The sequence below is a fragment of the Nyctibius grandis genome, chromosome 32 (assembly GCF_013368605.1).
Source record: "Nyctibius grandis isolate bNycGra1 chromosome 32, bNycGra1.pri, whole genome shotgun sequence".
NCBI classification, from domain to species: domain Eukaryota; kingdom Metazoa; phylum Chordata; class Aves; order Nyctibiiformes; family Nyctibiidae; genus Nyctibius; species Nyctibius grandis.
Window position 1 is genome coordinate 3682540 of NC_090689.1, and position 139954 is coordinate 3822493.

The 139954-nt window shown below is 53.4% G+C and overlaps 1 protein-coding gene across 2 annotated transcripts; it reads left to right on the plus strand.

Annotated features, from left to right (window-relative positions):
- Nucleotides 1–586: 586 nt before the first annotated feature.
- EPHB1 (EPH receptor B1) lies at nucleotides 587–75477 on the plus strand. 2 transcript variants are annotated; one of them, XM_068421192.1, is made up of 17 exons: nucleotides 587–716; nucleotides 24019–24083; nucleotides 26987–27668; nucleotides 48056–48211; nucleotides 51571–51906; nucleotides 53904–54085; nucleotides 55276–55438; nucleotides 57533–57641; nucleotides 57839–57903; nucleotides 60992–61114; nucleotides 62167–62414; nucleotides 62657–62872; nucleotides 64631–64780; nucleotides 65336–65529; nucleotides 65986–66141; nucleotides 67051–68329; nucleotides 75136–75477. In XM_068421192.1, exons 1-16 carry the CDS (start codon nucleotides 659–661, stop codon nucleotides 67157–67159), a joined length of 3012 nt encoding a protein of 1003 aa, XP_068277293.1. In that variant the 5' UTR covers nucleotides 587–658; the 3' UTR covers nucleotides 67160–68329; nucleotides 75136–75477. The 2 variants fall into 2 exon arrangements, with proteins under 2 accessions (XP_068277293.1, XP_068277294.1); XM_068421193.1 differs by lacking the exon at nucleotides 587–716 and adding an exon at nucleotides 23365–23439.
- The last annotated feature ends 64477 nt before the right edge of the window (nucleotides 75478–139954 follow it).

The window sequence follows — 139954 nt, forward strand, 5'->3', positions numbered from 1 at the left end:
CATCCCACCGCAGGGCCCCTGCAAACGCTGAGGGGAGAAGGTGAGGGGAGAGGAGACCCTGCGAACGGTGAGAGGAGAGGAGACCTCCGCATTGAATGCTGCAGCCGCTGCCTCCCGGGCCTGAGGCGGGAGCGGCCATGTTTCGGGGGCCCCCGCCTCGCTGTGAGGCTGCCTGTTTGCTCCGACTCCCTTTTGGGGGCACAAGAGGGGGTTTGGGGCCAGCTAGCCGCCCCCCGTCCCCTCCCCGGGTCCCTGCGGTGCGGCCGCGGGGTCCGCCCCGTCGTGGGTCCCGCTGAGGGGAAGGTGGGGGTGGCGTCGGTGGCGTCGGCGGGCCGCCAGGGGGCGCCGTCCCCCTTCGGACGGCAGCGCGGCGGCGGGCCGGAGGCGGGGCGCGCGGCGGGGATTGGCGGGGCGGTGGCGGGGGCGGGCCCGGGCGGCGGCGGGGGCCGGCGGCGGCGTGGCCGCGCGCCCCACTCGCGGCGGCGATGTGAGCCGGGCGGCGCGGGGAGGCGGCGCGGTCCCGTCCCGCCGCCCCGGCCCGGCCCGCCCGGCCCTGGCGCCCCCCCGGCCCGCCGGCGCACCCCCATGCCCGCTCACGGCCGCCCGCCGGTAGCGGCTGACGCCTGCGGAGCGGCGAGGCGCGGGGCCCCGGGAGGCGATGGCTGCGGATCTGGTGGTGCTGCTCTGCCTGGCCGCCGCCGCGGCCGCCGTGGAAGGTGAGGCGGGGTGGGATGCTGGGCACGCGTGGGGCCGGGAGAGCCGCCCGCGGCGTCTGCAGCCGGGGACCGGCCGCGGAACCGGCTCCCCCGCCGCGCAGCGCGCCGGCCCGGGGCTGGCTTCGGCGGGCGCGGAGCTCCCCTTGGCACCGGCCGGCCGTGCCAGCCATCCTCCCGCAGCCCGGCGGTGCTGGCGGCCCGGGGCTCGTCCGCGGGCCGTGGGTGGCCTCGGGAAGGGGCGGGGGGTTTGCCAGCTCTCGGTGACGGCTGCGGGGAACCCGTCCGGCTCTGCGTGGGACGGGCGGCTCCTCCGGATCCCGGCCCCGGGGCCGCGGTGGGGGACACCTCCAGGGTCCCCTCTGGGTCCCCTCCCCGGCAGAGCCCTGCCCGGGGCCGCGGTGAGGGACTGCCTCTGACCATCCTCCTCCTCTCGTGCCTCCCAACACGCGTGGGAGCTCAGGAGAGCTTTGTGGGAGACAAGAGGGGCTGCTCCAGGAGGGGTGGGCAGGGGGTTCCTTCCCTCGGGTCGGACTGGGCCAGGAGACGCCTGGCCCGGCGGTGGAGGCCCGGGGCAGATGCGTGGCCGTCCCTTCAGCCAGGTTCCTGCCCTTGGGCTGAGGTCTTTTCCCCCTCGCCCGCCCGGTGGTGGGACTCGCTGTGCACCGGGACGGTGCCCGCAGCCGCCGAGACCCAGCCTCTGGGCCGGGTAGGGCCACCAGGTCACCCCAGGCTTACGTTGGTGCTGCTGTCGGCATGGCTGTCGGAAATATTGCTTGTATGTTTTTTTACCCTTTATTTTGTTGATGCTCCCTTTTTTCCCCGGTACAACGTGGTGAAAGGGTTTGTGGCAGGGGTTGCCCAGCGCTCGAGCGGTGGCTGCGAGCAGGGGGTGCGGTGCCTGTTGGCAGCAAGAAGCGCGTGGTTGCGGAGAGATGATGCACGGGGTCTCGTGGGCGAAGCAAGCTGCCGGCCGGCATGGGGCTTGGCCCCTCCTTGGGGGGATTCAGCTGATGGGAGCGTGGTTGTGGCTGAACTGCAAGCTGCTGGAGCCCGGTGGCTCAGCTCTGGGCAGCAGGGAGCCAGTTCAGGAGCTGAAACGTAGCTGCGATGGTCTCTGATGGAGCGGTGTTGGCCGTGGTTGCCCTCCGCTCGCAAGCGTGCGTGCCGGATCGCGGTGGGCAGGCCCGCTCGCTGCCGTGGCTGCTTTCCGCTGGCTTTCGGCTGACCCAGGCGTTTGCTCTTCTTCTTTCTTGGGCTTCCTCCCTCGTTGCATCTCCGTAGAAATCCCTTGAGGTGGAAACGCTGATGCCTTGCCGAAGCGTGATGCAAACGGGTGCGTGTTCGGAAGCCGCACGTGAAAACGCAAGACCTGTTCGCAGCGCTTTGCTCGCTGGCGTTTGCAGCGTCAGCTGCTTGAGGCGCTGCCGAAATCGTGGCTGGTGGGGAGACCTCGGCTTGGTCCCTGTCTGAGAGCACTCCGGGGTGTTGTGTCTGTGTCTGCGTCTCACGCAGGGCCTTCCCTGGCTTGGCCCGAGCCACCCCTGGGAGTGCGTCCTGGGCTGGCACAGCCAGCGTCCCTGCCCGGGACCGAACCTGTTGAGGAGCGATGTTATTTCTACCCTGCTGAGGAAATCACTTGCATAGTAAAGTAGTATTCTGGGAGAGACCTTGGATTTAAGGGAAAATTTTGGCCGGGGAATTTCTGAGGCAGAGGAATTGAATCTGATTTGGAGTTAAGGTGAGAGTCTCCTGGCTTGGTCGTATAAAGAAAACACCTTTTTATGGAGCTTATTGAAATCTTATGGTTCCTCCTGGTGCAGGGGTTGAATTTGCTAGATTAAACCGTGGGTTTCTCTAAGCACCTTCTAGAGCCTGACCCACCCCGGGCTCTGGCTTCCCCCCCGGAGCGGCTCTGAGGCCGGTTTTGTCAGCAGCCCTCTCCGGCAGCAAGGCAAAGCCACGGCTAGCGCGCAGCTCTGCCGCGGGGCTGCAGCAGCAGCTGGGAGAGGGATGGCTCCCTGCATCCCACATCAGCCATCCAGACAAAAAGTCTTTTTTCTGGGATGGCGGAGGGGAGATGTTTGGGGGTCTGGACCGGGTTGGAGGGGGAGGAGGCTGCAGCCGGGGTCAGGGCTGGGGCTGCCTGCAAACATCTCCCTTTATCCTCCCTAAAACCTTGCTAACTCATTGCCTGCGGCACGCGAACGTGGAGATAGTAGAGTCGCTTATCTGAGTTTTCTTGTGGTTACTTGATTTTTAGCAAATCCTGTGGCTTAGCTGACATTTTCTGCCGGACAGCTGGATGTTTATAGTCGTATCTTTTTTTTTTTTGTGGTTTGTGAAGAGGAAGACGGACGTGAGAAGATGACAGGAGCAAATACTCCGTCTCTCCCACGCCCTGCAGTCACTCGGGAGCCGCTCGCGTGCTCGCTCTCGTGCTAGCTGAACCAAATATAATCACATTTACCATCTAGAGAGGGTGGTAATGGGCTAACGTTACACGTTTTAACTCTGGAGCTGTCGGAGTTCGAGGTGACGGTAGGTCAGGTGGGGCTGATGTCCATTTTGGTGCAGCTCCTCCACGTATGCTATTTAATCTGCCTACCTGCTTACCTATCCATCATCCCTCTGCCTCGCGCCTGCTCTTTTAAAAACCACTTTTTCCTCTCTGTCTCCTGTATTGCTGCTTGCAGCATCGTGGTAAGCAAAGCACGGGGAGGGAGGTGGAAAGCCCTGCTCGGGGCTTGCCAACCCAGCCTAGTTTTGCTTCCCGTGCTTACCTGCTCGCTTGCCCGCCTGGCCTTCGGAGCCGCAGCCCGGGAGAGGGCTGGGGGTTTGGTTCGAGCGCCACGTCCCTGGCTCCTGCTCCTTGCGTGCCGCCCGCCCCGGGTGCCCTCTCTCCTCCCGTTTTGGCTCGGGACACGCACATCTGTTGCAGGCATCCTCTGGGCTTCCTCCGCTGCCGCCGGAGCGGTGCCTGCGCCGAGCAGGCTGAGAGCTGGCGGCCGCCCCACCGCCCTTCCCATCACCGGCACCGCCTGGGCTTCCACCTTTGGCCCGGCTGCTTCGCCCGGAGCAGGGCGGCTCTCAAGGAGAAGCTGGAAATAAGAGAGAATTTGCAAGCTCTAGTATCCTGCGTGGCAATTTGCAAGTGCTGGCATTCAGTACTTTTTTTACACAAACTGTCTGGAGGGGGGGAAAAAAAACCCTAAGGGGAAAAACCTTATTCTTGGCAGGATGAGTGAGCCCAGATCTTGTCAGCCTGAAGGGAAAGCGTTTTGTCAAGTCATGGAAAAGGGACCTGAGACTGCAGATGCCTGTGTTGCCTTTTTTTTTTGATTAATTGCTGGTATCACTGACTCATTATGCCTTGCCTCAGTCTTCCTCCTCCCTCCCCGTTTGCTTCGGGCCTGGAGATGGAGGTGAAGCAAAGGCAGCATGCTGGTGTCTCTGAAGGTCCTGCTGGCCTGAAGCTGCAGGTGACCTCGATGGCTCACGCCACGCGGTGTGACAAAGCGCTGGAAAACCTGAAAAGGGGAACTTTAGTCCCTGGGATGCATAAATGCGGCTCAACTCATGGTGAAGATGGCCCTGACCTGGCGGCAGGTGACTTCATCTGCATGTGAATTTCACATTGGTCCCTTCCTTAAGGTAAAGGGCTTGATTTATTTCTTGCCTTAATTAAAGCTTTGAATTTCACTTTCCCCGAACGTAGCGCAGCCGAAAGTCGAATAACTTACAGTGCTCTGGCGGCTCGGCTCTGGAAGCCTCTTAGAGATGAAAACGAGCGCCGGCAATGATGGAGAGATCAGAAAAGCAGTGCTGAAAACGGAAAGCCTGCCTGTTGGGCTGTCGTTATTCGTATTTATTTGATGCTGAAGATGGTCTTGGAGCAGTTAATGCAAATGAGGGCCCTGAAGGAGCTATGTGAAAGGCAGGCATGGAGAAGGTGGGGTCTGGGATAAATGTATTTATTTTTCTGCTCGCTGTCTCTGTATGGAAATTGGGTTGCTGCACTGTGCTCCCATGTGTTTAGTGTGCCCTGTCTGCTGTGGCATGAGCTGCCAGGGGCGTTTGCAAGGTGGCCTCTTGCCCATCCCAGGTACAGCTCCTGACACAACAGGAGAGAGTAAAAACTTCCCACTGGCCTTAAAAATCGGAAGAAAATACTTGTGTTTGACGATGAAGTAGCCCAAATGTATCATCTGGCTCCGGCTCCAGGCCACAGTGCTGAAAAATAGATGTTTCTAGCAGAGATGGGTTCTGCAAGCTAAAGAAATACTCAGATTTAGTGAAAAGGAGAAAACAGGACCTTGGGCAACAGGTAACTCGAGCCTAATCAGGTTGGCGAAGTCTTGGGGACGCTGGTCCCTGGTGCAGCGGGAGTGCTGTGGGATGAGGCTGGTGGAAGAGATGCTGAGGCTCAGAGTGCTGTTTCTCTCTGTCAGAGATCCAGCCAGCCTGAGGATGCGTTTTATTTACCTCTCCCAGCTGCGGGTACGAGCTCATCGTACCCTTGCATGAAAATGGCTTCATGCAGGAGCCACAAACTCATGTGATATTGCCAGAAGGTTGCTCCGTGCCCTCTAGACAGACACAAGCAGGCGTTTAACAGCACAGCAAGGCTGAGTCAGGAGTTGGGGTTGGGGGAGGGAATGTTTTCCCCAAATATTCATTAGAATGTGAAAGCGCATTTCAATTTGACCTTGTTCTCTTTCTGCAAACGTTCGAGCTATCAAGCGTTGCACGCATGAATACTTAGAATCACAGACTGGTTTGGGTTGGAAGGGACCTTAAAGACCATCTAGTTCCAACCCCCTGCCACGGGCAGGGACACCTTCCACCACACCAGGTTGCTCCAAGCCCCATCCGACCTGGCCTTGAACACTGCCAGGGAGGGGGCAGCCACAGCTTCTCTGGGCAACCTGGGCCAGGGTCTCACCAACCTCACAGCAAAGAATTTCTTCCTAATATCTCATCTCAATCTCCCCTCTTTCAGTTTAAAACCGTTCCCCCTCGTCCTGTCACTCCATGCCCTTGTAAAAAGTCCCTCTGGAGCTTTTCTGTAGCCCCTTCAGGTACTGGAAGGTGCTAGAAGGTCTTCCCAGAGCCTTCTCTTCTGCAGGCTGAACAGCCCCAGCTCTCTCAGCCTGTCTCCACAGCAGAGGGGCTCCTGTTTGTGTGAGGCAAATGTTAAGCTCGGGTATTTGCTGGGTGGCAGTTTGGAAGGGCATAGCCCGGGTTGTGAGGTTGGGGAGCCGGAGCCCGCGTGATGGAAATGGTGCAGATAACGCACGTGGTGGGAATTCGGGTCCACTGGTGACCAAGAGCACCTTGCAAAGCAGCTCTGGGTGGTGGGGATGGCAGACACCACCCAGTAGCAGGTAGAGGCAACACAGCCCTCCTGCCCAGTAAATCTGGTCTTTCCCAGCCACAGCTGATTTTTTGGGTTTATTTTTTTCTTTATCACCATCCATTTTCCACAAAGTTTCATCGTGAGAAATGGCGAGAAAAACGGGACGTGTGTTTGTAGGACCTAAAGGGTCTGCGCTTTATGTATTTATTTCTCATAACTTTTGAATTATTAAAGCGCGTTCGGCGGAGATTAACTTTCCCTGCTCGATATTTATTATTGTTTAATTTCCCTGGAAGTTTGAGCTGCGAGAGCTTTGATAAATGGGCTGAAAGGTTCTGTAGTTTCGCTATAGCTAATCTAAATATCCCCGTATCCTTTGCTGAAAAGCTAATTTGTAATTTCCTATGGTAATGCCGCTTAGTGAATTATAATGATGCACCGGGGTCTGCTTTTCCTCCCGATTCTCTGCCGGGGGAGTAACGCTACCATCGGAAAATGGTGTGAAACCTGGAAACTGGCCATTAGTCCCCTAAATTTTTGGTCTAATAACAAAAATCCAGAAAGCGTAGGGACCATATGGTCTATTTTCTCACGTCCGGGCTGGGAAGCATCTCCTCTGGGCTGGGTTTCTGCAGGAGGGCTGGGAGCGGTGGCTGGAGATGTGCTGATGCCACGACCCGGCCGCCCACATGGGTTTGCATCCGATGATGTGCAGAATCCCTGCTCCTGGAGACCTCTCCCACCACCCCAATTATAAACAAGTGTTATCAGTCTTTTGAATAATTGAAGAGGCTTTCTGTTGAATATTTAATTACAATAATGTTTGGTTAGCAGGGGTTGTTGGTCTCCTTTAGTGCAATTGAGAATTGCTGCAAGAAAACAACCTGTTAAAAGAAAATGTTGTCTATGATCATTGATTTTTCTTTTTTTTTTTTCTTTTTAAACTAATCAGTTATTCAGTTGAAATTAGTTAATTAGCTCAGCTCCATTAAGACTTTTCGGCATTTCAACTTGATGTTTCTAAATAATTATAGTTTTGCCTGCTAAGCCCACAACCCAGGGTGACCTAATTACTATTAAAGCGTACACGCTTTGGTCTGGCTTTAATCAGTTCCTGCTGGGAGCCCCGCCGTGAAAAAATCACAGAGGCATCAGTTCAAAGAGGAAGGGGCTCTGTGCCCAGCCCCGGCCGAGGAAGATGACTTTCCTTTGGCCTTGCTTCTTCCAACCTAAACTTGGTGGGTAGGATGCTCCCGGGGTTTTGGGTGGGATGCTCCCGGGTTTAGGAGAGGAGCCCGAGAGCAGCCGGTCCCTGCAGCCCCCAGAGCATCCCCTTGGTTGGCATCTCCGTGCTGTCCAGTTTTGGGGCAGGTGGAAGGTGATGGCAAGCGGTCACCTGGAAGGGTGAGGAATGATTTTAGTTAATGAGTGTTCATTTGCTTATTTTCGAAGTTGTTCCTCTTAATCATAGAATCACAGACTGGTTTGGGTTGGAAGGGACCTTAAAGACCGTCTAGTCCCAACGCCCCTGCCACAGGCAGGGACACCTTCCACCAGACCAGGTTGCTCCAAGCCCCATCCAACCTGGCCTTGAACACTACCAGGGAGGGGGCAGCCACAGCTTCTCTGGGCAACCTGGGCCAGTGTCTCACCACCCTCACAGCAAAGAATTTCTTCCTAGTATCTAATTAATAAGCAGGCGGAATCTTTTCAAGGTCTTTGCAGGTGGGAAGGAGAAAAAAAATACAGTATTAAGTTTATCTTGGAGTTTTTTTCTAGTATTAAGTTTATTTTGGCCTTTTTTTTTTCTTTTTTAATTTGGAAATAGCCATGCCAAGTAATTAGGGATTAGTAAAGCCTCAGGTATGTGCTTTAGCTTAGTGAGAAAAACGTTTAATATCTGGGGAGGCATCCAGTCGGCGTTAACTGGTGTTTGAAGCTGATTAAGCTTTAATTTGTTATGCAGCAAATAAAAGTGGTGGCTGGGAATAGGTAAGAGGCTGTGGAAATCCTTGCTTTTAGGCTGTTTCTTCCCATCTGAGATGGAGGCTTCGGCACGACTTTAAAAGATTGTTTCGGGATCTTTTCTCCCAAGAAGTCCCCCTCGCAGTCCTGCCTGCCTCTCTGATGTGCTGGTACCCCGTGCACCACATCCCAGCAGGAACTGGGCACCGGATTTTGGGTGATTCAAACCCAACTGGCATCACCTTGGATTTGGACACGGCTGGGGTTTGATGTATGTTTATTTTTTTGAGGGGAAGGGCAGCTCAGCACACTGCCCTGCTATCGGGCAGCACTGGATGCTCTCTGCTTCTGGCTCTGCCATCTCCAGCCCTGCAAAGCCCGAGACCTGTTGCACGTCCACGTCTTTGCCACCCTGTTCCTATTTTCTTCCCATTTGCAGGGCAGAGCATGGGGACGCTTTATTTTTGCTTGGTCCTGCATACCAGTCCCAGGGCAGGGCAGGTTGCCTTCTTGTCACCTTTGGGGTTTGGCTTGGGCTGGGGGGTTGCTTCTCCTTGAGCCCCAGAACCTGGGAAAACAGGGCTGTGGTGTCTGATGTTGAGCAGAGGATCAATCCCCCCGTGCCCACTCCCTGCCGTGGGGTGCTGTGGGTGACACCCAACATTTACCTGGATGGCGAAGCAGGAGGGACCTGGGGCTGCTGTGGGTCCCCTTGCTCCTGGTGCTTAAACATACGCTTCAGATGGAGGGCTGGAGCAGGGAATGGCAACGATGGAAGTTTTATGGAGGTTTTTTATTTCTTTTTTTTTTTTTTTTTGCAATCAGAGGCTGGGGATGGGCTTTTGATTACTGGAGGCCTCCGCTTGCTTCAGCCGCTTCCTTAGCCGCAGGGTCGGAGCCGACTCATTATCATCCTCGCTAGGGTCCTGTTGATAGGAGGATAATTGCTTTTTTGCTCAAAAGACATTAAATCACCGCAGAAGAGTGGAAAGGGTGTGAATTACATCTTCCCTGGGAAAAGCAGGAGCCCAGCGGAAGGCTTGAGAAGGACAGGCTGTCCTCGGGAGGGAGGAGGAGGTCGGGGCCGGCTGTGGGGGTCTGCTGCGGTCCCGTTGGGGAACTGGGAGTGGGGCAGCCTGGTGTGCCGGGGATGGGCTGGAGTGGCCCGGGGAAATAGCTGAGGGCTGGTCTTGGTAGGTGGCTGGGCACTTTCATTTTATTTTATTTTTTTCACCCAACACCTGTAGCTTCATATTTCTGAACGCCTGAGGAGCGAGGTAGACACGTAGGGACAGAGCACGAGAGGAATGGTCTCCGAGTCCTCAATGAGGCATCAGCGCTGCTTTTCATGTGAAACAAAGGTTTGAAAAGAACAAAATTTGGCTTTTCGGGATCACCAGTGTGTTGTAGAAGTACCTCCAATGTACTGAGGGCTTTGCATCGTGCTGCCTTGCAGAGGGTACTTGTGGTGCCTGCGAGGTCGCTCCGTAGGTGTTGCTCACCCGGGGTGTGTAGCAGCACGGAGATGCCCTCACCGTGTGGCCGCTCCGTCCCCGCGCTTCTGCCGTAGTTATTTTTAAAGCAGTGACGGTGGGTCTCTGCGTCCTCTGTCGAGTGCTGGAAATTATGGGCATAACCCAGCTGCGGATGAGCCCGAGGTGCACAGAGCTGCTCCTCAGCCCGTGGGGTTTGGCTGAAGCTGTCCAGAAGCTTCACGCAGGCGGGTGATTTCCCTGGAGACGCGTGGCCTTTGCTGCCTGAAATGCTGTCTGTGCTTTGCCTTTGAGCCGAAACTGCTGGTGGGGGTCTAAGTCATTTGAGCTCGTCAGGCTCCCGGCAGAGGTGCCGTGAGGTCACGTACAACGATGTCATTGGGACCAGATGCAGAGCTGTAAAGCGGTAATTTCTGGTATAATAAAATCTGAGATGGAGAAAAGCATCAACCGTGCAGGAATCAAAGGTGCTGATGGCTTTTTCTTTGGACCCAGCTTGGGCAGGACCCCTCCGAGCTCCCGGCCGTGGGCTGGCGATGCCCCCCCGACCCCCAGATGCTGAAGCTGACCTCGCGGAGGAGAGGAGGTGGATGCATGCTGTAAGGTCGCGAGCTGGTTGTATTCGGTGTCTTTCTACAAACCGGCTTTTATCCGTGCGTGGGTTATTACCGAAATGGCTGGCACCGCTGCGCGTCCGTGGGAGTGCGGCGCTGAAAGGCTCGCTCGAAAGCCTGCCCACCGCTATAAAAACCTGCTCATTAACTTCAATGGGCTTTGGCCCAGGCTGGAGAAAACGGGCTGCTTTGAGAAGGATGCTGCGGAGGGCACCCTCCGGCTCTGCCTTTGTGTGCTGGGGCTGGGCAGGGTCAGGGAAACCCCAACTTGTGCACAGTCCAGTCCTTAACTGGTGAGTAAATGGTCCGGCTGCCTCCGGCCAGTGGGACCCCCTCGGCAGCATCCCCAGGGCTCCCTGGGCTTGGGGGATCCCTGTGCCCTGATAACCCCTGGCACGGACCCCACCGGGCTGACGTGCGACTCGGTCACTCGCAAATACTCGAGTCACCAGCCCAGCAGATTTTTGGAGGTGGTTTGCAACGAGGCACTTTTTTTATTTATTTCTTTAAAACCTTGCGATGTTCAGGGGAAACAGGGATGTCTTTGAAGCATTTGAAGTATTCCTAACAGGTTACCTTGAAAGCTTTCTTCAGCCTTGAATGAATCAAAGTGCAAATGTTTATAATGCAACACCCACACGGGCCGGGAGAGGGATTTTATTAAGGCAGGAGAGTCAGAAAACAATAATAATAAAACATGTTTTATGAAGTTGGCAAGAAACTTATAAACTAGGTGAAGTTTTACAGCATATGAATTTGATACAAGCTGTAAATTTGAATTCCCAGGCCGGTCCTCAGGTCTTGCTCTTTATTACCTGAAATAACATCCTCCACTTTTAATAGCCGGCTGCGGCAGAGCGAGCGCGGTTTTATCTTTCTAAATGATCCGCCGAGCGCGTCTCGTCATCAAACTTCTGCCAGTCCTGAAGATTTCAGCCCTTTTGCTAATTAGCAAAGAGCTGCTGTTTGCTTTGCTGTGGCAGGGGGGACCTTGGAAATCCTTGCATACACCCCCTGGTCTGGATTAGTTAGTTTTTTTTTTTTTCCAGCAGAAACCAGTGACGCATCGCTGGCCAAGCTGGCTTTGGTGTCCCCCTCTGGGGTGGCATTTAACGACCCCCTGCCCGCCCGCCGTGCCGCCAGCTCCTCCGTGCTGCTCGGCTCTCGGCAGCTGTACGGGAGGGAAGCGTATAGAAACGGTTTGTCAAACCCCCGTCCTGTGTGTGCACACGCCGGCAGATCGTTCCTCTTCAAAAAAAAAAATCTGTGGTTACTTAAGTAAAGCGTTCGAGCTAATTGCCAGATTATTCCCTTTAAAATGGGAAAGTAATTAGGGATGTTTTTTTAAAATAGGCTTCCCACCCTTGGATCTGCTGGGATTAGCTACGTGGGTGTGTAAATATTTAGTTTCCAAGGACTTTTCTTTTTTTTTTTTTCCCCTTCCTTGAAGAAACAGTAACAATAAGCAATTGAAATGAGGCAGCAGCTATGCTTGGACACTTTCCCCAACACCCAAAATATAATTGAAATTAAAGATGGCCCCGCAAAGGAAAATGAAATTGAAGTTTTGCTGGTGCGACACACCAAGCTGGCTTTCAAAACGAGGATTTCCTCTGCTTCTGTTTGAAGCTGGAGAGGTTCTGCCTTGGGGTGCTGGGATGCTCGGGGTGATGGGGAGGCAGTAAGAGCTGTGGCTGAGCGTGGTGGGCTTGGTTGGATCTTCTGCCTCCCGCTGCCCCGGGGGGATTTTTGAGCTCAGTGCCGTTCGTGGAGGTCTCTCTTTAACATCCAAACAAGTTAGACTTTTAGCACCAAGGCGCTTTGATGTTTGGATTCAAAACCATGTCTTGTTTGGAAACTTGTTGCAGTTTCGCTGTGTGTTTGTAAAGCTGGGAAGGCGAGCGAAAAGAAGCTGAAATCAGAAGCAAAACACGCAGTTAGGTGCAAAAATGGGTTTAACTGAGTGATCTGGTGGAGTTGCAGGTTAAAGGAACAGTTTGAAACCAGTAACTCATGCAACTCTCATAGAGGTCTGCATCCCTCGAGAGCCCCAGAGCTGTTCCTACAGCCGACAAATACCCTCGCCGAGCCAGGGGAGGCCAGAACTTGCTCTCCCCATCCATCTCACGAATAAATTCCAAGCCCTAGTGAGGCACCAGAAAGCCACCAGAAGAAGACTTGGCTCAGAAAAAAACCTGCGCAGCCCCAAGGTTTGGAGGGCAGGAGCCGCCATGGGTGTGCCGTGGGGCTTTGGTCCCCATCCCGGCACATGGAGATGCTTATAAGGTACTTTTGGGCTGTCGATGCTTAAAATGCTCCTGCACCCATGGTTTCCCTTTCTGGCAGGGGTGATTTATGGTGGGCATTAACCCAGGGCTGCCGTTTGGGCCTTGGTCTTTCTTTCAGTGATTGCATTTGTGCTGTTCAGCTGTAATTGGCAATTTTTGGACTTTTTGTTTGCTTGCCTGCATGCTGGAAAGTCTTCAGAGGTTGTTTGGGAGGCAAAGAGAGCCTGTAGACCTAGATTTTTTCTGTTGTTGTTGTTATTCTTATATATTATTATAATTAAAACATATTTTTAGCAGCTGAAATTCGAGCCTGTCTGGGTATTTATACAGCAAGATGTTTTGGATGAGGAATAGGCCAGGACGGTCACGTGGTTGGGGCCAATGTGAAACAAAAGAGTCCATTTATTATCCAGGCAGGAAATTTGTTCTTTGGGATGTTGTAGCTGCAGACATAATGATTTCATTTCCTCCGGTTCACCCAGATTAATGGCTTGTGCTCTTTTGTTTGTGTGCCTGTGTTATTTCTGCAACGCGGCTTCCCCCCTGCTCGGTGCCGGCGTGCGCGAACACGTGTGCAGGCGCCCTGGGCAAGGGGCGGGGGGGGATGTGGGGTCTCCAGGTTGGGCTGCAGCAGGCTGGTTGGGTCGTTGGGGAGGGGTGGGATGCTGGGAGAGCTGAGCGAGGGCTGTGGGACCACCTGGGGTGTCCTTCCCGGCAGTGGTGGATGTCCTGGTGCACATGCATCTCTGGGGGTCTTCTCCTCCTGCATCTCCGGGGTCTCTTCCTCCTGCCACGGTCACCAGGGCAGCAAGGGGTGTTTTTCCTATGAAGTTGAGCTGGGATGGGGGAGACAGAGGGACAAGCGCGGGTGTTGACCTTACGGAAGGCAGGAGAGCAGCATGTCTTCTCCATGGCCATGCTCAAGGGTGTACGTAGGTGTTGCGTACTTGGTAGGAAACCTGGACCTTTGCACCTTCCCAAATATCACGTTGGGAAACAGCTCCTTTTCCTAGGGAGCCGTGCTGATGCGCAGGGGTGCAGGCATCAGCTGCGTGGCCATGGGTGAGCAGCTCCTTCTTGCCACCTGGGTTGGCCTTTCACACCAGGCAGGTCCCAGCCCCTTGTGGGGCCGCTGGCCATCTGGAAACTGGTGGCACTCACACTCCCTCCTTAATAAAAAACCAACAGACGCGTCTTTGTGGGCACTAAAAGATTAGCGGTAGCCTTAATTGCTCTCTTTCTGGCTGTCTGAGTGTTTGACTCTTGAAGCGATGTGACAGGCCGGTGATGCCTCTGCGTTGCTGTCGCCCCAGTGGTCCTCATGGCGTTTTGGCACGGAGCTTTTCATTTACTGCGTGTGCAGCGTGACCGCGATCTTGTGTCCTGGATTAATCTGGAGTAACCTTGTGGAGCTGGAAGTGCCTGTCTGTGATGAGGAGTTGAACACAGTGCTGCCTAGGATCTGGGCTGGAGAAGGTTTGGTGACCATCTTGCTGCCCTCATGCCCAGCTCTTCCTCCTTCCCTCCCTTAGATGTTTAAATTTGGGGAGGAAAGAGTTTCTGCCACCCCCTCTGAAGGAGGTCTCCCTGCAGGGACAGACCTCGCTGAAGGAAGACCCTATGGCCGTCAACATGCTTCTGCCATTGTTCCTGCCATCTTCCATCTCCTGGGTGCTTGCGTGCAACGATCCCATCTTACATGCGTGTTGCACCTTCTTGCTTGTGTTCTCTTGAGCTTTTGTGCCATGAGGGGTGCTTTTATGCCATGAAGGTCTGAGCCCACCATCCAAAAGCTGCGGAGGAGAGGGGTGGGGAGCTCCTGGTACCCTGGCGAGCTGCAGGCGCTTTCTCCCCACCTGCCTGCCCTCCCAAATCGCTCCCATGTCGTGAGGATGTGACAGCTCCGTTGTGCAGATGATGATGAACAGTAATGAGACCCAGAGCACCACGTGCGCTTAAGGTGATTTATTTCAGTAAGGAAACCACAATCAGGGAGGGTGGGTCAGTGTCATCAGGAGATGAGGTAGGTATGGAGAAAAGCTCAGGGGGAACTTTATCATCAACCGGCGCCGCTTTAAAAATGAGCAGAGCTGGCGTTGCGTGAAATGGAGCCGTGCCGGTCACACCGGGACCATCCCTCGCCCGTGGTGGGCTGTAGTCACCTCCCAGGGCTTGGCCAGTGACCGGGCTGGCAAGCTGCCGGAGGCGGCTCCAAGGGACTTCTCCTTGCTTACCTCCCTGCAGCCCCATGCTGAAGTTTTTTGGTGAGGTGTCACCTGCGTGTTGTCGGCTGTACCCGTGCACTCAGGAAGGAGACCGGCCTGGAGGGGGGAAAAACCATCCACCAAACCCGCCTTGGCACAGCTCCCGGCACGCAGATGGCCGTCCTCATGCTAGAGCCTTTCCAGCTTGCACCCGCGCAGGCACTGGGGCTGGAGGCAGGGGTGTGCTGGGCAGGCCGGCTGCCAAGCAGCATCTCCTGCCAACATCCTCCTCTTCCTCCTCCTTCTCTTCCTCTTTCTTGCCTCCTGGGCCGGGGGGAGCTGTGGCCGCTCAGCAGCTCAACCGGCCGCTACAGCGTGTGCATACGTACCCAAAGGTGGCTCAGACTGATAGTAACATTTTCAGGAGAGGACACAGGGTAGTGACAGATCCCGGCCATTGGCTAGTTTGACCAAATCTGAAAGTGGAGAAGAAAAAAACAAAAGATATGTCCTAGGCGAAGCTGGGAGAGCCAAGGTATGGTTGGGAAATGGCATTTGGACGTGGGGCCAGAGCACAAAACCCCGCAGGGTCTGCTCACGGGGTGCTCTGCCCTTTGTGATGGACCTGTTGGCGCTGCCACATCCCCTTTCCCCCATGTGCAGCCTCGTGGCGGGGAGGGCTGGGCAGGTGCCGGGGCTCTCCGGCAAGGCATCCCCAGGGGATGCAGGCAGAGCCTTCCCCCACCCCGTCCGCGTCCCGACGGAGGCTTCCCCAGGCTGCCGCGGCGGCACAGATTTATTTCCCTTTGCCTCGTTTGCACTTGCGAGCTGACTCCATCTGGTGCAAACGCCGGAGAGACGGCGCTCGGCACGGCGAGCCGCTTGCCCACGAGCTTTTGTGGTTTCTTCCGTTTGAGGTTCAGCATTTCCACCTCCTCCCCTCGACGGCTCTGCTCCGGCGGCTGGGGCTGAGCTCCTCATCTCCAGCAGCAAGCTCACCCCACGCACGCTTGTCCAGAGCCAGAGTTCTTCTTTGCGAGCCTCTACTTTTGGTGGGGGGATTCAGCTTCTGGCTCAACCGAGGAGCGTGGCTTTGGCTGTTGGCAGCCAGAGGGTTTGTCGGGGTGAGAAGGGAGGCTTTTCTCCCAGATTTTGGCGTCTGGGGGAAAGGCCAAACCCTCGGCTGTGCTGGGAGGAGGCGCGCAGGGGCGGAGGGATGTCGTAGGCGAAGCTGGAGTCCCCCCGCGGTGCTCGCGCGCCGTCTGAGCCGTCTGTCATGTTCGTAGCTCGTGCAGAATCCCTTTGACATTTTAAAATAAGATCTAGTAAATAGGAGCCGGACGATGCCAGGTGCGTTTCTCGTCACGAGGGCTCTTTGACAGCACGGCTGGCATTTTAGATTTAGGGCTCTACGAGATGTGTGTTTTTGTAGCGAGCGTGAAGCTTTTCTGGAGAACGTGGTCCAAGACAATGACTCATCCTGAAGCTCTAAAGAAGCGATGGTGCGTAGAGAAACGCGGGATAAATGTTTTGATTTTTAGAGCTTTCCTTGTAGGCAGTGCTGTCCTGGAGGAAGGCAAAATCCAGCAGGGAAAGCGGGGACAGGTCTGGTGCATCAGTTCAGCAAAGCTTATTGTACCTACTCCAGCGCTGGCTCTGCTCTGGTGGCCTCGAAGGTTGGCTTTGTAGCCAAGCATGGTGCAGCCGTAAGACACGTGTGAGGATGCTGCTGGGGAGATCCCCTGCAATCCCACGGGCGAATGCCCTGTGTGTGTCCAGGCGTGAAGGCTGTACATCCTTCTAATTTACCCTAGCACGTGCGATCGTGGATGCTGTTGATGTTTATGGCTGCTCTGTCTTCTCAGTTGACTAATTCTGTATTTAGAGGCTGTCCTTTCCAAGGGAATCCCAGTTGACTAGGAGCCCAGTTCCACTGAGATCATTAGGCTTCCATGGCCCTTGTCTGTGAAGTCTCAAACCCTGCTCTAATTTTTTTTTTTTTCCCCTCCTCTTTTTGGGGCTCCTTGGTTTCTCGTAGCGTGATGGAAGATCAAGCCCCCTCTTTCCAAGAGAAGAGCTCCTTCAGCATGTCCTTCTCTTGGGTGAGGTCACTCGCTTCCATTCAACCTGGCTGGAGCACACCACATGCAGCCAACGCTGGTACGTGGCTGTTGACCAAGAAGTGAGCTACAGAAAAGTAGCAGAAAATACGATGTTGTTGACATCGCTCCCCGATGTTTGGTTTGTCCTTGCCGTCCCTTAAGGCGCTGTGCTCCTGCTGGGATGTACGATGGGTTTGGGGTACTGGATCCTTCTCACTCACTTGGCTGGTGAGGTGGTTGTCCAAGCCAGCTGGTCTCCACCCAAAAAGTCCAGTGGTGTGAGGCTGCTGTGCCAAGCTTGTGCCGAAGCCACCTGACTGCGTGACAAGGGGTAGAGTGTCTTCAGGCTTCTGACCTTCAGCCTTCGTCTGCTTTGGTGTGTGCTCCTGGGTGGTGATAGCATTGGATGGTGAAGAGCGGACGATTGCCCTTCCCTAACCTAAGCAATCCCTCATTGAAGCCAGACCTTCTCACATCACTTAGCTGGACCTCGAGTTGGAGGGTGCTACTTCTCCTGGGCAGCCTCGCAACCTTTTTGGAGGGTAGGGTTTCTGGGAAAGCCTCTGCCACCCGTGGGTGTCTGAGTTCCTGTTCCACATCTTCTGGAGGATGAAATGAGTAACCGCCAAGCTTGACATATGGTGATTTTTGGGGCAAGTTGTGGCGTTCAGTGATGTTTGCTGGCAACCCGGGCTCAAGAAAGCAAAGATGAGGATTTAAATGCATAGTGACGTTGTTCTGGAAAACGTTCTCCTGAAAGACAGCCTTGTCACCTTCTAGCTCTGGGTCACTTGGCTGGTGGTGTATGTGTGGGTTTTGTATATCCGTGGCCTGTGTGCAATTACAAAAAGTGTGATATCGGCAACCAACCGTGTCATGACGGGGACAAACGAGCTCCTTGTACTTGGAAGATCCTGGGTTACCTGTAAGACGCCATCCTGAGATTGTCCCATTGCCTCTGACGTCTGCTTTGAGCTCAGTGGATTAAAACTTGTTCCCAGATTTTCTAAAATAGGTTTACAATTTGGAAAACAAAAGGTATTGAAAGCCCTGTCCCCTCTCTCTTGTCTTGATCCTTGATTTGCTCCCCTTTGTCTTTTTCTCCCAGTGATGCATGCTTTTTTTGGTAATTCTCCATCGTTTCCTTCCCTCTCTCTTATCTCCCCCTCTGCAGTTCTGTCTCTTTTCCTCTCCGTCCCTCTCCCCCTCTCCCTCCTCCCTGTAGTTTATTTGCAGGCGGGTTGTCTCTTTGATTTACTGTCTCTCTCCTCGGTGGGATTATGATAAATGGATTGTATGGCTCCGACTGAGCTCGTCCAACACCACGTACCCGCGCTGGGTCGAGCCCCTTTGGAGCTTGAAAACCGAGGGTTGATGATGGGGCTGGGGCTTCTCTGCACAGTCTTTGGGGGGGGAGTGAGCGTTGGTAAATGGGATTTGGTCCTTAGGGTCCAAGCTTGACATCACCTCCGCAACTTTTTCAGCCTGCATTAGGCAGGGGGCTCGGCGGGGGGGTTTTCTCCATGCTTTTCTCTCGCCTCATACGCTGGGTTTGCCACATGTGTGCGTTCGCATGGAAGCTTGCAAAAATTGAAGCAGGTATTTTATGGGGCGCTTCCAGGCACGTCAACCAGCATATTTCAATTTACTGTATCCCGACACGGGTAGCGTTGGCTGCTTGTAATTAGAGCGTTTCACCCTGCCGTCGCAGCAGGCAGCGGTTTGTTGATAAAGTTGTTATATAGTTGCTGAGCAAACACCCCCAAATCTGAGCTTCATTAAGCTCCCGCCCGCCCTGCTGCGATGCATCTTCATTGCGCGCTGAAATCCGTGCCGTTGACGGGAGATCCCGGAGGAGGGGCCGGGGCTGTGCCGCGCGGCCGCGGCTTCATGCATCCCGTCACAGATTGACACAGCACGCTCGTCCTTGGCTCAAATATATAAATTTCTCTTTCCAACCAAAAGCGGGGGTTTTTTTGGCCACTGCAGGTCTTCTCGTGCTGGCTGGTGGCTGTGGGTGCGGGTGTCATGGCTGAGGTGCTTTGCACGGCTGCTCCTCTCCCCTACGAGGTTCACACAGACCCCAAAGCACCGGTGGTTTCCTTTAAAATACAGGCAGAAAATGTTCCGTGTCGACTCGCTTTGTTGTTGTTTAGCGCATCCTCTCCCTTCTCGCCTGGGTTTGCTGTTTGCTGGGTAATCCTTCATAACGAACCCGCGGGAGATTGATGGGGAGAGCTCGTTATGCACTTCCAGAGCAGTTTCACCGTGGTTCTGTAGCAGCAAAATGCACCATTAAAGGCAGAGAGCCATGGGAATGAGGGGACGTAATTAGTTGTTGCTGTAATATTTTTGATTGAAAGTGTGTAGATCCTGTAAGCAGCTCTTTGGGAAGCTGGTGCGATCAGGAGACCGTTGAGGAGAGCAGCGCGCATCAAAGGGGAGGGGCTGGTCCTGCTCTTGCCCTGCTGCCTCTCCAGCGCCGTAATTAAGCCCTCTGGGAGATGTCACGTGTCGATGTCGACGAGGGGCGAGCAGCAGTCCTCCCTCCCAGTTAGGAGCAGGAACCAGATGAGGAGTCCTCCTGCAGAGGAGACTCTTCGGGTGGGATGTGCACCCAGCAGCTCGCCGCCTTGGTCCCTGTGGCAGAGCCACACGGATCTTAGAATGGTTTGGGTTGGAAGGGACCTCAAAGACCATCCAGTTCCAACCCCGTGCCACGGGAAGGGACACCTTCCACCAGACCAGGTTGCTCCAAGCCCCATCCAACCTGGCCTTGAACACTGCCAGGGAGGGGGCAGCCACAGCTTCTGTGGGCAACCTGGGCCAGTGTCTCACCACCCTCACAGGAAAGAATTTCTTCCTAATATCTCATCTAAATCTCCCATCTTTCAGTTTAAATCTGAAATCTTCTGTTCCTGCTTTTTCCCCAGCTTAATCTAAAGTTCAGGATATATTGAAACGTTGCATGGGCAAACCTGGGCTGTGTCCGTGGGGTGTTGTGGTCAGAAGCATGGTCATGGAGAGCAACCTGGAATTACTCAGGCAACCTCCTGGTGTGTGCTTGAACCCCTTAATCTGTGGGGAATAGTGAGAATTAAATTCAAATTATTCCCCCGGCACCTGTGGGACTTTCTTTGCCTTGACATTGAGAGGCGTGATGCAAACCACGAGCACATAGGTAGCGGTGATGAAAGCTGTGGTGCAATCTGGGCTCGGCTTGAAGCTGCGACGATGAAGAGCTCGCGGCATCACAGCAGTTAATGTTATTGAGCACTAGTCTCTGTAATAAAGCGTCTTGGCTCTGTTTCTCTATTGTTCCCTTTCTCTGGTAATGTCACCAAACTTGGACAGAAGCTTCCCAAGCTGTGCGTTTGCCTTGGGCTGAATCAGCTGAAGCCCTTGAGAGAGAAAGAGGGGGGTAGAAAGCAAGCTTGGCGTTTGTGAGCATGAAATAGAGGGGAAAAGATGGTGCTTTGCTTATGGAAAAATGTCTCGCTGCTGTTCCCCTTCCCAAAGTCATGCTGTGGGGCTGGGACTGCCCAGGGGACGTGCCCTGGGGCTGGGCTGTGCACTGACCCCATGGCTCACTTTGTGCTCTGCGAGGGCACTTCGGGATGAGTCTCCAAAGATCCCACCCGCAGAGTGTCCCCTGCCCCTCCGCACCCCTGCCCCTCGCTCCACGGCTGCCCTCCCGTCTCCCCTCTCCCTCCGAAGGTTCAGCTGTCGCCACGCACCTCTCCGCTCCCCACGCATCTCGGGGGGTTATTTCCAGCAGCTGGCAGCCTTTCCGAAGCTCCCTCTACCCATCTGTTGTCATCAAGCCTCCTCTCTCCTTATTTTGCTTAATTTCTGTCTTTTTTTCCTCTTGGTTGTCTTAGACATGCCTGTGTCTCTCTGCATATGCCCAGGCATTTGCTTTCGAGTGCCTTAGGCTGGTTCCTGCCGTTATCTTCTTGGAACATAATGGGAGCGGCTGCTCCTTGCCTTGGGAGAGGGACCATGTCCCCGAGGCATCTGTTGAGGAGTGCAGCGCTCGTAGAAGTTTCTTTCTGGCCTCCCTGAGCACAAAATTTGTCGTGGTATCTCTTCCTTTCCAGATGAGTGTTGAAAAGCGATCAGGTTGGGTTGGCCTCCTTGCCTCCATGTCTCTCTGCCCATAGCCAGACCAGGGACAAGTCACACCTTCTCACGGCGCGGTCAGCAGGAGCCCTCCATGGTGGGGAGGTCTGAGGTACAGGTTTCAGGCTGGGGCGTTCAGGAAATAAGTTCCGCTTCATTTTGGGTAGTTCAGAAAGGTTTTTCCAGAAGAGGCTTAAATCCTGTTGGGAAGGGTGTTGGCAAGACGGCGTCGGCTGGTGGGAAACGAAGGCTCCCGCGGTGGCTCCTGCGCTGCCCTGCTCCGTGCATGGCTACTCTCGCCCCAAACTCATTTCCCCCCTGCCCCTTGGATGATGCCAGCTCACCCTTTGCCCCTCCGAGACTGCAGGCATCGGCTCCGGCCGCACCTCGCAGCCGTTTGCCCGGGAGGGTGCGGGGAGCTGGGGACGGCAGTGAGTCCTCCCCGCTTGGATCGCGCCGGTGCCATCACAGATGGATGCGCTGCTCGGCGCCGAGGATCCTGGTGCATTCTAATTGCTGGCATCTTTACTCGTTACGAGTGTAATTGTGAGTAGACGTTTGTTTTTGTATTGATAATTAGGGAGTGGAACAGATGGTGAAGGCTTAGTTTAAAGTAATGTGTCCATTAAAGAAAATCTACTGTATACAGCTGAAGATCCTTCACTCTAGGAGAGCTCAGCTCGCCGGAGCGGAGCTCGTCTTCTCCCTAACGAGGGCTTCGGCCATTACAGCCTGCTCAGCTGCCTCGGTGGAGGCTCAGGTCCCCAAGACTCCTCCGAGCGAGCGTGTCGAGCTCCCTCCCGGGCAGAGCATCCCCTGAGCATCCGCCAAGCCCACATCAGGCGTGCAAGGAGCTGCTGGAGGGGAGGGCAGCACCTTGCCTACGGTGGAGGCGTGGGCACTGGCTGAGGTGGGTGGACCGGCTCACCCGACGTGGCTGATGATGCTGTGCTGGATGTAGGAGGCATGGGGAGATGATGTTCCCCTGCGCTGACACCCCCGGGGGGCTGCCCGGGCTGGGGGGACGAGCGCACCTCTCCCAGCAGGACCCCCCTGCCCCAGGCAGAGCCCTGCTTAATTAACATCCAGTGCCCAATAACGAGGACTGGTCCTTGCAGCAGGATGAGGTCTCTTCCAACCTAGTTGATTGTGTGATGAGGCAGGCAAGAGGAGCACGGGAGGAGAGATGTGAGGGGTCTCTGTGGCTGATTAACGTCCCTGCAGGGTTTCCCCTGGGGTCACAACGTCACTTGTACGTCCCAGAAAACAAAGTAAAATCCAAGATTTCCTCCAAGAGGAAACAGCAGAGGTCAAGGGGAAGCTGCTCAGCCGAGTCCTTCTGGTGCCAGTACCTCTCCAGTCACGGGGTTTGGGTGAGCTCAGCAGGAATTTGAGCTGAAAGGGAGGATTTAACCATTTTATTTCATTTTATTTAAAAAAAAACCCAACCAACCAAACAGCCATCAAACTGTTTTGCCAGGTTATGGATCATCTCGTATGTGGCAGTGTCCTTGGGAGTCAGGGCAGGGCCTGAGCAGGAGATGGTCTGTAGAGGCAACGGTTGGACTCGATGATCCCAGAGGTCTCTTCCAACCTGGTTGATTCTGTGATTCTGTGGGTCAGGCTCTCTCTGTGGTGACTCTCAACCCTCCTTTTCCTTTGGTTTGCAAATCGCTTCAGAACCACGGAGCTGATGGAGCACAGGTTGTGCGTCCGCGGTGGAAACGGTGAGCGTGACCTCCCTGGCCGCAGCCCCCTTAGGACGCCGCAAACCTCCCAAGTGAAAGCTTCTCTGTGGTTCTTTTCAATTTATTCATTCATTTCTCGATTTATTTAGTTATTTTGAGGTCTCCTGCTTCGGGGGCTGCGGCGTGCCGTGCCGGCCGAGCCTTCCTGCTTCATTTGCAAAGCGTGGAGCCTTCGGGGAGGGATGAGGCAGGAGGAAGGGGTGAGATGTTGGGCTGGGAGGGATCCCGGTGGGTGCCAGCTCGGAGCAGAGCCGGTCCTGGCGTGCTGCTGTCCCACACTGTACTTTATCAGAAGTACATTCCTCTGTCACTGCCCCGCTGGAAAAAAAATGCCTGGGGAAGGAAGCTGTGGGACAGGAAGGGAGATGGTGGAGTGCAAATCCTTTCTGAATAAACCCTTGCAAGAAGGGCCTTTCCTGTAGCTGAGGGCGACCTTATTTAATGCAGAGGGTGGGTGAGCCGGGTCCGGGTCCCAGCCTGCGTCACCCTGGGCTCCGCTGCCTCAGTTTCCCCTGCGTGGCACAAGGACCCCCTGTTTGCTGCGGGGAAACACACCGAGCGTTTTGGGGCCTCTCGGAGCATCCCTGCCTGCGCAGCCCTGCCGGGAGGAGGGACTGGGAGATGTTTGCACGGCCTCTGGCTTCCACCTTCGCATCGATTTATGCACGGGCACGTCTGCGTGCTCATCTGAAGGGCCGTGGCGAGGATTAACGAGTGCTTAACGAGGTGTGGGGCTGTTTGCGAGGGAAGGGGAGCTCGGTGGCAGGAGGAAGGCGGTCAGGAAACACAAACCATTTGTTGCACCCGTTTTCCTGGCGCTGCAAAGCTGCCGTGAGTACCTGGGACCACGGGGGGAAGGGGAGGCATGGGGGATGCTCGGCTATGCCAGCCGCCGTTTGGTCGAGACACACAGGAATCGAGGAAATTAATCTGCGTGTCTCCTTGCTGCAAACAAATAAATAAAACCTGGAGGATTTTTCCCATCTGTTTCTATATGTTGTTGCTCTCACTGTTGTTCTTGTTATGTTTTGTTGTTTTGTTTTTTTTTTTTTTATGAGAATAAAAGTAGGGAAATATCAGCTGTATTACAGCATCCGTCTTAATTTTTCTTATTTTTTTTTTAGTTGGTAACATTGTTTTCCTTTTCCAGGCTGGGGAGGGTCAGAGATGGCAGCGTGGGCTGGGTTCAGGCCGTGACTCTTCGCAAAGAGTCTCGTCCTGCCCCGTTTGCTCCGGAGTGAAGCTGCCCTTAAATATTAGGGCACCTGCTGCTTTATTTGTGAGCAGCTCCAAGGGCCAGCTGCTCACTCCATGAAGGCAGCTGAACGTTTTTCCGTGGCTCTGTGCTCCTAACATCATCGAAAACTTCGGGAGTAACGAGTTTGCTTTCCTCTTCTTGTGTTTCCTCAGAAACTTTGATGGATACACGGACGGCGACGGCCGAGCTGGGCTGGACCGCCAACCCTCCTTCGGGGGTAAGTGCCACTCGCCCAGCCGATCCTTACACGGTCTCGTGGGGTTCGTGCTGTTTATCTTAAAACCCTGGTGGGGAGCTGGGGAAGTGGCATCAGAAGCAGTGGTGCCCCGTTGGGCTGGCGTGGGGCGGCCAGGGCATCGCTGTGCCGAGCTGCGCTTCTGGGCAGGGCTCAGCGTCCCCTCCCTGAACAGTCCCGGGGTCTGGGCGAGGATGGAGCTTTTCTCCATCCTCTGCCTGTCCTCCCCCACGGTGAAGGGTCCAGCCCCATCACCGCGCTCCATCCCCGGCTCGTGCCTTCCCTCTCCCTATGCCAAAAGGCTTGTAATTAGGAAACATTAGCAGGCTCACAACAGCTTTCATACCTAGAACATCATCTGTAATTGCACTCGGCAGTGCTCTTCCCTGGCTATTAACGTCACTTTTATGAAGTAATGAGGAACAAAGCACCCTGAGGCACTTAAAACATCTTTTTTTAATATAATACGAGCCTTTGAGGAATGGAAGCATAAAATAACCTGACTCACATTCCCCTGGCAGAGAAAGTGAGAGACGGAGGCGGGGAGGAGAGGAGCAGCGGTGGGGGGGATGCGAGCTGATGGATGGGCATCACGGTGGGACGGGTAGAGCAGCGTGCCCTGAGCCTGTCCACGTGGTGATCCGGCATTCATACTCTGTCTCTTGCTTCTCTCAGAGTTACTGGTGAGTCTTCTTTACAGGAGCATATATTAGATGTTCCACAAAGTATTTTAAAACACCAAGTCCTTTATTTAAAGACACGGTTAGTCCGTAGCGTGTGTTGGAGAGCGTGACTTCCCCTGTGAAGTCCCCTTGCTTGTGGACTGGGCTTTTTTCAGCAGCACCAGGCACTTTGCTTGGGTGAATATGGAGCATCTTAAAGTGTATTTGGGATTCCTGGAGTGAACCCCCCTGTAGGCATCGTGTCCCAGCTGACGCAGGTCTTGGAGTAGGTTGGACACCAGTTGAAAACAAGCAACGTCTTCCTCTCGCTCCAGGCATGCAGCAGTCTTTGTGAGCTGCCCGGTTACAGCACTGGGTTTTAGGGTTTGTCCCGTTTGATAGTTCACCACAAACATTTGAGGGCAGGTCTGTGCTGCTTCTGGGCTTGTCCAACAGTAACGGCCAGTATTTGGGTGAGGCTTGTCCGGAGTGAGGGTGCCAGGGAGGGTTTGCAGACCGTGACCCATCCTAGCAGCCTGGTGTGGAGGTGCTGAGATACACATGGGGATCTCTGCTTGTGTTGGAGTTGATGACGACCCCAAATTTAGTTGGTCTTTGCTTGTTTTTTAGTCTTCAGTTACCAAAAGCAGCCATCTTAGGGCTGTGCTATTTCTTTTTCAGCCCCGACTGCTGAAAGCTGGGGAAAGAAACCGAAAGCTTCCCCTCTGCCCTGCCTCCCTCCATCCCAAAAATGAGGGTGCACTGGCAGCCTTGCTTTGGGGCTTAGCAACAAGCCATAGCATCGCTGGGACAAGCGAAGAAGCAAGGGACCAGAGGGGGAAGCAAAGAAACAGGGAGAAGAGCAGCAGCCATTCATAAATGGGACCTTCCTGCTCCTTGGGGCAGGAGGGAGGATGGGAGAGGGGCTCCTGGCTGCTGCTGGGGCATCAGCTCCTTCTCCTGGGCTCCTCTCGTCTCTCTTGGAGGTGCAGGGGTTTGATGAGCCACCTCTTCTGACCCCAGTTGCCATTGGCATGGGCTTTGGGTCCCTTGGGGTGGTGGCGTGCCCCTGGGGCGTGCTGAGCCCCCAGAGTGACTGTTCACCCCGGCTCACAGATGTGCCCAGGGGCTCCGGGGGGCTGTCGATGGTAATGCTGGGGCACGGATGCCAGCTGGGATGCTGGCTGTGGTCCCCGGAGACTGGCTGCGGCGGGATGCGGGCTCTCCTTCTGCTCTTCCCTGCTTTGAAAACAAGATAAAAACCTGCATTGTTGGGGTTTTTTTTACATCAAGGCTGTGGTTTACAAGGGGGAAGCTTGGGGAGCAGGCGAGGAACGTGGTTGTTTAATGGAAAATGGAAGAGGGCAAAATCTGTAAGGTTGGGGGGTTGGTCGTGGTGCAGCAGCTCCCTGGGAAGACTCAACGTGACGGGGCAGGTTGGCATCGCCCGCGTTGTGCCCTCACATCAGCACAAACACGCTGTAGCGTCGCTCCTGGAAATTATGCATGATATTCAGAGTGCTGCTTAAAGATTGCCATATGAATAATGCTGTTATGAGGAGACTGTAAACATGGATTAGTTAAAATGAATGGATTATGAGGCTGTAAATCTGTCTGTAGGACTCTAATGCCATCATAGACTATTCACAGTTTGCCGCTGTCCCTTAATTGAAATTGTAGCCTGGATTATATTAATGCCCTTCTATAAATCGAATTGCAAATCTATATTCTCTCTCTCCGTGGCGGTCATGTTTTATTTAGTTCGTTTTCTTTGCCGGGGGAAATGATCCCATTGTGCTGAGAGCCTGGGGTCAGGCTCGCTTCCCAGCCCACGGGCTGGCTCGGGCTTTAATGAAGCTGTAGCCTAATGTGCTGCTTCTCTCCTGTCTCTGGGTGCCTGGACCATCTTTCTTCCCTTTTTTTACATCTTCTCAGGGCAGCTGAGGCAGTTGCCCACATGGAAAAGATGTTTTAGCATCAGCTGGGAGGGATGGGGAGAGGCATGTAGGGGCAACAGGGTGAGGATTTCTTCTGGTGCTGGCCTGGGTGGTGTTTCTGCACGTGCCTCACATCATGTGTCCATGACCACGTTCCTCGTCCCCTTTGGGACTCGAGGATTCTCCTTTTCTCCGCTGCGCAGGGTGAGTGGCACCTCTGGGGCTCACGGGCCACCGCCGGTCCTGCTGCCTGCCTCTCATCGCTTCTCCCTTCTCCTTTCTGCAGTGGGAAGAAGTCAGTGGCTACGACGAAAACCTCAACACGATCCGGACGTACCAGGTGTGCAACGTCTTCGAGCCCAACCAGAACAACTGGCTCCTCACCACGTTCATCAACCGGCGTGGAGCTCACCGCATCTACACCGAGATGCGCTTCACTGTGCGGGACTGCAGCAGCCTCCCCAACGTCCCCGGCTCCTGCAAGGAGACCTTCAACCTCTACTACTACGAGACAGACTCTGTCATTGCCACCAAGAAGTCCGCCTTCTGGACGGAGGCACCCTACCTCAAAGTGGACACCATTGCTGCTGACGAGAGCTTCTCCCAGGTGGACTTTGGTGGCAGGTTGATGAAGGTGAACACGGAAGTGAGAAGTTTCGGGCCTCTGACCCGCAATGGCTTTTACCTGGCTTTCCAGGACTACGGGGCTTGCATGTCTCTGCTGTCTGTCAGGGTCTTCTTCAAGAAGTGCCCCAGCGTGGTGCAGAACTTCGCCATCTTCCCGGAGACGATGACAGGAGCGGAGAGCACCTCTCTAGTGACCGCCCGCGGCACCTGCATCCCCAACGCCGAGGAGGTGGACGTGCCCATCAAGCTGTACTGCAACGGGGACGGGGAGTGGATGGTCCCCATCGGCCGCTGTACGTGCAAGGCTGGTTACGAGCCGGAGAACAACGTGGCCTGCAAAGGTAAGGTTGGCTTTGGGTAACGGGGTGCTTTTGTTGCTTTTAAGCTTTGCTTCACAAAACGTTCATCCCCCAAACCAGCTGGTTTGGACAATGTCTGTTGTGAAATCGGCTCTGCGCCCTTTTTCTGCTGTGGAGTGGTTTTGCTCTGGGGACCAGGCAGGGATTTGGGAGCAGTGCTCAACCTGTGGCTTCTCGGTGCGCTCTGGTCAGCGGCAGCATTCAGTGAGCAGCGTGGTGAGGACGTGGGTGCCGGTGCAGTCACCAACCACTGCGAGTCTGCTGGAAGCCACCTCTGTGATCTGCTGCCTTCAAAGTGCTGTGCGGGCCGGCCGAGCCGCTTTCATCTGCCTCGTTATTTCCCCAGCAGAGCTGCGGGAGCCGGGCAGCCGCCGTCGGGCCCGACTGCAGCGAAGCTGCTCTGATATTGGCATTAATTGGAATTTTTTTGCTGTTTTTTTGGGTTCCCCCAGCCATGCCACCAGCACGCTGCTGCCTGCTGGAGTCCTCCGCAGCGCGGGGTATAAATATGGAAATAGCACTCGCTGCTTTTCATCTCCTTTTGCTGTTCTGATTAATATTTCCCAAATACTATTGGAGGATTTTTTTCTTTTCTATTAGCTTTACTCGCTGCCCTTTCCTTCTCCTCCCCCAAATTAAGGTATTGGTTTTGTATGCTGCTTGGAAGGAGGGAAGAGAAGGGTTTTTGCATGAGGAGCTAACCCTGTTTCATCAGTGCTTTCCAAATAGCTTCTAGAAGGTGGGCACCACCAGGTCAAGGAAGGGTTGGGAAGAAGGAGAAGATCAAAAGCAGGTGTCAAAGTGGTTTAGGGCTGGTTTTGGGAAGGGGGGTGATGGGAGGAGGTCTGACTGGGACCTCCTTTGGTGCAGGTGGCAGCACGTGTAGCACCAGGTTTGGCTGTGATGCTCCTTGGGGTGGCCACCACGGTGTTTCTCCTCTACCTGTAACTCCAGATGTATGAAAATAGCAAAGCTGGGATTCCAGCTATGGAGAAACTTGTTTGTTCATTTGCTTTAAACCTGGGAGCTTGTGTAGTTTTTCACTGTGAAAAACCACTTTCCTGCTCGGCCAAGGTGGGGACAGCGATGCCTTCCCATGCCAGGGCTCCGAAAACTGGGAAACCACCAGAGTCCACGCGCTCGTGCTTTGCTTTCACATCGAGCAGCCCCACCGGTGGATTCCTTTGAGGTTCGTGGTTGACACTGAGCGTGGTCTTGTTCCCACCAGGAGCTGGTCTGTTCCCAGGAGGAGCCGAGCACTCCCTCGGAGGGAGGGCTCTGCGCGAACCGGAGCGTGCCCCAGGTTTTGGTGGTGTTGACCTTCCCATCCACCGCTGACCGGAGTGGTGGAGAAGGTCCAGGTCTTGAGTGCCTCTGACCCCCTGGGAGGAGCATGCTGCACCTACCCAGCGCCCGTCGTTTTGGGCAGGGTAGGGGGGACAGCCTGGCAGTGCTCAGGGTGGGTGTTAGACCCATCTCCGTGGGGTTTTTTGTTTCCTTTTCTCATGTGCAAACCCCAGAATGGTCAATGATGTTTTCATGCCACCAAAGCTGTGCCGAGCAGACCCCTGCGCGTGGGGAAGTTGCTGAGTTTTCCGTGCCGCAGCACCCGTCTCCAAACATGTCCGCGCTCCCCGATGGCAGTGCAGATGCTGGAGAAACCCCTTGTGCTGCCCAAGAGGTAGCTCTGTGGAGCTACCAGCCAGTGTTTGGCCTTTGTGTGGGGAGCACGCTTTGCATTCGGGCTCCATGAGGGGAGAATTCAGGATCCTGGTAGGTCTGAGGGAGTAGAAATGTCCTTATGGGTTGGCTGGTCGGCCTCTTCTCCCAGGCAACTAGCAATAGGACAAGAGGACATAGCCTCAAGCTTGGCCAGGGGAGGTTCAGGTTGGACATTAGGAAGCATTTCTTCTCAGCAAGGGTCATTAGCCATTGGAAGGGGCTGCCCAGGGAGGTGGTGGAGTCACCATCTCTGGAGGGGTTTAAGAAAAGCCTGGACATGGCACTTAGTGCCATGATCTAGTCACCATGGTGGTGTGAGGGCAATGGTTGGACTTGATGATCCCAGAGGGCTCTTCCAACCTCATTGATTCTGTGATTCTGTGTTTCTGTTTGGAATCCTGAAAGCACCGAAGTACCTTGTGGGTGCAGACCGAGCAGCTGGTTACATGGCACCAAGCATGTGCGCAATGGTGGGACCGTGCGTTTTTGATTATCCTGTGGACGCTGTCAGGTGCTGGTACGATGCTGTGTCTGGAGCAGAACTTCAATAACTCCCCTCTCCCAGTCCTTTAAGGGTATTTCCCAGTTCCTGCATCAGGGGGATGGATGAAAGGCTGGGACGGCAAGTGGGACCTGCACGTTTGAAGGTCCTGCTCAGTGCTGGTGAGGAACACAAAACCCATAAACCTGCCAGACCCTCCTGGAAGTTCACTAAAACCCGCTCTAAAAGCCAAAGCCAGGGCTTATGTTAGGACTGTTGGAAAATTAACTGTGTTTGAGTAAAAATCTGACCCTGGGTTGCACTCTGGCTTCTCGGTAGCTCGCGTGCACCCTTTGGGGGTCAAGCTCCTCCTTGTATCCCTGTGGACCTTGGAGACCACGAGGGAAGACCTGAGCCCACTGCTGCCCTTCCCAGCGGTCGGCAGGCAGGAGGTGGAACATTGTGAGGTTTAGAAATAACAATTTGTTGGTTTTCTCTTTGTCTTCGTGCTCTCGAAGGGGTCGTGTTCCCTTGTCTTGTTCACCCCCTGGGTTCGCCTCGCAGGGCTGCTGCCAGGATGGCACCCCGCCTCCCGGGAGGGACGTGCTCTTGACATCTGCTCAAAGCCTCCATCAACCTGAGATGAGCCACTTAACGCGCCTGGGGGAATTGTCACCAAGGAAAAGAGGAGGGAAAAAAAAAATCCTTGATATTTTAAGGCTGAGAAAATGGGCTTAATCCCTCAGCAGTGGGGAAAAAAATAGGGTTGAATTGTTTCGCTCCGCCAGCCCTCTCTCCTGCCTCCCCCTCGCTGGGCCGGAGGCTGTGCCTGTCACGGGGCTGTTGGAGCGGAGCGGGGTCGTGCTGACAGCAGAGCGCGGGGCCGCTGAGGGATTCATTAATACCGGCTTTTAGCGGCACTTAGCGAGAGGCACGGGCAGAACGCAACCGTCCTCGGGGGGATTTTGAGTCCCGAAGAGATTATTGTCGTGTTTTGGGGTCAGAGTGACGGGAGGGTCGTTACCGGCACGACACGAAGATGGAGGTGGGAGGGAGGGAGATGTTCCTTATCCATCTGCCCCGTTATTTGTTTCCATCCCGGGCTGGTTGGGGTTTGGCACCGCAGATCTGGCTGGTGTGGGCTGGGTGGTGGCACACCATCCCCGAAAGCCCATGGGACTGCCTGCCCCATCCTCTTCGGCACCTCCTGGGTCAATGCGAAGTGGCGGCAGTTATTGAATCCAAAATGAATAATTCATTTGGTGCAATAGCCCACGCGCCGTGCAGGTTGATATTAAACCCATTCGTCTTGCTCTGCCCCGTCCCTCAGCCTTGCTTTATGGCTTCCTTGCGTGGTCAAGGTGCAATGCATCATCGTGCTGGGGAGGAGGTGGGAGGAAACGCAGGAGCGGAGATCGTTGGGAGGCCGGGGAAATCGTTGGAGACCTTGGATGAGCATGATGGGTGGATTTTGCTTGTTCTTCTCGAGGAAGATTATTAAACCCTTTCTCTGCTGGTGTTTGACTCTGAAACCTAACGATGGCAAGGTAACCCCTCGCTAGGATGATGGCAGTCGTGGGTCTCTCAGGTTTTATCCCCTTTGGCTTTGAGGATGGGGCACTGTATTTGTGTCTGCTGGAATCACGCCGACTCTCTGACCTTCCCAGTCCCGGGCGATAACTCAGTTGCACGGAGAAGCCGACAAAGGAAAAAAGGCTGGATCTAAAGCAGCCTTGTGCTGAATTTCCACTTGGTATTTACAAAGCCAGGGAGAAGGGGCTAGCGAGCGGTCCTGCTGCTTCCTGGGCTTCCCAGTCACTGATTTCCTCTCTTTATCCCTCGCAGAAGGCTGGGAACAATAGCAGAGCGTGGGATTTACAAAGTGATTTTTTTTTTTTTTTAATAATAATTACTAACATTTTGTAATTAGTAGTAGAATAATTTGCTAACCCTTAAAACAAGGGAGACGTCACGTTTTCCTGATCAAATTGTTGCTTGTGCCAAGAAGTGGGTCTTTTTGGTCTCTTTGGCTGGGCCTTTGCCTGCCTTTTCCCTGCGCCGTGGTCCGTCCTAGAGCCCCAGTACCACGTTGGGGCACCCAGGAGAGGTTTTCTCGGGTGATGAAGGTGATGTTGGTTTTGTCCCGTGGGCGGGTGGCAGCAGGGGTGGCCATGGGCTGTGTCGCGGGGACATGGGACCCTGTTCCCCCACACCTTGGGGTGTGTCCATCCCAGGACGCCGCAGATGCCCGGGTTGGGGCCAGCACGCCGCTGCGGGGGCTGCAGAAAGGCCCTTTTTTGCTTTTTAGGGTGGTGGTGGGTTTTTTTTTTCCTCCCAATATTGCTGGTCCATGTACTTCCCCGCAGCTGGGAAGCATCTTTCCAGCGGCTGCACCGACCCCAACAGCTCTCACCTCCCTCCAGCATCTCCTGACCTGGGCCACATATTATCTTTCTTCTCTTAAAACAGGAGAGGAAACACCAAAGAGGTTAAAAAGAAAGTGCTTGTGGGAGCCTCGCCCTGCCCGTCTCTCCTTCTGCCTGCCTTGGGTTTGGTTTAGTGCAGCCACGGAGTCCCAGCTTGCCATGAAGTGCCTCCCCCTCCCCATCCCTGCTTTGGTGGCTGCGAGGGTGCCTGGCAGAGGGGTGCGCTGGTGTCCCCGGGGGTGGACGGCACGCTGGCACCTGGCCGTGTCCCAGGGCAAGGCACGTGGCAGGGCCGACAGCATCCCGGAGCGGGGCGAGGGCATGGAGGGCTGGGGTGCCCACGGAGACCCCCGCCTGTGACGGTAAATAATCGGGCTGAAAACCCATCGGTGCTCTTTCCTGGGGACCAGGACGAGGCCAACTAGTTTGGTTCAGAAGCTTTGGGTCTCGATCGGTGCCCGTGGCCGCGCGGCTGATGCGCTGGCAGGAGCTCTGCCCAGCAGCTCCGGGCCGAGGGAGCCGCTGCGGCGGCAGCTGCAGCAGAGAGGCTTTGGGTGGCTTCGCGGGGAAAACACTTCTCTGCAGATTTGGGAGTGGGATTTCAAACTTTTCTCCTTCAAGCCCTCGCTTAGCAGCACAGGGAGGGGGTGGCCGGGGTGGCGGGGCTGCGGGGGGTCTCCTCCTCCCCGTGCATCGCTGCGTCTCCGCTCCCACAGGGCCGGGGCGCCTGGCACACACGAACCACCAAAAAAACTGCTTTTAGCCCCAAGGACCACTCAGAACAGGCCTTTATTTTTGCAGAACGTCAAGTTTTCTGCTCTCTCTCCCACCCTGCGTCAGCCCAAGGTGCCCTCCCCGCCTGGGCCGCGCTGGGAAGCGGCAGCTCTCCCAGCTCTCCCCGAACGCCAGCGGTGATGCCGGGGGGCCCGAGGGACGCTCCCCTTCGGGCGAGGGGCTTCGCCTCCTCCTGGCAGCCTTCTCCCCGCTTCCACCGCTGGGTGGAACAGGCAGCCCAGTTATACCACGGCCGCGCTGCTGAGGAGGCGCTTTTGAATCGCCGTGCCTCCAAAAAAGGAAGAAAAAAAGTGTGATTTTTCTTAAATTATGCCTTAATGAAGGTATCCATTAACCCCTGTATAATTTTGCAAGGAAAATGCCCAGGAAAACCTTGTTAAATTTTTTTTTTTCTAATGAGTGTGATGGGTTTTAATGGAAGTCTTAATTAGACGTTATTAGCCCAAATGTTCCTCCGGTGGATTCGGGGCCCTTCTCTCAGCCCCAGCGCGGGGATGGGGAAGGACCGGGGGTCCCGGCGGGGAGGCTCAGGGGCTGCAGCCCCCCAAATCCTGAGTGGGGTCTGGGCCATCCCTGCGATCCAGACCCCTCCGAAGGAGAAATGAGGGAGAAACCCCGCAGATGCCCCGGGGAAGGGGTGAGCATCGCTGTGCCATCGCAGTGCGGGGCCTCAGAGGGGTTAGGGACGGCCCCTGAGCTGGGATATATGGCTTTATTTTTCTGCATATCATCTTTATTTTACTCCTTAAATTATACCATGCGCCGTTTATGTATTTTCCCACCCCCATAATGAGAACTTTTGAGTGTTAAATTGATTCCAGTCTTAAAAGAGGCAGAAAAATCTCCCCCTTGATTATTTTTTTCCCCCCCAAGGGTTTTTTCATGAGCCTGTTTACAAATAGGGGCATAAATCTGCTCCCCCACCCTTGGTTTGTTCACGGTCCAGGAAGGGCAGGATCCGGCCCGCGTCCGGCGCCCGCCGTGTTCCCACCCTTGTTTGCAAGCGGCCAGCACCTGGCAAACCCACTGGCTCACCCTGGGGAGCTTTAAACCCTTTCTATAACTTTTTCCTTTTTTATTTTTATTTTTTTTTTTAAATTACAAGAGAGCTCTTTCGGGAACGACTGCAGCCGGTGCCATTTTGCTGCTGTTTGCTTGCAAGGGACGGGGTTCTCGCCCGTGTGCTGCACCGTAAAGCCCGTGGCAAGCACTGTACAGCCCGTGGCAAGCTCTTCAGGGGCCAGCATCTCTCTCAGCTGACTAGCTGTAATAATAAAAAAAAGGATTTTTTTTTTAACCCTAAAAATAAATTATTATTTTATATATTATATTATTATAATATAATAAATATATTATAAATTATTAATGGTTAGTAATAATAATAATTTAAAAAAGGAGAATTTTTTTACTCTAGCTGGCTACTACTAATAATAATTACTATTATTATTGTTTCTAGAAGGAGGGGTTTTTTTACTCTAGCTAGTAATAATAATTAAAAATAGAAGTTTTTCCTCCCCCCCCAAGCTGTGAAATAATTCCTTGGCACTCCCCCAGTGCAGGGCATCATTTGGGCGCCGTGCCCTGGGACTGTGGTCAGGCTTTGCAGGTCTCCTGCCACCTCTGCTTTGGGGAACAAGCCTCTGCTGGTGCCGTTTGGATGAGTGGTGTAAACGCCAGCTGTGAAAAAGCCACGGGCGAGGTGGGGCGAGCCACGCTGCTGCTTTCACCTGGCTGCCAGAGGAGTTTTGCGTGGGTTGGACCTGCCAGCCGGGACCTGGGGCGCTCCTGGGGCCTGGAGTCCACCAAGGAGAGGGAGAAAACAACAGTAATTAGCGCAGATTACTGAGGGTTTAATTTTCTGCCCTCTCCAAACTCCCGCGTCCGCTGCCTGGTGCCGCGAGCGTTGGCTCCGAATGTGATGGAGTGGGCATTTGTCACGCCGGCATCTCCTGTCTCGGAGGATGTGCTGAGAGCGGGAGTGCCGTGATTAAATCAAAGCGTCGCTCGCACACTTAAGTGGGGCTTCGGAGGGGGCCTGAGGAGCCACGGGAAAGCCCATCTGCCCCGGCGGCAGACTCGTGGCCAAGAAATTCTCCACGCCTTGTCTATCGGAGCGTCAACCCAGGCTGAGTGTTCAGGTGTGGGCGCCTCACGTGACGATGTGCAAACCCACACCAGGAGGGAACTGATGTTCCTCCCAGGGAGGCTTGTAATTAACGGCGTGGGGTGGGGCTGCATCGCTTAGTACTCACCTGCTTGTATGATATTTATTAAGATGTTGAGGTGTTGGAGCGAGTCCAGAGGAGGGCGACCAAGCTGGGGAAGGGTCTGGAGGGTCTGACCTACGAGGAGCGGCTGAGGGAGCTGGGGGTGTTTAGCCTGGAGAAGAGGAGGCTCAGAGGTGACCTTAGTGCAGTCTACAACTACCTGAAGGGAGGTTGTAGTGAAGTGGGAGTCGGCCTCTTCTCCCAGGCAACTAGTGATAGGACAAGAGGACACAGCCTCAAGCTTGGCCAGGGGAGGTTCAGGTTGGACATTAGGAAGCATTTCTTCTCAGCAAGGGTCATTAGCCATTGGAAGGGGCTGCCCAGGGAGGTGGTGGACTCACCGTCTCTGTGTGTGTTTAAGAAAAGCCTGGACATGGCACTTAGTGCCCTGGTCTAGTTGCCATGGTGGTGTGAGGGCAATGGTTGGACTCGATGACCCCAGAGGTCTCTTCCAACTTCATTGATTCTGTGATTCTGTATGAAAATGGTTTTTAGGAAGGAGAGAGCTGTGGGCTGGGGGTAGGAGCTGGTCACCTCAATGCTCCTGACGTGGCCACATCCTGCATGGTCATCGCTGACGACCTGACAGCAGCATCCCCCTGAGCAGCGTGCGGTGCCTGGGCTAGCGCTGCCCTTGCCTCATTGCTCCCTGTGGCCTCTCCGGGACGATGCTCTGGTCTGTGTGGGCAAAGCTTTGCCCCCTCCGTGCTTTTTTGGGTGAGGGTTGTAAAGCCCAGGGCTGTGTGCCGTGCTGGAGGTGGAGGGCTCCGACCTCAGGTCTGGTTTTTGGGCTTTGCTGTCTAAAACTTGTCCGTAAAAGCAGAGGCATCCTGGGGAACCGATATACGAGGGGAATTAGGGATTACATTTCTGCTCTAGGTTGGCCAGCTCTTCTCTGCTGGGTCTGCAGCCTGGAGGCTCTACCAGTGAGGTGAGACTTCATATTGACTTATTTTGATCTGATTTTTTTATTCATTACCTGTCTGCATCCAGACTCAATATCACTGAAGTGCTTAAAACCGATCGCTCGATAGCCCTGCCCCGGACGTAGCTTGGGGATGGGTTGATGCACGGCGGCACGCGTGTCCCCTCCGTGGTGCACAGGGAGCCGGTCGCCCTCCTCGGAGCAGGGATGACTTTGATGCTTGGGGGTTTTCCTCTGTTGCAAAACAAGGAGTCTGTTTGAAAGCTTGAAATGGTTCTGGGCACGGCAAAAAGGTTCTCTGGCTGTCTGGGTGCTGCCGCGATCGTCTCTTCTGGCTAAACCCCAATCTCCTGGGCCTGCCACGGGCATCTGTTTCAGCATGCACGGCGAGATGGGCTGGTGGGGCTGGGACGAGGGTGACGGGGTGAGACCTGGGGCTGTCACAGACCTCCTGCCTCCACATCCGATCTGCTCCTGAGCTCTTAATCACGTATTATTATTGAAGACAACTTATTCTTAGAGAGCCCAAGGTGCAAATTATGTTTCACAGCTGAGAAAAGCTTTCAGAGCTGCCTACATACAGCAAATCCCTCCAATCTCGGGTGGCTTTGACTTACGTGTAGCAGATGTTGAGCATGGAGGAGACTACTTTTTACTGCCCGCTTGTTGTTGGACACGGGTGGGGATTTTGGCAGGGCGAAGCTGGCTGCGCAGAGGTGGGGTTAGTGGGTGTTGTCCCACCCTGCAGCTTTGGGCATCTTTCCTGTCCCTGGTGGTGACACCAACACGGACAGTGCCAGCGTGTTCATGCCGTTAGCAGAAGGTCCTTTCCCTGGCTGGGAGCTTTTGAGCAGGTTGCCTGCCTCTCCCCTGCTGCACGGGGGTGAGCTGGCTTGGGAATCACAGTCATGCAATGGTTTGGCTGGAAGGGACCTTCAAAGATCATCCTGTCCAACCCCCCCACTGTAGGCAGGGACATCTTTCCCTAGATCAGGTTGCTCAAAGTCCCGAACAACTTGACCTTGAGTACTTCCAATGATGGGCCATCCACAATGTCTCTGGGCAACCTGTTCCAGTGTCTCACCAAACTCATCATAAAAAAGTTCTTCCTTATGTCCAACCTAAACCTACCTGCTTTCAGTTTAAAACCGTTCCCCTTGTCCTGTCACTATAGGCCTTGGTAAAAAGTCTCTATCTTTCTTACAAGCCCCCTTTATATGTTGGAAGGCCACAATAAGGTCTCCCTGGAGTCTTCTCCAGGCTGAACAACCCCAACCCTCTCAGCCTTTCTCCATAGCAGAGGTGCTCCAGCCCTGCGACCATCTTCATGGCCCTCCTTTGGACTCCTCTAACAGCTCCATGTCTTTCTTGTACTGAGGACTCCAGAGCTGGACGCAGCACTGCAGGGGGGGTCTCACGAGAGCAGAGCAGAGGGGCAGAATCCCCTCCCTCGACCTGCTGGCCACGCTGCTGGGGATGCAGCCCAGGACACGGGTGGCTTTCTGGGCTGCAGGCGCACATTGCTGGCTCGTGGTGAGCTTCCCATCAACCATCACCCCCCAGTCCTTCTCCTCAGGGCTGCTCTCAATCCATTCTCTGCCCAGCCTGTGTTTGTGCTTGGGATTGCCCCGACCCACGTGCAGGACCTTGCACTTGGCCTTGTTGAACTTCATGCGGTTGGCACAGGCCCAGCTCTCCAGCCTGTCCAGGTCCCTCTGGATGCCATCCCTTCCCTCTAGCATGTCGACCGCACTGCACAACTTGGTGTCATCAGCAAACTTGCTGAGGGCGCACTCAATCAATGACCTGATGGTAGTTATGTTGGAGCCAAGTCACGTTGAGTTACCGTAACCTGTTGTCTACTTTGAATTCTCCTTTGAACTCCTTGCAGGCTGGGGTCTTGGTTGGTTTGTGCTGCTTGACCCCAGTAGCTGCTGAGGTGGCTCCAGTGCGTGGGGTCTCCACGGGACTGGCTCTTCTGCCAGCTGGAGTGGGGTCAGGAAGAGTTTTTAAGCTCAAATGTATGCAGAGAGAGGGGAATTGGGAAGGAAAGTCAAAATTTCTCTGGTCCCCTGTGCTTTCCCAGGCTGTTAGATTGAGTGTGTTGGGAAGTTGAGATGAAGGTAGTGAGGTGGGGACTCAGCCAGCAGCTCACTGGGAAAAGGGGCTTGGGAGTGAGCGGTTTGGACTGGGAAAATTGTAAGAATAGAGCCAAGAGGGGGAGCGTGGATGGGGAAAAATAAATACGTGTAAGGGAGATGGGAAAAACTTTCATAAATTGCTTTTTAGGCATTTTCTGGCTCCAGGAGATTAGGGCTGATAAGAGCCGCTCGGCAGGAGCAGGGCAAGGCAATGGCAGCGGCCACCGTTTAGCTGCTCAGGGTGGGAAAGGAGGAGGTGTGAAAAGAGAGAGAAGTCATACAAAATATATATAAGTGATGCTCGATTGTAGAAATAATGGTAAATTGCCCCTGGCTGTGGGAAGTACAGCTTGCTGTTGGAAATGCCAGCCCCGGGGGTGGAAGGGGAGTGCTTTGCTCAGGGAGAGGGGAGGAGGGGTGATGGAGGCGGTTTCCCCGGGGCCGTGTGTGGGCAAGTAGATGTGAAGGCAGGAGCAGCTGGTGCCTCTGGTCCCTTGGTCGGTGCCGCGTTTCCCCTCTCCTCTCCGCGGCTGGGTAGGAAGGCGCCTTTCCTCCAAGGAGTAGTAATTATGGCTCGTTCCGTTATAAATATTCATAGGGGAGCTCTCTTAATTGCTTTTCTAATTAATTTCATGCGTGGGCCTCTTGGGGTGGATGAGGGATATGGGAGAGCAGTTGTGCCTTGGTCGGGACACCTTCCCCTGGCTGAATCCAGCCCTAGGTATGGTCCTCAAGCAATCAGACAAACTGCAGCCCCCAAGGCTCATCTCCACTGGGATGGGGGGTCCTGCTCCATGATGGGCCATCCCACCACCCCAGTGCAACCCAAGGCGTGATGTCCTCCAGTGCCACAACAGGGACACGAGGAAGCCACGTGTCCACATGTCCCTGCCCTTGCTGGCAGCGTATGCCTGGCCCTATGGCTGAAGCTCTCCCCCAGCCCCATCCCAGGGTGACTTATCCCTTGCGGCATCAGCACTAACAAGGAACCACTTCAGACATAATTAATAAGCACTTGTTCTCTAGATTGAGGGGATACTGCGTGGTGTGAGCTGGCGAAGAAGGAAAAGGTACTTAATTAGTGCCTATTAGGAACGGGAGTCGTTTGTGTCCCAGCCAGGAGGGGTTTGTGCTTTGGGGAACCCTGGGGGCAATGCTGCCCCACCATGCTCTGAGACCCACCATGAGTTTTCGTGGCAGCTCGCTTTCCTGTTCATTGCGTGGCTCGATAGCTCACGTAGGCGTTGAGGGGTGAACGTGATGTGCTGGGTGAAGTGGTCCATGAAAGTATTGGCTCTTCTGTATGGCTTCCAGTCCGTGTCCATCGACTCCCGGGTTCTCACATTGCTGCAGTTCATGGGGAAAATAATCTTGCTTTGTGACTCTGTATCGAGCCTGATGCCTGAGATGGGAGTAGAGCATCTTCTGGGGCTTGTGTTTTTGGGACGTGAGTCCTAGCCTGAATCTTGATCCCCCCAGTTGTTTGCCCCAAACCCATCAGGAGGACCATTGCTGGTGATGTTGCGGTGCTGGGGATGTACCTGCTCACCTGGGACTGGTCCTGGTGGTCCCCTCTCTGGCTCGCGCTCTGCATGGGCATCTCGGCCCGATTCACCAGAGCTGGCGTGGTGTGATGCGGTGGGACCCGTGCACATCATTTTCCATCTCAATATGAGGAAAAACTTCTTTGCTGTGAGGGTGCCAGAGCCCTGGCACAGGCTGCCCAGGGAGGTGGGGAGTCTCCTTCTCTGGAGATATTCAAACCCGCCTGGATACGACCCTGTGCAACGTGCTGTGGGTGACCCTGTTTTGGCAGGGGTGGGACTGGGTGATCTCCAGAGGGCCCTTCTGACCTCAACCAGTCTGAGTCTGTGATCAGCATCACCAAGGTGGCACATGAGCAGCGCCAGCCGCCTTCAGCTCAGCGTTACTTCTGTCGCCCGGGGTTGGACACTGTTGTCTATTTACTGGTAAATCAATCTCCCCTTTCCCTATACCACGTCTCCAGGGAGGGCTGTGTCATGGCATTTAATTTGTGGCTGCTGTTCAGCGAGCTCCCGACCACCCAGCCCCGCTGCCCGGGAGGGTTTGGGGCTGCAGCCGCTGAATATGTTTTTAAAGAAGAACATAAGAAGGTTAAATGGCCTCAAATCATTGCGGAGAACTTCATCCCCCTTCATTTGTTGACTCGGATTAATAAACTCGGGCAGCATTAGGACGGGGAGGAGCATCTGGCACCAGTCTCTGCTGTGGCCACGCGGCCGCCGGTCGCTCCGCTGTAAACCTCCCTGCGTACGTGGATAAATTGTCTAGTGTTTGATCAAATTATTCAGCGTTTGGTCCCTGGAAGCGAGTGCTCGCAGAGGCAGTGCCAGCCTTTTCCTACCCTGCAATACCTCTCTCCTCCTCTCCATAGCGGTGCTTTAATTCCCAGGGGGGAAGAGCTGAAACACCAGGGAGAGATGGAAACACGGAGGATCTGCGTGAGCTGTGGTGTGCGTTTTACCCCTAATTTCATGTGCAAAAGTGCTGGAGCAGAAGGTTGGGCATTGTTATTTTGATGGCCTCTGTTAAGAATAGTGTAGCCAGCCGGTCTGGGGAAGTGGTCGTCCCTCTGTACTGGGCACTGGTGAGGCCGCACCTTGAATCCTGTGTCCAGTTCTGGGCCCCGCACTTCAAGAAAGATGTTGAGGTGTTGGAGCGAGTCCAGAGGAGGGCGACCAAGCTGGGGAAGGGTCTGGAGGGTCTGACCTACGAGGAATGGCTGAGGGAGCTGGGGTTGTTTAGCCTGGAGAAGAGGAGGCTCCGAGGTGACCTTATTGCAGTCTACAACTACCTGAAGGGAGGTTGTAGCGCAGTGGGAGTCGGCCTCTTCTCCCAGGCAACTAGCGCTAGGACAAGAGGACACAGCCTCAAGCTTGGCCAGGGGAGGTTCAGGTTGGACATTAGGAAGCATTTCTTCTCAGCAAGGGTCATTAGCCATTGGAAGGGGCTGCCCAGGGAGGTGGTGGAGTCACCATCTCTGGAGGGGTTTAAGAAAAGCCTGGACATGGCACTTAGTGCCCTGGTCTAGTTGCCATGGTGGTGTCAGGGCAATGGTTGGACTTGATGATCCCAGAGGGCTCTTCCAACCTGGTCAATTCTGTGATTCTGTGGCTGGTTAATGGAAAGGAAGGCGAGCCCGCAGTGGTGGAGAAACCATGGCATGAGACCAGGCAGCCTTGCACCGGCGCAAAGTGGAACATAAAGTGAAGCAAAATTCAAACAGGAGAAAAGTGGTTTGCCAAAGTGACCTTGAGAAGTGGCTTTGTTTTTCTGTCCCTGGGCTGTTTTGGAGGGCGAAGCGAGTTTCCCTGCTCTGCGGTGAGCTGGCAGTCCCGCGGCGCCGTCTGCCCAGGCCCTGCGTGCTCTCCTCTTTCTCATCCAACAAACAGATCTAGGACAGATTTTGTCTTTAGACCTTCAAAAATCTCCCCAACCATGAAAAACAGACAAAGCCAAGCCCAGAGGGTGATCACATGGGCAAGCATGGACCCGTTGGGAAGACGGATGCTGCGGGCAGCAAGCATCAGGGCACGTGGGAGCCAAAACCGGCTGCTTCCCTGCCCTGCTCTGGGCTGAAACACATTGTTTAGGATCATGATACCAGCTGAACAGTTGGTGTCGAAGCTCTTCTGCATCCCTCAATTTTCCCAAGCCCGCCTTCCTGGAGGAGAAACACTGCTTCTGGGTGAGCATCGGCTGTGTTTTGCTCGCAGCCAAGAGCACGGGGCTCAGTCTGAAAGGACGTCGGTCTGCCCCAGGGGAGCACATCCTTGGTTGATGAGGGATGGGATTTTCAGGAGAGAAGGATTTTCAACACCCTGTTGCCTCTAATTGGCCTCACGCAGCTACCTACCCTGCAAGCACCGTTGAAATCCTGCCCCGTGCCTTCCCGCTTCGACTCATTTTTCATCCATGAGTAGAAGAGCCAAAAAAACCCCTGAGAAGCAAAAAACCACATTGAATTTTACTTTTCCTCCATGAATAAACCATGGCAGGCCAGGCTCAGAAGCTGCTGACTTTAATTTACATGTGTCCCAAGGCGGATCTAAACCTATTCCTCCAGAGGTGAAGGGCTGGTTTAATTAACCGGCTGCGTCACGAGGAGCCGGGGCCTCTTTCCTCCGCGCGGCGGGGAGGGATGCGGCCCGTCGCCTGCGGGATGCGAACCCAGATGCTGGGAAGCTCATGTTTATCTCATGAGCTTCTGCCTGTGCGGCGCTGAAATATGGAAACAACGCAACGAGGCGGGCGGTGTTTGTGATTGTTGGGCGAGCGCTCGGCCCCGAGTGGTCTGAAACGGTGAGGATTTGTGCGTTTGGCTGCAAAAATGGTGAAGTTTGCACCAAAATGAGGTTTTATCCCTCCCTGGGGGAAGGCTCTGCCAGGGTGACCTGTCCCCAGGGTGCTGGGGTGTGCTGAGCTCCCTCCTCGGTGGAGCAAGCGTCCGTCTGTCTGCCCAAGGGTGTGTCAGGGCTGGGGATGCTCGGACTCCCGGTGTTTCCCCATCTGGGTTGTGCTTCTTGCCTTGCCCCAAGGGCTGGGTGTAGGAGAGATTTGTTGGCTGACGGGGCGTTTCAGGGCTGGGTGCGATCCCCGTCTCCCTCTTCGGCATGGTCAGGCAGGCAGGATGTGTGGTGGGTACCATCCCACCCTCCTTGATGGAGCACGGCGTTACTCCGAATACTCTTGGGTTTAATTTGCAGAGGGTGTCATGGCAGTACTCGCTGAGGCGCTCAGGAGAAGCGCTTGGCTTGATAAAAAGGGAACTGGATCATTAAAAAGTAGAAACGGGGGAAGAAACCCCACAAAAGCACCCTCTCCCCAACAGGGAGGGAAGGGATGACGGGAGAGCATCAAGTCAGGGATGCAATTAAAGCTCCCGCAGCTCCCTGCCTGGGTGTTTGCAGGGAGGATAACGAGGGAGATGAAGGCGGGCTGGGAAGGCAGCACTCATGTAGCCCTTTGAAGACGGGGAGATGGCAGCACGTGGGTGACAGCGTGCCTGATTCTGCTGGTTTTTTTCCCCAAAACCGCAGCCTTACATCCCTGGTGTCAGCAACACATCAGAGGGATCGAAACCCATAAACATCGTTTGTGTTACAGCCCGTGGCAGCGTCGTGGCTCTGCGGCATGGTACGGGTGTCCCCGGGGCACACGGTGGCACTGGTGTCCCCAGCACTGTCTGCCCAGGAGGGCAAGCAGGAGCCGAGCCAGAGTGCCTGCCCCTGTCATCACAACATCCCCTAAATGCCGTTCTTCTATAGCACACAGGTTCGTGGGGGGGTTATTTGCCTGGGTGGTGTCTTGGAGCTGAAAGCATCTCAGAGGGCTTCCCAGCCTGCGTGCAGAGGCAGCAGGGCAGGGAGGGGAGCTGCCTTGCCCCTAAAGTACTCGTGATTTGGGCTAGTCAGAAAACCTCCATTGGAAGGCTGAAAAATTGCTGGGCTTTTTTTTTAAATTTTATTTTTTTAGTGTGCTTAAAGATAAATATATTTAAGTGTCTGCAAAACGTACAAGGGGTTTCCAGCAAGCACCTACTCTCTTTTTTTTTGGGGTTTCATGGAAAAGTTGTGCCTCTCCTGCAGAAAGTGTCAGTTTTAGGAGCCGAGGTTTTTTCTTAATGAAAAAACATCGTTTGCAGAAAGGGAGGAGGTGGGCTCGCATCCTGTTCTGGTGGGCTGTAAGCGCAATGAGCTGCAGCTCCTCCTTTGTTCATGGTCCTCAAAGCCACCAGGCCACCTTCCCCGCTGCCCATCTCCCCGGGGTGCTGGTCGGTGCCAGCCACGCGTCTTTTTGGAGCCAGGCTGGATCATCCAGGCAGTTCAGTGCCTTGGCACGTGGCGGTCCTCTCCTTGCCTCCAGCTTGCTTGAGGGCATCTCCTGCTGCTTCTCACCTATCTTCTCATCACCTCCCGTGCCACGGATGTGCCTAAAGACACTGGGTTTGCCCTGCAAAGGCGTTGGACCCAAAAGGGAACCCGAAACAAGCACGAATTTGGGGATACCTGGGAGATGCGGTTAGTGGGGACATGAGGGGCAGGGGAACGACGAGGCGGCGCAGGCTGGGTTTGCTGCGAGCGATGGGAGCGGCAGCAGGGTGCCGGGGGCAGGAGGTGGGGAATTGCGAGCTGAAGCCTGTAATTCTTTGCAGAAGCTCCTATTTTAAAGCCTGATAAGGAAAAATGCCACTCTGTGTCCTCGGGGAGCTTTAGAGCAAGTTGATGTAGAGGAGATGTCTCCTTTCTTTCTTTCTTTCTTCCTTGACTGAAGCTTCCCTGAGAGAGTAATTAAAAAGTGCAAGTTCCAGGCGTTAACCGAGAGGATTTAGTTTGAAAAATGAAACGCTTGGATACCCCTGTGCTTGCAGCCTTTCTGCTGAGCGTCTGGTCTGTTGATGGTGGTTTGCCTTGGGCAGGAGCAGGGGTGGATGAGTGGAGAGATCCTGCTCACCTCTGTCTCTCTTGGGACCCCTGGCACCCGAAATATAAGGGTGCAGGGTACCCGCTGGTGAGACGGGAGAGTTTTCAGCAGCAGAAAGCCTTGCAGTGCTCTCCAGCTGCAGTAATTCATCCCACCCCGTGCAGGCTGCAGGGCGAGGAGGGAGGCGGTGATGGGGGTGCAGGTCTGCGCTGCCTTCATGGGGTGTTCGGGGGGGTAAGAGGGGCAGCTCTCACCAGGAGCCCCCCAGCTGCATCCAGCCCTGTGGGGTGCTGCAGATTGGCTGCCACCCCTGCCACCACCCCCCAGGCATGACAGTGACTTACATCTGTGGGTTTTTTTCCCCCCAACCCTCCAGCGATGCCATCTCGCTGCGAGAAGCCTGGGTTTAAGCGGCCCCCCAACGACGCTCCCTCCCACCCCCAGGAGCGGGGTCCTGGCCCTGGCCACCCGGGACGTGTGACGTCCCCGGGGTGCCCACACCGCGGCCGGCCCGCAGGCACCGTTGGGGTTTGGGGGGGCTCGGTGCTGAGCAGGCAGCCCCGGCTGAGTGACACGGCCGGCTTCCGTGTGTCATCATTTACAAACAGACCCCCGGTGCTTAAACGCGAGGAAATGGGTAGTTAAGCACATCATTAATCTTATCCAGCCCACGTAATCAACAAGCAATTAATTCTTCTGCGAGCTGAAGCGCTGCAGGTTGTGCCGCAGCCTGGGCACCAGCGTCGGGAGCCTGTTTCTCCAGGGGAAGCCAAGACAGAGCCTTGTCCTGCACTTCTCTGACGTGCTATTGCAGCTCCAGACCTTGCCAGCTCCAGGAGACTTTCCTGCAGCATCCCCTAAATCAAGGCAAACGTTGCACTGGCCGTTAGCGGGGTGATTTATCGCTCCCGCTGGGCTCGAGCCCTCGATCCGAGCCTTGCACTCGGACAGGGCATTTACAGTCTGAAGGATTATGGATCCCACTGCAGCATTGCAGGAGCTTGAGGGTTTTGGCTTCGTCTTCGGTGGGAGGTTCATGGTTCACGTCCCTCAGAAAGATGGGAGATGCGGGCAAGAGCGAGAGCGGAGGGCTGGGAGGAAGGAAGGAGGCATTAGCCTGCCCTGAACCTGTGGGAGGCTTTAGGTAAGCACGGTGTAATTACAGGAGGGAGAAGCTAATTGGTAATAATAGCAATTAAGAGCCGTGTGCCTGCAGATTACAGGAATTTACGGATAAGCAAAGTGATAACAGAAACCTGAGGACACTGGGTTGCAGGGTGTGCTTTGTTCAGGTGTTTTGACAAAGCATCACTTGGATTAATTGTAATTAAAAATTAACAAACCTCTTCAAACGACCCACCAATGTACCTATCTTCTTAAAACCGAGGCGTGTTCATAACACCATGACCCTCTTGTCTTCCTCCCTCCCTCTCCCATCCCCTTCCATCCAAATACAGGCAGCTGTTCCCTGGTACTGCTGCCCTCTCCTTCCTGCTCTTCCAAAGAGCCCGGCACGTTTCTGAACATGTCCTCCAGCTCTAGAGCCCACAAGTCACCTGTTGCACAACTCATGGATGCTAATGCTTGCTGGTGGGAGCATGATGCCACTGGGACATGGCAGGGAGGTGCTGGTGGGAAGGGAGAGGTGAAGAAACGGAGATCCACCTTCGAAGTCTTGGTGTCCACGCGTGGTTGTGTCTGCTGCCTTGTGTGTTTGGTGAAGCTCTGTGCTTCCTCGTGCTGTTACGGGGCACAGGGCTGTGTGCGTGGCTCAGGGAAGGGTCTGCATCCTGCTGCCTTCTGCTCTGGCACCCTGGAGTTGCCCCTCAAGGCCTCATGTGCCCACGCAGCGTCCTACAATGCGTGGTGACCCCGCGTGTCTAGCTGCGTGTCTGCAGGAGGTGGTGGGTTATGGCCCGAAGTGCTTCCGTAAGAGGCCGTACATGTGGGATGGCTGCGGTAGGACACGGAGGACTCGGCAGTGCTCCCGTGGTGGGGAGGAGCAAGGGCAGCGGGAGGTGGTGGCTGGTCCCTCTGGGATGCCACGTCCCCAGTCAGCTGTTAGTGCCATTGCAGAGATGGTTCATCGCAGTCAGTTGCGTGCCTCAGGCGGGGTAAAAAACCCGCTGAATAATAAAATTGTAAAATATTGTTTTGATTTATCCTTTTTTATCATCTTTTAATATCTTGAAAGACTGTGTGAGCAAGAGGCCTTCATGAATTTTGAATGACAGGTTAAAGGGCTCCAATAAAGATTAGATGGTCCACTATCTCCCAAGGAAATTGCATCAAAGTGGTTACTCCTGCTTGCTCCTATTAATTTCCTCTTCGTGGCTCCTAGGAGATGCCTCATATCCTGATGCAGCAGACAGGGGCTAAGAGGCACTTTCCATTATCTCAATCATCACCGTGTTTATGAGACACTTAGGGTGTTTGTCTGCAGAGCCATGCCTTGGAGGTGACGGCGTCACGGGGGCAGAGCCGGGAGCCAAACGGAGGTGGGGCCACCCTGTGTGTGAGGCCAGGAACGGTTGGGATGGCAGACCTGGATGGGAGTCTGGTCCCTCGGGTCCACGTGCCAAAATCCAGACGTTCCCTTCAGCAGCCTTCGGTTTCGTAGGGGTCACCTGAGGGGTTTGTGAGCCGTCAAGGATGGATGAGCATCCATTCATCAGCGCCTAGTTGGTGAGGAGCGGTGGGGTGGGACAGGGACAAGGGACCCCATCTTTGTCGCTCCATCTTCACCCTCTAACCGCGGAGCAGCGAGATGGTTGATTAATGAGGCCTCCCTCCCCTTCGTCGCTGATTAAAGCCTCGCCGTAACTAACCGGAGCATCTTCTCATTGATGAATTAGTTGCCTTTTCCTGCTCGAGTGCCCTTGGCGGCTGAAGGCCAGCGGGTTATCGGCCCCAGCCCTGGGCTGTGGGGGATTAATGGGGTGGACCCGTCAAGAAAACCACGGCCGTCCTAACCTCATGGGAAGGTGCTCCCCGTTCAGCTCTGATACAGCTGTGATGCTTTTCTGTGTCTTCTTTCTTTTATCTCTTTCCTTTTTCCTTCTGCTGCGTCTCAAGGACAGGACCTGCTCTCGCCTCCGCCCCGGCGCTCTTTGGCACCCAACCGCTCTCCTCTCCTTTCCCTTGCAGCCTGCCCCGTGGGGACGTTCAAGGCCAGCCAGGGCGCGGGGCTCTGCACGCCGTGCCCCTCCAACAGCCGCTCCACCGCCGAGGCGTCGCCGGTCTGCACGTGCCGCAACGGCTACTACCGGGCGGATTTCGACCTGCCGGCAGCTCCCTGCACCAGTGAGTAACAGATTGGGGTTGGCAGGGGGGTGAATTCAGGGTCTTGCTCCCCTTGGCTGCTGGGGAAGCAGCAGGGATAAAGTCTCAACCCACACGCTTTGTCCTCTTTGTTTTCTCCCCCCTGTCCTGCTGTGGAGGGGAGTGAGAGAGCGGCTGGGTGGGCGTCTGGCAGCCAGCTGAGCTCAACCCACCGCAAGGGTTTAGCTTTGCAGAGGGCTGGGCTGCCCGTATCAAACACCCATCCCTCTCCGCACGGCGCGGCGCCGCCTCCACATGCTGTAGAATCATAGAATTGTTAAGGTTGGAAAAGACCTAAAAGATCATCAAGTCCAACCATCAACCCAATGCCACCATGTCCTGAAGCGCTACATCTAGACGTTTTTTGAACACCTCCAGGGATGGTGACTCCACCACCTCCCTGGGCAGCCCGTTCCAATGCCTGATGACTCTTTCAGTGAAGAAATTCTTCCTAAGATCCAGCCTGAACCTATAGAAACCCTCCTCGCGCCGACACGAGTCCCTTCACCGCCACTCCGGTGTAAGTAGAGAATGTCACATCACCCTTCGCTCTGCTTTCCTGGCACGCACCGAATGACGAGCGATGGGATGGCCCCACAACCCTGGCAGCCGTTTTCAATTTATACTTCACCCTGGCAGCGGTGGTGATGGCAGGGACATAGTTCCCAGGAGAAATTAGAATTTAAAGTTACCTGCTGTTGCTGTTTTGTTCGTGGTCTTGCAGATGGAGTATTTTATAGGGGGAAAGGGTGTGTTACGCGTTGGTATTCAGCGTGGCGTGACACGCGATGCATCGCTGCTCGGCTGTCTGGGATGGCAGCAGCGGCCTCAAGCCTGTCTTTTGGTGAGAAAAGAGCCCAGGAGAGAAGAGTGAGCTGCTGTGCTCTTCAGCCCGCTGGGAACGTGAGTCTCGGCCTCAACACCCCCAGCAAAATACGCTCCAGGCCCTTGAATGAGCCCATCAGGGAGCTTCAGCACAAGGATGCTCCGGACCCTCGGTGCTGGGAAGTGCCCGAAATGCACGTCGGAAGCGAGGAAAGGATTTGCATGTTTTGCTGGATCACTTGAGCTGTCAGGGTGTAGGTAGTCAGCAGGTAGCACAACTGCAGATGATCTATATATCTTTATTATGTCTCGTTACGTCGCTGATTTACAGTGTTGCTGCGCTATAGGACTACAGTAGAAAGTCTGTTGGCTGATTTTTATTTCTTCTCGACGATGCTTAATTTTACAGCGCTCTAATTTGAGGTGCCAGCTGTTCACCGACAAGGTTTCTCCGTGTCAGAGGAGTAAATAAGAGCGTGGAGCTGCAGGTGCTGCCCTGGACCAGAGCCCTTCTCGAGGGCGATGCCTGCCCCATAGCCCTGGCAGAGGAAGGAAGGGGCTGCAATTAAGGGGGGAGGAAATTGGGTTTTGTCACTGGGCTGGGGAAGAAAGATGCTTTTCTCCTTTTTTTCTTGGAAAAAAGCTTGAAAAGGTATTGTAAGGTCTGAAGAGGGGGATTGGATGCAGCTTTTTGGGGGTAACTTGCTATTTATTGATCCTTGTCCCCAGCCTTTGCGAGTCCTCCAGCTGGCTCCCCGCGGATAATTGATGTCCTTCCCCCTGCTCCTGCCCCCGACGTGTCCCCTACCCCTCCTCCCATTAACCCCCTTGGACATCTCCGCTGTCTGCTACTGGGATTTCGGGGGAACCCCGCAACGGGATGTCTGTGGTGCCTGGAGTCCCCGAGAGCCCTTTCCAGCGAGGACGCTGCGCTGGCGACTGCTCCCTGACGTGCACGTTTACTCCGCTAAAGGGGAAAAGAATTAAAGGGAATGGAATGTTTTTTCATCCATCCCACCAGCCATGTCACCCCCACGCTGACGAAGCCACCCACCCCAGCCACTAACGGGGCTAATTTATCTGCAGCTGCTAACGATGTTGCCCACGTGAAGGGCTCCTCTGGGATGGTTTTCCCCAAGACAGAGTGTGCTTTGCTCTCTTCACCTTTCCTCGCAGGTCAAGTCCTCCATCATTTTTATTGCTCCCCCCATCATGGCAAAGTCTTTTTTCTTCCTCAGAAGCGCAGCACGGAGCCGAGCCAGCACGAGTAATTAATTGCTTTCCTTATTTAATATAAGCCAGCACCTGGATTTTGTGGTTTTGGCCGCGGAGCCATCCTGGCTAACCCCAAATCCTTCCCCAGACCTGGGCAGATGTGTGTTTGTGCCTTGATGATGCTCTCCTGCCTGGATTCCTCCTGAATCGCTCCCTGCGGACTCTGGCCCCGCTCTGGCAGCGCTTGCAATCGGAGCTGTGTTCAATCCCTGTCCTCTGAAGCAGTTGTGATGGCTCCTGGTGGATTTGATCGATGCAATTTTGATCTCTCGGCCAACATCCGAGCTGCTTGCAAACCAGCACATGGTGCCGGTTCTCCTCCGTGCCGTTAAATACCCGGGCTCCCAACCTGAGCTATCGAACCGTTAATAACCGCTTTCCATTTCCGACTCTCCTCGCCCGCCGTTTCTCCGCGGTGCTGGCTAAGTGGCGTTCCTCTCGCTGTGATAATCTGTTTGAGGTTCTTCTCCACATGAGCACTGGAGCTATCTCGGCATCTCCCGACCATTAAAATGGATCCATCTTGGCAGATGGATCTGCGTGCACTCTGCATGGGGGGTTTTTTTGGAGACTAAGTGGGTTTGTGGCATGGAATCCTCATCGCCAGCTGTGAAACCCCTCTCTGTGGCCGGTGGTGCGGGTGGTCGGCATTGCCGATGAGGAGAGCCTGACCCTGAATCAAGGAAAGCCATGGAGACCAAATCCCTCCTGAGCCAGGCAGTGATGGGTCCGACCTATGAGGAACGGCTGAGGGAGCTGGGGTGTTTAGCCTGGAGAAGGGGAGGCTCAGAGGTGACCTTAGTGCAGTCTACAACTACCTGAAGGGAGGTTGTAGTGCAGTGGGAGTCGGCCTCTTCTCCCGGGCAACTAGTGACAGGACAAGAGGACACAGCCTCAAGCTTGCACAGGGGAGGTTCAGGTTGGACATTAGGAAGCATTTCTTCTCAGAGGGGGTCATTAGCCATTGGAAGGGGCTGCCCAGGGAGGTGGTGGAGTCACCATCTCTGGAGGTGTTTAAGAAAAGCCTGGACATGGCACTTAGTGCCATGTTCTAGTTGCCATGGTGGTGTGAGGGCAATGGTTGGACTCGATGATCCCAGAGAGCTCTTCCAACCTCATTGATTCTGTGACTGGCAGATGGAGCTGTGGGGTGTCCTTCTCTATGCTGGAGCCTCCTGGGGCTCCTGCTGAGCGTAACATTTTGGGCAAGGACCCGTCTCAAGCGCTCTTCGTCTTTGCAGGCGTCCCATCTGGCCCCCGCAACGTCATCTCCATCGTCAACGAGACGTCCATCATCCTGGAGTGGCACCCGCCACGAGAGACGGGGGGTAGGGACGACGTCACCTACAACATCGTCTGCAAGAAGTGCCGGTCCGACCGCCGCGCCTGCTCCCGCTGCGACGACAACGTGGACTTTGTCCCCAGGCAGCTGGGGCTGACGGCCACCCGCGTCTTCATCAGCAACCTGTGGGCGCACACGCCGTACACCTTCGAGATCCAGGCTGTCAACGGGGTTTCCAACAAGAGCCCCTTCCCACCGCAGCACGTCTCCGTCAACATCACCACCAACCAAGCCGGTGAGTCCTGCGGCGAGGTGGTGCTGGGGGGTTTTTAAGCCACTACCAGTTGCAAGCTCTGAGTCCAAAGAAGAAAGCTCCTGGGGTGTGAGCGGTGTGAGATGGCTGCACCCAGCTCTGGATGGGGTGGGGGGAAGGCGGCAAGCGGAGGGAAAGGCCAGAAAAAGAGGGAGGGAGAGGGAAGGGGGAGGTGGAGGGGGTGCCTGTGCCCTGGGCAAAGCGAGAGCTGGGTTGCAGGAGGGAGGGGGGTGAGGACCAGTGTCTACTTCTTATCCCCCTGTGGATTGTTGGGGCTGAAACGACATCGCCATTTCCCCTCTTTTCCCGGGTGGAAGCAGGGAGGTGGGGTGAATCCAGCCTTGAATCACTGCCTGGCTGCATCGCAGCCCACCCCAGGGCTGAGTTCAGGCTCTGTCCCCTCTGGCACATCCCTCTCCCATCGTTTTCCCCTTCTCCCATCTTTCCAGGCTCCCCTGCCCCTTTCCCTCCCTCTTCCTGATCAGGTGTCAGGAGCTGAACAAGCAGCTCTGGGCTGAGCTGGGATGACGCTGGGATGGGGTGTGCAGAAGGCAAAGGAGGGACCTGGTCCTGGGCTGCAGTGAGGAGCGCAGGGAGCGGAGGGGATGGAAATCCATCTGCTTTGGGCAGAGAAAGGGGATGGTAATTCCTGCTCTGTGCCGAGCGTGTAGCGCAGGTGTGTTTCTTTGGGGTGTTTCTGTGCTCATCTCCCACCCCAGGGCTGCCCAGGAGCTGGGAACAGCCAGGGCTCCCCGGTCCGTCTGTCCGTACCCCACATGCCCTGTTCCCCTTGCAAAGGGAAAACCCTCGTGGGTTCTTCCACCCACTTGCCCCACGCGGGGCCGGATCGGGGCTGGTTAGTGCACCTCACCCCATGGCTGCCCCTGGCCCCATCCGCCTGCGCGCCGCTATCCAGCTAACGGGGCGGGAACGCGGTAATTAACAAAACAGCAATCAAGATAAGTGTTTAATTTCAGCCCACGAGCATCTTCTCGGAGCGCGTGTGGAGAGATTAGGAAAAAAATAGGATTAAATACGCTGGGTAAACAAAGGCGGTGTAGGATCAAGTGCAGGATCAGGGCTGTATTGGCTGGCTCTGGCCCTTTCAACTATAACTTGGAGGGTGAAAAGCCTTTGGAAAAGTGGCTCCTGGCTAATTTAGCAGCTTGTTGTGCTTGATGGTGGAAGGATGGTGCTGCTGCTGCTGGGGATGCTGGGCTCCAGGGGTGATCGGCTCCAGGGGTGGTCAGTTCCAAGGGTGGTCGGTTCCAGGGGTGCTCAGCTCCAGGGGATGATTTGAGGCTGTTCTGCAAGTGTTTGTTCTTGGGAAATAAAACTCCTGGAGAAGCACATCTGGGTGCTGAGGATGAGCATCCCCAGAGAGCCCCTGAGAGTGGACCCAGCAGCTCCTCCAGGCCAGGGCTGAGCCGAAGCTGTGCTCCAGGCCCAGCACTGTGGGGTTCCCTTGCTGGGCTGGGGGGTACCTGCCCTGGATTCCCGTCATCACCCTCAGGGTGGGCAGATTTTTGCTCCTACGTCCTATTACTGCCAGCACGTGGGGTCGCAGCCATGTGCAGGCTCCCCTGGAGAGGCTGGTACAGCAGATGATGGCAAGCAGAGCTGGGGACCGTCATCAAGCCTTTGTCCCCGCTGGGGAGAGCTTTGCTGTCTTTGCCCCTCCGTGGGAGACATCCATGGAGCAAGCAATCCCAGGGAGAAGGAACACCGAGGATTTCTAAGCCCCTAATTAAAAAGAATAATTGGTTTAAATACCAGAATTCCCTCGCCGGCTTGCTGTGCTGGCTCCGTGTAAGCTGCTGAGATGCCGCTCTTCCCACTGCTAACGCGTGAGCTTGTCCCATGGGGCCAACAACCGCAGGCATGGGAGATTTGGGATGCTCCACGTGCCCAGGAGATTTCCCCCCTCCCTGGGGCCGTCAATCCTCTCCCCCCATTGATTTTCCCTGCTTCCTCGGCAGCCCCCTCCACCGTCCCCATCATGCACCAGGTGAGTGCCACGATGAGGAGCATCACGCTCTCCTGGCCTCAGCCCGAGCAGCCCAACGGCATCATCCTGGACTACGAGATCCGATACTACGAGAAGCTGAGCCGCATCTGCACGCCCGACGCCAGCAGCCCCGTGGGCTCCAGGCCGGCAGCGGTAAGCTCGGGTGGAAACCTTGTGGCGGAGGGTGGGATGGGGGCACGCGGAGCTCCATATGGCACTGACAGGGGGCTGCTCAGGTCCTGAGCTTGCTGGGAGAGGGAGAACACCGATGAGCTTTGAGTCAGGCTCTTTGGGAAGGGTCTGGGTGGTGGGACAGGCTGTGGGATGGGTGCCTGGTCGCCCACACTGGCTCCAGAGGGTGTGAGCGATGAGGAAGGGAAGCGATGTTGTGGCTGCATGTGCTAATTCCTCCCCCGTGAGCAGCGTTTTCTCCAGCACATCAGTGCCTGTTGCAGCCTTGGCTCTGGTATCTGCTAGGGCGAGCAGGGACCTGGTGCATGGGGATAGCATTGGGAGGAAAAGAGGGGGACGGCGAGGACCGGCGAAGGTTATCAGGGTTGTTCCTGTCCTGGGTCACTGCCTCCCGCTGGGTCCTTTCCCTGGCAGCCATCCTTCCCTGCAGGGACACGCTCTCGACCCTTGCGGTGAACCGTGCCGAGCCCAAGCTGTTCCATCCCTCCCGCGTCTGGCCAGCTTTAATGAATTCCTCTAAACGTGAATAATTAGATGATCTCACCAGTGGCCCCTTTACAGCAGATCACCAGGGAACGTTGCAAAAAATGAGATTGGAGACGCACGAGGTTTCTGGCAAGGTTTAGCACAAGGATCCCTGCAGGAACTGTAGGGCTGGGCCTCGAGCCTTGAACCCGCTTGAGCGGGGTCTCGTAGGGCACGTCGTGGGGTCTCCATAACTGCGTGACGCTTCTGAAATGCATGGGGACATCAGTGGTTCAAAGAGGAGGCGTTTGCTGCTCATGAGTGGTTTTGCTCTGGATGCTTTTATTGTTCCCCCCCCCCACTGCTCCACGCTCTTCGCTGTGGTGGGACCAGGGGGCTGCTGGGGACGCACATCCTATGGGGACCTCCCCAGAGGCCAGACAGAGCTCACGGGTTCTCTTCCTGCGGGATCCTCCGTGTCAGGGGCTGAGGGCAGCCAGGAGGGTCTGAGCCGCCTTGCCCAAGCTCCAGTGCTTGTCCTCCTGGAGCAGAACCAGGGCCACCGCTTTACCCCCCTGTAGACAAACCTCACCCCTGCCATCAGCGGGGACGGGTGGGCTGCGGGACATATCATCCCCCTCGCTGTCCCCGTCCCCGCTGACCATCTCTCTCGGCCGTGCCTGCAGGACCACAACGAGTACAACTCCTCCATGGCCCGCAGCCAGACCAACACGGCCAGGATCGAGGGGCTGCGCCCCGGCATGGTGTACGTGGTGCAGGTCCGAGCCCGCACAGTGGCCGGCTACGGCAAGTACAGCGGGAAGATGTGCTTCCAGACGCTGACGGACGGTGAGTCGGGGAGAGGGGGGACAGGGGTGCTTGTCCTCCCAGCGAGAGCTTCGGGCTTTAATTGGATTAAACGAACTTGTCTCTGCAAACCTCCGTCCCAGCGGGCAGCGTGGCAAAAGCCTGGTGATTTACAGCGATGTCTTATTAATCACCAGCTGGAGGAGTAATCTGCTCTAAATCTCTCAGCTCTGTTTTCTCCCCTGCTATTTAGCTGCAGTTTTGTCTTCCTTGACTCTGACCGTGGTGGCAGAGCCAGCACGGTGGGGTGGGGAGGAGCGGAGGGTTGAAGGACTCCGGGGATGCTCTCCAGGGATGCTCTCTCCTGGGTTGCTCAGAGCCACATCTGAGCCATCAGGGCAAAGCTGGAAGGGTCAGACCCATCTCGAAACGCTGGTTCTCCACCCTGAGGAGGTGTGTCGAAGGGAAAGGGCCAGCTCACGACCTTCATGGCTTCTTCTGGCCTCCTCACCAGAGTCGTGCTGTTGTTCCTCTGGCCTCAGCCCTTCCCTGCACCCAGAAACACTAGGTCTCTTCAGAGACTAATAACTCCTGGGAGGGTTTTTCATTAATCCCAGCTTTGGGACAAATCCAGAAGTTGGTGAATGAAGCAAGGCTCCTTTCGTGGTCCTCCTACCCCTCCAGACGCTGGGGGAGCTGAAGTCCCTGCAAGGAGCCCCTTCCTTGCTTTTGCTGGCACGGTTCCTGCTCTGCTTAGGTGACACCCATGGGTCCCTGCCCTGCTGGCTGTCCTTCCTAAAACTTTCCTTCTTTTCTAAAACCGAGTTGCCCCGTGCTTGCACTCGTGTCAAGTGCCAGACGGGGTGGGAAAGGGAAACCATGCAGGGTGACCAGAGGGACGGAAATGGTAATAAACCCCCCCAATGCCTCGAATATTCAGGATTAGAGAAGCGAGGAGAAAAATCCTGCCTCAAATAAGCAATTAATTGAAATTTAATAAGAATGGACAGTGTGGATTATTAAATAATAATTGATTGTTAGATGAGAATATCTCAGGATTTAAGTGGTGTGCAAGAGATAAATCTAGTTGCTGGTAATTAACTGCAGAGTAGAAAAATACAGATAAAAGCGTGCTAAATGCTTTCTTTTGGAGTGAATTTTATTTTCAGCCTTGCTTGTGGCTGCTGGCACAGCCTGGCAGACCTTGCTGGGGGTGGTTCTGGAGGGCTGCAGAACCCCCGGGAGTGGGGGGTCTGCTGGGTGCCATCCACCCCCACGGCTGTGGGTACCCCCACGCTAATGGGGCAGGGCAGGAGAAGGGGAAAATGAGAGGGAGACACATGGAGGCGGCACGTGGCTTTCTCAGGGTTACTCCAGGCATGTCCAGTCCTCCCTGTGCCACCTTGGCTTTCCGCCCAGCCTGCTGCGGGGAGCCGCAGGGGGTGGCCAACGGGGTTTGAGGGATGCTCGGTGGGGAAGGGGTGCTGTGGTTGCTGTGGCTCTGCAAAAGGAGTTGGCTCATGATGTCTGTTGAGATGTCAATACCTACCAGTGGACCTGCAGGGAAGGCACTTGGGTTCTCCTGGGTGCCTGCGTTAAGGTTAACTGTTGCTTGGTGGACTCTCGTGTCTGATGTGGGTTCCTGGGGCAGCCTGCCCTGGCTGGTTTGGTTATTAATAGGGTCTTTTCCTCCTTTCCTGCAACTTGTAGGAACTTTGTGTCTGTGAGACCTCTTGTTAAATTTGGTTGAAACGACCAACAGGTTTAAATTTATTGAGGGAAGAGAAACCCCAGAGGCATGGACAAAGCCACCTTGTGAACCTCTTTGGGAAACTGGGCCCATGCACCTCGGTTTGATGTGATTCCTGGGGACCTTCTCTTCCATATTTTTAGCCCAAAACACATGTGAGCCGAGCGTGACAATCCTTCCTTGTGCAACGCAGCAAGGGTCATTAGCCATTGGAAGGGGCTGCCCAGGGAGGTGGGGGAGTCACCATCTCTGGAGGGGTTTAAGAAAAGACTGGACATGGCACTTAGTGCCATGGTCTAGTTGACATGGTGGTGTCAGGGCAATGGTTGGACTCGATGATCCCAGAGGGCTCTTCCAACCTGGTTGATTCTGTGATTCTCTTGCAGATGACTATAAGTCGGAGCTGAGGGAGCAGCTGCCTTTGATCGCGGGGTCCGCAGCGGCCGGGGTGGTCTTCATCGTCTCGCTGGTGGCCATCTCCATTGTGTGCAGCAGGTGGGTGCCCGTGGGATGCTGCCTCCCTGGAAGGTGGGAGAGATTTGGGGTGGGAGGGGAGGGATGGGGGACCCCCGTAGCTGGAGAGAGCGCCGAGCTGATGCCGCTCGCCGAGTGTTGCTGGCCAGGGAGCGGTTTGGGGCCGTCGCCAGCCTCTTGTCCCTCAAGCCCGGCTGTTTTGTCCCCTCTCCTCCCAGGAAGCGCGCCTACAGCAAGGAGGCCGTGTACAGCGACAAGCTACAGCACTACAGCACCGGGCGAGGTGAGCGGGGACAGGCGGGTGGGGAAACACTCCTGAACCTGCACCCAGCGTGTGCCCCGCTCCTCCGCCTTGTAACCTGCACGGTGGGGGGGTGACAGCCCCGTGGGGCAGGTGGGGAGGGCCGTGGGGTGGGAGTTGAGGTGTCCACAGCCGTGTGTCAGGGTGTCTGGGGGGGGTTTTTGCCATGGTGCAGCATTGTGGGTGGGAAAAGAGCAGCAACAGGGGGGATTTGGGGGATGGGGATGGAGGGGGACAAGGCGTGGGGAGAGGATGCTGTGAAGACTCCCAAAGGAGGAAGGGAAGGAGAGAGGCGGTGTGTGGAGCGCGGATGAGCTCCTGATCTCCTGCCGCAGGCTCAGCTCAGGCCAGGATCAGTGCTGGGCTGCTCTTACCACTAAAGGGACTCTGGATTTTGGGAGTGTGGCCGGGGAGTCGAGGCTGGTGGCTAGCATTGCTGCTGTCCTGGCTGCGTGGCCGATGCTTGCCCTGCTCCAGGAAGGGTGTGCGGCCAGTGACTGGGAAGTTTCAACTGCCTTTGGGCTGCTGATCCCCTTGGCAAACAAGGAGGAGAGCCTGAGCTTGGCAGGCCTTCTCCTAAGCCACCTTGGTGGGTGGTGGAGCTGTGCACCAGGATGAATTCGAGGCGTCTTGTCTATCACGTGTGCTCAGGTGCCCCTCCAGCTCCTGGTAGAGCAGCCAGTGGGCCATTGTGACGGCCAGAAATTATAATAAAGCAGCAAAGTAGCAGCTCCGCAGAGTGAGGAGTTGCTACCTGGTGCCTGCAGGCTCCGTGCCCCGTCCCCACGGGATGTAAATCCCATTTACGCTTTCCTAGAGGTGCCTCCTAGGGGCATTTTGCTGCCTTGAGGGAAGAAACTGTCCCTGGGTCCTGGGCACGTGCTCGGGGAAAAGGGACGGTGGTGGGGTGCAGGGGTGGGTGAGGGACAGCAGGGGAGCAGCTTGGGTGAGCGGAGGGGAGGGATGGAGATGGAGTAATGAGCCTGGCAGAGAAAACAGGGGGGGTTGACAGGGAAGGAAAGGGTTTGGAGGCAGCCAGGAGAGCCCAGCCAAGCTGGCAACTCTAGGTCTCTCTTGACCTTCATCCCAACCCCTCCCAACATGACGGCGGGGCCGTGAGGGACCATAAACCTCCAGGCAAATGATAAACTCTTCCAAACATCACCGGGTGATGCTTAAACACGATGGACCTGTGCTTTTCCTCCCTCTTTTCTCCACGTTTCTGCACCGTGGGCGACGGGGGAAGATTTATTCGATGCCTGATGGCTATACCCATGTTGGGCTGCAGGAGGACTTACGTATCCCATTTTGCTGCCGGCAAGGACATCCCCGGGTGGGTTTTGGGGTGCGATGGGGTCTCTCAGGTTGTAATATCTCATGCTTCTTTTAGGAAGCATTTCTTCTCAGCAAGGGTCGTTAGCCATTGGAAGGGGCTGCCCAGGGAGGTGGGGGAGTCACCATCTCTGGAGGGGTTTAAGAAAAGACTGGACATGGCACTTAGTGCCATGGTCTAGTTGCCATGGTGGTGTCAGGGCAATGGTTGGACTCGATGAGCCCAGAGGGCTCTTCCAACCTCACTGGTTCTGTGATTTTGTGCCGCGGCTTCGCCAGGAGGTGTGCAGAGATGAGCAATGGGGTTAGGTGCCCTAATCCCACTCATTCAGGTGGGATGGGGATGAGAGGGGAGCTGAACCTGGTGTTTACTGAGCCCACGGGGCACATCAGAGGGTGTTTGACAACCAGCCTGTGTTGGCAGCCAGCAGGAAACTTTGGTGTTATTGTCTCCTTTATTTCTTCAATATTTTGATCAGTGAGTCAGTCTCGGTTACGATCCTGTAAATCCCTTTGTAATCCTGGCTGGAGCATCAGCTGCTCTTGTAAAAAAATTTATGGGGCAGTTAAAGTGTATGAGACAGAGCCGTAAAGGGATTTATGAACTGGGAGATGCACAGATGGCTTCATTGCAGCCTTCCCCTTTGGGGGCCGTGGTATAACACCAGTGCCCTGCTGAGCCCCGGGGATGGCAGTGGCCACGCTCTGCCCCACAGCCGTGCCCCCCGGCAGCTCTGCAAGCCCCAGGTCATCCAGACACGATGTCTGCGAACCCCATGGGGGGAATTTTGAACCCCATTTGGGGTTGTTCAGCCTGGAGAAGAGAAGGCTCCACGGAGACCTTCTAGCACCTTCCAGTACCTGAAGGGGCTACAGGAAAGCTGGAGAGGGGCTTTTTACAAGGGCATGGAGTGACAGGATGAGGGGGAATGGTTTTAAACTGAAAGAGGGGAGATTGAGATGAGATCTGAGGAAGAAATTCTTTGCTGCGAGGGTGGTGAGACCCTGGCCCAGGTTGCCCAGAGAAGCTGTGGCTGCCCCCTCCCTGGCAGTGTTCAAGGCCAGGCTGGATGGGGCTTGGAGCAACCTGGTCTGGTGGAAGGTGTCCCTGCCTGTGGCAGGGGGGTTGGAACTAGATGGTCTTTGAGGTCCCTTCCAACCTAAACCAGTCTGTGATTCTAATTTGGGGGCTTGTTTTGGTTTTTCCCCCATCTCCCTGCAGCGTGGCCAGATCCTGCTGCTACGTGTTGCCCCCGTGCAGGGGACTGCGCGCTCGTCACGGTGGCTGGCCAAGCCGTGTTTGATGGCTCCGTACAGGTCGTTGATTGTAATTGCTGCACTCTCAATTTAGTAGCCGCCACAAAGCTATCAGAGGCCTTTTTGGGTAAATAAATATCTCTTCACTACCGCGTGGAGCCTCGTAAAGCCCTCACTGTAAAGCCACCTGATTGTAGTTCAGGTCTGTACCTGCTCCCCATCGCTGGGGAGGAGGAAGAGGAAGGAGGAGCGGAGGGCAGAGAGGGAGATGAGGGGATGTAGGGGAGGGTTGGGTGGAGCAGGGGGACCAAAGAGGACGATAAGTGTCTGTGGAGGTGGTGCAGGTGAGCACAGCGATAGCAGCCATCCTAACGGGCGTACGGAGGGCTTGAGGACACGAGGGCCTCCAGTTCTTGGCCATGGCACAACTGCTCTTGGTTTCTTTCCCTTTTGCCGCTGCTCCCGTGTTTCCTGCAACAAGGGTCTCCAGGGATGAAGATCTACATCGACCCCTTCACTTATGAGGACCCCAACGAGGCGGTCCGAGAGTTCGCCAAGGAGATCGACGTATCCTTTGTGAAGATTGAAGAGGTCATTGGAGCAGGTGGGTCTCACCATCCCCTGCCCATCCCTCCCTGCCCTCTCAGCCGCTCTTCTGTGGCCACCCACCCACCTGGAGCACCTTTCTGGGGGTGCACACGTGGTCCTTCACAGGGAAACCCTCAAGGAAGCCTCGAGACATCAGGCTTTCCTGGGTTTGTGATGGGTTAGGGCGGACATGAGGTTGGTTTCTGCTCTTAAAGTTCCTCTGAGGTGGGAAAGGCTCCGTGAACGTATTCACTGGGTGACCATGGGGCCTCTTGGGATTTCCTACTTGGCTTTTCCACGAAATAACAAGAAAAAGCCAAATCTCGCTCTAGTCTGTGCCATATTCCCATACATATGTATATATACACACGTGTGCACGTGTCTGTATGTCATCTGTGCTGCTTTAATTGCCATTTTTAAATAACTGCGTCACACACGTAGAAGAGAAAGTGAGAAGCCAGGGGGAAGCTGCAAAGAAGCAATGACCTGGTTTGGTCAGGATCAATTCTGGGGCCCTTAACTGCTCGTCAAGGCAAAGTGGCTGCAAACCTGGCTTAAATGTAATCCCTCCACAGGCAAATTTTGCCTTGGCGGAGGAAAAGCTCTCCTGCTGCAAATGAGAGGAGGCTTCCTCTGTATTTTAAATCAGGGCAGCAATGAAAACAGCCCAATTATTTTCCATTCCAAGATAAGTGATGTGCAAAAAGGCAACCGGGATTATCAACGCCGACACCTTATATTTGAGGTAGCCCTTAAACGTTGATGCTCTTGCTCTGCAAATCCTTCGTGCGGGGGTTTGCAAGAGCAGCCTCAGCCTCCGCTTCTGTCAGTGCTGGGCTCTGTCACCTTGGAGAGGGTTGCGAGCCCAAACATGTCCTCAGCAGCAGACATTGTCCCTTTTTAAAGAGGACAGGTGAGTAGGTTCATAGAGGAGAGCATCGTTGAGGTGTGAACTGGCTGACGTTGCTCAGCCGGTTGGTTTGGAGACCAAGCAGCCCAAGGTACTGGTACTCTTTGCAATGTTGTGTGTGGAGGAGGAGGTGGTAGCGGATGCTCTTGCACTTGCAGGGGAGTTTGGAGAAGTGTATAAAGGACGCCTGAAGTTGCCCGGCAAGCGGGAGATCTACGTGGCCATCAAAACGCTCAAAGCCGGCTACTCGGAGAAGCAGCGCCGGGACTTCCTGAGCGAGGCCAGCATCATGGGGCAGTTCGACCACCCCAACATCATTCGGCTGGAAGGGGTGGTGACCAAGAGCCGACCGGTCATGATCATCACAGAGTTCATGGAGAACGGGGCCCTGGACTCCTTCCTGCGGGTAAGGCGAGGTGGGGCTGTGCGGGCTGGTGTTCAGCCGTGGGATTGGGGAACGAGGTGGTGGCACCCTGTCCTGTAAATCCCAGTCTGTTCCCTTAGCTCTGGGGGTGGCTGCAGTGTGCTGTACGCCCCCAAAACATGCATGCTTTGGTGCTGGCTATCTCCCAGGGTTGGGGGTGAGCAGCTCTGGTCCCGTGGTGGGATCTACACGCTCACCCTGGTGCCTGCTCTTTCCGATCCCAGCAAAACGATGGGCAGTTCACGGTGATCCAGCTGGTGGGCATGCTCAGAGGTATCGCCGCCGGGATGAAGTACCTTGCGGAGATGAATTACGTGCACCGAGATCTGGCTGCCAGGAACATCCTGGTCAACAGCAACCTGGTGTGCAAAGTGTCGGACTTCGGCCTCTCGCGCTACTTGCAGGACGACACGTCCGACCCCACCTACACCAGCTCCCTGGTACGTACCTCTCGCAAGGTTTGGTCTTGCCCAGCATCCCCCGTGCCTGCCCTGCACCCGTGGCCAGCTGGACCTGGGAGAAGGGTGCTGGGTGTACGCCCCAGAGCTTCTGCAATGGATGGGAGCATCTCAGGAGGGTTCCCACCACGTGGCCCGGAGACCCTGGCTGTGGTTCCCACCCATCATCCTCTTTTCCCTCCTTTCTCTTCCTCCCTTCTACGATTTTTCTGCCTCCCTCCTCCACCAAGCATCGTTCTGCCCTCGGCAGCTTCCAGATAAGCCTCTTCCCTCTCCTCGTGGAGGAAAGGTGCACGGAGGAGTCCCTGGAGAGACTGGGAAGGGGAGGCAGGGACATCACAGCATCTCCTGATGGCCCAGTGATGATGGTGTTCCCCCGGCGCTCCAGCTCTGGTCTGCCTTGCTCTGCTGGAAACTTGTTCCAGGCATTAATTAAAGCCTAATGGGAGCTCTGCTGTTCCCCAGCCACCCTTCCCGTCCTTAATTAACTCATTCGTAGGTAATGGCAGCCTGGCTCTCCCCCGGGGACCCCCCAGCTCCCCACCACAGCCATCCCCCTGCCAGTGAGCTCGCGAGACCCTTGGTGGTGGTAAGGATGCTCAGAGAAGGGGGTGAGCAACCCGCTGACCTCGCCCCATTGATGGGTTAGAGGAGCGTGTGCTGGGTGCGAGCACAGGGCTGCACCTCCCGCAGAAGCAATTCCTCCATTTTTTGTTAGCTGCTGGGCTGAGGTATGAAGTAGCCTTTCCCCCACCTTCAGGGATAAAAGGGATTGTCTCATCTGTGGTTTTATTTAATTCAGGCCATAATAGATCTCCCCGGCAGCTGGGAAGTGATGCTGTGCCTGCGATTGCATCACTCTGCCTCCCACAGCAGGTTTTTAGCTCAGGGTGGGGGGAAAAGGCAGGAAAAACAACCTAGCAGTTAATTTCCTCATTTGTAGTTATTCAAATTAAATTTTTTTGCTATTCATCCTTTAAGAGCAGCTGAGCTTCATCGGAAAAGCTACGGAAAACAATTGTGCTGAATGTCTGGGGTTTTCCTTCACCCCTGGGCCTTTTTTTGCTGTTAACTCCACGGTGCTTGCCCGGGGAGCAGTCCCTCTGTCCCTCCTGCCCTGGCTTGATGGGGTGCCTTGAGACACCGAGCCTGATCTTGAGCTTTTAGGAGAAATGAGGGGCTCTCTGCCAGAGGCACTGTCCTATTCCTGTGCTTCCCGAGTCTCCTCTGGGTCTTAAAGGTGTTTTGCTTTTTGCCTCCCGCTCCAGCAGTGGGGCTGGAAGGTCCTTCCAGCAGCTGTGGGAGCCCAGACGATGCCGTAGAGGATGCTCTTAGGTTGGACCTTGTTTCCAAGGGATGGGGATACCGGTGGCTGCTCACCTGAGACGAGCACTAGCGCGGTCCTGCGTAGCCCTTGTCACCTGCTGCCTCCCTGGGAAGGGGCCAGGGGACAGGCCACCGATGTGCTGGGTCCTGCAGGGCAGCTGGATTGGGGAGGTGTCGCTCGGGGGTGACACCTGAGTGGGGTAAACCCTTTTGTTTTGTTTAGTGGAGCCCTTTTGTGCGGGTACAAGGTAAATTCACGGAGGTGTTTTTGGCTCCTTGTCCCATCGGGTACCACCTGCCCCCTCCTCAGCGGGGTCCCCGGGGACCAGAGGTGTGCGGGATGGCTCCAACCCTGGCTCATGGCTCTCCTCTGCCAAGGGAGCCGTTTCTCAGCTGCTCTCCCTTTTTCCGCAGGGGGGGAAGATCCCGGTGAGGTGGACGGCGCCGGAGGCCATCGCCTACCGCAAGTTCACCTCGGCCAGCGACGTCTGGAGCTACGGCATCGTCATGTGGGAGGTGATGTCGTTCGGGGAGAGGCCCTACTGGGACATGTCCAACCAAGACGTAAGCACTGGGGGGCACCCACGCAGCTCTGGGGGGCGTGGGGGGGCTCGTTCCCAAAGGGAAGCCCTGCCTGAGCAGCCGTCTGCTTCCCAGAGCCTCGGCAGCGCTCGGCGCTGGAGATGAAACAGGCTGGCGAGCGAGAGGGGGGGAAGGAGGGGAACTGGGAAGAAAAGCCAGTGGGCTGGTAATTGGACTTCAGCAGGCTGCAGGGCCTTTGAAAATGTTCAGAGGGTTTACGAGCGGGGAAAGAGCTTTGGTAGTCGGTGCTGCTATGCGATGTGCAGAGATAATGAGTGGCAGCTCCGTGCCGGAGGAACTGCGGCGCGGGGAGCATCAGAGCGGAGATTAACCTCTGCCAGCCCCGGCGCCGTCGGAGCCGGCAGCGTCTCCTCCTGCTCCCTTTGCTGATGATCAAGTGGGCTGGCAGCCGCCTTCCCGGCACTGCCTGCCCCTCCTCTGCCTGCCACGCGGCTCGGCGCTGCGGTTCTCCCTGTGTGACACCTCTGAGCCCCTCGTCCTCACTCGCCGCTGTCCCCCCTCCCCGCTGCCCCGCAGGTCATCAACGCCATCGAGCAGGATTACCGGCTCCCGCCGCCCATGGACTGCCCCGCCGCCCTGCACCAGCTCATGCTGGACTGCTGGCAGAAGGACCGCAACACGCGCCCGCGCTTCGCCGACATCGTCAACACCCTCGACAAGATGATCCGCAACCCGGCGAGCCTCAAAACTGTGGCTACCATCACCGCTGTGTGAGTGCCGCGGCGCGCGGGGGGGGCTCTGCGGCAGCACCCCGAGGCTCCCTGGGCGGCTTGTGCTGCCGGGGGGCAAGGACGGGGATTCACAAATGGTGTGCCAGGTTCTGTCTTTGCTCTGCCTGACGGTCAGACAAAGAACACGTCGTTTTCACTCAAGCAGCAGCACTAATTCTTCGCTATCGATCCTTTATGGCGTGTGACCGTACGGGCGCGGTGTCTGCTCCGTCCCCGTGGCTCCCGCAGCGGGGTCACAGCGCTGGGTGGCAGAGCGGGGTTCCCACGGGACAGCCCTTCCTCGGGGCTTTCCATGTCTCGGGTGTGCCGGGAGCCGGGCGGTGCTGGGGGAGCACAAGGGTGCAGGGGGGTGGATTGGGGAGCACCGGCTGGGCTCGTGTGCGGCAGCCCCTCGGTGCCGGCCGGGCTCGTCCCCAGCGCCGTGTCCTCTTGCAGGCCTTCTCAGCCCCTCCTCGACCGCTCCATCCCCGACTTCACTGCCTTTACCTCAGTAGACGACTGGCTGAGCGCCGTGAAGATGAGCCAGTATCGGGACAGCTTCCTGACCGCTGGCTTCACCTCCCTGCAGCTCGTTGCCCAGATGACGTCCGAGTGAGTTGGGTGCCGTGCCAGGGCTGTGCGGGAGTGCTGGGTGCTGCCCGGGGCGGGGCGGGGTTACGGGGAGGTGGGAAGGTCAGTTTAAGGCACCTGCAAAGGAAGGGTGTGAGTGTTCATCACACCGGTCAGCAGAAGCACCCTGAGCCTGGAGGTGGCCACGTTCGCCGTCTGGGGCTCAGGGTGCTCTCGGTCCCACCTCGCCCCCAGTGATGCTCATGGGGCTGCGCTTGGGCCTCTGTGGCTCTTCTGCTGAAAGGCACGGACCAGCTGAGCTTACATAGAATCCCAGACTGGTTTGGGTTGGAGGGGACCTTAAAGATCATCTAGTTCCAACCTCCTGCCATGGGCAGGGACACCTTCCACCAGACCAGGTTGCTCCAAGCCCCATCCAACCTGGCCTTGAACACTGCCAGGGAGGGGGCAGCCACAGCTTCTCTGGGCAACCTGGGCCAGGGTCTCACCACCCTCACAGCAAAGAATTTCTTCCTAATATCTAATATGAATCTCCCCTCTTTCAGTTTAAAACCGTTCCCCCTCATCCTGTCACTCCATGCCCTTGTAAAAAGCCCCTCTCCTGCTTTCCTGTAGCCCCTTCAGGCACTGGAAGGTGCTAGAAGGTCTCCCTGGAGCCTTCTCTTCTCCAGGCTGAACAGCCCCAACTCTCTCAGCCTGTCTCCAGAGCAGAGGGGCTCCAGCCCTCTGAGCATCTTCGTGGCCTCCTCTGGACTCGCTCCAACAGCTCCGTGTCCTTCTTGTGTTGGGGGCCCCAGAGCTGGACGCAGCACTGCAGGGGGGGTCTCACAAGAGCAGAGCAGAGGGGCAGAATCCCCTCCCTCACCTCACTTAGAGACAGCAAAACAGGTCCACCAACCCTCCACTGATGTTCCCCCATCTGTCTTCCAGAGACCTCCTGAGAATAGGGGTGACTTTGGCTGGGCACCAGAAGAAGATCCTCAACAGCGTCCAGTCCATGCGAGTACAGATGAGCCAGTCTCCGACCTCGATGGCATGACGTCCCTTGTTTGACGGGGAGGGGCCGGGGAGGGCACGCAGCGGAGGGGCAGAGGTGGGAGGGGAGGAACTGACGGGCGCCGCGGGGCAGCGGTTGGAGAGGTGCCACTGCCGCAGCCGAAGGACGTTGCTGGGACTCACCTCGAACTGGTGACTTCCGTTCCTCACCAACAGAAGCACACTTACCAATGTCATGGGGAACAGCATATAAATACATATAAATATGTACAAATCATATATTTAAAAAACAAAACAAACACAAAAAAAAACGATGAAGACAAACCAATGTGCGTTGGGGAAGCAAACCCAAACCCTAGAGACCAGACTCCAATCCCACCACCAGTGAGCAGTGGTCAAAACTGAGGAGGAGGAGGAAGGGGCTGTTGGGGAAGGGAGAGGCACGAGATGGAGCGTCCCGTCCGGAGAAACCACCTTCCTTTGCTGCCCTCCCTCCCTCCCTCCCTGCTCACGGACCGGGTGGGAGTGTCCTCGGACGTCTCCGCAGCTCCCTGCCGTCCTCCCCGCGTGCTGCTCCGGCAACTACCAAAGGACTTCGCTGACCACTGCATGGGGGATCCGACTCAATCCACTTAATGTCTTCATATTGAAGAAGAGATGTACCTTCAATAGAAAACCTTGGGGTTGGGGTTTTTTTTTTCTCTTTTGCTCGCGTTTTTTTTTTTGCAAAAAGGAAAAAAAAAAAGGATTAAAAAAGACAAAACAAACCACCTCCATCTTGGCAAACGAGGTGTTCCCATGTGTGTGCGCGCTCGTGCGCCTGTGTACCTTGTCACCCTACCGTGGACCCACTGCTTGTCCGTAATGAGGATCACCACCGGCCGGTTCCCAGCCCGGGCTGGGGGCACTGGGGGGGGCGTTTGTGCCCGCAGCCCCCCCGGGAGCAGGGGAGGTGGCAGGGAAGCGCCCGCCGGCGAAGCAAGCGCTGAGCATCCTGCGAGCGGGGAGGAGGAGGCCGGGACGGAGCCGCTGCGGGGTGGCGACCGGGTCGGTGGCTGCTGGAGAAGGAGGAGAGATGTGCTGGGAAACAGACTGCTGAGGCCCCTGGAGCCTGGCGGACGCGGAAGATGGCTCCGGAGGACATTTTTCCCCCATCTCGCGGACCTGAGGATTTTGATATTGATTTACAGACTTGGGTTTCGTGGCTGCAGAGGTAGGTCCGTGTGTCTCGTGTGCCTCTCTGTCCATCCGTCCGCCCTGCCCTGTGTTGTTCTGTTCGCTGCCTTAAAGCCTCTCCCAGGGAATATTTCCCCGTGTTTAATTTGGGGTTTATTTTTTGTTCCACCGTCGGTCTCCGCAAATTGATCTAGTTAAAATTATGGGATGCGTGTCAGTGTTTGCACAGGCTGTTGTCAGACCGGGCGCTCCAGCTTCCCTCCGCGGGCCACGCCGAGAGCTGATGAAATGAATGAACTCTTAACGAGGCTTTTACTTAGGCGGTCGCGTGCGAGTCGTAACGATCCATCACCGTGCTCTTGCTGGCAGCAAGCAGCGCCCGTGTGGCAGGGGAGCGGGCGGGCGGCCCAGCCGTGCCGCGGGGGCTGCCGGTCCCTGCCCTGATTTGGTGGCGCGGTGGCTCATACGTGTAGGAGAAACCCTATGTCCTCCTCACGTGTCCATCTGCGCCGTGGGGGTGCCCCGTGGTCATCAGTGCCATGAGGATGCCTCATGTCCACTCTTGCTGTGGGTATTCACCATCTCTGGAGGGGTTTAAGAAAAGACTGGACATGGCACTTAGTGCCATGGTCTAGTTGACAGGGTGGTGTCAGGGCAACGGTTGGACTCGATGATCCCAGAGGGCTCTTCCAACCTGGTTGATTCTGTGATTCTATTCCCCTTGTCCATCTTTGCCGTGGGGATGCCCCAGGTCCATCCGCACCACGGGGTTGCTCCACATCCATCTGCACCATCAGGTTGCCCAACATCCATCTACGCCATGGAGATGCCTCACCAGGTTGGCTTGCAGCCACTGAGCACAAAGGGACAAGCCCTTCCTCTGCGTGCTGCCAGCGCCTGTCCACGTGTCCTGGGTGTGAGTTTTGTCCCCCGTTCTGGGGCCATTGGGGCGCTGGGGGGATGTCCGTGTGTCCCATGGGGGGCACGTGCTTGGTTCGGGAGGCTGACACCATCAGCAGATGAAGGACCCTAATGATGGGGGGCTCCTCACACCTCCAATTCTCTCTCTTTCATCACCCGAGGAGGACGACCCGCCGCTCTGCTGAAGAACAGGTACTAACAAGATGCAGGAATGAGCTTGTTTCAAATCACTGAACTCCCCCCAGAGAAAGAGGCAGAGAAACCCCCCCCTTGTTTACAACAGCAGGGACTGCTCCTCGTCCTGTCTGATAGACGATCGCTGATTCCTCGTGGGATACTTGCGGCCCGAATCTGTATTCCGGGATGTTGTCACACCGAACACAACATGCAGATGGAGCGGGCGCCGTGCATGCTAATCCGCGCTGATGGTCGCCAGCGGTGAAGGATCCTTTGTGGGTTTTTTTTTTCATGATTTGTCTTTTATTAGAAGGAAGCTAAAGGCGTTTAAAGAAACGAATGACAGCGACAGAGGCTAACCATCAAAACTCCCCCTCTACGCTCCCCTGCTGCGTGTGGCCCAAGGACCTGCGAGGCAGATGGTCCTCTGGCCCCCCTCGGCGTCCTCCCCACTCTGGGGCTGGCTGAGGATGCTGACAGCCCCTGAGGTGATGCCTTCCAGACCAGTCTCATCCCCAGGGAAGCTTCGTGCACCATCCTAAGCTCACCCGTAGGGAGACCAGCAGGAGGTCAGGGTGGCAAGTCCCCTCGAGAGATGACACGCGGCCGCGGCGGTGCCTGTTGGAGATGCCAGCGCTGTTGGGCTTTCCACCCTGCTCTCATCCCCAGCTGGCCAGCGTCTGACGTCTCCTGGGCTGTGTTGCGGCAGGTGATCCCCATATCCCACCTCTTCTAACCAGCCCTCGCCATGAGGGTGGCATCTCTGCCTCGTGCTGGGTCAGCAGAGTGAGTCCAAGGATAATAAGTCTTCCAAACCCCAAAGCCATTCTGTCCAGGAGTGACAGCGTTGTCCCTGCCTGGCTGTGACAGCAGGGTTGTGTGTCTTTGGACTGGCCCTTCTTGTCCTTCGTTGGATACCAAGGAGGTGGCTTTTGCCGGGGTAGGAGGTGCAGGGCACCATCGGAGAGGTGCCTCCTGAGTCAAGGCTTGCTGCCAACATTCACTTTTCTGGGTCAACAGGACACTCCCCGGTGCTTGGCCATAGCCGTGTGGCTGCACTGTCCAGGTCATCAGCGATGTCATGGAGAAGCAGTCGAGATGCTCCAGCTTTACCTTGTGCAGCGATGGGGCAGGAGCCGCAGGCAGCGGTGGGACCTGGGGCAGGAGGCTCTGCCTGGAACCTCCTGCTGCTTTTTTTTGTGGCCCGAGGAGTGATGTGGATTTGGGTCTGTTGGTCCATGCTGTGGTTGGCCTTGGAGTTCCTTTCTTTGATCCCTAAGGGGAAGGGATGGCTCAAAAATTTTTTTGCCCAAAGTTTTGGTTTGCACAGAAATAAAAGGAAGGAAAAGGTGTTTCTGCTCGAAATGAACTAACTCCACAGACCTCTCCGAGGTGGGGTTCATCCATCACACGAGGTCCTGGTGGGTTCATCTGCCTGGTGCTGAGGGGTGCCCTTAGCTGGTGGACCCAGGCCATCGCTCGTAGCTGATGCTTGGCCACGGCCACCTCTGTGCCCAGCAGCGGCACATGGGTGCAGCCGCTCGCCTACGTCGCCTTCACGTGAGCCCGCCCCGGTCCCGTCCTTCCACGGAAACGCTTTGTGGTTGTCAGCTCCTTCTCTACATTTCTATGGCAACTGCAAAGCCCTCGGCCCTTTTGTGTCTTTGTAAGGGGTTTTTGTGTGTGTCTGTGTTGGCTTTGTCTTTTTTGCATGTAGCATTACATGAAAAAAGGGACTTTTTGCTACAAAACCCCTGCTCTGAGCTTGGTCTAAGGTCTCGCGGTGTGGATCGGTGGGCAAGACGGTCACGTCTGGACTGGCTGTTGCCAACAGGCTTCACGTTGCCTCCTCCCTCTGCGTCCTCTGGTGTTGCTCCCCTCTTCCCCCCCAAAAAAATCCCCATCGGCAATTCAGCTGCATTGTTTCCCCCCGAGCTTTGCATGTCTTTTATCCAACCCCATCCCTGATGAAATTTTGAAAATATTGATGAAAATATTGAAAGGCAGCAGCTTTCTCAGTAGCAGGAATTAAAATGAGACGTCGTGTAGGTGAGCTCAGCCGCTCGCGCGGCCGGAGCCGGAGCGAGCTTTGGCACGTGGGAGAGGAGCGTGTATTAACGGTGTTATGATGTGCCTCTTTCTAGGGGAAAAAAAGAAAAAAAAGGAGTGTATTTTATGCCATTTAATGCCCTTCCAATGAACACTTCTTTGAAAGCACTTGTGTATATTTAATTTTAAATGTTGCTGCAAGTCAGAGCAGGGCTCGCGCTGAAATAAGAGCGAGCTCAGCCCGTGGTTTCTGACCCGTCAGCTTTTGGTGTGCTCAAAGCCCTGGCCCCCAGGAGAGAACAGGGCTGTTATCCCCCCGTCCCCCTTCCCTTCTCCCCCATCTCTGCTCCGGGAGCTCCCCATGTGCCGGGCTCAGCCCCGTGGGATCTCCTCTTCCTTTCTCCGCTCCTCCGCGGGGCGATGGAGGAGGATCACCCTCCTGAGGAGCCGGTGTGGAGGATGCTCTTTGATTGGGATGGAGGGAAGGGTTGGTTTGGGGTTGGTTTGCAGAGGTCTTGTCAGTAAAGCTGCCCGCATCCCTGCCCGCCGGCCGAGGACATCCCCGTGGGAGCCAGCAGAGCACCGCAGCTGGCCCTGGCCTGGGATAAACCATCGGGCATCACCGATGAAGGTTTTTTTTTCCCTGCACTGCCACAAACGCCGTTGTTTTGCGATGGGGACAGACACGTTAGGGTCTGAGTTAAGGCTTTTGCCTCTGATCCATAAAAGCTGCCGATACGTTTGAGCCGCTCCGTGTTCACTCGGAAATCGTTGCTCTTAAATATTGAATTTGACTTTAAAAAAAAAAAGGATCGATGTTTTTTTTAAGATGAGGAATGGATTTACAGACCCTGCGGCGGGTTTTCAAGCTCTCGGGAACGCACCACAGCTCCAAGGCCACCCGCAGATGGAAAGGTGGGCGGTGGGGGCCAGGGCTTCGCATCCAGCCCGTGCCCTCGCCCCGGTGCTGCCCGTCTCCTGCTCCCATCACATCCCCGCTGCACGAGGAGCTGCGGGGGGTCATTTAACGCCTGTGTCATCCTCTGCTTTGGTGCCTCTGCTGCGAAGGACCCTGCCGGGATGGATGCTGGTCTAATTACAGCTTGGGCGCCTTCCAGATTATTTTCAAAGAGCCTGAAGGAGACCTTCTCCAGCGGCTCCCAGTCTCCTCTCAGTTTCGGAATAGCCAGAAACTTCTGGAGCGATGACAGAGGAGAGGTGAAGTCCACACCGACGGGGCTCCCATGGCAAGTTGTTTCACCCCATCAGCGGTTTCTCCGCTGCTCCCGTTTCAGCTTATGTTTTTGATAGAAAGGTTTGGGGTGGAAGGGACTTTGAAAGATCATCTAGTCCAAGCCTAACCCTGCCATGGGGGAACGGCTGCGCCTGTCCCAGGTGAGCTCAGCCTCCTCCAAAACCTGGCTTGGGGAGGGGCGAGAGCTGCTGGCTTGTTGCACTCTCCTATTTTTGATGTCCTTGGGTTTTGGATCTGCATCTGTGGCTTGGGGGAGGTCTGTTGGCTCGCATCCCTCTGTTGCTGGACCCTGATGGGCTGCATTGCCATGCCTGGGCTTGGCGTGGGAAGAGGAGCAGACCCAGCTGCTCTGGTCAGGAGAGGACCTCCTGTGCTTTGCGTGGTGGGAGGAGACGTGAGATGGGAGCCAGGCACGCGCCTTTGGGGACTGTAAGCATCCATGGCATCAAATCTGGTCTCTTGGGTCATGTCAGAGAAGCGGATTGGTGCTGGGGAGGGGAATGTATCTGCCTGTGGTGGCCATGGTGCCCTTCACCTGGGCCTTTCTGGGTTGTCAGAGCTGCTGGCATTCTGGTGTCCCAGGGCCACTCGCTTTGGCTGGAGGAGGTTAATCCGAACGAACCCACTGCCTGAATTTTAAGTGGATTAACTGAATTCCGGAACCAGCCGCGCCCTTTCGGGGCAGGCGTGGAAGTGGATTAGGCAAAAATCTGCTTAAGGCTGCGTTAATTCTAGATAAGTGTTAGGGGGATTAACACCTATCCACTTAAAAAAATTAATTGGAGTGAATTTATCTCTGTGTCCCCAAGTAAACAAGGCTCGGCAGCTTTCCCTGTGCCTGTCCCTGCTCGGCTCTCCCGTGGCGGCGGGGGTGAACCTGCTTCTCCCCATGATTATCCTCAGGGGTCTCATTAAGCAATTGAACCCTTGATGAAGGCGGGGGAGAGAGGGCAGGAAAATTACAGTCACCATCAGTGCAATTATCAATGGTAATTAGCGCCGAGCGGGGCTGCCGGCGGGAGGTGCAAGGTGAGCAGGGGGTTGGACTGGATGATCTCCAGAGGTGCCTTCCAAGCCCAGCCAGGCTGGGGTTCTGTGCCCTGTCCCTCGGGCCCTTTGGGATCGATCCTTTGGGATCAGCCCACATCGCCCGTAGCTGCCCCCGGATCACTTTTGCCAGGGCAAAGGGAGCTGGAGCTGGCAGCCACCACCCCAGGGAAAAGGTGCGGGCTCCCGAGGGGAATACAAAACCCCAACGCCTTCCCCGCCGGCGGGGCGGGCGGCTGCGGCCGAGGGAGCTGGGAAAGGCCCCGGGGGGAAGGCGGTGGCGGAGCCGGGGGCAGTGCCCAGGGCCGGAGCCCTCGCTCGGCTCCAGCTTTGATGTGGCCGGATAAATCGCCGTCACCCCACTGACGGGGGTGCCACCACCTTCATTTACACCGCCTGGCTCAGCATCGTGTTCAGCATCACCTGCTGCACCCCAGATAATCCCATGAATAAAGATAATCTCAATTTCTCTTACCCTTTCTGCCATGCCCCTTTTTCTGCCCAACACTAAATTACTAGATAAAATTTCATTACCACCTGGGTTTGCTTAAAAAAAAAAAAAAAATATATATATATATATATTTTCATTGGACAGAATGATGAATTTTAATAGTAGTGAAATGTCAGACACAGCTGGGGTTGTTTTTTGAAAGCGTCGGAGAGGCACAGAGGCACCCGGCAAGAGTTAGGCCAGCGAGCCCCGGCTCTCGGTGGCCGAGCGAAGGGACGCAGCGGTCGATCGCTTTGTTATTTAATGTGGTGCCTTTGTGTTCCTGAGGTGTAATTGTATATTAAAAGCGTCTTTGCCTTTCTGGAGTGGCTGAATGATGGGGGTTTGCTGCTTCGTGGTCGCAGGGTGGGAAGGAGGTGCTCCTGGGGCTGCTCTTTTGCTTTGGAGACCTGCTGGCTTCCCGCTGGCAGAGAGAAAACGGGTGGGTTGGTTACTTGGGCAAAAGCCATTACGTGGGGCCGGGTGGGTTTGCTCCTGCTTCAGACCTGGGGGTGCTCGTATCGCAGGGGGAGGGGGGAGAAAAGCATCTGCAGTGCTGGGGGATGCAGGAACCCTCCCGCCCCCAAACCAAACCTCACCCTCTGCTCTCAAAAACCCCTCGGCTTCACAAAGAAACGCGTCTCTTCTGCTCCTTCTTTTTTTCCCCTGAGGAAAAATTGAGAGCTTTCAGTGAAACCATCACTTTTCTGACAGCATATTAATTAATCGCTGCTTCTTGTGGTTTTTTTTTTGTCTTTTGCGAGGCTGTATCTGCTGTAGGAAGCCTTTGGGTCTCGCTGGGGGCTGGGGGGGGGCCCGGCGGGGCTCACGGCGAGGTGCTGCCTCTCCGAGCGCGGGACGTGCTCATCCTCACCCTCTCCTTTCCCTCCCTCTCCCCTTGCAGGGTGTCGAGGCCAGCGTCGCAGCCAGGCAGCAGCGCCGCAGAGGGGCTGACACCCGTCCCCAGGGACCGCTCTCCCCCACCCACGAGACGATGAGCCAAGAGGTCCCCGCAGCGCCCCGACCCCCCCCCCGTGCCAGCCGGCCATCCCCTGTCCTGTACATAACCAGTGAGATGTCTGTAAAAGAGTTCACCCCTTGTAATTTCTTTTTTTTTTTTTGCCCTTCTTCCCCCCCCACTTCCCCAATTTGTTGATTGTGTTGAAATTGTCGGAGTTTGTAACAGTAACTTTCAGAGAATATTGTACTAAAGAGAAAATTGCACTCAATAAAAATGATGAAATAAGCCCCATCCCTCTCCTCCCCCTTCCCAGCCCGGAGCTGGGTAAATATTAACCACGAATATTCATTTGGGGAGCTGGCAGCGTTCCATCGCTCCTTGCCTCACCTCGAGTTTTGATCTCTATCAGATTTGGCTCTCCGGGTTGTAAATGAAGTGACTTTATCCTCGGCGATCCTGATCGGAGGCAGCTCGCTGCAAGAAGCTGGGGAAGGAGTTTTTGTTGGCACAGGTTTTTCCACAAAGTACGTTTCAAAGCCCTCGTGTGCGATCGCTCCGGGAAGCCACGCTGGAAGCGCTGACTGGGATGGAAGCGCCGTCCGTGCTGGGGGAGCGCAGCGGCTCCTCACTGCCTGAGCCTCGCTGGAGCCTGTCGAGGAAGAGGCTGATGCTCTGCCTGAACCTGCTGGTCTGGGGGATTGCGGTAAATGCTTGCAGGAAAAGGGATTCTTCCTTCTGCATTGGTTACGCTCAGGCGTTTCATCCAGGTGGGACCACGCAGCCCATCCAGGTGATGCTACCTGAGGGTAGGTGACCATAGGATCACAGAACCACAGAATCCCAGCCTGGCTGGGGTTGGAAGGCACCTCTGGAGATCATCCAGCCCAACCCCACCAAAGCAGGGTCACCCAGAGCACGTTGCACAGGGTCGTGTCCAGGCAGGTTTGAATATCTCCAGAGAAGGAGACTCCCCATCCTCCCTGGGCAGCCTGTGCCAGGGCTCTGGCACCCTCACAGCAAAGAAGTTCCTCCTCATATTCAGATGGAACTTCCCATGTTTCAGTTTGTGCCGTTGCCCCTTGTCCTGTCGCTGGGCACCGCTGAGAAGAGTCTGGCCCCATTCCCTTGACACCCCCCCTGAGGTATCTGTAAGCACTGATAAGATCCCCCCTCAGTCTGCTCTTCTCCAGCTGAACAGCCCCAGCTCCCTCAGCCTCTCCTCGTAGCAGAGATGCTCCAGTCATGCCAGCATTGGGTCACCACAGGGAACCTCCTCCAGCCAGCAACGAGGGCTAAAACGGGAAACCTTTGTAAATCGATAGATATAGAAATATGCAACTGCCACCCAGGTCTTTGGGGTTCAGAAAGAGGAGCTGCTCCTGGGAGAGCTTTTGAGGTGGGGGGGTACGGGCTTCCCATGCCCTGTGGTTTTGGGGTGATCTTAGAGGGAGGGAGGTGTCCCTGGTTGAGGTGTAGGTGGGGCTGGCCCATCCCTGAGGTCTCCACTGCCCTGTAATTCTCAGCTCGGCGGTATTGCTGATGCGGGGCTTTCTCACGGCTGCTATCAAGAGATCTTCCTGAGTTCATGCTGCGTCTCTGGGGTCATTAAGAGCTGGGGTTTTTTGCTGGAGGATTTTTTGAGCAAGTAAGTTCAACATGCTCATGGTGACGGCTCCAGGTCCCTGCAGACAGGACTCTGCCGCCCCAGGCTCACAGATACACAGCGAGCTTTGCCTCACTCTTTGTACACGGGGAGAATGGCAAGCCCAGAGGAACTGGGTTTTGGGGTGTTTGGGGTTTTTCTTTACCAAGCCCATCCTGACAAGCGAAAGCAGAGTGCCTCTGCCATGAAATCCAGCCTCGTGGCAGGTCTGGGGACGTGCAAGATGCAAATGGGCAGAGCTGATGTTGTTTGTGCGTCCTTAATTGAGTAGATACTTGATTTAATGGGCTACTGGTGTGGTTTAAAGGGATGTTCATGTTTCCGGACTCCTCTGGGGTTTGGGGCACAGAGAGGGTACGTCCCTTACACAGGTCACCCCAAGGTTTGCCCCTTGAGTAAGCAAAAGACATAACAGCCAGTGCTTAACGTTCCTGGAGTAGCTTGCCTGGGAATAGCCTTTTAACAGGGTCTGGAGGAGCCCTGGGGACTGATGGCTGAAGGAGGGCCGGGAGCCCGGGGAGCTGTGGGGGGTGTCCCGGGGCAGTCCCCGATGGAGCCTCACCTCGCTCGTACGGGTTTATAGGGCTGCAGGCTCTGGCCCCTGCGTGGTTTTGTTTTTTTCCCTGGGGTGTAACCAGTCACCAGCTTTGCCTGCATCCCAGCTGGAACGAGATGTCATTTCCCAAGGCCACACGGAGTCCAAAAAGCTTTGCCTGAGCTTTGAATATAGGCACAGGCGGCTGTCAGAGCCAGGAGGGAGAGCAGCTCTCGAGATGAAAAATCTTTCCTTCATGGCTCTCAGGTTTGACAAATGGAAGCGGCGTGTTGGCTCCGATTACTCTGCAGCAGCTCCCAGAAATTTCACTACCCCGCTCCTCCGGCACACCAGCTCGGTGCCAGCCTGCCTGCCTCGCCGGCAGCGGGGTGACTCCTGAGTCACCCCACCGTGAGCAGCACGTCGAGGCAGGGCAAACACAGGGGTGTGATACCTCCTGTGGTGACTCCACCGTGGGGAAGCCCGTCTGCCTCACTGCTGCAGAAGAGGGTGCAGTTTCTGCTGGGAGGCAGCCGAGCCTGTTCTTAAAGCGGCTCCTGAGTTGGTGGGTGAGGGTCACCAGAGAGCCCACACGTGATTTCATAAAACAAGCGTAACCAGATGAAGCACAAAGCCACCTCAGCAGCTTCATCCACCACCGTGGGATTTTTTTCCCCAGGACAAGTGTCCTGGTTCCATGGGGATAAAATGTATAGAATCACTTTTCTGTTACATTTTGTTTCAGTTTGTGGCCAGCCATGGGATGGTGATCAAGGCCATTAGCAGCTAAATCCAGGGCAGCTGCCCCAGGCTGGCCCTCAGGTGTGTTCTATAACGTTAATGTTCGTTCACTATAAATGGGAGGGCTTGGGGGGAGGTGGGGCTCTTTGTTCTGCTCTTCTCAACCGATGCTGGCCTTGGAGGGACTTGCCACCACTCTATGAGGTAAGTACAATTTTGTCTTTTGTATTAGCATTGATATTGGTTTCCTTATTTTATTAAATCTGTCTAAATTTCAACCCAGGAGTCTCCCTCCTTTTCCCAATTCCCTTTCTCAGCTGGGAAGGGGTCTTGGGTGATAGATCAACTGGTTGTTGTTTGGCCCTGGGTGTGGGCTAAATGGAGACAACAAGTCAGAGAGAAACCCGCAGGGTTATTTATCTGGGACCTGCTGTCCCCGACACAGGCAGGAGGCTCAGGTCTGTCCAGGGTTCAGGAGCCTCCTGTCCTTGCCTGGTCACTGTTCCCATTTGCTGCTGCAGGCATTAAGCTCCCCTCCCCTCTTCTCCACTTTCTCAGTTGCACCAGGGTCCACAGATGCTATTTGCCACCCTTGGTGCCCTCCAGTGCACCCACTACCCCCAGGCTCCTCGCCTTCCCCAGCTGTTGGTGTCCCCTCACGCTGTGCTGAGTCAGCAGCTTTTTGCTGTGCTCTGCTCTTGTCTCCTTCCCTGTGCATGTCCCAGCTCTCTGCTGGGCCCCTTCTGTTTAGTTTTTCTCCCCTGCTAAGCCCCAGCTGACCTGACCAGGGGTGTGGTGAGCAGCAGCATGCACTGGGGCAGGAGGTGTTGGGTCAGCACTGGTTTTGGCTTGGGGAGGATTTAATCAGTGAGGTGTGATGTGTGTGATAGCCAGGAACCAGCTTGGGGCTGGGAGAGCCGACCCTGCTCCCACAGTGCTGGGCTGGGGGGTGTCAGCCTGTGGGGTGCTGGGTCGTGCCAGGAGGGAGCTGTGGCCTCCCTGGGGCTGAGCCAGACCAAGGTGTCAGCAGCCAAGAGCCTCCTCTGCTGGAGGAGGTGGCCAGTGCTGCATCTGGTGAGGCTGCACCTTGAATCCTGGGTGCAGTTTTGGGCCCCTCACTACAAGAAAGACCTTGAGGTGCTGGAGCGAGTCCAGAAAAGGGCAATGAAGCTGGTGAAGGGTCTGGAGCACAAGTGTGATGAGGAGCGGCTGAGGGACCTGGGGGTGTTTAGCCTGGAGAAAAGGAGGCTGAGGGGAGACCTTCTCGCTCTCTACAACTGCCTGAAAGGAGGGTGTAGCGAGGGGGGGGTCGGCCTCTTCTCCCAGGTAACAAGTGATAGAATGAGAGGAAACGGCCTCAAGTTGTGCCAGGGGAGGTTTAGATTGGAGATCAGGGAAAATGTCTTCACCCAAAGGGTTGTCAAGCATTGGCACAGGCTGCCCAGGGCAGTGGTGGAGTCCCCATCCCTGGGGGGATTTAAAAGCCGTGTAGATGTGGTGCTGAGGGACATGGGTTAGTGGTGGCCTTGGCAATGCTGGGTTAACGGTTGGATTGATGATCTTGAAGGTCCTTTCCAACCAAAATGATTCTGTGATTCCCTGAATCAGAGGCAGCCTCCTGAGGAGCAGCAAACACGCATTTCCAGCCTGTTCTCAGCAGGAACACAAACGCACCTCTGCTGCTACATGTAGGTGTGGGTGCTACCACCACACACAGGGCTGGATTCAGCTCCTCTCCAGGAGCCTCCTGCACGTAGTGGGTGATTTACCCCTCTTCCCCGTGTGCCTGGGGTACGAGCCTGCCCATGGAGGTGGCAGCTGGGTCCCACACTGCTATTACTGAGCATTTTAGTAGGGCCTACAGCAATAGGACAAGGTGTAATGGTTTTAAATTAGAAGAAGGTAGACTCAGACTAGATATAAGACATGTTTTATGATGAGGGTGGTGAAACATTGGCACAGGTTACCCAAAGAGGCTGTGGCTGCCCCCTCCCTGGCAGTGTTCAAGGCCAGGTTGGATGGGGCTCTGAGCAACCTGGTCTAGTTTAAATGTCCCTGCCCATGGCAGGGGAGTTGGACTAGATGGCCTTTAAAGGTCCCTTCCAACCTAAACCATTCTGTGATTCTATACTGAGCCTTCAGTGTGCCAAACACAACCAGATGCATCCAGCAGCGTGTGGAGGAGATGTGGCCGTGTGTGCGCGCCCACTGATGTGATGGATGGGGAACAAACCTCGTACTGTCCACGGAAGGAGCATGAGAATCCTCCTCTCCATCCCCCCAGATCACCCCATAAAATGCAAACAAACATCCTTCTCCTTCCTGAAGCTGTCCCCGCTGGAGCCTGGGCTCTGGGTGAGCTCTGGCTGTCCTGGTGTCACACTGTGCACAGCTGTTGTGCCACCAGCACTCCCGTGATGCTCTGTAGCTCCAGCTCCTGCCCTCCCTCTCTCAGCAATGCTGCTCTCATTAGAGCAGACATACCTGTACTGATAGCCATGACAAGCAGCAATTATTGCACTGACAAAATAAAAGTTTTGAGTTGTTTTGCAAATATTTTTGAAGCCCCGACACAGCGGCAGAAGTAGGCGTAATTACACGTAAAAATGTATCTCCTTCATAGTCTTTTAATTATCTACTCAGGTGAACCATAATTTGTGGGGAAAAGCTTTAAATCTGTTCATTTCTAATAATAAAAAATGAGGTGGGAGAGGGTTATTTTAATGTAATTAAGAGAAGATACAGCTGGATGGATGGGCAAGAGAGCAGGACCTGTGCTGTACTCCGGGGACCTTGGGCTCTGCTCCCTTCTCTATCACCATCCTTTCTCCTGGCTGGGCAGTATGTTAACACCATGGCAGGAATATGTTTCTAATCACATGTGGTGCCAATACTATCACATGCCAATACTAATTCATCTTGCCATCAGCCTTCCTGAGCCCAGCCTTGCCAGGACTGTCCTTGTAAAGCCTGGGATGGGTCGGGGACCACACCTGCGACTTACATCTGCTCTTGTAGACCACTCTCCAGCCACACGTCAGCAGAGGCTCTGGAGGCCAGCGTGGGGTTGAGAGTGGGGTTGAGGGGAAGGGGATGGGGAAGGAGGAGCCAGCTGGCAGGGCAGTGTCTGCCAGGGGTGGAAATCCTGTAGGAACCCTTAGGATCAGAGGGGCTGGGAAGCTGAGGGTTAGCACTAGTGATGCTCCACCTATGTGATAGATGGTCTCTCTTACTCCATCTTCTGCATTCCCACTGTGTGTTTATTTTGCTCACCAGGTTCATCTTGTCTTTCAAATGGAGATCCCCTTGGGGAGCAGACAGGCTGGGCACCTCCCAGGACCTGGGACTCCTTGCTGGGGACCAAGGTGCCCACACCAGTGGTGGCAACCACATTGGTCCAAGCTGAGTCCTGCATTAAATCTAGTTCCAGGGCCCCAGCTTCTGCTGAGCATAGGCTTACCTGAGATGCCAGCTACTAATTGTTTCCCTCCCCCTCTGCCACTTCAATTGCTGAGCTGCTGTCAGGTGAGGCACCTTTTACAACAAGTCATTTCCATCCATCCTGCTGGAAGGCACAGCTTGCCACGAGAGGAACGAGTGCTGAACTTTTATTTTTCTTATAATGGCTCCTCAGAGCCCCAGATAAGATCGACACCTGGCTCTCTTGGGCCGAGTGGTACGTGTCCTGCAGAGCCTGCAAGCAGAGTAGATGATCCATCTTCTGGGGAGGGAAGCTGAGGCACAAGGGGATAAGGGGACTTTTCCAGGAGTCTGAGGGTGGGATGTCCCAGGGACGCCACAGGGGCTCGCGTAAGGCACGAGCCAGCTAGCCACCAGGGAAAGCCAGGCTGTTCTTAGCAGGGCACGTGCTCTCCAGGAAGCCAGAAGGCCTCGCTGCCGATCGGCGCCGCTCCTGCCACCGTGAATGTCAAGCGCTTCACAAACAGAGACGTTAAATGTCAGATCCTGCCCCTTACAGACCCCGCTTGTAATGTGGATGCTCAGACATGCTCGGTGGTCACCTCGCTCGCCTTCCCTTCCTCTGATAAGCGGTGTCCCTCGTACCACTGCGGTTTGAAGTGAGAGCACAGAGCAGTGCTCTTTACATCGCTCTGGACCTTCATCCTCCCTCCCTGATACCTGGAAATACTGAGGAGCAGCTCTCTGCCTGGCCCTCTGCTTTAGGAGTGGTAACGTGCAGTCTGGGTGAGGTGCTCAGATCCTGGTGACTCTGGTATCTCCCTGTGCTGGTCCCTTTAATCATCAGGCCCAAGCCTTCACTTGTGGCTGTGTCATAGAATCGTTTTGGTTGGGAAGGACCTTTAAGATCATCAAGTCCAACTTCTAACCCAGCACTGCCAAGGCCACCACTAACCCATGTCCCTCAGCACCACATCTACATGGCTTTTAAATTCCCCACGGACGGGGACTCCACCACTGCCCTGGGCAGCCTGTGCCAGTGCTTGACAACCCTTTTGGTGAAGAAATTTTTTCCTGATCTCGAATCTAAACCTCCCCTGGCACAACATGAGGCCGTTTCCTCTTGTCCTGTCACTTGTTACCTGGGAGAAGAGACCAACACCCACCTCGCTACATCCTCCTTTCAGGCAGTTGTAGAGAGTGAGAAGGTCTCCCTTCAGCCTCCTTTTCTCCAGGCTAAACACCCCCAGGTCCCTCAGCTGCTCCTCATCACACACACTTGTGCTCCAGACCCTTCCCCAGCTTCATTGCCCTTCTCTGGACTCTGATGGTCCAAGTGAGAGCTCCTCCCCTCAAAAGCTCCAGGCTCCAGCCTGGGCACTGTTACTCCAGGGTTTCTCATGGGGTTTTGCCCTTGCTTTTCTCATGGGTGAGGTGAGGTGCACTGCATCCATCTCTCTCATCTCATAATGCAAACTAATTTGTGGCTTCTCTCCCTTCCTCTTTTTTTTCCCCCAAATTCTCTGTATTTGCTGTCATTTTGGGTAACACCACTGCTGAGGGTGGCCCAGCAGTGGTCTGGTTGGTGCCTTTAGGGAGATGACAAGGCTTCCCCATTTCTATATCATTGCTTTCCCCTTGGTGCACACCCAGGTGCTGTGCTAGCCCCTTTTCCACGCCTGGCAGTGAGGACAGCCACCATGGCTGCCAGCTTCCCCGTGGCTTGTCCTTGATGTAGAAGCTTCCCCTTAGGAACGAAGCATGTGCCAGCTCCAAGCGCACGGGTGCCATAAAATGGTAAGCTCTATTCCACTTTGAGATGGGGTTTCTCATTTGCACCGTGGCATTGACACAGTAAAATAATACCTAAAACACACATAATAAATTAAAGCAAATACTGTGTGCCAGTGCCCAGAAATTTGGGACTTGCTGCGTGCTCAGTGCGGGCTAACAAGGTGCATTTTAATAATTACAGATGAACCTGTGGCCAAAAGAGCCTTTCCCGAGCACACCTGTAATGAATGCTGATGCTGCCGTTCCCCGCAGAATGCTGATAATCACATTTGCTAGTGCATTAGAGCTGATTTAGGGGCAAACAATAGCTTCCATCTGGATTTGTTTTACAACCTATTGACTGTAGCAGGTAGCTTTTCCTATTACTGAAATATTTGTAAATATTTTACCAGACCTTCACACTGCAGTTGTTGTTTTTTAAAAAATTGTATTATTTATTTATTGTGAATTGACAACAACTGTGTTCACCCTCCATATAACCCAAGGAGCTCATGGTTGTTTCCCCCCCCCATCCTTTGTTAGAATAATTGTTCTTCCCACCGCGGCTGCCGCGTGGTTTGTAAGCTTATTTCAGGCTCAACTGTGGGGATTAGCGATAACGCTGCCTATTGTACCAAGGTTCATATTATTTAAAATTGGAACTAGAACAAAGGCAATTCAATTCCAGTTCCTCGCTGTACAAGTGAAATAGCATTTACCGACACTGTCCAGGAAATGTGAGGTAGGAGCCGAGTTTCTGCCATTCTTGAGGCCGGTGAAGGGAGTTAAATATGGCTGGAAAGCTTCTGTTCAGTGCCAGGGCTTGGGCAGGAGGGCAGACCGGCTTTTCCTTGGCTTGCCCCTTTCGTGGTGGTTATTAATGCCCCACTAAACACTGCTGTTGACCGACAGATCTCCAAGTAGCTGGTGCAGCAGGGAGGGGACATGGGGTTGCAGTGGAAATGCTCAGGATTTAATTTCTCTTTCCGGTGTAGTAGGGTCTTGAGGGCATTTCAACGGGTCCACGCCATCAGCTAAGAGAGGGGCCAGGGCTGCTCCCCTGTCCGGTGGTCGCAGCTGGCTCCATGCATGGCCCTGCTGTAGCTGGGCTTCTGCTGAGCTGAAGGCAGGGAGCCCGAGCTGGCATCCCCTTTCTGCACGAGCAGCAACACGAGCCCAGGTGTCCAGCACGTAGCCCATAAGGTACATGTATGCTTTAAGTCCCGCTAATGCCAGGAATGCTCGCAAGAATGCGTTGGGTGGAGTTTGCGTCCTCTTGGTGCACATAGAGCTGGTGTCCTTGGGCATTGGGTGCCTCTCAGGAGGTCTTCTCCTGGCCTGGTTAGAGCAGAGGAGCTTGTGGCAGGGCTGTGTGGTCCCTCAGGGTGGGGAAGGCTGAGGGTGTGAGGAGGTCCCAGGCTGGCATGGCAGCAGCACTGGCCACCCTTGGACCTCTCCCTTGGGATTATGCAGTTCCTACCCTTGGCAATTCATGTTTTAGATTTCATTTTGACTTGGGATTCAAGGGATGAAGGAAAGATGTTGCTGTCTCTCCTTCCACGGAGCTTCTACAGCCATTGAGGTTTTTACTATAATATTGTAGTAAGATCTTACTATAATACTTTTGTCAGCAAACTTCAACCCTCTGCTTTGCTCTCCCTCTACTCCATCCCCAACCCACCCACGGTGGCACCAAAGTCCTGCACTCCATATGCCCCACGTGGTGATGCTGACCTCTCCTTCAGGCTGGGAGATGCCTGGTGTGACCTGCTCCAGCCACTGCTGGTCCATAACCTGCCCATCATCCTCCTCTCCTACCCCAGCAGCAAAAGGAGCAGAGAACGTGGGGGGCGGTGAGAACCTCCAGATACACAAAAGCTGGAGGAACCACCAGCAGCTGTAACCCTGGCAACTGTGGCTCAGGATTTGAATGTAATTATACCTTGAACGTGATAAACACTCTGAAGGGCTCCTTATGCAGAGATCATACTAAACAAGTCTTTGAAATTGCCCTCATCAAATATTGATAGAGGGAGATTTTTTTTTAAAAAAAAAAGAAGAAAAAGGGAAAGAGAGACAGAAAAGGCGTATTCTTGCTCTTGCCCACGGGCCGTGGGTTAACGGGGATCTGTTGGTTTATCACCATGGTGCAAGCCCCACCGAGAGCTGTGGTGCACAGCAAAATTAAAGGCAAGGGTGAGGGGATCAGAGAAATAAAACCATCAGGTGAGGCAGCTGTATCGATGGCATTTTGCTTTATGCTTGGCATGCAGGAAAGCGATCCCAATAAACACCATTTATCTTGCCCAGCCAAGGCAGCGAGGGTTTAATTGCTATGGGGTGGGGGTGAAGGGGTGTTTCTGAGGGTCCATCAGGGTGGAGGGTTGTGTTGGTCAGCACAGCACTGAAGGTGGGGATGTCCTCCCACCTAGGGGTTTTCTGTAGGGAGTCCTGGGTTGTTTCCAGCACCCCTGGAGCAGGAGCATCCCCGGGAGCGGTGGTGCTGGCTTGGTGCCGCAGCCGTGCTGTGCAGGGATGCTCCGGCACTCGTTTCCCCTTGCTGGTGCTCATCTCCTGCCAGCACCCTCTGGCCTTAGAAGAAGTTCACTGGGGACCTTCCCTGGCTTTGGTAGTGTGCAAAGGGAGGGAGCTGGACTGCACTGCTCCATTGTCACCCTCTCCTTAAGCCTGGTAGGTGTGAGAGGTGTACTTAAACAACAGCATGGGGTGTGCTGGGACTGGCTGTTCTCAGCAGATGCCCTGCCAAATGCCTAGAGGAGGCTTGGTGAGCAGAGCAGCTGCTTGTCTCTTGAGTGATCTCCCAACAACAGTGTGGGCCTGGGAACAAAAAGGGAGAAGAACCACTCTGCACAGAAAAAGGGAGCAGCTAAAAGATGTGGAGGAGGAGGAGAGGAGAGGTAAGCAGCTCTTCACCGTGGCTCTGCAAGCAGTGAGTGGCAGGAGGAAGAAGGCTGAAGAGAGCTAACTTTGAATTGCTGGTTGTGAGGCACTTACTGCTTTTGTGAGTTGCATTTAGTGCAGAGAAGAGGCAAACAGCTGAGCATGTGGGTGCCCTTGCTGCAGTTTTGGTGGTTGTGAGCGTTGATTGCTTGGCCATAGCTAACTGCCACCCGGACTGACAGAAACCTGGGAGGTAAAGGAGCGTCTGCCCTGCGTGCTGGGGTGGATGGCGTGGTGCCGACGGCCGGTGTTGCTTCCATGTGACTGTGGGTTTTATCACTTAGTGTTTGCAGAGAAAACCTGAGCAACAGAAAAAGAGGCAGTAGCTGACAGACTGATGGGATACATCAGCGGAGCAGTGGCCAGGGCTCGCTGGGAGTGCAGCCAGAGAGCAAACGGGATGCTTCAGCGTTGTAGTATGAACGATAGAGGCATGCGGCTGAGGGAACTGGGGGTGGTGGTTAGTCTGGAGAAAAGGAGGCTCAGGGGAGACCTTATCGTTCTCTACAGCTACCTGAAAGGAGGATGTAGTGAGGGTGGGTCTCTTCTCCCAGGTAACAAGCGATAGGACGAGAGGAAACAGCCTCAAGTTGTGCCAGGGGAGGTTTAGATTGGAGATCAGGAAAAATTTATTCACCGAAAGGGTTGTCAAGCACTGGAACAGGCTGCCCAGGGCAGTGGTGGAGTCCCCATCCCTGAGGGGGATTTAAAAGCCATGTAGATGTGGTGCTGAGGGACATGGGTTAGTGGTGAGCTTGGCAGTGCTGGGTTAACGGTTGGACTTGATGATCTTAAAGGTCTTTTACAACCAAGACGATTCTGTGATGGAGTTATCAGCTTGGTGGAGAGCCGTATATCCTTGGTGGCAACTCCCTGCACTGCCACACACACCTTAGAGCATCACTGTTTCTGGCAGGCGTGGCTGAACCCGTACTTAAAACCGCCTCTTAGCACTCTCAGAAGGGACCTGGCAAACATCTCCTGAGATGAAAACCACTTTTCAGCTCCAAGCACCTAAATCTGCAAAGTCAATCTGACGCCAAGAGATGTGCCAGGACAGACGAAGGTCTTACAGCCAGTGAGCAAACAGCAGTGGCACGCAGTTGAGACCCATACTACGTGCCCATCAGTCTGGTGTCCCTAGCTCTGTGCCAGGGCAAACAAGCAACCAGCTCTGTCTGCTGGAGGCAGCGGGCAAAGTGATGATGCACAAACCCTGGAGCCTCATCGAGCACTGCTGGCTATTTTATAGGCTGTTTATAAACAGTGGGAAACCTCTGCTGAGTAATAGTTACTGTTGATGTAGCTGGGAGAGGAAATCAGGGGGAACAGCATCTCTGAAGGATTTTTATCTGGGTTGTTGGGGTTGCTGGTACAACACAGGGAGGGGCTTTATGCAGCACCAGTGAGCTGTGAACTCAGGCTTGGAAAGCAGGGGGTCTGTCAGGCCCCTTGGGGCTGGGGGACGACTGCTGAACAGCACGTAGTGTGCCAGAGGGAGAGAACTGCAGGTTGTCTTCTGAAAAGTATTTTTCACAAAAGATTTAAAGAAAACTGCACTAAACCTATGGCTACTCTGCCTCCTGCGGAGCTGCTGGCTGAAGCAGTTCCCCATCCAAGAGCAGATTGGGGTGGATCCTGTAGAGTATCTGATGGGGGCCACTTGCTGTTACCTGGACCAGTGAAGAGGGATCTGGACAACATTTTGTATCTGAAGCCTTTGGGAAGGGATCCAGATGGTGTCTGCATCTCTTGTTTATCGGGGTAAAAAGAAATAAATAATAATAAAAAAATCTGTCTTCCTTTCCCACTGAAAATTACCATGAACTCCCCTTTCTGGAGCCTTTGGAAGGGATGAAGGAAGTTGGATTCCTATGCAGCACCCCTCGAAAATGCTCCTGCCAGCTGCAGAAGGTGTCAATGGCTGTGCAGATCCTTTTGAAGGGAGAGTCGCTGCACCCTGGAGCTGTGAGAGGTGCGAGCAGGAGGGCAGATGTGGATGAACATCACCTAGGGTGTGTGCGAGAAGGAAATATCCGCTGAGGTTGAAAACGATGCTCTGACCTTTTGGAAGAGCTGTGTGTGTGAGGTGGCCGGGGCGCAGCGAGTGGTTTAAGAGAACAGCTGGATTCTTGGGCTGAGGCAGGCAGAGGGTGTCCCAGCAGAGGAGCTGCGTCTCCCAGGAAGGCTCCCAGAGTTCATGCTTAGATGGTTCCTTTAAAGGTTAATTCTCACTGGCAGCATCTGGAAAGAAACCTGGAGTGCTCAGAGGGAATTCAACCTGCTACAAAGGTTCTACATGTTTGTGGGTTTTTTGGTCTTTGTTTTTTAAATGTTAGATTTTGCTTTTATTCATTTCCTTAGGAAAAAAAAACCCAAACCCCTCCAAGCTTGCCTCCCAGTGCAGAGGCACAAAGAGCGCCGTTCCCAGCGCCAGCGCGGGGTAGGCTGCGCTTCCTCCCGCTCCGAGGTGGCACAATAGAGAGCTCCTGCAGTCATCTTTTTTTTTTGTCCCCTAAGAGTTGCATTGTTAAAACCTTCCTTAGGGAAATCCGAGGAGAGTAATTGCTCTGGTCTGACTCTGCCCGCTGAGCCGCTTGAATTAAGTGGGTGTTTTGGCATCCCGAGCAGAGCCTTGTGGGAAGTGACCTTCGCCTTCCGCCGCCGCGCTCCGCAACCTGCCGCTAATTAGGACGGAGAGAGCCCTCCTTTGTTTTCAAATACTGCTTTACCTCCGTCTTTCACTTTCTGCCGGGAGCTGCCCGCTGTGACTCGGTGTCTAATGAAGGGGGCACAGCGGCTGGGAGTGCTCCAGCGCCACGAAACACCGCTTTAACACCGCGGAGCTGAGCGGGAGGGAGAGCCGGGCTTTGAACCGCTCGCCGAGTCTATTCACAGCAAAGCTGCTCATTAACCGGCGTTGGAATTAACATCTGAAATGATGGATTTAAAAAAAAAAATCATTTCCACGGCCGCCTTCATTTGGTATTTGCAAACTTGAGAGGCCGGGATGAGGAGATGCTTTAGCGGCGTCAATACGAGGGGATCGCTGAAGCCTGCGGAGATGTGCAGGGTTTGGGGCAGGTGTCGGGCTGGCCCACAGCCCCTTGTAAGAGATGGGCTTTGCCTGCTGTTGGACCATTCACTTGGGTCATCTCCTGTGATGGTCTGAGAACTGCTTTGGCTCTGGGCACTGGTAAAAGGGCGATGAGGAATTTCTGCCTGTTGGAAAGCACCTTGTTTCCAACCTTGAAAAATAAAGGGACAAAGATGATGAAGTCTTCAAAGGTAGAATTTGTCACCTCCCCAGCAGGAGAAACTGGAATATGGGGCACTTAGAAGGTTTAAGCCAAATTTGCTCTTAACACAGTTTCACTAATCCTTTTTAAATTTCTATGTGAACGCCCTCATGCAAATGTAAACCGGTTTATCGTAATTTGCTCTGGAAATGAGTTTGGTAAACCCAATTAATGTTGCTTCAATTCTGAATGAGAGCATCCCGTAGGGATTTACTAACTTTGGAGTAATCCACTTTAAATTCACACCTTCAACTCGTATGTCTAAACTTTACCTATGCTCCTTGTCAGACAGCGGTTAGCTACATCTGGTGACAAGCAAGTGTGACCTGTAAGGAACACTATAGATTTATTGGGATGGGTGAAAGATCTCTGCCCAAGCTCTAGAAATATGTAGACCTCGATTCTTCTGAGCCATCTTGGATCAACGGCATCCATGTCAAAAAGCATCGGGCACATGGGTTAGCTGAGCAGCAGGTTGGAGATGTGGGCTCCAGACAGTTCAGCTCCAAGGAGGACATCTAAGCAGTGTGGAAACATGTCTTCAGGCAGTGGCTGCTGCTACAAACCATGTCGCAGCCTGCTAGCCCATGTAGCTCACCCCTTGGAGACCTGTGGTCATGTAGGGCGGGAGTTTGGAGGCAATGCATGGTGGGCTGAAAAAGCAGCTTGATGGGCAGAGGCCACCCTCTGGCTGCCTGTTGGTGACCAAGGGGTTGTTCTGAGGTGGCCAGCACTAGCATCTGAGAGAAGGAGTGGTCAGCCTCTCTGCCTTGGCATGTGGTGGCTGCTGGGAGCAAGGCTGTGGCAACCGCTTCTCTTCCCAAAGGCAGGAGGAACACTTCAGGTTGTAGGCAGGGTGCTGTGGGCTTGTTGTCATGTCCGAAGGCTCCAGACGTGCACCTGAGCTAACAGCCTCCATCGAGCAGAGGGCACCTCTGCAAAATGTTGCTCATTGTGTGCATCCGTGCACGCTCCTCTGCTCTTACTTGACAGCAGGATTGCCTCAAGATAGGAACACGGTACCCTTCCAGGCCTCATAGTGCTGGGCAGCAGACACAGGAGCAGACAGAGGGGAGGTGTGTTGGGCTGGGATCAGCCTGGGGCTAAGGCCATCCTTTGGTGCATGCTGTGGCAGGGGTCTGGTCCTTCCTGGGCAGGTGGTGTGGCGGCTCTCGGCTGGAGCAGGAGGAACGTGCCCTACACCTGAAGCGATGGGGAGGGCTGGGATGCGTCAGGCAGTTGAGCAGGTACTCGGTGGAGTGTGATGTGCTGGAGAAGGTGGTGTAGAGACTGAGTAATCCGCCCTGCAGGACTGGCATGCCACGTGGGCTCAGCACTGTTCTGCAGCATGGTGTTGCCCAGGCTTAGGGAGTCTTAGGAAGTTGGCTCTGCTGCCATGATGGCCACTAGCTCAGCTACTCCTGACCTGCTCGGGCAGCCCCCAGCCCGGGTGATCCCCTCGCAGCAGAGGGAGAGGTGACCGTGCCGCAGCCTACGCCGGGTGCTCCAGCTGTACCCAGGGAGCGAGGGCTGATGCAGGCATCCTCTGCCCGTGCTGTGTGAGCTTTCTAGGAATTGCCACCCAGCAAGAGAAGCACTTGGCAGAGCAGGGCGCGGGCCTGCCTACCTGCCATCTCCTTTGCTCATCGCCAGTTTTTCCTGCATCCCCAGATACCGCTGAGAGATATCGACGCTTGGATAGAAGCGCCGAGTTGGCAACTTTTAATACTGCTGAAACATAATCAGCTTTTGCTTCTACAGCAATTAGCGTGTTATTACCCATAATGTTTTGCATGGCAATTTTGCTGTAAACATTTGTACTAATTCACCATAACCTAATTATTTTTATGACAAGTAATTATGAAATATTTTTGGAGGAGGAATGGTTTCGTTTGCTATTTATACCATTATTTCCTGGAAGTGTCGGATATTTTTAACATCACGAAATGGCATCTCCCCCCTTCCCCAGTTAGACTTTTCTATTTACTGCCTCAACTTGCCCGGGTAGCGCAGTAGCTGGGACATGTTCTTATGGAGATGTGTGATGGATTCCAGGAGACACTAATTGAGCTGTAATTTGTGGTAGCGTGATACTTAAATAGAAGAACATAACAGGTGGTTTTCTTCGCTTCTCAGTGGGTAGATGCGATGAGTCCCAGTTACAGCATCTACCGTAATGTCCCCTTCCTAAGTCTTTAAGGAAAGAGTGATGTGGTGAACCTGTTGCCTTAGGACCACGTCTTTCAGGAATGCATCCACCCTGACCTCAGAGGCAGGACCCATTGAGGGTCCTGGTGGGTTTTGACATCAGTAATGTATCGCTCAGACCTTACATCTGGGAGGGCTGGCGTCCCTGGACCAAAACAACTAAGGGACTCCTCAGCCCGCCCTGTCTTCTGGCTTGGCGTGGCTTTTTCATTGTGCTAAGAGGAGAGGGATGCAGCGTACGAGCAGGTGGGTGAGGATGCTTGTCTCCAGGCTTAAAGACTGGGGCACTGGCAGAAGAAGAGTGAGGGGAAACACCTGGGCTCTGGTTCAGGCTCCAAAGAAAGATCCTGACCCTAAGCTAAAGAGGCAAATACAAAATTAGTGTATGGAGCACAGCAGTGATGAACCCTGCAGGGTGATGTGAGAGGTGGTTTTGAATCCCTGAAGCTGGAAAAGGAAATTGGATTTGTCTTACCCGCTCCCCGCACGTGTTCTGCTTGCTTGGTTACTGCAGTGGGCAGGGAGCTGCTCGCCGTGCTCCAAAAGGTTGCAGCAGCACTTGAGCGGGTGTATGTCGCATGCACTCAGCCAACATTTAATGGCAAGAGGCCCTCCTTAATCTCATTCATGGAGGCACCATATAGAAAACGTTCAGAATTCAGGCTTAATCTTGACAAACATGAAACTTGGCAGGCTGAAAGGCTTGTATATCTTGCCTGATCTCCAGTCTGGAGAGGACTCAAAATGGAGACATGTGTAGCATGTTGACATCCTAAAAGAATTTCTAAAAGAAAAAAAAAAAAAGACATTTTTAGATGGCTGTATGTCATATAAATGAGATTTATTTCAATGCCTGTCATGATAGTTGAAGCAGTAACAAATTCAGTAATTGCTAGCCCTACGATCGCATAAGCTCTGACTGTCTAACTCTGAGCTGCATTTATACAGCAACTTTGAGGTAATACAGTCAATCCTTTGCCCATTTTTATATCCCCTCGTTGGCGTACGTGTAGCTGTACAGTGTGTTAGCTATGTGGAGCATGGCGAGTGTTGCACGCAGGCTGCTGTCTCACAAGTTGCCTAAAATTATCTGTTAATCGTGTGTTACTGATGAGGACCATGGAAATTGGGTTAAGAAAAACTCACTGGCTTCCCAGAATCATTCTCGATCTTGGGTATTAGTGCGAAGTCACACTTCCAGAAAGCCTACAAGCAATCAGAGGTGCAGATCTGAAATGATACAGTGATTTTTGTGACTGCAAGACCTGAGAATTGAAGTGGGCTGTTATGAGAGGAATTTTAGCAGCTTTTTGCCCTCCCTGAACACCAACAGCCTTCCCCAAAATTCCCTCAAAAGTGACTTGTCCAACAGCCCTTCTTAAATAAGGTTGCTTTGTTCTTGGCATTGTTTGTTGTCTGTAAGAAAGGAGAAGGTGACTTGCAACGTTCTGCCATCTCCAAAACCCAGTGTTATCCTTGATCTTTCTGCAGAAGTAATGAATTGAGGTTGTGTAAAGACTATCTTATGAAATATCTTGAAAATGAAGTGAATTCTGCACTGAGTTGTGATCCAGCCGGTACTGCTACTGAGGTTTCCCTTAGCAGAGTTGAATATTTTGTGCCCAACTATCGCTGTGATTTTTTTCTTCAGAGATTATGCATCAACAATGTTATTCTGTACATCAACAAACAGTTAAAAATGTGTCAAAACTTGGTATCATGTTGGATGCCTATCAACTGAGCTCCCTCAGAGGTTCCACTATTAAGCATCTTGGCCAGGGATTTTGAGAATAATTCAAGGACATCTAGAAGGCCCCAAGCAGCTGGCAATCATTTCCCCATCACACCGATAACATAGAGGGATCACTTTCATACGTGATGAATCTTCCACACGGGATCTAGAAGCCATTAGCAGGACAAGTGTAGTTGTGATTGATGAAAATGAGTCAGTCCTGCTATTTTAATACATATGAGGGGTTGTATCTTGCAACTAGGTGGGAGCAAAGAAAAGGGGATTTCTGTATTTCCGTGATATCTGGTAAAGATCAGACTGTTTGGCCTAATCTAATATAATGGAGGCCAGGAAACTGGAAATGGCAGCTCATTGCGATGGAGAAGGTTCCTAGCTTATGACTGGAAATAACACAGTCAAGAGGTCTCTGATATATTTTGATACTCAAGGAGTTATCTATCAGGTTGTGTCACTGCTTTGTTTTTCGCAGGAATGGGTAAAATAAAAAAAAAAAGAGGCAGAGACAAGGGGCATGTCTTCTTTATCAAGAATCTTATGAAAAATCCATCCCTTATCACTGCTGGAGGTCTTATGAAGGCCGAGTTAACTGTCTGTAAGACCACATGAGCCGGGTCGTATTTATAAGAGTAGCCAGATGAGTATCACCTACTCATAAAAACATCCCAAAATATTCCTCCTGTTTCAACTTCACTGGCAAAGCACGTCCACCTCTGCCTCTGATGTAACCTGCTGTGCTGCGTGCTCTACCTATACGTGAAAATAGTACTTTATTAACATATATTATGTGCCGTGGTAGAAGCGGGGTGGAGATGGGCAGCCTGCAATGGGTGATCTTCCTGAAGCAGCTGTCTTAGAGTGCTTGTCAAAACAGGTTTAAAAATGACTTTTAAAGGTCATAAAGGAACCTTCCAACAAGCGTCAGAAGGTTCATCTATGGTGTACCCATCTGTGTGAGCACGGCGGCGAAGGAAGCCATGTGCAGAGCTGATGGGTATCTGAACACCCCAAAGCCAAACGTGTGTGATCTCACACCGGCCGTGAATTCCTTTTATTTCAGGTTATGCCTGAAATGTGCTTGTGAGTTTTGTAGTGCTGGGATGTTGAGGGCGCATCGTGGGAGCCGACAGATGGGCTCGTATGTATATGGGAAGGTGGCTGAGACAAAGTGTTCAAAATTTATGGTGGCCATAAAGACCCACGGAAATGATTGATTCTGCTCATTGCTCACGCAGCTAATGACAGGTTTTAGAATAAAACAGTAACTGATAGCCTCTGAGCTGGGAATTAAATTTCTCCTTCCATGATGTCACCATGATGTCATGCTTTATTGCCTATAATTTTAAAATCTATCTGGGCCCACAGCTGTTGTCAGCCTGCTGGGGTTCATGTGCGTGACATCACACACGGTGTCAGCTCCGATCTCTAATGACACTGCTCTTCTAATTGTGATTTAAAGCGCTTTCCTGTCCTGATGGGGGAAGTTACGGCTTTCTTGGGGCGTATCATGTTCTGGGCCAACTGCTGCCGCTGCTGAGGAGAGGGAGTGTAATTTGGAAGGGTCTTTGGAGGGCAGTGAGTGTAGTGCATTCAGAAAAACATGGGGTTTGTGGCCTGGAGGTCACCGTCAGGGTAAGAATGTCTGCTAGGGGATGAAAGGGTGACTGACACATGTAATCCTCGTGTCCTTTGACTCCTCTCTCCCAGAGGAAGATTGAACTGATGTTCTCTAAGGACAATATAAGAAGGAGAGGAAATATGGGCCAAGACTCATGCATTGCCAGGTTGGTTGGTGGATCTTCATGGTTCTCATTGGAGCATATCTTCTCAAATGAGGAATCTGTGAATAAAAAAAGACCCCAGGTGATCTGTGATGTACCTCTTAATTATAATAAGATGCTTTTTCCTCCTGTCCCGGGGAAGTGTCTTGCCTCTTCCAGCAAAGGCTGAGGAAAGGGAAGACCCCTGGCTCTTGGACCTAAGAAAAGGTGCTCCCAAGAGCAGGTGGAACACAAGCAGCGAAGCCAGGCCTGGGCGTAGGCTGCCTGGATTTAGTGAATGATTCAGGTGGGTATTTGGTTACCATGGCGATAAGCATGGTTTTTAACCTACTATGGATGGATGGATGGAGGGGGGTACAGCAGGGGGCTGTAATCCTGCTTTCCCAAGGACCGTACTTCACAGGAGAGCACACCAGACCCTGCTGTGGTCTGACCACAGCAAGCCAGTGGAGAGCCCGGAGCAGATGTTTTGCTGATATGCTCCTGCTCTTGCATTGGAGAGGGAAGGCTCCTGGCTCAGGTCTCGTGCTTGATTGCTACCATCACCATGCCTTTCGTGTTTTCTCACCAAGTGCCTGACAGCACACGGAAGTCCACTTCAGCCCTTTGGACTTCTATCTGTAAACCCCTGTGCTGGTTATTTTTGAGTGGAAGGATTTTTTTGACTCTCCTGCTATGTCCCATCCTCCCTTCAGCCTCCTCCCCAGCTGGCTGAACTCTCTCTGGGTTCCCTCGAACAGAAGGGTAGGCACAGGAGCAAAGTCTGTAATTATTTTTGCAAAGCCTGTGGCAGCGGATTGCAGTGTTTTCTGTCAGTTCATTAATTACGAGGGCATTAACTTCTGAGGCTAGCAAACACTGGAAACACCAAGGTTGCTTCCCAGATGTTATAAATAATCATATTGGGTAGTTCTGAAGTGGTAGAGGTAGCTCAAAAGCTGCCAAGTTTACCTGGTAGTACTTGGACCTCTTCTGTGATGGGGCTCAGAGGAACATTAATAGAAGAGCCAGTGCTCTGTTGGCCAACGCAACTCGTGTAGTATGGAAGGAGTAAAGAATACATGTGGGATCTATGGTCCTGGAACGACAGGTTAAACTTGGTGTAAGCTTGCTGCCAGCATATAAGAACAACCCTCCGAGTAAAGTGGTAGTATTTTTGGATTGTGGCAGATATGTTGTCCCAAAACTGCACCAGGAAACCTTAGGAGGTTGACAGCAAAATTCTCACTGATGTTGTGAGCTTAGTCTCTCTGGTGGGTGCCACCTATTGCAGAAGGAGAAAACCAAATCAAAGACATAGCGGCAGCAGCAGTGACACTGATTTTTTAGATCATTTTTTTAATATAAAAATGAAGAAGTGCCCCGTGGTGCAGCTGGCTGCTTGCTCAGTGCAACAGCACCAGAGAGGAAATTCCTTCCCAGTGCTCACAGGTGATCAACTTACACATTGAAGCATGAAGTTTGATTACCCTTGTAACATTTTATTAGCTTGCATAGCGGCAAATGTTATTAATGCTCGTAAAATTATCCAGTCCCTTAAAATGTCTGTTCCACTGGCGTGCGTCTCCATGACTTCCTGGCGCGGTGGATTCCAGAAGTGACTGCGCGGGGTCAAGTCGTATTTTTCTTTTATTTCTCTCAGACCCACAGCCTTTCTGTTTCATCGAGTACCCCCTGTTTTGCTTTTAAATTAAGGGGCAGGCTAATGTGAAGCAGCAAACTGGTTTTGATTGCAAACTTTGCTCTTTCATGGTTTTTATTTTTCTACATACTAATATATATAATATATATTAATTGTATGTATATATATACATACTGTGATATACATGTATATAATGCATTTATAAGTAAAGTATGTTTGTGTATATATGTAGATGCATGCAGATACATGCAAGTGTGTACATCTACATATGTATGCACACACATACACACATGTATTTACTGTGTCACCTAAGCACCTTGCTGGGCAGCTTGGGTGCCAATGGTTCACCATCCCCCTCCGTGTGCCTGTGAGGGATGCTCTGGGAGGCAGAGTAATAACAGGGAAGAAAAATGTTGCTCTGAGCCGTGTGTCAGCAGACTTCAGACACAATGGGGCCCGTGTTTCCAGACGAGCCTTTTTAGCTAATTAGCTTAGTAAAAAAAATCTATTTCTCTTCTTAAATTCCCTGCCATCCATCTACCTAATAGAGTGAAGCCGCTATATATTGTGTGTGGGGTATGCAATGCATCATCTATCTCCAGTATTTATCTCATTGCTCCCAGCCTGGTCTCTCCATCTCTCCGTCCACAGGATCTGCCAGGTTGCCCATTCTGGCTGCACCCTTCTGGCAGTGACTTTAGTGCAAACATGCCGGAGATCTCCTCCCCTTTTGTATTTCCATCCAGAGGGTCCTTGACAGGCTGGAGAGCTGGGCCTGTGTCAACTGCATGAAGTTCAACAAGGCCAAGTGCAAGGTCCTGCACGTGGGTCGGGGCAATCCCAAGCATAAAGGCAGGCTGGGCGAAGAATGGATTGAGAGCAGCCCTGAGAAGAAGGACGTGGGGGTGATGGTTGACAAGAAGCTCACCATGAGCCGGCAACGTGCACTTGTAGCCCAGAAAGCCACCCGTGTCCTGGGCTGCATCCCCAGCAGTGTGGGCAGCAGGTTGAGGGAGGGGATTCTGCCCCTCTGCTCCGCTCTCGTGAGACCCCCCCCTGCAGTGCTGCATCCAGCTCTGGGGCCCCCAACACAAGAAGGACACGGAGCTGTTGGAGCGAGTCCAGAGGAGGCCACAAAGATGCTCTCAGAGCTGGAGTACCTTTGCTATGGAGACAGGCTGAGAGAGTTGGGGCTGTTCAGCCTGGAGAAGAGAAGGCTCCGGGGAGACCTTCTAGCACCTTCCAGTACCTGAAGGGGCTACAGGAAAGCAGGAGAGGGGCTTTTTACAAGGGCATGGAGTGACAGGATGAGGGGGGACAGTTTTAAACTGAAAGAGGGGAGATTGAGATGAGACATGAGGAAGAAATTCTTTGCTGTGAGGGTGGTGAGACACTGGCCCAGGTTGCCCAGAGAAGCTGTGGCTGCCCCCTCCCTGGCAGTGTTCAAAGCCAGGTTAGATGGGGCTTGGAGCACCCTGGTCTGGTGGAAGGTGTCCCTGCCTATGGCAGGGGAGTTGGAACTAGATGGTCTTTAAGGTCCCTTCCAACCCAAACCATTCTATGATTTCCCCTTGCTGTCTCATAGCAGCTCAGCTGCGCCCATGTCCTTGCTTGCCTTGTCCTTGCAAAGGAGACTTCTGCAGCTGTGTGGTCTGGGTGACTTTCTCACCCTGCTTTGTGCAAACTGTGTAGGGTCTGAACTGGTCTTACCTCCACCATCACCTCTGGAGCTGGGATGGGTGAGGGATGGGGCTTTGGGGAAATCAGGGAGAGGTGCTTTGGCTTCAGTATAACTCAGGCAGGAGGACGTGACCTTTGAATTTTGGTCGCATGGCCAACCACTTGTAATCAAGTGGGAACATCTGTTCTGGAAAGACATCGAAATCTCGTGGAGCCATATGGCAACAATTTTCACCCAAGGTCCATTTTTGGACATTTCAAGCTCCAGCCTCCGGCTGTTGGATTGCAGTTAGCAAGGTTAAAGAGCCACTAATATCAGAAATTGTTATGAGTAGGAATGCATGGATCAGAGTCAACTTGCTTTTTGACCTTCTTCTTAGGAAACTAAATTGACTGAACTCCTTAAGGTTCTCACCTTAAGGCTGGTTTTTCACACCCCGAATTATTATTGTGGCTATTGCCTGAACTCTCCATTTCTGACACGTTCTTTTGGAAGTGTGAATACAAAAACTGGACAGAATGTTCTTGCCAGCACCAGGTAGCAATGCGAAATACAACTCCCTTTATACTCCACGGGGCAGAGAAAGCGTGGTTAGCCTCAGCTTGATGCTGGAAGCTTGTGTTTAGTCAGATGTCTACCCTGACCTTTGCTCGCTGCCCCAAACGGGGCTGGCTAAACCCTCCTCTGCATCCCAGTGAAGTGCGTTGCACTCGGAGATGACGTTGCTTGTGTGAGGGTTGTCAAGTACTTTGTTAAATGGTGAACTGGCTGCTTCTCTCCTGGGCTCGGCTTTTGTTTGCAGCTCTCTAGATGTTTGAGTAGCGTGGAGTCAGCTTCTCTGGCTGGAGGAGAGGTGCTGCCGCAGCGAGTGGGTGTTTGTCTTCAATCTTTTTTTTAAAATCTGTTTACAACCTCACATTTTCTTGCACAAAATTGTTGAACCCCCATTAGTTTACCAAGAAAACATATTTCCTACGGATTGGTGACCTGTCCTTGTCTGGAGTTACTGTGCTATTGTCCTTCGCGTTCCCTGCAAATGCTCTCAGCTGTTCTCCAACGCATCGCTGAAAACCCTTGAATGTTAACAGTGAGCTTCTGTGGTCCATCCCCTCCCTCGTGTATCTTTTTACTGTGTTGCTTGTTTTAATAATAGAAATTAAATTGTTGGGCAACGATTTCTAAAACTGTTTTAGAACAAAAACCGAAGAAAATTCTGGAACAGAATGCCTTTGTTGGCGAGAGTTAAGGTTTGTAAATATTTATTCTTCATGAGCAAAAAATATCAGGCTGTTGTGATAGCAAAAGCAGGCGATTCAAATTTAAAGTGACAGCTCCCACGTACGAACCTCGGACCTGCAGAAATGTCAGTAGGTCAGAGCCAAGCGCTGTATTGGCGTGCGAGCTCCTCCGACACTGAAGTTCAGCAGAACACTTTCGACCCTTACCTGTAACTTAAAAAATAGATAAAAGTGCATTTGTGTTTGTGTTCATCTTGGTTGTATCATCTCACCAGGGCTTAGCTGTTCTGCAGCCAGCCGCTGCCTCAAAGCCTGCCTTACAGCTACGAGTCCTCCTCTGTTCACCCTGGTGCCTCTTCACATGGGCCAGAGATGCTCCACCTCCCACAACCTGCCCCGTGCAAGTAGTACCTCATTTCTTGTCCATTAAAAATAAAACAAGCTTCAAAAATCTGTTAATTAAACACCTTTGCCATAGATATCCTGCAATGTGGTTGATTGTGAAGCATGGATGAGAGAAGCTCAATAAAATGAAGTCGTTGGGCAGCACATATTTACCCACTGATTGACCTACCCTCGTTAGTCTCGGTTCTTTGCTTGGCCCCTGAAGTGTGGTGGTAGCTCTCTGCCATGGCTCGCAGCAATGTGTGTGAAGGTCTGCTAGCAGCTTCTGGGAGATAATTCTGTGGTGTGTGGATGCAAGGGGGAGACCTCAAAAATATTGTTCTGAAAAAAAGCAACTGCTTTTCACTGGTCTCTGCAGATGACTGGCATTAAGGTGTAGTTTTCAGCCCCAGCACTGGTCTATATAACTGGAGATTTTTCTGGTGTGGTCGACAGCAGAGCAAAGCCCAGAGGTTTTGAGGAAAACCAGCACAGCTAAAGGAATTCTGTGCGACTGATACAAGGGTTTCTAGTTCCAGAGAAAGAAAAATCCTGGGAGCTAGGTCTGTCCCGCAGCAGGGACTTGATGTATTTCTACCTGTGGAGAACAGGAGCTCACAGTATCTTCCTTGCCATGGCCAGAGCTGAAGTAGACATTTCCTGAGTGACTCTGCCTGGCTAGATGCTTTAGCAGTGGTGTGAGGGAAGGTGTGGTGGCTGCTTGGAAAGCCTGCTGGGGACTTGGCTATCTGGGAGCTTTTCTTTCCTGCAAAGGAGGGAGGTTACTATAGCGTTCTTGCATTTTGCAAAGTCAGAGTTGAAAGCTGGGAGTTGGGCATAGGAAGTTTTTCCTAAAATAAATAAATAAAAGTATGGGAAAGAAACTGAAGACCTGACAAGGCAGCCTTTGTTCTGCTTTGTATTCTCGCCTAGGAATTCTCTCTCCTGCTCTGCATTAATCTCTGGTTTACTGTGCAGCCTTGGTGCTTAGACACAGAAACCTCCAAGGAAGCACGTGTGAAGATATTCATGGAGGTCACCTCACCCTGGATCTTCGGGGCGCGATTCACTTTCTGTGAGCAATAATTCATTAGTGCTGCGGTACCTTGATTTCCCCGTCATAGCGGGCGTGCTGCAGTTGGACAGCAGGAAGGAAAGCTGGGAGTCGAACCGAGCAACGACTCCTGCAACCAGAGCAGCCGTGATGAAATGGCTCCAGCAAGGAGCTGGAAAGATGACAGCCGCGCGGAGCCTGGCGTCTCCTTTAGCTGTGACCCTCCTGATCCCGAGCGAAAGGTCACGGGCTGTAGCAGATCCTTCAAAAAACAAGATCCTCTCTGAATCCAGCAGCTGAGAATTAGGCGTGGGGCCGCTGGAGAGCTCAGTGCAGGCTTCGGGATGTGATGGACTTCAGCAAGCTGCGTGGTTTCCTCTCTGCCGTTCTTTGAGTTGCTGTGTTTTGGCAGGAATTAATGGATCTGGAAAAGGATGCCGTGGTTGAAGCGCTCGGGTCAGGTAGCAGGAGGCCTGGAGGTGACCGGGTTTGCTCCGCCAGCTGTTGGACCATCCTGCCTGCTGCTGCACCATCGTACAATTAGAGTTTCGCGGAACGTATCCCTGTGCTTCGAGCTGTGACGCTCCTAATTTTCAGGCCCCGCTATTTGGTCCCGTGGGCATGCTCCGCCTTATGAAAATGGCCACCTAACGTGCCCTAGATGATTAGCTGAAATTGTCACGCTGGTGAGTACATGTCTCACCACGGCTGCTCCGTCTCCCCCGCCCCGGTGTCAGGCTTGCGCGGCGGCTTTCTTTGCATCTCTGACTTTTGCAGGGTTGGGGAGAGCAGGGAATTTTTATCTGCTCCCGTGCAGTTAATTAGGAAGCATTCCAGTTTGTACCGTTTGGTGGGGAACGTGTCCAGGCTGTTCAGCGATGCTAGCAGAGAAAGTTCCTGATACCGCTACCCAATTTGGGATGAGCTCAAATTCACCAGCCAACATACTATAACCTTTAAGTCTTAAGATTGCAGCTCCTGCTGCAATCATTGGCACTAGTGAATGGAAAAAAAAAAAAGAATATTCCTCTAAGAGCAGAGAGGTTGGTCTGTCCTTGGCCTGGGATAGCTGGCTGGCTGTGGGTTAGGTCAAGGAATCGATGCAGGATTTACCTGAGAGAGGACAGTGTGTTCATGGGGAAATGAATTGCTTAGCAACTCCGAGTGGTCTTCACACAACAGCAGCTCTTGTTGGTAGCTGTTGGCTAAACAAACTAGTGTGGTGCACCAGAGCAAACTGCATTAAATGGCCTTTGGGATTAGACGAGCACTGCGATGGGATTAGGCTGTGCCCTGGAGCTCCTGGAGAAGCTCCTGCACTCAGGAAGGTACCTCCAACCCGAGCGTGCAGTGAGGGGAGCAGGTGTAGCACCATGCAATGTCCAAGCGTGCTCCTTATTCTGCATTTTCTTACCAGCAGCTGCTGGAGCTTCATGAATGGGACAGGGAGGCGGCCCACGTGCTTCAGGCTGGGAAGGATAATCTATTTACGTGTGATTGACACTGGGAAAACATTAGTGAACCCTTGCGGTAGGGTGGCAGCTCATTGGGATTCAGGGCCACGCGGCATTCAGTCACTATTCATCCTCTGAAAAATGCACCACCTGGCAGGATCATTCACCCTGACCCTCAGTGACAGAGACAGCCACCAGCTCTCAGTCACTGCTGGCGGCGTGTCACTGGAAATGACAAACCAGGGGGAAGGAGCATGGGGTAGGGAGAGGGGGATTGCCCAGGGAGCACATGAAAGAAACATCTGATTTGGATGAGCTCAGGGAAAGCTGAAAGGGCAGCTGCCATCACATAAGTACTGATCTCCAACCCCTTCTGGATAGGCAGGTGAGAGACTCCTGCCTGCCACAGCAGTGGCGATGGGCTGCCTGGGGGCCAGAAGGCTGGGAGATGGAGTGGTGTGGGGAGGAACAGCCTTCAAGCTGGACCGTTTGGGACAGAAATGCCTCACTGAGCCAGAGCAGTGGTTCATCCAACCCAGCTCCCTGCTTCCATCGTCACCAGCAGCAGGTGCCCTGTGGAGACAGCACGAGGGTCTGGGCGCTCTCGCCATCCAGCCCCTTGTGCCCAGCACCTGCAGTCACTGGAAGAGGGATGATGTTAGAAAGTATCTCTCTGCCTTCTCCCTGTAGTTTGTTGTGTGTTTTTTTTTTTCTCTACAGTCCATGAATGTGTTTAATCCCACTTTGCTGCCTGGTGGCCCTGTGCTTTGATGCTGATTTACCATCACCCCCATCCCAGTGGTTTGTTGTTGTAGCACCATGTCTGTACGAGGGCTGAAGGGCCTGTGTCTCTGAGCCCTCTCCAGGGAAGAAGCTGGGGGGGTTACAGGGTGGTTGCTAACACTGCAGCGCTACCTGCATCTTCATGACAAGCTTTGAACTTCACCCCTCTTCAGCCGAAGGCAGTTTTGCCATGGCCTGGCAGCTGGAGAGAGCTGCTCTGTGTGGTGCCCTGCCAGGCCGTGTGTGTGGGAAGCGGCTGTGTGACCATCTCCTCTCTGTCCCGCTCTGTCCCTTGGCGTGCTTCAACTGCTCGACCTAGCTCAGAGCTCTCCACAGTCGCTGAGGGGAGAAGCTCCGGGGCCGGCCCGATTCGCAGCCGAGCGCCCTGGCACGGTGCACGGGGGCGTCCCGGGCCGGGCGGACCTCAGGGGAGCTGAGAGAGCCGGCGGGAGCCCGCGGCGGCTGGGAAGGCCTGGCGGGCCGGGAGTGACGGCGGCCCGGCTCCCCCCGCACTCATGTTAAAGGAGCCCTCAAGGAGCGCCATTAGTGCGGGTCGGCGGGGCTCTAGGCAGTTTGCGTAAGGCAGCGTGCGCAGAGCAGCGTGCGAGGAAGGGCGCGAAGAGAAGTTTGCGTAAGGCAGCGTCCGCGGAAGGCAGTGTGCGTAAGTCAGTGTGCGCGGCAGGGCGCGAAGGGCAGTGTGCGTAAGGCAGCGTGCGCGGCAAGGCGCTAGGCAGTTTGCGTAAGGCAGTGTGCGCGGCAGGGCGCGAAGGGCAGTGTGCGTAAGGCAGTTTGCGTAAGGCGGCGTGCGCGGCAAGGCGCGCTAGGCAGTGTGCGTAAGGCAGCGTGCGAGGAAGGGTGCGAAGGGCAGTTTGCGTAAGGCAGTGTGCGTAAAGAACGTGCGCAGGGCAGCGTGCGCGTCAAGGCGTGCTAGGCAGTTTGCGTAAGGCAGCGTGCGCGGCAGGGCGCGAAGGGCAGTTTGCGTAAGGCAGCGTGCGCGGCAAGGCGCGCTAGGCAGTTTGCGTAAGGCAGCGTGCGCGGCAAGGCGCGCTAGGCAGTTTGCGTAAGGCAGCGTGCGTGGCAAGGCGCGCTAGGCAGTTTGCGTAAGACGGCGTGCGCGGCGGGGCGCGCAGGCAGTGTGCCCAGGTAGGGCGCCGAGGCCCCGCCCGGGGAGGGCCGGTACCCAGCCGGCAGAGAGCCGCGGCCTCTCCGAGCTCTGCCCCCGCCCCGGCCGCCGCAGGTGCCCAGGCAGAGCCCGGGGGGAATGCGCTGCCGCCCGGGCGCCCGGCTGCGGGGCCTGCCCTGCTCTGACAACTGAGGGTGCGCGCGGGCAGAGGCCCTCCTGCGCCTGAGGGAGCTCCGGGAGCGGTGAGCGGGATGAGGGGCAGCGGGAGCGCGAGAGAGGCCGCAGGGCTCACGCCCCACCGCCTCTGGGACAGGCCCGACAGGCACCCAGGGCACATGACGGGCTGAACAGATGGACTTAAGGGGCAGCGGCAGCAAGTCGCTGCCCGCCGCAGCAGGTACATCTCCTCCGTGCCTGCCCCGCCGTCCCAGTGCCCCTGAGTAACAGGTACGAGGCTCCGCAAGGAGACCAGGACAGTAATGAGGAGGATGGTTCGACTAGCTTGGAGGTGTCGCCGGGGTTAAGTCGACCTAAGCCCTGCGTCAAAACAGCGTTTGTAAAGAAAAAAAGACTGGTCATTGTCATGGGGGACTCTGTCCTGAAGGGAACAGAAGGTCCTGTATGCAGACTGGACCCGCTGCACAGGGAAGTCTGCTGCCTCCCTGGGAGCCGGGTTAAAGATGTGAAGAGGAAGCTTCCCACCCTGGTAAGGCCCTCGCGTTATTATCTGTTATTGATATTTCAGCTTGGCAGCGAGGAAGTAGCAATGAGAAGTTGGAGGGCAATTAAGGGAGACTTCAGGGCCTTGGGTCGGCTGGTTAAGGACTCGGGGGCACAAGCAGTGTTCTCTGTCCCTCCAGTTGCAGGCAATGACGAAGGAAGGAATAGGAAGAGCCAGTGTTAGGTTAATGGTTGGACTTGATGGTCTTAAAGATTCTTTCCAACCAAAACGATTCTGTGGTTCTATGAATAAGATGTTCTGTAGCGGGGGTAAGTGTTCTTGCTGACCTGACTTGTGATCTTTGCTCCTGCCTTAGTTAAGGGTCACCTCTTGCCTCTCGGTGCCTTGCTGCCACCCAGGACTTGGTGGGCTCTTCTGATACCACACCTCTTCCAAGCTGGAGGTCCAGGCAGAGGGATGAGGGATGGTGTCTGCTAGTGGGCTGTTGTTATTCTGTGTTGACTTGATAGGTAAGCTCCGAGTGGATCACTCTCCTCTGGGCAGGCACTCGTTCGCAGTCATTAACCTTTATTTGGTTTGGCTTATTTACTCAGGTAGCGAATTAGGTCAAATTGAAGAGGCTCGCATTAACCTGAGCAATGGCCACTTGAATCTGGAATGACCATGTCCGCACAGAGGTTAATGCAGTTTAACCCAATCACTTTAAATCTACCCTTGCTGCTAAGAGGATGGATTTCCATCGCTGTTCCTGCACAGGTCTGGCCCTTGGTGGGGCAGAGGAGCAGCCTGCTCCCAGCAGGAAGTGCTTGGAGAGGGGAGCCCATCCCTGCTGCTCCCTCTTTGCCTGGCTGTCCCTTGAACGATAAGCCGGGTTCTTGGCAGTGTGAACATCCATTTGTATGCTGATTTAGGGTTCTAGCTGAAATAAAATGAGTAATGTTAATTACTGTAGTTAGACTCCGTTTAGTCTCTATATGATTTTTACAGCTCTTACCATGCACAGGACAGAAGGGCAAGAAGGGCAGAGTCAACTAGTGAAGTAATAGCCAATAGCTTATTGGCAGGTGCTGGAGGGTTGTACTAACACTGTAACTTTGTCAGTCTTTGGCTGAGTGATAATAAATAATCAAAAAAATTAACCCCAGAGCACGCTCCTCTGGGACCTGGAAACGGTCCAGCCGCGGCAGCTCTGACCCTGGCCCATTTGTTACAGCTGAGGCAGAGTTTAGTCTGTATGGTTCTCTGTTTGGGGGTGGCTGGAGCTTCTGTCTAGCTGCTGGTCCTCTTCTGTGTCATGGGCTGTGGGTAAGGCCTTTGCAGCTCTCCAGGGCTCCCTCTGTGCTTCAGCCCAGTGGAAGTACCCTGCACCTCTATCTCCCAAGGCATTGTATGTCTAAAGAGTGCAAGGTGTTGACGTACTTAGACGAGGCTGGATGAAGAACTGCTCTAGAGGTGTGTAGGAGACAGATACTTCCCACTTGGGATCCTTCCTAAACCTGCTGTAAACAGAAAGTCTCTGTATCAAAATGGTGGACAATCACTTTTCTCTGAGCATCTCCCCTAGGAGGAAAAGTGACTTTAATCCCTGCAGCCTGTTGGCAGGAAGGAAGGAAAGGGAAGGGGAAGGAACTAGTGTTGCTGTGGGGTGGCCGAGATCAGTGGGAAATTGCAGTTACCCCCCAAAGATGCAAAACACAAACTTCCCTGAAAGTGGAGAACTCGATGTGGAAGGAAACGAGGAGGCTGATAATAAATATTACCCTAATTAACAAACAAATGTTTTAAAAGACGGACTCCTCATGCAATGTGTTATTTTTAACTTAGCGCCAATTTGCATGCTAGTCAATTTGCATACATTAAATACATCTCCCCTTCTGCACCGAGTTCCCCCTCCCCTTCAGAAGAACATCTCATTATAGTGCTGCTGGGACCGAGGAGCCGGTGGCTCTGGAGGGGATGTTAATTTGCCCAGCACATGCTGTGTAGGGTTTTATCGCTCGCCGCACATTGGACCTAGTGTCTTTGAAGTCGCTAGTGCCTCGAAGAGCCTTCTGCTTGAGGTGGTTGAAATGGAAAAGAGAGGAAGGGGGGAGCTGCTTGGAGGAGGATTGCACAGGGAAGAAAAGAGATTGTTTAGCTTGTGTTAATTCGACAGGGAAGAAAATGAGCAGCGCGGAAACCTCTCCCCTCTGCCAGAGAGCTTGGGCGTCTTGGGTGGGTGGGTGGTTGTTTTGCATCTTGTTTGAGATGAAATATGCGATCTTGCTGGGAGCCATGGAGAGAGAAGCTGGTGAGGAGGAATAGGCCAGTGAGATGCTCAAGAGGAGACGATGGGGTGGAGGAGCAGCTGGTCTCGCCAGGCTTTGGGGTGGGGGCTGGCTGGCTGGCAAGCGTTGGAAGGTGGATGTGGAGGTTTGTGCGTAGCAGGTGGTGGGACACCCTGCCGTGGTTTGGTGTGCGGAGCTCCGCATGGGGCCTAGGGACGTGGCAGGTCTCTGCTGCTGTGGGAGCAGCTGCCACCTCGTGCCTCAGTTTCCCCGTGCGGCAGATAGGATTAGTGATGCTAACTGCTCCTAGAGAGCTTGGGGATCTGCTCAGGGCACGTGCTGAGGGAGGGGCAGGGAGAACTGTCCTCCACAACCTGGGTGTCGGTGTGAGAGATGTCTTGGTGAAAGCACAAAGAGGCATTGTGACATCCCTCTGCCTTTGACAGACAGAGGAGTCATTTTGCAGCCCTAAGATCATCTTGCAGGCTTTCAAAACGCTGCTGACGCTGTGGAAAAAGCTTTTGCTGTTGTACAGTGGATCCTGGTGGGGGGCGGGGGGAGGTTCACAGTTCCAAGTACTGACCAAAAACCCTGGAAATGTTTTGAGGAAGGAATGAAAAAAAGAAAATTTCTTTCAATTAGTTCAGCATTTTTCAACCAGTTCTGGTTGCAATCAAGAACATTGTACTGAGCTCAAGTGTTTCTTTGAAAGAGCCTTAAAAAAAAAAAATCAGCTGGGGAAATGAATAGAGGAAGTGACCCAAGTCTAATCTAGACTGATAGACTGTAGAAGACATATCTTCACCAAGGAACAATGTCCCTTTGCTCTTCCTATGTAATGCTAGTCTTAGCCAAAACTCCTGCAATGTGGCAATTCAGGAATAAATGTCAGCAGCTCCTTCACGCCAAGAATATTTGGATGTCAGCAGAAAGGAGAAATGTTTCTGATAAACTGATGCAGACGGGATGCTGGGATCAGGGGTGAGATCAGCGCCGGGGTAGTTCTGATCTCATGCAGTTTCCGTGCTTTCAGGGTACCAAACCACCGCAGAGCAAAGGGTCTTGGGTGGGTAACAACCTACCCCATCCTCCTCGAGAAACCTTTAATGTCGTAGCTTGTTGTGCTCTACATAAGGGGCACCAAGAGAACGGCGTGCGGGTCTTTTTGATTAGAGAGGACATGAAAATCCATACTCTGGTGAAGCAGGCTTTGTGCTGTGTGGGATTCAAGCACAACAGAAGAGAGGTCCTGCCCTTCGGAGTGTGTGGGAGGGTGCCAGGCAGGCAGGGGGTGAAAAAGGTGTGTGAGGGTGAAATATGTCGCCCCAGGTAGTGATCGTGGCTGGCCAGGAACAGAGAAAAAATCACAATACTTGCTGGAGGATGATCAAGGCTGTTATAGATGGAAACCGTGAGCCCACTGCAGCTCGCTTCTAGGTCCTCTGGGTCAGGGGCTCAGAGGAGGGCGTCGAGCTGAAGGAGAGGTGCCTGCAGAAGGGCTGATCTCTGCCCCGAGCTGTGCGAGGCAGTGGCTCCCACCCCCGGCCGTGCACGGGCAGGGTGTGCTGGAGAGGGCTGCGCTGTTTGGGGTCGGAGAGGCTTGGCCGGAGGTGCTCTATTGGGTGTGTTGTGATGGACTCTGGGCCACCTCCCCGGTCCCAGAGGTGTCCCACTGCGCGTCCAGCAGCGCCGTGGATGCCTTTGCGGGGGGGAGCCCACCTCCGACCCTCGAGACATCCCGGGGAGCAGCCTGAGCTCGCCTCCTTCAGTTACGGCCGGTTCTGCCCTCTTCTGAGCGCTGCTTTTCAGAGGGGACATTGTGAAACGCGTCCTTCGGCGGCCGCCGATATCGTAAGAGCTGCCCGGCGAAGTATCCGGCCCCGCTCCCTCCTGGCTGGCCCCACCGGCGGGATTGTTTCCACGGCAAGAGAACAATACCTCTCCTTCCATCCAAGAAACATTTATTACATGATAAGTTTCAGATGTCTCTTTGGGGAGGAGGGGAGAAGCCAAGGAGAAATAGATCTCTCTATTTTTTTTACGGCGGCGCGGCATGTTCCATCCCGTAATGGATTAATTATCCCTGCGCCGGCGGGGCGAGGGGGGGACGTTCGGAGCGAGCCTTCCAAGCGGAGCAGGCGTGGATATTTCTAGCCTCTTTTTTTGCAAACCAAAAGGGGTAATTAATTAGTCGGGAAGCTTTGGCATTCATTGTAATTCCCTCCCTCTCCTGCTTTTCCTTTCCGCCTCTCATTGCATGTGATACAGAGAAAGGTAAGGCGTTTAGGAGCCCATTGTGCTGCTCTTTCCCCAGCCCTTGTCAATCTCCCTGCGTGCTTTCATGCCTCCACCTCCTTTTCTCTCCCGTTAAAGCTCTCAGAGGTCAGAAGCGTTTCCTGGTTTTCTTTTGCATGCCCTGAAGGAAACGGTGTGGGCCAGATTATCTGCTGGTATAAATCGGCACTGATGTACAGGCTTCGCCAGCTGAGTATGTCACGGTGCTTCTGGAAGCTCCCTTCCATCCATCAGATGGTCTAGGAGGGACCTCTGGGCCTCCTCCTCTTCAGCTGGGGAGGAAGGCATGGGATTAATAGTGACAACTGCAAACACTACCCCAGGTAGAATACAGAGGCTCCAAAGCCCACGAGGTAAACGCTGTTACGATGCCATTTCCTCAACCTTTCTCGTTTTTTATTTCCACCTAGCCAAGCTGCAACTCAAGCAAGAAATATAAATCCTGCTGTCCCTCGACTCCATCTGCTCATGGAGCTAAAGAGATATAAAGTGTGTAGCTGGAGTGAGCCAGTCCATTAAGGAGTGTTCTGTAGAGCAGGCTGAGTCAGAGGTGGAGCCGGGGATGAGAGGACATGGTTGTAGTGAGGAGGGTGTTAGTCTCTTCTCCCAGGTAACAAGCGATAGGACGAGAGGAAACGGCCTCAGGTTGTGCCAGGGGAGGTTTAGATTGGAGATCAGGAACAATTTCTTCACGGAAAGGGCTTTTCAAGCATTGGCACAGGCTGCCCAGGGCAGTGGTGGAGTCGCCATCCCTGGGGGGATTTAAAAGCCGCGTAGATGTGGTGCTGAGGGACATGGGTTAGTGGTGGGCTTGGCAGTGCTGGGTTAAAGGTTGGACTTGATGATCTCAAAGGTCCTTCCCAGCCAAAACGATTCTGTGATTCTATGACATCCAGGAGCAATTGCAGCCCCTTTGAACAAAGCATGGCTTCTCCGAGGCACGTAACAAAAACTACCTTTCCCAGCAACAGAGAATTGGAAAAAAATCTCTTCTTGGAGCTGTAAGTCCCATTTCTTTTAAGTCTGTGAGACCTGAATATGGGCTGGTGGGAGCTGTTTCCACATGAATAACTCCCTGGAGGTGAGGAGCCCTCAGCTGAAGATCTGGGTGCTTGCTGGAGGCATGGTGCTGGTCCATGCCTGGCTGACAACCCAACTTCCCGTAGGAAAGCTTCCAGACAGCCCAGCCTGGAAAAACTCTGTGGTTCTTGAAGCTTGGTTGCTGGTGTTTTACCTCCCTTCAAGGCAAGGAAGGGATTTGGACCGTCATCCAAGAGTGAGCCCTGGCCGTGGAGCTATGAGTTGAAACCCTAACCATCATCTCTCTCCTAACCCTAACCATCATCTCTCTCCTTGAATCCTGTGAACGTTTGACACGGTTGGGCTGAAGGTTTAAAAAACAACACAAAACCCCCCAAAAATCCCCTTCCAGAGTGATCACCTGGTGTTTTTTTTTTCTTTTTGGATGAAAAGAGCGTTCTGGTGATCAGGGAAGGAATTCACTGTGTCTCAGAAAGCCTGCTTTATTCTTTTTGTCTGCCTGCCTGGTGCGCTCGTGTGTCGTTTGCTGATCTTGGCAGCGGGTGGGAGCTTGTGGAGGGGGAATGTGAAATCTCTCCCTCTCCCGCCTTGGTACGTGGCTCAGAAGGATGGGTTGTCCTGGCTGCGTCCCTCCGAGTCGCAAAATAAATAATGGGGGTACAAAGAGCTGCTCTCAACTCAATGCTGTGTCCAAAGGCTCTCGGTTGACTAAGCAGCAGGAAAGACTGTTTCCAGTAATAGGTTGTGTTGTTCTTCTGTCCGAAAACAGGTTTAATGAAGCATTTGTTCTTTTACTGCCCTCTTCCTAACTGCTCAGCTTTTCTCCAGTGCTGGGTGACAAAAGCAAAACTGTGTCCTCATGTGTTTGTTTGAATTCTTAAGTGAATTTGCTTGGGCTATATTCCCAACCTTTCCCTGGTACCTTTCCAAGAACATTCAAGCAAGGAGATTTTTTACTGGCAAAAAAAAAAAAAAATAAATCATGAAAAGCAAATTTCAAAGTCACATTTGCAGGTTGTTTTTTTTTTTTTTTACTGCTATTGATACCTGCAGTGCTAAAATATCCTGACATGGTCTTAAAACAGATTGGAGAAGATTTTGATGAATAATGAATTGTGATTTCTTTTTATTTGCCTTCTGGTTCTGGTTGAACTTTTAAGGCTCTTGAATTTTTCTTTGTAATCGTGGGGGCTAGAAATTGATTTTCTCTAGGTCTGAAATGATGCGTCTTTGTAGCTGAGTTTGCTGAAATGCAGGTGTTGGTCCCTCAGCATTTCTTCACATGTTGGATTTGGTCCAGTTTGGACCAAAAGTGGATATTTTTTTTCCCCAAGTTTTGCTATGAACAGGGAATTTTAGAAACAAACTTTTGCCAAGGTGTGATGTTGTATCCCTCAAACTCTGCTGCCACTCTGTGTAATCATCATTTTTGTTAGCTTCCTCTTCACTGGCAAAGGGTTTCCTAGGGCCACAGGCTGGAATAATTCAGGTGGGAAGGGACTCGGGAAGTCTGAGGTCCAACATCTTGCTGGAAGCAAGGTCAGTTTGGAGATCAGACCAGGGTTTGAAATCCTCCACAGATGGAGACTGCACAGCCTCTCTGGGCAACCTGCACCACTGTTTGACTGTCCTTGTGGGGACTGTTCTTACATCCAGTCATTTCTGCCCGGTTGTTTCAGCTGATGCCTGTTGTCTCCCATCTCCACCTTCCTGGTAACCCCCTGCTCCATCTTCGCAAACCCCATGCAGGTACTGGAAGGCTGATGTTTGATCCCCCTGAGCTCCCTTGGCCTCTGCTGATGGGGCAAAATATGCCTGGAACACCGTTGTTCTGGGTCCCTTATGTTTTCCTGTGCCTCTCCAGCCCCCCCTTGTAAACCCATGCCTGTCACAGGACTTCTCCAGCTCAGAGAACATCAACCAGGCCAAAGCTTCTCAGCTTTTGGCTGAAGATGTGGAGCTGGCAGATGACTGACAGAAATGCACGGCCATAGCCTGGGAAAACAACCAGAAGGGATTTCTGAGAGCTGAATTTGCTGCAAGTCGTTTGACTGTGGGGTGTTTCTGATTAAATGTATCTGCTTCAATGGGTTATTGCTTCCCAGCAAAATTCGATTTCATCAGAAGACAACTGACCAGCTCCTTTCCTAATAGGCACCACCAACTCATCTGGTGTTATCAGCAAAAGAATAAGAACTGGCAAAAAATTTAATTTGAAATGCAGAAATAACTAATATTGGGGGAAAACCGAACTTTTCGACTCCGCTAGGGACTAGTGCAGTGCCAGGGGATTCACTAAACAGCACGGTTCATATTTTAAATATTTGCTAAGTGAATGTGGAGGCAATTGTTTGGGGAAGTATTTGTCAAATAAACTCCAACAACAAATGCATTTGAGGAAATTGGATTTGTCCACCTGATATTGCAGGAACAGGAGGAGAGACTAAATTCATCAGATAAACTGTTCATCTGAGCTGTTTGTTCTCCTCTATCCACCTTCCAATCATTATTTTAGAGAGACTACAAGTGTTGTAGGCACGGCGCAGAAAATTTATAGGAAACAGATCTCTGGCTGCTGAAGCCCACAGTCTGCGTGATGGACGTGGCAGATAGGGGAGGATTTAGCGCTCAGCAGTTTGGGGAGGGAGGGGAGCCTGTCTCAGCCTACAGAGTTATGAAATTCTATCCCTGCATCCATATTAGTGATTTCATTTCAGCTGGCTGCAGCGTGGTGGTGGCAGCTGCCACCTTGGTCGTCGTGGTGTGGGTTGAACCCCGAGCTGAAAGTAGAAACTGCTACAGCTAGAAGGGAAGCATTGGCTTTGTGGGGAAATGGCAGGTGAGGTCCTTTGGGGCTTGAGCACAGATTGGGCCGTGCAGGGCACTGCTTCCAGGTGGTTTACACAAACTCAACTCCTGGCTTCCTCACAGCACCTGCAATGAGGAGGCAATTGCTCCAGGGCCTCACAGCTGCAGTGATTTAAGCCTGAGGGGCTGGGTCGTGGGCAGGTGCTGCCCATCTCCATCAGTTATATATAGGAAGCCTTTGGCCAGGTGCTTAAAGCAAGATGGGTAAATGTGACTCGCTTCATTGTGCAGGCAGGGGCTGCAGAAATCAATTTTATGGCTGCCCTGGCTTCACAGGGTGCCAGACTCGGGTAGCAGAAAGGAGCTCCTCAGGGTTAACTGCTGGGATTTGAGGAATCTGTGACTGCAGAGCAGAAGGGGTGGATGCAGTCTCTAAAGCAGCCTGGAATAGTTGTTCAGAGAAGGAAGAGAAGAAGGAATTTGATTTTCAGAAGAGCAAATTCAGGGACATAGCTCCAGGATAGATTCAGGAAAGAAATGATGTAAGATTGCTGTCATCAGAGCACAGCCTAGTTCCCAAATGGTTTGGGAAGCTGAGATCAAGACAGGAGGTGGCTGTGGTTTGGAAATGCAAGATGTAGGGTCAGGAGCCCAATCTTTGAGCTGCAGAAGGTGGAAAACTGAAGCTGTGGCTTAGGCATGAAAAAAGGAGATGGAGAAGTGATGGAAGAGCATGTGAGAGCAAGAGAGGACAGAGCTCAGCTGTAGTGGCTGCAGCACAGCAAGTAGGGTAAGAGGTTTGGTGTGCAGAATTTGTCATGGTTACTCTGTAGGGGTCTCAGCTGAGATCCTGAGGCCTGTCTGCGTATCAATCCTTTTCCTCTGAGACCTGGATCTCTACAGTGGGGCTAAAATAATGTGTATTAGGCTGGCAGTGGGCTTCCTTTGCTCTGCCTGTGCACAGAGAATTCCTGTCTAGGGCTGTCAACCTAGTGTCTTCCCGGGCAAGAAAAATTCATGCCTAAAGCTTCTCAGTAGAAACCTTTCATAGCAGAAATGAGCAAGGTATAGAAGTATCTAATACAGTCAGATAAAATCCAAAGCAAAAACCCGTGGGTTAGAAAATGCAGGTCTTCCCTCCATGTTTGTTCCTTGGGTCTTTCAGTAGTTGGCTTTCACCTGCTTGTACTTTGATGAATTGGGGTACGTTCACCTTACATGGTAGTGGAGGCCATGGGATACCATGAGATGGTATCTCCAGGTGTTTCTCTCCATGACCTACCTGCTAGGCTTGATCTGTGGCCATGCTTTTAGCTTGGTTTTCAAACTTGCTGCAGTTTTGCCGAGCTAAGCCCAGGTACCATTCAAAACCCCCAGCTCCTGGTGTACACGGAGTGCTGAGGACCATCTCTTCTGTCTGCACGCTCCCCTGCAAGGTCCAGGTAGGTACTAAGACCTCAGGTACTTACTTAGATTAAACCAGACTGGGGATGTCTCTGTTTTGCTTGGCTGACCTCGCTGTGGCTGTTCCTCTTCTGGATTCATACTAAAATCCCTGGCCATGCTCTACCCCAGAGGGGTGGTGACTGCATAGCCTGAGGAAATGATGACTTCTTTGGTTGTGGGCAATGTCAGTGCTCTAGTTTTAGCTGCTCTGCTTCCCTGAGCTCTCTGACTCGCCTTGCTGAGTGGCAGAGCAATTCAGCTGTACCCATAATTGAGCTTTCGTTGGCATTGCTAAAAAATAACAGCTTTCTGCGATCACAGGCTGGGCATTTGTGCCAGAGGGTGGCTTGCCTTAGCTTTGTCAGCTGGTGATGAGATGCGCAGGAGGATCCCGTCGGAGCGGGAAGGATCAGTGCCTGAATGCAGCAGGGTGCCTGTGTGACTGCCTCCTGGTTGCTTGAGGCTTGGCCATGGTGAAGGATGGGATGGTGGTGGGGGTGGCTGGGAGTGACTTTCCTCTGTGTGAGTATGGAGACCGGCTCCTTGGTGGTGGTGGCCAAAGCAGGGCGGGCTGTGCTCACCAGTTCTGCGAAATCAGGATTATGGCTCGATTAGGGGCATGGGAAGGATTTGCTTCCCCTATTCTGAAAATTCATGTTAGTGGGTTTGGCTGCTTTTCCTCTGTTCAGCTTCAACCAAGGGATTAAATTTCCCAGAACTTGGAAGTCTCGGCTTTAGCAACTGAACCTTGGATTTGGTCAAAAAAATCTTGACCAGAAACCTTGAGTATGGGCTTCTTGTCCTCCAAGCTCATGTTCTGTTGTTCCATGAATGGTACCCCAAGAGGTGCACCCACCCCAGCTCCATCAGCTCTGTGGCCCTGGCTTTCCATGGAGGGTAGGAGGGGGCTCCTTGAGGGGAAATCCTCCCCAGGCAGTCGCTGAGACCCAAAGCAAACCCACTGGTTGGAGCTCTGTGCTGCTCTGGTGCAGAGCAGGTGGATGTTTGGGCAGGTGTGGTGTGGGATGGCTGCCAGCCTCAACTGCACGTGTTTCCAGGACAAACAGACCCTCCAAAGATAAGTCTGCAGTTCTGATGAGGGGGTAGTAAGTTTTTTGCTGTAGGGCAAATGCTGTCCACTTTGTAATGCAGCTGCTGGTGAAGTCATGTCCTTATTCCAAGGAACTCTGGCAAGAGGCAGATCTGGGCTTTTTCTGTCCAGCAGCATACTGGCTTACCTGTTTTTATTCTGGGGCTTACAACCTGGGTAAGAAACTTGTGTGGGTGATATGTCAGTTGATGGCAAATATCATCTGTGCTGTGCTGGGAAGTTTTGTTGTTGCTCTGTGTTGTGGTCGGTGGAGGTGTGCTCTGTGGCTCTGCAGCAGGTCCCGTGAATGGCCTTGGTTGTGTTTCTTGCCCTGTGTGTTTTACTGTCTTCCTGGCTTTCTAGGCTTATCTTGAAGGGGAAAAAAACAAACTCTTCTAACTATGACCATTCTGTGCATCTGGATGCATGGATGTGGTGCTTGGAAGGACTCGCTGGTTCGCAAGCAGGCACGTGCAAGGTGTGACTTACCCTAACACATGCCACATGGTCAGGTTGGCAGTGCTGCACCTTCTGCTGTGTGGGTACAAGGGCGACAGAGGGTCTCACCTGCACGGCTTCATAGGAGGTGTTCAAATTTCTGACCGTACAACTTGCTCTTCATGCAAAAAAGTCTTAGCAGGACTCTGTGTCGGGCATGGGAGGAGGCCAGGAGCTGATCTGCAGGGGCAGGATTCGTGTCTCTGGTGTACACACTGCCCCTGGGTCTACTGATGCTTGGGGTCAAAGCCAAGCGAAGAGGGAGGAGGTGGAGCCTTGCCTCTGCGCTAGCAGCATCTCCTTTGGCACCTGCACTTCAGTTCTGGGCCAGATGCCGCACGCCACTTCAGTCCTTGGCCCAGCTCTATTAGAAGCAGCACTAATCAGCTTTTAAATGCTGGAGACATTAGGAGGATTATCTCCGTATTTTATCGTTCTCTCGCGGATATTTTGGTGCGTCGCAGATGCTAGGCTGTGGGTATGGCTCGTGGAGTGGGGACTCCGCTTTACTGCGTTCTGTATCGCTGCATCAGGCTGCCTAATTCCAGGGCAGGGCTATTGCGTATTCTCCAAGCCCAGATTACTGTGCATGGCCCTTGTTGTACGACACCGCAAACGAGCGTCGGGGGCTGCTTGTTGTGACAAAAGGGCAGAGAAATTAACTTGATGGAGCAGGCTGGCGAAGCAGCTTGTTTGCCATCTCCCCGAGGAGAAGGGGCCATTCAGCGCCTTTGTGGAGCAGGGTCTGTTGCTCCATTCGAACACATCTTGTACATTGCTGATTTATTTAGAGCTCATTTCATACTAAACAAAGCAAGAACAAAAAAAGCCTTCTCCGACACACCAATGACAACCCTCTCTGGACTTGAAGCCGATACACCGAAGCTTCTGGAAACCTGCTTGAGGATAATCCTTCCACTTGCGTGTCGGGTTCTTTCCATGTGCGTTTTCCCCCATTTAACCACGTGAATGAAGTCGGGATTTGCTTTCTTGGGTCAGCCCCGTGGCAGCAGTGGCCATGACCTGATCCAACAGCCTGCGCTGCACCAAGGAAGCTCTAGCAGAGCAGGCAGCAGATCAGGGGCTGCAACCTGCCCCTTGGCCCTGGGGGCTGTGCTGGGCCTTTTGTGGGGGAAAACGATATTTTTTTGGACGCTGCCTAATGCTGTCAGTCCTGGGGTAAACGTGGGGAGCTCTGACCTCCCGATTTTGTCTCTTGCCAAAATGTGATGAGCCTGTTTACACTGAGTGTGTCTCCTCCTTGCTCCCATCCCAAGGGCGAGCGCTCGGCGGGATGTTTAGGGGTGGGAGAGGTTTCCACGTGTCACTTGTCTCGCTGACTGCAGTGGGATTCGTCGACAGCTTGGAGAGTGTTGAAACAGCTTCTCCCCTGCCTCAGCTTCCCTGCCTGCGAGGGTGAGTAGATTTGAAGAGAGCTGTGAAGGTGGATGAGAAGAGGTGGCTCAGGGCTGTATTTGCACTTTCTGCTGGACATGCTGAGCAGTCAGCCTGAGAGATTCAGGGCATGGGGAGGACGGCGCTGGGGAGAAACCTGCCCCCCACGCCTCTCCAGCAGTGTTGGCTTTGTTTTCCATCACATCCTTCTGAAAGTTGTTTTAATTGGGAAGAAAGAGGTTAACCTTTTTCTCCTGGTCGAAAAGGAAAGCATTTTCTTTAAAACAAGAAGGAAGCAACGGAGAATTGGAAGAATTTTCATGAAGTTCAGGCTTTGTCAAAACCCCATTTTCCTTTGAGAGGGGAGAAAGAGAGATGAAACAAGGGAAAAGCATCTACCTCATGTTACCATCTTTTGGTACCCTTCTTTTCTGTTCCTCTCTCACGTTCCCTCCGACCAAGTCGGCAGATCCATCTGCTGTGGCAGCTCTTCATCATCCGCCCTGCATTAAAGCCTCGGAAGTGGTTGCAGGGATGGGGACGGGTGTACGGCCGGTGATGGTGAGCAGACGCTGCTCCCGCTCCTCCCTGCCATGTCTCCGCTGGCAGAAATCTTCATTTGCAGGGGGATTTTCTTGGCTTCTCTCTCACAGTTTGCAGCTCCTCCATTCAAATCTGAAGCGGTGACTTAGCAGAATTTGTTTTGACAAAAGCAAAAGCTATTCCCAGCTAATTAAAAATATGGTAATGGGAAGATGGGAAGGAAATGCGGCGCTTCCTCTGCTTGAGGGGTTTGTTGTTAGCTGTCGCTGCGCTCAGAGGGATTAAAAGTGCACGCTGGAGGTCCATGTCAGATTGAATGTTAAGCTCCCAAGCCGCAGCCATGCTCTTGGGAGCTGGGAAACAGCAATTCATTACTGGTGGGGATGGAGGGATTACTTCAGGAATTTGCTTATTGACTTGTATTCTTTCTCAGGCGGGCACGCACACACAAACGCAATGGCAACACTCATTTTATTAGCATCTCGTGCCGCAGATGATTGAGATCTAGGATTGTTTAGATAGTTTGCCCTCTGATACAGTGTCGAAGATGCCTTGTAGTGACAAGGACGGGCCGAGTGAGGAAGGCCAGAGGTCTCGGAAGACATGGACTCGCACCTCTCCTCCCACCTGAGGTTTTGCGCGTGTTTCTCTCCAGAGTATGTCTGGCAGCCGTGGGTAAGAGGTGGCCTGAATTGCTCGTCCTCCTCTTCCTCTTAGATATCGCAGTGGGTACACGACCTTGCGTGAGGATCCCGAGCAGGCAGTCCGGATGCAGCGCTGAGTTTCTGCGCCTCCATTTTCCGCCTGTGGAAGAGCTCTACGTGCAATTCCTCCCGTGGCGTTGGGCCAGGTGGTGGCTGTGGTGGCTGAAGCCGTGTAAACACATGAGAAAGTAAACCCAGACTTGTTAGAAGTGTCTTGTGAAGGTTGCTTTCAGCTGTGTACAGGGTGTGCCATGGCTGCTAGAGGTCTGGTTCCTGATTCTCCTCAGTGGGTCAGTAGGCACAGAAAACAAGCCAATGAGGTGGCACCTCAGGCTGTTTCCAGAGATGTCACTCTTAGCAAAAATCAAGTGTATGATACAGAAGAGGTGGCAAGAAACTGGAGATACATCCATCCTCTTACTCCAGGAGAGTGGTGTGCTGGAGAGGCAGAGGTCCTTGCCTTCACAGGCTGGACCTCTGATCTCTTCCTTTCTCTCTTTGCCTCTATTGCACTCCACATCCACTGCTATTTGGTCATCCTCTTCAGTTTGTCTCTTACCCCTTCTCAAGGGTTAAAAGTCCCCGAATTAAGCTGGAGCTGCCAATTGCATGGGAAGTGTCTTGCCCTGCTCACTGGGAACGAACATGGTGAAAGGAGTTCAGCGGTGTTGGGCAGAGCGATGCGGGGTTGAGCTGCTTTCTCGCAGACAGCTGGAGAAGAACGTAAAGGGTTACATCAGACAGCAGGAGAAGACAGACTACAGCATTGCTGGTTTTTAACAGGCAGCCCAGACTTGTAATATCAGCATTTACTGAATTAATTTGCTGCATAGCACCAGTGAAGCTCAGAATTCTTTTGGTGAATTCTAGTTTTGAGAAAAATCAAGAAAGTAATTACGTGGTTTGGTCATTAATTACTCACTACTGGACACTTTGGAAGGTGTAGTAAGAAAAGCCTGAGGCAGCTGTTAAGAGTAGCTCTAATGCTATTGATCTATTTGTGTTTATCGTGAAACTTCTCTGCTTTTATGATGTTTTATTGAACTGGGGGGTACAGGTGTGTGGAGCCAGGGAGCATGAGCTGCTCTCTGCCATGCTTGGCTGCTGGCGTTGCCCTCTTGGTGGGGCAGCAATGACTTCTTGGAGCTTCCCTTGGAGGAAAGTCCAGCAGGATGGTTGGCACTGGGGACACTGACCATTGCACATCTGCACAACCCGGGCTGTGCTTGGGCGTGATGAGAGATCCCCTGCCTTGGGCCGTGCTGCTAATAAACCCACCACAGGAGAGGAGGGAGAAGTGGAGCCAAGCAAAGTGACTTGCCCGTGGTCTTGCAGAAGTGATAGAAGAGGGAGCAGTGTCCAGATCTCCTGGCATCCAGATCTGCACCATTCTTAAACGGGCCAAGTGGCTCTTAAATCCCTTTCACTGACACTTTCATTACTCTTTCTGGCTGGTGACAGTTCTTTAAGCCTTCTCCCTTCTGCAAACAACTCTATTCCCTCCATTTATGCCTCCCTTCTTGTGGTTCAGTCCCACCATGGCCATTCACTGACAAAGTCTTCTTTGGAATTGGACATTATCTGGGAAAAACAGTTGTTGCCCAAGGAATCAGGGGCCAGGAGGGGCAGGCAGAGCACGCTGCTTTGCTTCATTCCTCTGCAGCCTCTGGGATAATCCTTCCCTATTCTTGCAAGTCGGTACAGCCTGGCTGCCATCCCTGAATGCTGTAACATGGAGGTGGGGTTAATCCTGGTGGCAAGAGAGAAAGGTGTAAGCCGCCAGCAGCACGGCTGGTTCTGGTGAGCTGCAAATGCAGCAGGGAATGGCGACAGCTTCTGGAAAAGGGCAGGGCTGCCGTGTGTTTCCAGGGGGTTTCTCAGGGTGGACCAGGGTCTCACGAGGTTGGTGTCGGTTGAATCAGGATTTGTTCTGGCTCTGTTCCCAGCAGTGAAAGGTGCGGTCTTGCCATGTACGAACTTAGAAAATGCCACCATGCCATTAGTATTTTTTTTCCTGTACCCTGAAGAACTGGAAAAAGCAACACACATTTAACAGTGCCAAAGGGATGCGGCTGTTCAGCTCGTGCCTCCTGGCCTTTCTCCTTCTCCCATCGTGTTTGGTATGCAAAATTGAATCACACCCTTCTCACCCGCTTCCCACTGGGGGAAAGGTGGCCTTTAAATCATAATATGATTGCAGATGATGTTGCAGAAGGGGAAAATGAGATGAACTTTAAACTCCCCTTTGCTTTACAAATTTGTTCATGTCTTCCCTTGTAGCTGCTTAGTCATGCCTATTAGATTTACCATTTTCTGGGAAGGTAAAGTTGAAGTGAATTTTATTATCTATTCAGCATCTGGCTTGGTGCCTTCCTCCCCTCCTTTGTCTGTTTTAATCAGAAATTTGCAGAGGTTTTGATTGGACTCCTTTGATCAGAGTGCAGCATCCCCCAGGTATGGGATCGTTAGTTCTCATTAGCAGAAGAAACATTTTTCCGTGATGGTGCACATCCTTGTACGGCTAATTAATTGAAGAATCATCACGGTGACTTTATTGCCTCGTTACTTTTCATGGATGCCTTAGATGCCTCCACCAACTGACCAGGTTGAAAAGGAGTAGGATAAAAAACAAAGAGCGGAAGGGACCAGTTGTTGAATTAATTAGCAACTGCTAAAGGAAACACTTTGCATCTTTCTGTGCAACACAGCGCTACTGGATGAGATTAAGAAAATGAAATCAAGAACTTGGCAAGTTGTATAAGGAGGCTGGGCTGGTATTTGCACATCAAAAGTACCCAGAATTTTTGCAACAGTGGCGTTTTGAAAGGGATTTTGCTCTTTGTGTTTGAAGAGTTAAATCAGTTTGGGGCTGTTAAAGACTGCAGAAGGAGACCTGATTTGCGTGTGTGCTGTCGATAGGAATCTTATACTTCAGCTTGGCACGTCCCCAAGTTGGACGCTGGACAAGATGGCCATGGGCCTGCTCCTACCTGTCAGTTACCCTGGTCTTGGATTTGTGGTGATGGGGTGGAGGAAATGGAAAGGAACGGGCAGGAGGGAGAATATTTAATAGCAAAGAGGAACACCTCTGTGGTGGGCTCAGAGCCAGCAGGTCTGCACCAGCCACGTAGGAGCCTGTACTCGGAGCAGGTCACAGAGCTGGATCTCGGCCCTGGCACTTCTGCAGCAGTTTCAATTAGTGTCATTGTTCAAGGCAGAGCTTGGGCATGGAAAATCTGCACTACTGTGAAATGTGATAGTGTTGTGCCCTGGGGTGGTTCTTTGCAAGGTGCTGGAATACACAGAGCTGTTTCCTGAAGCGTAGAAAGTGTGTGAGAAGAACGTAATACCCGAGGGCTCCTTCCCACGTGGTGCCAGAGTGGGACCCACCCATTCAAGTTGAAGATGAGATATCGATGTGGGAGCAAGACATATTTTCTACTTCTTTATGTATTTCCTCTAGATGCTGGAACAGATTACCAGCAGACACAATCAGTTCTCCCTCATTCAGGTGGTGTTGGATACTTATGTAAAAGACATGCTCCACCAGAAGTCATTGGTTGCCATGGAGGGTATTTTGCCAGGCACAGGTTAAATAGGCCAGAGAGCAGTATCAGGCCCTCCTGGCCTTAAAATCAGTGTGACCCCCACTGCGTGTGTTGTCCCAGACCCTGTTCCAGTCAATACTAGTGACTGTATTTTTCAAGTCCTTTACGCATAGCTGTGCCCCTGTCAGTGGATGGGTCTTGTGGCCATGCTAAGCCAAGTCCTCCTGAAAAAGTTGTCTGGGCTTTGTCCCAACAGCCTTTTCAGTCAACCCTAGTGCAAAGGGTTTACAACACAGGAGTTGTTCTTTTGGACTGGGGAATAAAGTGGTGAAAGAAAATGTTTTGTAAAGCTGTTGAAGGAAGGAGGGCTTTTCTTGCAGGGCACTAACCCATCACATCTTCCTACGTGTGTCCAAACAGGTGTCTGAGTACTTTGCCTGATGGGTGAGGGGACCAGAATGGCTGTACAGCCTTGTGCCACTGCCTGGCTTGAAGGACACAGCTTTGTGGACCCCTGCAAAAGACTGAAACGGGTCAGAATAAAGACAGTGGCACCGGCTGGCAGGACCCATGCTGTACAGCACAGCTGGCCAGGCGTGAGCAGCGGGGATGGGTTGTGGTTGTGGGTGAAGCTGTTGGCTTCTCGTGCCTTCCCAGGGGGGAAAACTTCACCAGTGGGTCCACTCTGCTGGCGGTGGTTTGGGGACTGTGCAGAGAGCTGTGGGACACACCATGCTGTGGCAGACCAGGATCGGTCTTTGCTGGTCTGAGAGTTTGCAGAGAGCCTCCAAAGACCCCGTGACAGCACTGACCGGTACTGATGGGTGTGCCCTGTTAGAAGGGAGCAGTACAGGACACCCTCCTAGGACAAGGGTCCCAAAAATCCTCTTCCTTTTGTGTAGCCCTGAGCTAGCTGTGGTGCACGCTGTCTCCCGTGGGGTTCCTCACTCTCTGGTGCAGCACCACACTTGCTGAAGCAGAAGTGGGGCTGAATGCCAGGCTTTGGGTTCTGAGAGGGACTAGACTAGCCCATGGAAGGGAGTCAATTAAATACAGGGAGGTGCATGATGCTTTATCCATCCTTGCAAATCCCTAACACGCAGCCTGATGGAGGCCGTGGGAGGTGCTTGCCTAATTTAGGGTGTCTTTTCTCTGTCGTCTGAGGGATAAATGGGGAACAGGGAAGCCCAGCCTGCAGCCTGGCGTGGTCTGGCTGTTCTGGGCATATTCCTCAGCCTGGGGACGTGTGATCTGCCTGCAGTGTCAAACACAGGTGGCTTTTGGGAGCGGAATGGCGCTGAGTGAGCACTCCCTCCTATTGATCATCCCATTCTCCGCGTCTAATGGGGGGCAGTGGGAGAAGAGGGTGTGAAGGAGCAAAAGGCGTTTCTGAGCCGTAGCCATTTATCACCGTTGCAGAGATACTCCAGCACGGCAGCCAGACAGGCACGCACACTCCCCCAGCCTCCTGATCACGTTATTATATTACACCTGACATTCCTTTCTTCCACTAATATGTTATTTTTGGTCTGACAGCTTTATGAAGGAGAAAAGAGAAATAGAGAGAGAGACATGCACCCGGACAGACACAGACAGTATTCATTCCTTATCAGCAAGGAATAGGTCTGACTCAGACACGAGAGATCTGCTGATTGAAACGTCTTGCTGTCTCCAGCAGCTCACACTCTGCCGTGAAGGGGAGATTCCCAGTGCCTGCAGACGGGAGGGGAAGGGGTAGGATCAGGTCTGGAGGGTCGGTTGTCCACGGATCTCACCTTCCTGGCCTGAGATGCTCCCTGAACTCTCCTGCAATGTCTAGTTAGCGGGAGGAATCAGGCTGCTGTCTGTCTTGGGATGTTGCTGACGTGGTGGGAGGATGGTTATCTGGTTGACCACATCATCACCTTCAGCTTCTTGTGTTGAGTAGAGAAGGCTCTACAGATGGTTGTGGCTCGTGGAGAGATGTCCTGCCTGGCGTAAGGCTTGGTGGAAGGGTGATGACCCCAGTGTGTTCGGAGTCCTGATGCTGGTTTCATTTTGAAGAGGGGAAATGAAAAAGTGTGTGTGTGGGAAATGCCGTGTCAGACACGGCCAGTGGTTATTGTGTTTGATTCAAAGGCCGGTGGGCAGAAGGAAGTGTGTGTGGGAAGTGGGAGAGGCAGGAATGAAACCCAAAAAGTTCAGTGCTGTGATTGTGAAAGTGGAAAAAAGGGAGTGTGGAATGAGCAGGAGTTCATTTGAGCTGGGTGTTTGCTGGCGAAATGTAAAAAGGAAAAGAAAAAGGGGGAAAAAAAAAAAAGCTGGGAATGAAAATGAGAGGGAAAATGTTCCAATATGAAAATAATGCTGAGCTCTTGCCTGCTCTGCATCCTGTGATTCACCAGGTGACCTGGGAAATCCACGATGTTTGTTCTCATTGCTGGAGAGGAGGTTACAGGGTGAGGGGGTGAGCCTCGGCAGCGGGTCCTCTCTCGGGCACACCGATCCCGGGAGGGCTGGCTGGGCAGGTGTCTGCTGGAAAAAGGAGCAAAAGACCAAACCAGTGTCCTGTGCCTCCGTGTGCTTCTCTGCCTTTGTCCGTCCCCTTTCCCCAGGATGCCTGATGTCACCGAACACCTTCTTCTGCAGCAGTGTTTGCATTGGGCAACTCAGGGGCTGTCCCCAAAGCAGCCCCTCTTGCTAACTGCGTGCTGGGCTGTGTTCATCTGCCAGGGAGAAACAGCTCCAGCCCTCTCCGTTCCCACACTGCAGCAAAAAGGTCTCGTTCACAAGCGTTATGGGAGAAAGGCCGATCAAACAGAGCAATTAATTCAACAAACAAAACGATTAAGCCGTGATCCCAGTGTAGTTTCCACCCAGAAACAGAATAAACAGCCTTCCCAGCACGGATAAATAAACTCACAGATGGAGGCTTTTGCGAGTGGCGGAGTTTTCCCTCCGCAGCCTTCTTGAGAGCACACAGAAATTGTGGAGTACATAAATCTCTGGCTCTGCATCCTCGTGGATGGGGGGGAAGGAACGGCGCGCCTGCTGCGGGGCAGATGTGCGCTGGCTCGAGACCCAGGGAAGGGACCTGGGGACGGCGCAGAGGCGTGCGCGGCTGCAGGCAGACAAAGGCTGCGGCAGCACGTCCCCCCGCGTCCCCCGAGGCCAGCTCCTGTCACGGCCCTGACACAAAACACACGGTGCGAAAAGCTGCGAAGGAGGAGAGTGACCTGCTTCACGCTTGGCTGGACTCGTCACTTCAGGAACTGATGGAAAAATCCCCTTTTTTGAACTGGGTTTCAAAACCACCTGAGCTGGTGGTGGAAAAAGAGGCACCTGCAGAGTCCTTGGGCAGCGTACAGAAAGCAGCACAGAGTCGTTTACACAAGGAAAAGGGAGGTTAAATGTCTCTAGGGCTGATGCTGGCTGCATGGAGGCGGTGGGATGCAGGCTGGTTGCTCTGACCCTTTCTAAAATCAGCTGGAGACCATTCTGGGAAATGCTTTTCCATCACCAGTCAGTGAAATGTTACCTCCCTCGAGGGCTGGTTGACAGCGGGAGCGTCAGGGCAGCGTAGGGAAGGAGATTGTGAGAGGCTGGGCTGGACACCTCTGGGCAGAGCAGCTGGAGCGGAGGTGGTCTGCTGGCATCAGGCGTGGAAAGGAGGGAAAGGGCAGGCTCGGGTTAGACTGCAGCTTGCGTGGTATTTGGGGTAATTTCTTTCAGAAGCAGCCAAGTTGGAAGCGGGAGGGAATTGCGTAGTTTCAGAGAGGTGTGTGAAGCCTGCGTGATGTGATCCTGCGGCGAGCGGTTGCGGCAGTCTTGGGTGCAGATGCTCTGGACAGAGAAAGGAAAGGCTTTTTTCCCCCAGAAGAGCCTGTATGGTGCTGTATGACCACTGTTCTGCTGGGGAAGGCTGGCTGGAGACCAGGGAAGAGCTGGGTGCTGCAGGTGAGCTTCAGCTCTGCAGAAGCCCTGCTGCTCAGCAGTGTGAGCAAGCGTGGGGGGGGGCTGTGGAAGTCACTCACCCAGCTAAACTCCCCCCTAAAAGAGATGGAGCCCAGTTCTCTTCTTTTTCCTGCTAGAGGATGTTCTTCTTGTTGTTCTTTCCCTCCTCTCCCGCCTCCTGTTTGCTGGGTGCATTACTCAGGAACTCGTTGAACACCCAAATGGCTTGATTTAGTGTTCAGGGTCCCCGAGCGGGGACTTGAGGCAGTGAACCTGGCACCAGCCCCTGCTGCTGCTGTTTGAGCCTTGGCAGGCTGCTGTGCTAATGATGAAATTAGCTGGGGAAACTATTTCCAGCCTCAAATTGGGTAAATGTGAAGAGTGGGAAGAGTTGTGCCAAAGTTGTTCAGGTTTAGGGAGCGTCCTGTACGTGACACACAGAGTTCAGTGCCTGCAGGTTAGTGCAAAAGCACGTTTGAGTCAGCCAGCAGCTTGCTGGTGCCGTGGAAGTCGTACAAATGGTGTGTGTTGGCTCCCGTGTTTGCGGCAAGGAGGTCCTTGTGCACCAAAGACCACAGTCTGTCTTTATGGAGCTGCCCTTCACATGCAGCTGGTGGACTCTCAAAATAAAACCCTTCAGGTGAGTTCATTAAACCCAAGTCCCGTGGTAAGGGCGTGTGTGCTATCGCCTAGCCAGGGGTTTCCCAGACACATTTGCTTGGACTGATGTTATATTTTCCGGGACCTACCCTGTTGTGGCTTCACATTTGTTGTTGCTTTCGTGTTGCTGCTGCCAGTTAAGCAGTGGTTTTGGTGGTAGCAGAGCAGACTTTCTGAGCCTGCGTGTACCCTAGGTTGGGTTTTGACTTGGAAGACAAACAGGGAAAGCATTCCTATTGTCCTGAGCGGTGGCTCGCACGGGCTGAGATCTTCCACTTCCAAATAGGAAACAGCTGCCGTTGCGTTCGTTCTCCAAGAGCTTCTAGAACTGGCCACCCTCCAGCTTCCTGCAGAAACACCCTGCTGCGAGCCAGGAGGCTACAGGTTGGCCAGCTGTGGTGACCCTGCCCTGTCCCTGAGCCCAGCTGCAGGCGCTGACACAGCCAGAGCCTGGGATGGAGGACAAGAAACTCAGGGTGATCAAGTACGGGTGTAAACCACAGCTGGCTCGAGAGATGTAGCAAGGGAATGGCCACGTAGTGTTTTGAAGGCAGATGCGTGCCTGTGCTCTGAGCTGGCCAGAAGAAAGTCGTTGCGGCTGCAGTTCTGTGGTGCTGAGCTAATGAGTTTCACGGAGAGGTAAAATACGTGGCTTGGGCTTGGCGCCGTTCTAGTTTGACTGCGTGACTTCTGGCCGTCTCAAAGGTGTCTGCCGGTAAAAAGTCATGTGGCTGTGCTGTGCCCCGTGGGAACGGCCAAGAGACTTGCCCTCCATCGCCATCGTGGCTGCTAGACTTTGTCCAGCTCAGCACTTCTCATCAGAAATCTCCCTACCTCAGAGCTCGTGCTTTTCAGGGCACGCGCCTTGCTCAGAGGGAAGGCTCTCCATGCAGAGCAGCGCTCACAAGGTACAGGCAAATGGACACAAACCCCTCTTCCTCCCAGAATACAGTTCATTTCTTGCACTGTGGCAAGAAGCCTGAGGTGCAGCTGATGGTGCTGACCTGGGTCTGTCCTGTTGGCAGCAGAACTAAGGTGGGAACCCATCTTCTAGAAGCTGGTAGTGGTCTGATTGACAAGGGAGCTGTGCTGGCCGCTCTGTGGACATTAGTTTAGCCGGTACTTTTGCAGCCTCTGCCTGGAGCAACAGGGTCTCTAATAAGTTTTAACAGTTGTACTTGTCCTTCCTTAGCAAGGCATGAGCATTAGGTTGTCATTAAGTGCTCAGTGCTGGTATCCACAGTGGTATCTGGTCAGAAATCCTGCTGGATGGTGGCACATGATCTGCACTGGGGTGTCACCTCCTCGTCCTAAGGAGGCTCCATCTCTGCAGATATGCTGCATTTCTCAGCAACGTGCACTTGAGCTGTACCAGGTTAGAGGCTGTCCTGGTTTGGCCTGAACCAGGCCAATTTTCCTTTCAGTGATTTTTACTTTCAGCTCAGTCTCTTCTAAGTATCTTCACTTTCTGAAACTAACGGCATGTCTTGCAGACAGTCTCTGCTTCCAGGACTGATAACGCTCGAAGTGTGTAGTTATCACTGAGGCACCGGTAGGGATGTTATGCAGTAAGGCTCTGGCTGTCCTTAGTCTTAGAGAAACCAAGGTCACTGCTAAATCCCTCACTGCTTACGAATGAAGAGCAGCAGGGGGGTCGCACCTGCAGGGAGGAGCAGACAGGGCAGGTGACCCAAAATTGGCCAACGAAGGTATTCCACCCCATACACGTCATTCTCAGGATAAAGCGGGGGGATCACGAGGGTCTTGCCCTTCTTCTCCCTTCTCGCCCCCTTCTGCTATAGCTGGTGTCCCAGTAGGACTCTGTCCATTCTCCCACTGCCCCCGATCCCGATCCAAGCATCCCTGAATCCCATTGCTGTCTGTCACTGGGCACAGCCTGGGCCTTCCCCGAGCCTGCCCTGCAGTGCTGGGGGTGACGTGACCGACATCGAGGGAGCTCCATCGTGGTTTTGTATATATTTGTATATATTTAATTATTTCCATTATTATTATTATTATGCTCTTTTTCATTATTATAGTTCATTAAAACTGTTTTAACTTTCCAGCCCCTAAGTCTCTCCCTTTTCCCTAAGTTTAGTAGCCGGCCCAGCCTTGAGCAGTGGCAGAGGCAGAGCAGGGATCTGATGAGAGCACGGCCGTGCCTGCTCTGGGACAGTCTGCAGCAGAGATCTCGCAGCAGAAGCCCAAGCAGTGCTGGTTTGCGCCCCTCTGACAGGTAAGCGATGGGGGAGCTGTGTCTCCCTGACCCTTAGTCCTTGCCATTATCCTTCTGTTGTCATTTACAGATTCTGGGGCCCCTTCCAGCAAATACTGTCACTACTCCGTGACGAAGTGCGCTTCCCTCCTCAGCATCCCTTTTCAGATAGCTGTTGGACACACTGTTTGTACTCGCTGACATGAAACAAGCTCAACTGGAATGAAATCATTTATAAAAGTCACGAGAGGATTTGGGTATTAGCGGTTCATTTCCTGCTGCATTCACCAAGCTGCAATTAACAGGGACCTGAAAGATTACACGGTGCTACTTGTCCTGTCCATCCTCTTTCATCCCTTTGCTTCCTTTTTCCATCCTCATTTCCTTCCTTTCTAAGCTGCACGTATTAAATGTCTCAATTTTCACGTTTTCTCTCTTTCTCTGCTCATTTCATTCTTCGTTTCACTCCCTTCTCTTTGTGCCTTTTTTTTTTTGCCTCTTTGCTTCCCTCATCTCTTGTATTCTTTTCTTCCTCATGTTTTATTCTCTCTCTCTATGTAAACCCAGGCAAAAAAACAAATTATTTATGAAGGGCTGTAATTTATGATCCATTCTTAACGTCTTGGAAGACACAGATAATTTATTTAATGAGTAAAGACATGATAATTCACAGATGATGATTCCAGTCAGAAGATTAGTTTCATTAATTTGCTGTAAATTCTCTGCCTTGATGTAGTGCAAAAGGAGTTCCTGAAACTTCACCACGGTGTTGTTTTGTCATCGCTGAACCAGCGTGCCCGTGTGCTGGCTTCCCCACGCCTCACTGTCTCTGTTGCACTCCTGCCTCCTGCCTATGTCCTACCAACAGTAAGCCACAGAGAGCAGAAGCATGTTTTTTTGTGGTGTGTGTGGTTGGGAGGCTGGGGGGAAGCAGGGATGGAGGTGGTATTCCCCTTCCAGGAGATGATAAAACAGGCAGCACGATCTCAAAATATTTGTTTTGCAAAACCACATGCTGTTCTCAGAGCTTTTGCCTGGTAAGTTCAGCTCTAGGAGAGAATAAAAAAGTTGGTTTGCTTTTTTTAATAGAGTATAAAAGGTACTTTTTCAAATAAATTTCAAGGGAAACTATTTTACAGTAGAGTCTTGCTGATAACTGCAGTGTATATAAATATTATAGGAAACCTATAGAAGTGATTCATGGTGTACTATTGATCTAATCAGATTTAACTAAGTGTTTGCATCATGGCTTATTAATCACGGATAATAGGGCTCCAAGGACACCTTGCAGAATGTGTGTGCACAGGTAGGTGGGCTTGACGGGATCCACGTGTCCCAAAGGGTGAGATGCTCCTTTGCTCATAAGCTGGTGGGACTAACTGAGAGGGCTTTAAACCAGCATCCATGGGAGAAGCGAATGCCATCAGGGAAGCTGAAGGAAGCCAAGGGTTGCTATCACAGCAAACTTTTAATCAGGGGGCTATTTAGCAGTGTCCCCCGCGAATCTGCTTTTGAGAGCTTCGAGTCAAGCTGGTCAGTTTTTAAAAGCACAGGAGCGGGCAGTCCCATGGTGTTGAAAGTCAAGCAAGCAAGGCAGAAGACCAACTTGGTGGAACAGGGAACTCCTCATGGAGGTCAGGAGGGAAGAGAAATTGTACGACCTCTGGAAGCATGGTCAGGCTTCACAGGAGGATTACAGAGCTCTGGTTCTCATATGCAGGGGGAAGACGTGAAAGGCCAAATCTCAACTAGAGTTGCAAGGGGCCAGTGTTGTGTCAGACAAGAAAGGCTTTTTAAAGTGTGTTAATAGCAAGAGGAGGTCCAAGGAAAACATTGGACTGATACTTGTTGAGGATGGTCACCTGACAAACAGGGATGAAGCAAAAGTGGAGGCGTTTAATGCTTTTTTTGCATCAGTCTTTAACAATACTGATAGACCGGGGGCTGCCTGGTCCTCTGAGTCGGAGGATCACGACTGCGGGAACAGTGATTTTTTCCATTTGTGGACCCTGACATTGTGAGGGACTGGTTGTATCATAGAATTGTTTGGGTTGGAAGGGACCTTTAAAGGTCATCCAGTCCAATGCTCATGGAATGAGCTGGGACACCTTCCACCAGACCAGGTTGCTCCAAGCCCCATCCAACCTGGCCTCGAGCACTGCCAGGGAGGGGGCATCCACAGCTTCTCCGGGCAACCTGGGCCAGGCTCTCACCACCCTCATTGTAAAAAAGTTCTTCCTTATGTCCAATCTAAATCTTGGTTGGTGTGGCCTCACCTTGGGTGCTGTGTGCAGTTTTGGGACCCACAATTTAAAAAGGATGTTAAGGTACTTAAATGTGGGGTGGTGAAACTGGAACAGGCTTCCTAGAGAGGTGGTCAATGCCTCGAGCCTGTCGGTGTTTATGAGGCATTTGGACAAAGCCCTTAATAACATGCTTTAACTTTTTGTCAGCCCTGAAGTGGTCAGGCAGTTGGACTAGTGTTGTAGGTCTCTTCCAGCTGAACTGTTCTTAGCCCCATCACAGTGGAGTCTGATAAGGAACAGTGTTAGGCTGGAGGATAACGCTACCAGCAGATACTATCAGCACTGGTGGTACTGCATGTAACAGAAAATTGAGCGCCGGCCGGGATTCTATTTGCTTCTTAGAGGTTTGGAATAAGCTGGTTCTGGGATTCATGTTCTGAGTATCTAATCTCTGTGGACTATAATATGCAATTCCCCAGACAAGCTGTGTCTGTTGTTGGCACTCACTGGCTGTCCAGCTGATTAAAGTTGGTTGCGTTTCTCCTTGGTTTTGCCCTGTGGCTTGTGTATTCTGATAACCACAGTTGAGTGGTACAAGCAGGTCTTGAAAAGCTGTTTTAGAAAGTTATGAATGTGCATCAGACTGGCAGACCTCCCCCCCACCACTTGCTACCTGTGAAATACTGTACAAAGGACTCCTCAGGGATATGGTTGGGTTGGAGGAGGTGAACATTTATCCTTCTGCTGGTGTAGTTAAGTGAAAACCTCCAGGAATTTGGGAAAATGCTTGAAAAGTGGGGAACAAACGTGATTAAATGTCCAAACCCTTTTGAAAAATAAGTGTTGTTGGTGAGATTTGATTATGCAACTCTGTCAGGGTCCTCTGATCAGCTCCATCAGCTGGGGCAGTCGGCAGTGCTGATGAAGAGTTGCAAAGGATGATTCCTTCCAGTGCAAGGTCATGGAGGCCCGTCACCTATTTGCTGCCTGTTCTTGTGCTTCTTCAGCTTGGGATCACTTTTTTCTTGCTTGTATCGCATGAGCCAGACCCTTGTTCACCATGAGGATGGTTTCTCATGGGTACTTGCACCATGATAGCAGTCCTAATGCAGGTCAGCAGAGGCTTTGCTGGAGTGAGGGGTGTACAGGTCAAGGGCTTAGTTGCTGAGGGCGTGTCTGATGCTTGAGCCTTTTTTTCAGTGGGAGTCTGAGCCCAGAACTTTCTGGGTGAAGGTTGCCATTGCCTAGCGAAGGGTGTGGGTTCACAGCCTACTCACAGCCCGGGAAAGCATAATTTTATTGCATTTAGCTCTGCTGCCAGCCACGGCTCACTCATCCTTCACTGGCAGTCATCACAATGTGACCTGATTGCATTGTTCATTACGGGGAGCAGGAGCTGGAGCTTGGCAGAATTAGTCTTCCCTCCCCCACGCACGGGATGAGGCCTCCCCAGGTGCTGTCTCAAGTGTACACTTGAGTGTTTGAAACCTCTGCTTGCAGCTCCACAGATGAGGAATGAATATCCCCTGCAAAAATGTCCTGCCTCCCCCCTCGGCAGTGGTTTAGCAGCACGTTGGGACCAGCTGTACAAACACAGGAGCACGGCGCAGCCATTAGCACGTTCCTCGGCAGTCCTCCTCCCCAGCACGTCCCCTCCAGCTCTGTCTCTCTGTGACTCTCTGAGGCGGTGCCAGGTTTGACCCCAGCTCTTCAGATTGGCCGTACAGTCTCTGCCTCTGGCCAGGGGTGGACAGTCAGTGGGACTGTCCCTCCCAGAAGCAGTTGCTGCCCCGTGCTGCTGCAGGAGCAGAGGAGCAGCCAGGCATGGTATTCTTGACTTCTGTTCAGACCTCGTCCCTCCATGTAGCTTTAGAGGACTTGATGTACGACCTGGATACTTCAGGTTTGGTAATAGGCCAGCTACTCTTCTCCAGAGTGGTCAACAGGGGCACTGTGTTTGAGTTTTCTGCAGAAAACAGGATTAAATCCTTTCCCCTCTGCACCTGTCCATAACACGGCCCGTTTGCCACATCCAAAAGCAGCGGGCTTGTCTGATGTCTGCTTCACGGCACGCACTGCCGCTCTTGCCTGGACAAGGTCTCTATCCTGTTGCTCCCGAGCTGGCCATACGGAGCTGCTCCAGCCGAGCAGGCCAGAGGAGTGCTTGTCCTTCAGCTTTATTTTATGCTGTTCTTGGTCTCCTTTAAGCTCTCAAATAAATCACCATTTTCCAAACAGCAGCACAGAATCCAATCCTGCTGCTTCCCTGATCACCCCTCGGGTGTCTGCTGCTGAGCATCCCTTTGTCCCCCATCCCTGCGTGCCACCTTGATGTCTCGGGAGCTGTTCTTGCTGAGCTGTCTGCAGGTCACAGGCTGCTGTGGGCTGTCCTGAAGGGTAACAGTGGTTGTTCCTTTTTCTCCTTTCACAGAATCACAGCCTGGTTTGGGTTGGAAGGGACCTTAAAGACCATCTAGTTCCAAGCCCCCTGCCACGGGCAGGGACACCTTCCCCCAGACCAGGTTGCTCCAAGCCCCATCCAACCTGGCCTTGAACACTGCCAGGGAGGGGGCAGCCACAGCTTCTCTGGGCAACCTGGGACAGGGTCTCACCACCCTCACAGCAAAGAATTTCTTCCTCACATCTCATCTCAGTCTCCCCTCTTTCAGTTTAAAACCGTTCCTCCTTGTCCTGTCACTCCATGCCCTTGTAAAAAGCCCCTCTCCCGCTTTCCTGTAGCCCCTTCAGGCACTGGAAGGTGCTAGAAGGTCTCCCTGGAGCCTTCTCTTCTCCACGCTGAACAGCCCCAGCTCTCTCAGCCTGTCTCCATAGCAGAGGTGCTCCAGCCCTCTGAGCATCTCCGTGGCCTCCTCTGGACTCACTCCAACAGGTCCATGTCCTTCTTCTGTTCCTTTTTTTTTTTTTTTCCTTTGTTTTTCTTAGTTGTTTTGAAATCTCCTTTTTCAAGGTGGCATGATGTAGGCTTTGGTGGTTGTGCCAGCATCCTCAGCAGTTGCCTGGGGCTCTTCTGTTTGGAGGGAGCTTCTCTCTTCCCCACAGATCTGCTGCACTTGCCTCCCTGCAGAAACGTCCCACCCCACCATTCAGGTACAGTGGCCTTCCTTCCTTTGGGTGGCTATTGCTTTTCCGACTGGTGTAGCAGAAACTGCCAAGAAGGCACAGAAATTGCTTTCCCTTCCCTGCAGCTGCAAATAAATAACTCCCAGGAACTCCTGCCTTGCTGGAGTCTCTTGGTGGTAGTGGGGTAGGTGGCTTGCAGAGGTGTCCACCACCTCCTGGAGACGTCCGGCTGCACTGGGAGTTTGAAACACGAAGCCCTGAGGTTATTATGGTCCCAAGTGGAGCAGATGATGAGACAGGCCCCCTGGGAAAGGTTGTGGCTTGCCTGGATCCCAGGTGGAGAGGAAACAGGGGCCTCGCAGAGCGGCTCGGGCTGCCTGCTAAATGCAAGTTCACGTCCCGAGACCTTTTTCAAAGCACGCAGAGGAGTGTCTGCCTGGGGACGGCAGTAAGTAGCGAGTCCACAAAGCAATCTGTTTGTGTTCATCTCGTATGGCACAGGATAATAGTGCTCAGCACTTGCTAAGTGCTTGGCAAATATTAGTGTCTTTTTTTTTTTAACTTGTTGCAGAAGCTGGAGCTTACCACACTCAGTCAGCTACAGTGTGTCTGTGGGAGAGCTGCCAGGAGCCTGGCTTTCTTCCTGGGCCACCTCTATTGTCTCAGGACAGGATGCTTCAGAGGGGCAAGTGGGAATGCCCATTTTTATTTGCATTTTGCAGTACTATTTCCACCTCCCCGCCTTACTTGACTCCAGTATTATGGGCTGTCCTGGTTAGCTGCTCCCCACACCTTCCACCCATAAAAGTCCCTCTGCAGAGACTCATGGGGGGTAACCTCCTGCCAGGAGGTACAGCAGGGTGCAGCACGCTGCGTTGGCATCTACCCTCTTCCTGCAAGCGCCAGGCTGGTCGTTACGGTCGCACTGCTCCGTATGTAATGAGGTAAAACGGAAACAACTTCCCTCGCTGCAGCTCTGCGACCTGGGAACTCATAAAGGCTACAGCGCTGTTAATTATGAGCTTGTTCTGATTATGCCCAGGCTTTGTTTCCTCCCGTGGAGCGGGCCAGCGCTCCGAGGTCAAGATGAACTGCAGTTACAGAACTTCTGGCACATGCAGTTAGGAAAACTGGAGAGTTTCCCCCTCCTAAAACTAGGCACCTGCAATGTGTGATCTATTGCTCCCCAGAGGCCCGTTCTCCTGGCTATAACGTTGCTGAAAGCAGAACAAACCCATTTGTTCCTGGACACGAAAGAGCCTTTCTCCTTTCCTCCGGCGCTGCAGTGCACCAGGAGCCCCACGTTCTCCTCCCAGCTGTGGGATGGCAGGGTCTTATGAAGCAAGGGGCCTGAGCCTTTAGTTAAAGCTTCTCACTCCTGGGCTTGGAGTTGAGATTTCTTAAGCTAGGCTCGCTCCCTACACCCTGAACTTCAGCTGATGTTGAAAATGAACTCTGAGCCCTCCCTGCAGAGGGAACGGAGGGTCTGCAAGCAGAGGTTCAAGCTGGGAGACCCCCTTCACTTCCCCGCTCCTGCTGACTCTGGGTGTAAAAGGACCGGTCAGGTGCCCGCAGCCTTGTACCAGGGGTCTCAACCAGCACCATGAGGGCAAAAAGTTCATTTTATTCTGGCTTGAAACTGTGTTATTGGGGAACCTTTCAGTGGCACTGCATCTCTGTCTCAGCACTGCTGCCCTGTGTTTTGCTGGCTGCCAGTACAGCTGTAACGGTTATGGCCAATTAATTAGAACCGCTTCCCCTTGTTTTGCCCTTATAAATCACTTCCTCTTTAGTCAGCCCACAGAGAAAACAAGGGAAGAGCGAAACAAGTCTGAGGTAAAATATGAACCTCCCTTTTATTCCGTGTTTCAGACAATGTCAGTCTGTGGGGCACCCAGGGAATAGGCTTTCTGAGCCACTGCTCCGTGAATTCACACTCTCTTTATGAGCCTCTTCAGTGTATAAAGCGAAGTTTTTAATGGCTGTTGCTGTTCCTTGACAATGGCTGTGAAGGCTGGGTCATGGCAGAGCAGAGTGAATTCCCCTCCTCTTCACTGCCCTCAGAATTAGCTTTTTCCAAACTGCAAAGCCTGATGAGGGCGGGTCAGCTTGGCGCTCGTCCATGATGAGGGTCTTAATCAGGGCTCCAGCCAGTGTGATCACCATGATTGGGAGGGAAGAGGGGGGTGCTTTTTTCATGTGTGTTTTGCTTTGTTTAAAGACTTTCAAGAAATGCAGAGCTTTGGTCAGCTCTACAGGTGGAATGTTCTGCCACTGCATAGAGGTGGGTCACCTCCACTCTCCATGGAAAACGGGCCAGACTCTCTGCCTGTGTAGCTGAACTTGGGTGGAGTAAGGCTGGGCCTTTGTACTTGTTGGTGAGAAGGTTTGTGTGCTCTTGGCTTGGCCTCTTTACTATCCCAGCTGAGGACTCTCATCCATATGTACGTCCCTATAACAGTCACGGGTGTGAATGTGATTTGCCTGTAAAGCAGTCAGTGTGAGGTGGGTAGCGTGATGGATGGATGTGATGCACAGTGTTCTTTGGGTGAGGTGGAAAAAAATAACCCAGCTCTGCTTTCCAAATGTCTTTGGCAAGGTCCCCCCTCCAAGGGGCATTTAAGGTGGCAGGGTGAGGGTGAGCAGTCAGCTACTGTTAGCTCCAGATGAAAAACTGTAAGAGAAGTGCACAGGATTGCTTAATGATGGCAAAGGTCCGGCCAAGTTGGACTCTACCGGTGTCCCTTTGGTCCCTGCATTGTTCTCTTGCGGGTTCATCCTTTACCTGTGTTACAGGAGCAAATGGTCCATCTGTTACATCTGTTGGGTCTAGAGGAAAGCTGGAAGCTGCAGAAACATGGGTGAGCCTGAAGAACTGGTGCCTCTTATGTGCTGCACTCAGGGACAAGTCTTGGTCTTCTTTTGTGGGACCTCCGTAGGCTGAACAGACAACAGGCCACCATCCATTAATAAATCCCATCTGTGCTAGCAGCAATGACTCCTGCCATGAGACTGAATCGCTCTGGAGAGGGCCAGGGCAGATCTTCAAGAAGGCTATTCTGGTTTAAACTACCCCAGGAGGTGGAAGATGTATCTATAACTCAGAAAGCATCCGTCTGCAAGATGGGTCAGGTCAGAGAGCTTGGCCGTTGGTGTTGCTGCCCCCCCGGCGTTGTTCCTAGGCAGCCCTCACCAAGCAGTTGGAAATAATCATACAGATAATTTATTTGAATGCTGCTGATATGCACGTTTTAGTCTTCTCTTTCTGTTTCAAAAGGAATTGGGAAGAGGGGCAGTGTTAATGTCTACTGAGAAGTGATAGAGGCAGAGGGTTACGCAGGCAGCAATTCTTAAATCTCTTTTGTGGCATTAAGGGAAAATCAAAAAGAACCCGCCCAACCCGCAAGTAGCAGTAAGGAGGTAAGTTCTGTACTTTTTTAATATAGAACAAAGTTAATTGGTATTTTTTCTTCTCTAGAAGTATCCAAAGGCTATTTGGAGTTCTAATGAGTTATCTGATTAGGCTCATGTTTTGAAGAGGGATTAACAAAGAAGTTTGGGAGGGAAGCAGATTTTGGCTGACATAGTTGTATTGTTGCAGTCTTCCCCCCCCTCCTAAGTTTTCATCTTCTAAAACTACAGATTTTAATTAAAAAAATTAAAGGGGGAAAAAATCTCGGCCTTTCAGCTTGGCAGCACATACAGACAAATAAATTAAAAAGTGGGAGAAGTGGAACTAACCCAATAATCCGTGAAAACCTAATTTCCCTCACAAGCGTCGCTGACGCAAGCGTCTCCCCTCTCCCTTCCCCTTCTCCAGTTCAGGGGCAGTGATTGGAGAAATTGGCTAACAAGATCAGAAAATTTAATTACCGTTCTGCCTCCCCTTCCCAAGAAATTGGATGTCACACTTCCTTGTAGCCGGTTTTTAAGATGTGCTGTAGGTGGTTTTCACACGACTTGAACCTGACTCCCTGCCCTCTCCCTCCGCCTTCCTCCCCCTGTTCCCCGTGGAAATACCCATCCGATACAGCTCATCCTTGGACCGGGAGCTGAGGGAGACCACAGCCATGGTAAAGCCATGGTAAAACTCTGCCTGGCCTCAGTGGAGCCAGTTTTGGCTCCTGGTGTTGGAGGGAGCATCAACAGGGAGAGAGGAGGGGTTGGGATGCACCAGGGGGCATCATCTCTAGGTGCTCCCCATCTCCCTATTTCACACTGGAACGGGCAAAAGGAGAGGACAGGGTCAGAGAGGGCTTTGGATTTGCATTACTCTTGCTCCTCTGGTTTGATGCCAGGGCCACAGACAGCACAAATAAGAGTTTTCCCCTCTAGTCAAGCTGCAGGTCTCACTTCTAAGCTCCCTCTTTCTTCCTCCTTGCCCCCAGGCTGTGGCATTTGTGGGGCCCTGTGGATACGGAAGAGCAGGGGCTGCTCCTGCTCTGCTGTCGCAGGGCTCTGGGCAGGGCAGAGATGAATGCAATGCAGAGGAGAGGAAACATGGCTTGCTTTGTAATGTCACTTCTGTCGTCGGAAGGGATCTCAGACGTGTAATTAGCTAAAAAGGAGGCTGTTCTGCATAACACAAGGCTGTTGTACCCAGCTCAGCAGGCCCGGTGACCCGGGCTTTGGTCTCATGGCTGGCGGTGTCACCAGAGTCCCCTGGTAGCGGAGCAGCCTCGCCGGAGACAGCTGCTCTATTTATTTTTCTATTTGTATTCCCAGCATGTCCTGCTCTGTGCTAACTGTAAGCCTGGCTTAGAAATTCGGTGCGAGCACCTTATCAGATAATGAATAATGATTTATTGAACATATGGGTA

Coding starts and splice junctions, on each gene's coding strand:
- EPHB1 (XM_068421192.1), top strand. CDS start 659: ATGGCTGCGGATCTGGTGGTGCTGCTCTGCCTGGCCGCCGCCGCGGCC. Junction 717..24,018: donor CGCCGCGGCCGCCGTGGAAG/GTGAGGCGGGGT, acceptor GTGTTTCCTCAG/AAACTTTGATGGATACACGG. Junction 61,115..62,166: donor TGAAGAGGTCATTGGAGCAG/GTGGGTCTCACC, acceptor TTGCACTTGCAG/GGGAGTTTGGAGAAGTGTAT.